Consider the following 141,380-nt stretch of genomic DNA (forward strand, 5'->3'; position numbering starts at 1 on the left):
CACTTTTGGCGGTATAGGATTTAACCAATTTACTTTTGTAGTATTTGACTCTGAACTTCAATTATGTAAATTGTTTTGTAACTTGGTGTTGAATATGGGATGCCAGGGAACGAAGAGAGATGAAGATGTCTTTTGCTTTGGTCGACGATCAGCCGTGAAGGTGAATCGGAAATATCTGCATTTTAAGGTTAATCAGTGATAAAGACAAACATAAGAAAGTAGGGCCGTTCCTTTATTTGTTAAACAATTCTTTTCATTGAATGATGAAAACAATGAATTAATTTGCACGTTAACAAAGATAAATATTTATATTTATCATTGATGATTCAAGTCACTGAATTAATCACCGAAACATGTTGAATGCCCCAAACAAGCTCATCGTGAGCGTCGCGTTAATTTGAATGCAAGAATTAGGAAATTGTACGCACATTCGCGAATTTGATTTCAGCGAACATGAATAAGAGTGTGACAAAAAATGAAACTGATTGCTCGGATTTGTCATCTGAATGCTCGAATTCACCTGCGAGCGACCTATATGTGAATTTGAATGCACGTTCATGAATGTGAATGAAAAAATACGAACAAATGTTTAGAATTATAAGAAGAAAACAAAATAAAAAAGAATAGCCTGCAAAGCTTTTGGAGAAATTTGGTAACATGTAAACACACCAATATCCTACGCAGTCTTGGAAGATTCTCTATTTACCAAAAGTGTGACAGAAATGTAATACTCACATGATATGTTAAAAACCATGCTATCATTCACTGACCGCATTGGGGGTGGTGTAGGTTGAACCGCCTGGCAGAGAAGAGATTTCCCATGATAAAACGTCTTTGGCGTGAGGGTAAGAGTGCTAACAGCATCATACCTATCAGCTTCATTCATTGAAGTCTTAAGAGACGAATCATGAGTCACGTTTCGTGTTCCGATGTACCAATGGATGAGCGGAGCAGGGTATCCATTAACAGCACTGCATCTTACGATGGCTTCTATACCGATATGTAGAGCCTCGGGGGTATTCATTTCAACACCATCTGGTGGGCCTTTACGAATAAATAAAATATATAGTCATTGGTAAAACCTTAATAAGTCAAATTTTCCTTTGATACAATTTAGAAGCTTAATACAATGAGGAATGGAGGCACGATGATAATCGTGGTGAAAAAAAACGTATGTTCTAATTCCCTTCCTAGTCCAAGGAGACGCCAAGTTACGAACTATATTGGGAAGTTTCTTTATGATTTTGTAGTAACATCGTTACAATTATAAGTGGTAGACGGAATTTTCAGTAACAACATTTCCGTTTAAGTTCAATCAACATTAAATACTCGCATATTGAAAAACATAAACTCACCATAAACCATCAATTTAGCTTTGCGTAGACTAAGGGATTTTCCCAGAGATGCAAAGCACTGGAGGTGAATTCCGTGGTGTTTCCTTTCTGGATGTATCTTGATGGTACTTTCGGTGTCAAACAAACTACCATCTAATCCACTGTGATACTTTAAAAGACTTATGTTACTGGGAAGAATCTTATTGTTAAGTCTCCATGAAAGTTCAGTTGCCGGTAGTGATCCGATACTTTTACAAGTGATTGAAGTCACTGAATCTTCTTGAAGATAAATGATTCTTGATCCTTGTCCGTGTTCTTCGCTTTCTCCAGATGCAAAGAGCAACATGCTAGAGGGTAGAACTTCATGAAAGAGAGTGAGAAAAAGATCATATAATACAATCATGTAAGAAACGCCATAGTATATGTTTTAAGTAAATGAATAAACTTCCTTTGTACATTTCAACTCGTGGATTAAAAGATTAACATTGTAGAGAAAATATGAATCTTCTGAATAAACATTTGCAACTGAAGAGCTTGGTTCCGAAAGGTATTTTATCCATAAATCCAAGTTCTGAAAAAAACAAAATGTTGTTATTATCATAGTAAGCAATGTCAGCTTAGCCTGGAATGGTACTTTAGATAATTATACTTTGGTATGGTACAATTATAAAACCACTCTTAAAACAAACTTAAATCTTTACAAATATTTTTCAAGAACTTTTTATATATTTTGTTTTATTTGTGTTGGATGTAGTTTCTTTTGGAACCAGAACTGAATATAGAACCATTTTAACCAAAATGATTTGTTAAATGCCTTGTTTTACTTTTCTTTAGAATTTCAGCTTTTTTGGAAGTGTCAGTGTATGTGGCTACTTAAACATTGCACATTAACGCAAATAAAATAACAAATTAATTTTGATAAAATTAGATGCAGTACCTTTTGGAGCCGAGTTCTTCAAATATTAATTGAGATTTCGCCCACAAACTGCTTACATTCTTATATCCGAGTAGAGCGGTACATAGTGAGTAAACAGAACGATACATAGACTCAGATTCAATGACATCATAACCAATAACATGTTTACTTACCTTGAACATTCATGTAAACTAAGCATTGAAGATTATTTTGTAGTTCTGGATGTGATGCTATGCAGTGGAGATTCTTTCCTTGGTCATTCGTAGAGGGCGTGATGGTAGCACCCTTCCGAGAGATAAATATGTCACCTGTTACGATATCAGACTGATCTTGAAGAACACTGTTTACATCATCTGGTATACGCCATTCCAGTACTGCAAGAGGCCTGGCCCCGTATACTTCACATGTGATGTTATAATGCTCACCAGCAGTTACCGTTGTATTGATGTTGTAGTGGTAATAGCGGCTCGACCTCGCATCAAAGATATTGATCATATAGGGCGGAGCTGACGACAAAAGGGGGAGTATTCAAGATGAATGAAGGTCGCTTCGAATTGTACTTCTCCATTCTGTACTTTCTTGAGATGGAATCATTCATTATTATTTTAAAAGCCTTTCAGATATTACCACTTCAAAGTAAGACATTGGAGTATCCCAAACATATTTCATTTAAAAGCTTTGTTTTTACTCAAGGTTTAAGATATTAAGCTGTTAAATTTGTTGCCGAATATAGTTATCGAGATAATCGTCAATGTACATAATCATAGTCCTGCACTAATTGTGACGGTAAAATCAGGACACTTCGTAAAGTAATGATATGAAAAGCCCGTATCAATCACTTTTTCGATTAATGATATGTTGTCAATGTGAGACTTCCATTTGTTTTGTAGCTTTCTATAGTGATATTTACATAATACAAGACAGAAAATGTAGGTTTGATTAAAATTGTAATCAAAAGTACACTCTAAAATCAGGAATATACCATAATATGTTATCCTTGAGGTATGCTGTGTAAATTCAATATAAATATTAATATACCTGGTGACAATGGTGTGACTTGCATGCTACTTGATCCTGGATTCTCTTCCCCGTATGTACTGGTAACTGTGCACTGGTAATTGTCGCTATCAATTCTGCCAAGCGTCTGTAATGTTAAATTTCCGCTGCCAGTGTCTGCCAACAAGCTGAACTTTGTTGGGTAAGCACCGGTAAACCACGTACAAGTCCTATGCGGCAAACAAACGTGGGAGGCTACCACGATGTTGTTACCCTTGGACCAAATTAGCCGCCGATGTTTTGTTGCCGGCGTGAAGGTGCAGACCATTGTGAAATCTTCCCCGATGATTGGAAGAGAATTGAATGTCTGAATAGACACTTCAAATGCATGGTATCCTGCATTGTTGAAATAAAACATATTCAAAGGGAAATGTACCTGGTATAGTTTCTAAATACAATGGGGTAGCGCAAGTCTACCTTTTGACGGGGCACTGGTATGATGGGGGAGGGGGACATCGGTTGTAATCATATAGTAACATGTGAATTCACCGATTAGGAAGAGGGTGTTGAAGATGATCCAGGTGTTCTCGTTTCTTGTTATTCCCCTTCTCATTTTGCCATTTATCTTGTCTTGCCTTTCTTGCTTGTAATTGTTTCTCAACTTTGAATTGGGGTGTGACCTCATGTGCTGCCCCTTATAACTACGTAAATTACCAAATACATACTAACACATTAACGATGAATGGAAACGGCACATGGCTACCTGTAGATAGGTTAACTTGACGAATAGTTTTTAATACTTTTTTTTTTAAGGAAAACAATTTACATTTTTTCTGACAGTTTGTTATTACGAGCAGGTTGTTGCCAATTATCGGAATAGCTATACGATCGAAGCGATTTAATATTTTTGTAAACCCATATATTTCAATAAAGAAAGTAAAGCAATGAAGCGGATTAAAACTCATAAACAAAACTTACCTGATTTGGAGATGATAACGGCGAGAAAAAGAAGAACTTCTGCACAAAATATCATTGTCATTCTATCATCGTATATTGCCAATCAAAGAAATACTATTTCACAACTATTTCCAGTAATGTACCATACGATTATGAAAGCAACGGGATGGGAGAGACTACCTGGTGAAAATAAGCGAAAATTTGAAGGGAGCTACACGATGTTTTTGAAGAGATTTATCATATATTCGAGGATTCGTTGATGATATGCTGCTCTTGCGTTGAAAGTGAAACAAATATTATGATGGATGCCAGCAATTTGTGTATGTCCTATAACACCAGTATAGTTTCACAAACTTCACCAAACCATTAATTTGAAATGACAATAAAATTGTAATAAATGTTTAGAACAAGAGGGACGCTGTTTTCTCTTTAGTGACTAAATTACTTCCAATTCGAAGGTATAAAAACAATATTCACTGTAAAAGCTTTCCATATGCTTTCGATGGTAATGGAGAAATTAATAATAAGCGCGTATGATATAAAAGCTGTCATTTAATTCATAACTCATAACGAAAACAATTATGTCCTATCGATTCTAAACTAAAAAGAGTGACTACACTAACAACACAATGCAAAACGAAATAGGTGTGGTAGGAGTTGGGAAGAAAGCCTCGTTAATTTACTCAACACACATTTGGCATCAATTCATGTGCCATTCTCATTATGATTACAAGATATTTATAGAAATGTAAGATATTTTGTTTTTGTGATTTTACTTTGTAAACTCCAGCGATCTGGCTCTTAAGCTGCCATATGGATTTTGAGAAATAATTTCATTTCAACCAAACAAACATACAAAAACAAATTATATGTCTTGCAGTATCGAAAACTGATTTCTTGTTTAATGCCGATTGCAATATTCGGACCCCTCACACACACACACACACACACACACATACACCCACACACATAACGGGCGCGCTCACCCTGGCTTTCACTTAAACTGCAACACAGCCAAACAGTCAGTACTTCGTTTGCATACAAGGCATGATTTTATTATTCAAGAAATATAAGGAATATACGGATATATTATACATCGTTATTACATGCATTATACAAGAATTGTTAAAGCTTTGTATGAGCTGCGATACTTAGACTTTTTAGATTTTATGATTAATATTGTTCATTTCACTTAAACAGATTTGTTGTTGTTGTGATTACTGTACTAGTAATATATATTCTATTTACATCATCAAATCGTATGAGCATGAGACATCTATATAATAATACTCTAAGGCGTCGAGGGGGTATCTGGGGTCCATTTTACAGCGCCCAAATCTCCCCTCCCACCCGCCCCCTGGCGCCGCCGGGCGGTCGAGCGGACAGAGGGCATTTTAATCCAGCTGCTCGACCACGTCCCAGCGCGGTGCGACGTCCCGGTCGTCGTCGACGTCGTCGATGCGTCCGCACGTCCTACTTATCCGTCACGAACTTCATGCTTTAGCATGAAATAAAATTGGCCGAGCGGTCTGAGGTGCTGGTTGCGTTCGATTCACCGGCAGCTTTTGCTCTTTTTGCACGCACGGGTTCGATCCCGCCTCCGTCACAAGTTTTTTTTTCTTCCCTGTGTTTGTTTTATATATTTTAGATTTTGTAATCTTTACCATTTTTTTAATTTTAATTAAAATGTAGACCTAATATGGTTTGTGCATTCCTTCAATAAAAGAGGGTAGTTCTTGCATTGGAGCAGAAGCATACATTACTATTTTACTTATTGGCCTACATAACATGGACAAGGTACGGTACGAATAGTTTTATGGTTACGTTCCTTTATTAACACTAATGCGAGAACAAAAGTATAATCCTTAAATGTCTTTTTTTTTTTATTATTTACATATGTTACATTAAAGAGTATCAGGAAGAGAGAGAGGCGAGAAAAAATATTATACTTTATGCTTATTTTCACATGTTAAGTCAGATAACGTGTTAAAATCTAACAATAATACAAAAACGTGTGCAGGGCTCTTACATTACGATACTGTCGTATATCTTAACATTCAGTCCAATAGTTTGCATGATTATTTGTTATAAAATATTGATTCAATTCATCTATCATATACGTCATAATAATTAGTGAGCCATGTATTAACAAAACAACTTTGTAAAAATATACCTATTGATAACAAAGACTAAAGTATATAACAAACACTATGTACAGTACATTATTAGTTAAGTAAAGTCTGTTTGTCTAGTTATCTAAATATCACAAATTCAGATACGAATCATAATACCAAAAGGGTTAAATTAAATCCTTTACAAAATATGATATTAGTTATTGATCCATATTTCAAGTGTATGTTTTAAGATAATTACATATTAATTTCCGATACCAACAAGCAAATGTTTATTTGATTAGTATACAGACAGTTTCTTACATTGAAATACATATATAGATTCAATAAATTCGCGTAAAACTGTGACACAAAAGCAGAAGGACTAGGAATTGAAATGTACTTTCGCAGATGTTAAATTACTTATTTTCGATATGCTGTGCGTGGCCCATTGAGAGTGACATTATAATGCGATTAATAACACAAATAAAGAAATAGAAAGACAGATATATAAACAGTTCATTGAGTTTTATTTAATAAAAAACGTATTTTAGTGAGGCGGAATGTCGATGATTTTACACGAAAGGGTGCATACTAAAAGGTCATCAGCATTGACGATACAATAGCGTAACCCATGGTAAATCAACAAATAACATTTGTTTGTAAAATAATGTAACACATGATATGTATTATACATGGCAATGTTTAATACATAACTACAAACAAATACATGTATATACATCAAAGAGCATTTTCTAATACTAAGATCTCTTACAAGAGTTGGATATATGAATCATTCAAATTAGTCCTATTATACAAATATTGAAGATACTATGTAATCATTGTTAATGTATTATATTTGTTCGTTTCAAACATTAAGCCACTTATTAAGTGTCAAAGATGTATATTGATAAGATTCCTGGGCCACGTATGATTGAAACTGTTATTAATTTCGATTAGTCAGTTATTGTACGTAAATACATGTACAGAGATATAAACTAAGAGAGGAGACAATACACATCCTATGAACTGATCAGAATGGATAGTGTTGACATTGATTTCAATGATTACTCATTCAGTATATACATGTACAAAGCTTGAAACAAAAATATCATCAATTAATTCATGTCTTGAAGAAATAGAAATGCCATTGTCATTATTTTACATGATAGATTCGGTGTGATCGAATGCGATATAACGATAATCAGGCGTTAATGTATCTCGAAGAAATGGACTTGGTTAATATTTCACTTAAATGTGAGATTGTTCAGTCATTCGATATGCATATACATGTGTGGAGTTCCCGAAAAACGATTGAAATCATTGGTTATTAATATTTCGCCTGTACGAAAACGTTTATTGATTTACTGAGGATCATCAGGTTTATCCTGACATGTGTTCTCTGTGTTGACATTTACTCCTGCTGCCGTGTCCTCACGATCAGCATTCTTCATTTGCTCAAAGGGAGGACTTAAAGGCATTCCTTGCTGTCAAATTCAGATGGTTTAAAGTCATAGGAACAGAACTCGCTTGCCATTTCAGGATTTATCTCCATGTATGTGGTTGTCACATCACCACCTTTTGTTGTGATGGGCACAGTATAGATAAACTTAATGTCATGATTTTTTCTTCTGTGGTGCCTTGTCGTACTCTATGTTGGTATACACTGCTTCTGCCCTGTCTACGTTATCATTATTCTCCCTGGGCTTTGTGTTAGAACCGAAGTATCCTTTGTTTGGAGGTCCGGATGTTTTGGGGTCATGTGAACAGGAGCCCATTGGTACGTTGGAATTCATTTTCATGTACATGGTTGTCGTATCTTCCTCTTCAGCGTCATCATCACCATTCTCTTCATCTCCTGCCAGTCTTAACATAGCACTAGCATATTTCGGATCCTCTGCACTTTCATACACAGGTTCGTGCTCTGTCCTTGTAAAACTGGGAGTGACATAGTCATTAGTAGAACTGCTCGATGGCTTACAACCCCGGACTGCAGGCTGGGAAGATGGAATTGGTTTCATATCCATGTAGAATCCTTTAGTTGACTTCGGAGACTCGGACTTATGTTCCTCCGTCGATGAAATTTTAGCATAGATTTCTTGGGATACCTTTAATAATAATTATAATTCAAATCACACAATTACATAATTGCACTTATCATCGAGTGGCGATAATGCGAAGAGTAGTTTTAAACTGAATATGTGTGTCATCGCAATGTATTGAACACAAAAAAGTTTTACATGAAAGAAAATGTTATTTAATGTTTTGTATAAGAACACTGTACCATAGCTATGGTGTTTAAGCGATTGGAGCATTTTATCTCTGTAAATTGGTCAAAGTTAAAACCACACAAACGTCCGTACTAACCTGTTGGAGTCGCAATTTGGTCGTTGGCACTGGTGGCACGGTTGTGCTGGTACTTGACTCTTTCGCTCTTTGCGCTGAGGGCAGAAAAAATGAAATGACATGTAACAAGAAAGTTGAAGATTGAAGACTAGAGAAGATAAATAAAAAAGGAAATATATCCGATACGTTTATGTTTTGGATTGTTGGAGGTGAATGCATGGGAGCAGTGGCTTTTAATACGACATACCTTTTTTTCTTTTCATACAGCATAACACTCCATAGAAGTACATCAAACCGAGTGAAATTAGCAGGATGAAACCAGCAGAGGCAGTCACACAAAGTGCGATTGTTATGTAAGGTGTCTTTTCTCTTGGAAATGATGGTTCCTTGAGACCTGGAGAGGCTAAATAGAAAACAAATCACAGCGTATTTCTATTCTATCAGATTTTCAAAAAAATATTGTAGGCAATTTTATGTATGTCAATTATAAATTTTGTATTTATAGTTGGTTTACAGCCCTACAAATTTTGAGTTCAAAATACCATTTTACGAAGCAATATATCTTATTTTACTTTTGGCATAACGCAATTCACAATACTAAATACACCTGCGATTGCCATGTAAAAAGTCCGTCACTTCTCTGCAAGCTCAAAAGGTCATTTTCGCCAGAAAAACGGCCGGTGTCTGCTCGATCACTGCTCGATGACTGCGGACTCCGCCGTATTTTGGGGGTCGGCCGACGTTCGCAGGGCAGCGAAACCTGCTCCCAATTCAGCGATTTTCCAATGACAAATTTCGAGGACGCAAAACTCGTTATGCCTAGGTCACAAAGTCCGGGCCCCGTACGATTTCCTCTACCCTTCGATTTTACGTGGATTTTAGAGACCGTACGGGAACCTTCCAATTATCATTTCTACGTCATGTGTGGTCACATATTTGCGGCGCCCGGGAGGTGCCCGGTTAAAATTAGTCGAGTGAAAATGCAAGGTTGGGTGCCGGCCGATAAGCTTACGGGCTAAGTGAACAGGTGCCCCCCCCCCCCATGACTTCCGTGGACCAGTTGGGGTCATCAAGGCCGGACGCTGGGTGCCGTGCGGTACATTGAGATATGTGTCTTCTGAAATCTGCGCCTCCTGTATTTAAAGCTACGTTGTACATTGCAAATTGACATATACAATCGTAAGGGGCCATCCTCTGTAATTAAGTAACAACAGACATTTTCGAGCGCCGGGACATTTTTTAAGCCGTACGGGCGCCTTGGTATTGAGTTGGCTGCTCCCAATTCTCCCGGTGTTTTTTTTTCTGACCGTTAGGCCGTAGCAATCCCGTAAAGGTCCCGTAGGGTACCTTATGGCTCGCGCGCGGGCTCCGACAGTGCCCGGACGGCCCCTCACGATTATTGTTGTTCAATTTTCATGACAAAAATTACAGGCGCCTTGCGTTGCTAAAGGGTGCAATACGTGTACCCTACGGCTCCCAACGGTCCCATCAAGAGCCCCGGGTGATATGCACAACACCGGGCGTTTGTCGTCCGTGGGCCATTTAAAATGAATATTACCCGTGCGGTCCCCTCTCGGCTGCATCTAAAAATGTACAACGCAGCTTTAAATACAGGAGGTTCAGATGTCACATGACGCATAATTCAGTGCACCGCACGGCACCCGGCCGGGCGCCTTGAGGACAGCGGAAGGGCACCTTCCGGGAGACATGGCTGCACATGCTCATCAGACGGAGCCCTTGGCTTAATCAGTGTGTAACTTACATTGTTAGCTGGATTACAGGCGCACGCAACAACGCCCTGTTGTGCATTGTTATTCTTTTATTCTCAATAAAACCATCATCAATCAATTCAATCAAAATTAAAGATAGAAATGAGGAGCCTGTAGGATGCCAAAAGCATTTGTGTTAGTAATTGCCTATGCTCTTACGGTGACCATATGGTAGGAAAACTCCCCAGGGAGTGAAAATGGTGCATATTGTCCTTGAATGCATCCGATGAACAGGGTAATATTATATGTCAAAAGATGCTAAAAGATCGTGAATGGCGTGATGTGTCGTTTTGTCGTTTGTTGTGTTTGGGGTGCATTTGCGATGGCAGTTCAGATACCCTGCTACGCATAACAAATGACAAGGGTACGTGTCTGCAAACTTTCTTGTGTATACGTATGTTAAAGATGGCTAAGTGTAATGGATTTGAAGGCATGGCCGTTCCATTGGTTCATCCGTGTCGATAATTATGTTCAGTCAAAAGCAATCGTGCCGTAACCCCTTGCTGAATCCAGGTTACCAAGCAACGAAAATAGCTGAAGATTTCGTTTGGTTTTGGTCAATGAAGAACCGTGAAGGTGCATCTGGGAAAATCAGCATTTTAAGGTTAATCAGTGATAAAGTGTTAACGAAAACTTAAGCACCGTTCCTTGTAGTGGAAACAGAGAATCGAGCTTCATTACCTGCGGCATCTCCGTCTAAAGAAAGCACCAAGTCAGCCGGTAGAGCTAATACAGAATAACACAAAACTATTTCAGAAAAGACAGATAATAATTTAACAAAAGCTAAATCTCTTAAAGTACCAGTAGGGTTTAAAATAGGCCTTACCATTTATTTCATTAATCAACATAATATCTTTGAGTTCACAATTTTGAACAAAACTATTTGTATCTATTTTATTTTCTCAAATTATCTAACGGCATGCTACTAAATGGTAGAGACTAAAAATGATATTTGCCAAGCGAGATAGAAAATATGAATTTGGGCCAGTAGTATTCAGACTATAATTAGCACGTACCCTAATTTGAGCTTACAGTTGTAATCTCTAAACTGTAATCTCTAAGGAATATAATATTCGGTAGATGTTATCCAATTTGATATCATTTTGCTACCCAAACATTCCAAAAAAAATCCCGATAACTGCTTCATAATCGAATTCTGTACCCGAGAAATACGGTTCCATTATCCCTTTTCCATTTGCCATAATTTGGCTGCGGCAACAATTGAAAACCGTAAGAAATGAACTGACATCGGCAACATATGAATTCAAAGCTTATATAGTTAGTCTGTGAAAAGCACGGGCATGAATTAAACTAATCATGACTACCTTGAGCATTTAAGTAAATTGATATTTGAAGATGATGTTGTAGTTCAGGATGTGATGCCACACAGCGAAGATTCTTTCCTTGATCAGTCTTAGAGGGCGTGATTGTAACAGCCTTCCGGGATACATAACTGTTGCCTCGTACGACATCAAACTGATCTTGAAGAACAAACACTACATCGTCTGGTATACGCCATCCCAGTACTGCAGGAGGTCTTGCACCGTGTGCCACACATGTTATATTGTGTAACAACCCATCTGTCAAATTGGCCCATGTATCGTTGAGGTATCGATCTTGAAAATTGTCATCACTGATGGAAAGACGATTTGGCGGAGCTGGTGAAGAGCGAATATTTATAACAATAAAAATCACACCTAAGCATTTTGTCCACAATTTTATTGACAAGTTTAACTTTGATTACTAGCTTTTAACGTTTTTTTTTTGTTTGTTTACTGAATTCGCATGAATAATGCATTTATTATTGTTTATCCCTATCGATAACAAGAAAATGATAAGAACATTTGTATTAATTTAATCAATTACGGGGTGTTATAATCAATTGGTTCAGTTTGTTCCCGATTATTGTAGACAAGGTTAGTTGTACATAATCATGACCCACCTTTTAAATAGAAAACGAATCACCAGACAGCAGCCGCATGATTTATTATGTAAGATTTCGTTGATCATTGAAGGTATTGAAAAGAGAGCTTACATGTATGCCATGTTCTTTTAATTATATTTAAGGATTGTGTTTGCCCTCAATTACTCATAATTATTGACATGTAAATGATATTTTGATAAACAGAAATACCTGGTAGCAATGTTGTCACTTGCGTATTGCTTGATCCTGAGGTCTCTAGATCTGCTGCAAACTCGCTGCTCACTGTGCATTGGTAATTGTTGCTATCATCTTTGGTCAGATTTTTCATTGTGAGATTTCCACTGGAAAGGTCTGCCAACAAACTGAACTTTGAAGGGTAGGGAACTGTATCCACGCATTCAGGATAAAACCAACAAGCTTGACTGAATAATATGATTCGATCGCCATTTTCCCAAGTTACCCGCCGACTATTAGTTTGCGGTGTGAAGGTACAGTCCAGTGTGAAATCCTCGCCAATGACTGGAAGAGAGTTGTATGTCTGAATAGATACGTTAAATGCATGGTTTCCTGTAGGGATGAAATAAAACAAGTTCAAATTTCAGGATATAGAGGACATTGCTAATAACATGCATCATATACAATGACGTATAGAGTCCACTCATCGAGAGTACAATGGCACGATCGGTGGCACCGATTTGTTGATGAAATGAAAAGTTACAGAGTAACTGATTGGGGGAGGTTGCGGGATGTGGACCGGGCCTCTTCTATAATTGTCCTTTCCCCTTTTCCTCTTCTCTCACATTTGATTTACTTATTTTTTTTAATTTTTACCATTTGATGGGACGTGCCTATAGCTAAGCAACTATTCAAATACATAGTCTGCTAACACACGATAAGTGACAATGACCACAGTTTACCAATATAACATTTAACCTAACCAAATAGTTTTCAATATGTCTTTGACAAGGAAAGCGATGCCTGAGTATTAATGATATTTCTGAAATATATTTGAGTTGGTACAATTCTTCTTATAGTTTAGTTTTACAAACATGTATGTTACAAATGATTGGAACTGCTATACAATGGTAGCGATTCAATACATTTCTTATTTGTGTACTTCTATCAAAAAACCAAGAGAGTAAAGACATATTAGCGGATAACAAGACAGACCATATTTGATATACGCGATTCTAACGAAGATAGAAATTCATGAAAAGAAACCTGAAATAAAACTTACGATATCTAGAGATGAGGATGGCGAGAAAAAGAAGAACTTCGGCACAAATCATCACCATTTAGTCATTGAATCTCGCAAGTTTTACAATTCTATCTAGTGATGCAGCTTATGATTATGAAAGCAGGGAGATGGGAGAGAATCCCTTGTGGAAGAAGTCAAACAGTTTGAAGGGAGCTTCACGGTATTTTTGGAGAGATTTACCATACATTGGATGATTCGTCGGTGATAGGCTGCTTGAAAGTGAAACAAACATCATGATTGATGCTAGTTTTCCTGTAATGTCCTTCTGACACGGGTTCAGTTTCGCAAAAATTACCAAACCATGAATTTCAAATGACAGTATAAGTGTTATAAATGTTTAGACATAGTGACAAAATTATATCCAATATGAAGGTATAAATCAATATTCATTGTTAACCAAAATCGTATGGTGTTGATGTCAATGAAGCAATTAATATTAATAATAGCCCATATGATACCAAAAGTCATTGTGGTTTTCAGACTTCATATGATAAAAAGCAAACACATGGAGCAACCCATTTTCCCCACTATTTCTAGACTAGAAGATTAAAGATAAAGGTAAGTTCTGGTAAAACGAAGAGAAAATAAATTCTCACAGAATCAAACGAATATTACACTGAATGTTCAAGATTACAAATAAATGTCATTTGCCAAACAAAATATGTGGTATAAAATGTATAATGGCTGAGTAAGGAGCATAGAAAGATTAGGAAATCAAGGTTAGTAGGCCCGACACCATTTGTGTAGTCCTATATACATATTTTTGTGTACAGTGCTTGTTACTTTACCAACACTGGGCCAAATTTACTATGATTTTGATTACTCCAAAACTTTGCAGTACACGCAATCGCATGACCAGAATTCAACTTTATCTTTAAATACACTAACAAAAATTAGGTGGGGTAGTAATGGGGAAAATCTGGTTACTTTACTGAAAAAAAAATATTGGCATTAACTAATATGCTCATCATGACTATGTTATATAAGAGATATGTAATATTTTGGTGTTCGGATTTTACTTTGTAAACTCTGCACAATTTAGCCTCAGAGCTGGCATGTTGATTTAAAAAATCATTTTGGAAACGGTCCTGCGCTGGATATGTAGCTTTATATCAGATAGCGAGCAGTATGTTATGTATACGCTTAGTCTGATTTGACAAAAGTTACGGCAGGGGCTCCACAAGGGACCCACCTCGTCCCATTCATTGTTGTTATCTATGATTAAGACAGCGAACATCCCTGCCAGAAGAACGTAGGCGACATATGGGGTGCAGGGAAGTAAACGAGCATTGAACCATATAAAATAATGTATTTGTTTATATTTTGGGGGGAAATGGTTCTAGAAATATAGTATTGGTTCAAAATGTTATGAAGTGGGCAAGTCATGTGAATGAAAATGTCAAGCAATCACAAGACGGTAAATGCTAAGAATTTTGAACGGACTCAAATGTTCAGATCTATTTAATGCGTCTACTGTTCTTATACGGCCCTTGGTATGTTAATGTACCCCTGTTTGGGACAATTGGCTGAAGATTGACAGAATTCAAAAGCAAGCGTGCCACATTATATTCGGAACACCTTGCTGTACAGTATTTTACCAACGTACGTTCTAAGAATTGGGACTGCCCACGTTACTTGAAAGACGAGGGAAACTGGCATTGAGTTAAGACAAATAATTGACCAGACCATCCTCATACCAGGGACATGTCACTGCTCATACCTTCATCACTGGCTTCCCCCTTTGCGATCAATACATTTATTATTTATTTAACATATATGAGGTTCGGAAACTTATGAACAATTTAAAAGAGAGGGTTACTGGATAAAGATTTGCCGAAGAGTTATGTTGATACTATTGTCACATTAGGTGAGGATAAACAAGGTGAGAGAAAAATAGAGATAAAGACAGAGCTGATAGAACGAGAGAGAGATAGAGAGAGAGAGAGAGAGAGAGGATAGAGAGAGGAAGAGAGGAAGAGAGAGAGAGAGAGATACGGGAAAGAGAGGCGGAAAGGGGAGAGGGATAGGATAGAGAGAGAGAGAGAGAAAGAGGTTCTTAATATGTGTACGTACACATTTCCTGTTTTCCAATTTGTTGAATCTGTTGATGGATGGGCGTGTGCGTTTGATATGTGTGTGTGGAGGGGGAGGAGAAGGATGTAACTCTATATCTGGTCAGTCGATACTTCAGTAGAACGGATAGTGAAAGTGATGTGTCATACATAGTCAGTATTAGAGAATATTAGAAAGAAACTCGTCTTTCCAGGGAGGAAAACATATATCCAAACTCATCAAAACAAAGAGGGAGCACTTCCTACAACCGAGGCAGAGACATCAATATAGTTCTCAAAGGAAAACAAAATATCCGGGCTATAATTTGACGATTCTTCATCACCTAAGGTATCGTACAAAATACTTAAGCCTACTGTATTATAGAGGTTTCTTATGTTGAATTAACCAAATATATATATGTTGAAACAAGAACAAATGATATTGTATCTTCAATAAGCCTTCGCCTAAATTCAGATAAGCTTATGGCTTGAATTATTCTTGTTATGTCACGATATCACAATTATTCTTTATTATATTTGACCTTTGACCTGAAATTCCGTAAATGCGATTACATGTCTCGTTATAGTGATGAATCCTAGTTACAAAGTTCAGGTTCACTGCTTAAAGTAGCTTAAAATGATGTCATAAGCCGATGTTAAGTCTGAAGTTAATTGATACATTTTTTTTTTTTTTTTTTTTTTTTTTTGGGGGGGGGGGGGGACATTTCCATGACAGGACCAAAACCCCTAAAATGTATGGACATTTACCTGTATGACCTGTCACCTTTCACATATCTACCCCAGATTATCTTTAAAAGGTGTTACTCGCCCCAGGTTTCCATGTGTATTACTATAGTGGTTATTGAGATATCGCATTACACCTGCGATTTCAGAAATTGACATTTAAGGCATTAAAGCTTCAACCTACTTACCCCAAAATCTAATCACATCGTCTTATGGCGATAAACGTTATCATCACGTTTAAATATCCTACCTTAATCAGCTCTCGTGAGCTAACAATAAAAACAAATCGGGATTGAAGGTAGTCCAGAATCTGGCCTATTCAATTTTGATTACCAAGGTCACCACACCAACGCTACCACCCCGCGTTACTTGCTACCAGCCGAAGATGGCGTGATCATCAAACTAGGACGCCCACCTCAGGCCAGGCTGGTGAGCATAATTATTATTTCGCTGATAACGCCATCTTCGACGGCTTGAATCAAGTGTGTAGAGAATAGAAAGAACTGGCCAGATTCTGTACTAGATAGACGGACGTACAACCCGAAAGAACATATTACCTCCAGCTTCACATTCGGCGGCTGGAGACATAAAACATGAACCCCGTTTGTTGAATCTGGACTTTGCAATAATTCTCGTTCAAGTCACCCTTTATTGTTGAAGCTGAAACTTTAAAACGAGTTCTTTGTTCACAATCATTACAGCCCCTACCCCATTTTTGCTGATAGTGAAGTAAGGCCGAGTTTTCACATTGCATCACCTAACTGATGAACTTCTTCAATGATTTAATCGTTCAGGGTAAAACAAAAATAAAGAATAAATAAATAAATAAAGGAAATAACCTGTAAAGTAGTCATAAAATAATGTTCAAACAACAACAATATAAGTTAAATGCATAACTAGTTATATTTAAATACTGAATAAAATACATGTACAGCACGATGTGGTATATCATATCACAGTGTACAGAGTGGACAAAATGCAGTAATGATATGAGTTTTGTTACCATCTTGACACGCATTAGCTCAAGTATAATCCGCACTTATTCACATCACCTCTCTCTATGGGCACCTAAACAATGTCATATCATATCAAATACCCATGACAACTCATCACAATCCAGAAAATTTTGAGTAAACCTACCGCTCTAACATTATTTTTTAACAAAAAACTTGTTTGTAATCCTTAAAAAGATTTGTTACTGATGCCTTTTCGGTGAAAAGAAGGCTGATCTAGCATTAAAATGTCTTTAAAAAGGCAAACGGTGATATCAATTTAAACAATTAAAAAAAATCATCCGAAAAATTAAACGCACTTGATAGTCCCGTACGTTTTTGGCAATTTCGTCATTCCTAATCATCAAATTATCAAATTATCAATTCGAAAATGCCCGCAATGACGTCAAATACGTCATCAAGCCACGTGACCGTATTACCTTTTTCCGAGGGGCGTAGCCCAGCGAGCGTGAGATCTATTCAAATTGGATGGATATTATCATTTGTTGGTCAATTTAGAGATTTTTTGAAAAATGAGATGCTGGAATATTAATAAGTAGAGGTGTATTCATGTTTTAAAAGGCTATGGTAGTTGGGTTTGAGTGGCCCTTTAATTAATTATTTATATCGTAGATGTTACTTTATATCTATATCTTGCATTATATCCTGCATCAAAAAATTGTTGGCTTTTGATTGGTTGAGAGCTCGTCACATGACCAGAAATATTTGACCTATTTTTAGAAAGTACTATATGAGAGTACTATTTTTGTTTACTATTTGGGAGTTGAAAAAAATATGAGACTTTTTTTTTTTAATTGAATCAATATTTTGTTTCAAATCTTGATTTAATGAAAACAAAATATTTAAATATTTTTAGATAAAATTGACATTTTTGTTGTTCTAAATTGTTTTCTTCCCAATTTTTTATTTTTTATTTTTTTTAAAATCATTTTTTGATGCAGGATATAAAACAAATCGTCCCTGTTTTCACGAAGTGACGGTAGTGAGGAAAATCGCATACATTTTCACTTTTGATTTTTTTGCATTTTTGGACATCATTCACTAACATCTTGAACCTCACAAAATTTCAGATCATAATAATGTCTAATTATGTCACTATGGCGATGACGTAAACAAGAAAATGCATAGCAAAAGGATTTACTGTTTTCACGAAGTGACGGCCAAGTACGCGCTTAACAGCTGTCAATTCGTGAAAACATCGTTTGCTCTTTTCTTGCTTTTAATATTTTCACGAAGTGACGGTAGTGAAAATTTCGCAGTTTGGCACAGTCACAGACCATGAAAAGGTGAGTTTTTAAACATTTTTTTAGGGTAAATTAATGTGGTACGCTCTTTTGATTCATTCTGATTCTTTGTAAGCCATAAATATGTCCATGAGCACAGAAATGTGTGAAAAATACACCGCCGTTCCACATTTCGCCCCATATACTTATTTTCATGTAAGTGAATAAAGGAGTGAAGTATCATGTGATCCAAAACTAAAAAGATCAACTTAGACTTAACAAATATGCATCTAGACTAAATAACTTAAGTGGAGAGTCTTTCTTATTTTGCTCCACACCAAATATTAATGCTATAAGGTTCTTTTTATATCTGCTTAAGTTATAAATTTGAACAAAGTTTTACAGAAAGTTAGAGTCTGAGAAGTGAGAGTAGATCTAACTTAGACTCTAAAAGTTAGAGACTAGAGTTTTACTTTTATTTTTTCAGTAATTTACTATTTAGCTAATCATAAATTTGATTTAGAGTCTAGAACTCTAGTTACTCTAGATCATCATTTTATAATTATCAGTTTATGTCAGCCACTACTCATCAATCTAGACTCTAGAGGTGAGTAGATCAGGATCTCGACAAGACTGAGACCTTTCTTGTAAGGCGCGCGTGCCTGGGGTTTAAGAAATTTCAGGGCTCCAAGCCCAAGGCCAACATCAACATGGCCAAGGGCAAAGGGAGTTATGAAAATTATCATCATGCTGAGCTGAGATGACCTGGGATGTAGCCCCTCCTGGTTAACTGTTAGTGTTAGGGAATTCAATGATTTGCCTTTCAAGCAAAGAAGGACATGGATGAACATTTAATTAAAAATTGAAAATTAGATACGGTCCTGCCCTGAAAATGAATAAATGGCATCATACGAAAAAGGAATACTTTTTTTTTGAGACTGAAGTAATCATGAGTAGTCTACCTTTTGGGGAACAATGTCCACATGTTTAGCTTAGTTTCTCTCGTTATCTGTACTCTGTGTCTGTTATATTCAAAGGCAGCACTTTACTTTAGTACCCTTGGTCCCTCACTTTATACAAAAATTATTTTAAACAATTGTTCTTGATACCAGCAAATGTTGCCCAACTCCACTTCGTGTTTTAAAGAATTTTCCAAGCAAGCACCATACCAGATGATGTACATGTCTCACTACCTACACTTCAGTGGTAATGAAATTATGATGATGTTTTTGCTTTCACTTAGTTTCAGATGCAGTAGATACAATTTGCACTTATATGAAGGAAGCACTGGGAAAGTACATCTACTTTTCAAGAATGCCACAGGCCAGACACAAATCCAGGTGAGAATAGTTTCATGATCTGTTCAAGAAAATCACACTTTAGCAGCAAAGTACTAAAGCACACTCACTGCTTATGTGCATAGGGGTAGTTGTTGTTTGGTAGGGGCAATTGGAAAATTCTATTTTGGGGTAATAGGGGCAATTGAAAACTTCTGTTTGGGGTCAGTTATGCCTATTATTTAATTTGATGTACAAAAGATAATATTGGATTCATTTCCTTACCTCTGCTTGCAAAAAAATGAAAGAAAATAACTTGTAATTATTTCTTTCATTCTACAAAATTAGATTGGATACAGGGACAGACATGCTGGTAAGATGGGTCCTTGATAATTCACTGAACACAGAGCTGCAGATGTGACTCGGCATAGTGACCTAAGAGTGGGAGCGGTATGGAACCGTTGAAGCAATTCACCTAACACTGTTGAAGCAATTCACCGAACACAGTCAGAGCTGCATGTGTGACTTGGCATGGTGACCCTTAAAGTCTCCTGACGGCTCCGATTGCGATTCTGATGATGACCCATTGTCTATGCTTGTGAGCGAGTCAAAAGGTATCTTTTTTCCTTCTTGATTGTTTCCCAATAGTTAAAATTTAAGATATTCTTAATTGTTTTTAATGCTTAGGTCTCTTAGTTGAGGGAATGAGTGGTCCTATCAAGGTCAGCATTAATTTTTTTGAAATCCTTATAAAAAAATTCCAATACTAAGGTGATACCACATAAAGTATTTAATTTATTAAGAGACTCTCTAAAATTGGGTACCAAAACTACACATAATAATTTTGCCCAATCATAATGCACTGTAAAGTTTCCCTTTCATAATTGAAATTCTGATAATGATTTTTTTTATTGATTTTGACTTGGACTTTTTTTATTATGATTTTTCTTTCTCTTATTTCCTTTTACTTTCAAGCAGTCTAGATCAAGGATCTTCTCTGCTTCAACCACTATCGCTTGGATGACATTATGTGTGAAGAAACTTGAAGGACTTGTGTTGAAGGGCATGCTTGAGAAACTAAAATCAATTACATTGATCGTTTTGGCAATGCTTCAATGTTTCAATACCTCAATCTCTCTTTTATACTGTTTGATTTTAAACATTTTGAATATCATAAATAAAGCAAACTCCACTCATAATTGTAATTGTGTGTACTAGTAATTACAATGAAATGGATTGATTATAAAATCAATGAATTGATTTAAAGCAAACTGATAACATTTTCCATGAGTTCTGAAACAATAACTGAATGGTCGTACAGGTGTCAGTTTTCTGTTACAGTATTGTAATGAACTCCTGCAAACATAAATCTTTAATATTCAAATGTATAGCTCAGAACTGCTATTTATCAGGTTTACCTACCTCGATCAGTAATGCATATTAGAGTTTTCGATTCCAGTTCAATGAATCCTCATATTGTATCTTTGTATTTGAATAGTTGAGGAAAGGGAAAAATGAAGTTTGGGAGTCCAGCCGTAAATGGAGATATTAAGCTGTGAAGCTTATTTATTCGATCTGTAAAAAACAGATAAAATAACAGTGACAGATTTAGCATATCATTCTTGACATGAGATACAATACAAAACATCTGAATAAACCAAGTAATCTATAAAGATTCATTTAAACACATTTTGCTTTTGTTCTATAAACTGTCAATCTTGACCTCGTCCTTTAACTATCAAAAACTCAGAGTAACCAATGGTTACAAAACCTTATGCATTTTCTAATATGCATTACTTTCAAATACTCATACTTTCAGAGTTTCTAAAACTGACCAGACTTCCCTTTAAACAGATCACTGCCATTTGCATGAACCAAAATAACTGTAAACATCTTTATCTTGCATCCATACACAAGCTTGATAATTCTCATCTATCTTCATAGCATAAATAATTCCTTCTAAAAACCTCAACAATGGATTGTCACTTTAAATGTATCGAATGACCTTCACTGACTTTGACAGGCACCTAATTTGCATATTTCTGCTCGCCTAAGAAAAACTGTCTCATAAAATGTCTTCATACAATTCAACCCTGTTTGATGAATTAAACTGAAATACCTGACTTGCTCTAAAACTTCCCAGTAATAATCTAGAGATTTACACTTCAATACAAAATAAACTATCTGGCATAACTTGTAATTTACACCTGTAATTTACATCTGTAATCCACACATGCAGTACATTACAGCAATCCTTTCGAGTTTCGTTATTAACTCTTAAAATGAATAAACAGTTTCTTTCAATTCTGACTCTAAATACCATGTCAGAGGTGCAAATGTTAACCTTTTACCAAGTCAATAAATAGTGTCTTGCAACTTTTATGCAAGCTAAATCAAATTCCACAGACCAACTTTTGTGACCCAAACAAACTGCATAAAATCCAAGATTCTAGCATGCACAAATATAAACATCCTTTATCTTTAGGACTTCTACATATATACACTGTTTACTCTATAAATGACATAAAACGATATTTGCCTATTACTGTAATTCTGTTTTGACAATTATTATTGAACTGGAAAAAACACATGAATAAAAGTACGTCTTATGGGCGCGGCCATTTTAGGCGCAGCCATCTTGGAATTAATGCCACACGTGCATTATGCTAATGAGTTAAATACAGTTCTTTAGAATCCATTTTACAGTACAACTTGAATCTATCTTATTTTCTGTTTTATGAGTTCACATTCCAGTTTATATTAATCTAAACACTCACTTCTGTGGCGGGACAAAACTTCTTCGGAAATACTTGAATGGCAACTGACGGGTTAACTGGTAAATGAGTCAAACTTGACTACATTTCGGACTGCTTGCTGCTTTGACTGAAGAATATGGCGACAGTGCCGAACTTAACCTACGGTAGCTTTTAAGAGCAAAACAGAGAAAAATCTAAACCAAGCAAAAATCATCGCTCGGCGAAACAGTATTGAAGAATTTGTTTATCCATTTTCTTTAAATGTTTGTATTCACAGGGGTTGATGCCTTCATTAGAACATGAATATAAGTTACATTTCAACAATTGGTTTTTCTCTCAAAACACAATGTTACTAGTTTACATTTAATGTTTTAATTTATTACTTCTATAGTCATTCTCATCATAATTGTATTTGGTACTTCAAACTATCCTATAATGATCATACAATATAATGTTGCTGTTTTGAATTGTATCTGTTTGATGAGAAATGAAATTGTTTAGTCAAATTGATATTTCCATGTTTATCATGCATTGTTTAGCTGATAATAGTTTAGTCAGAGATTACGTGTTTACCTGGGTGAAGACAACCTTTAAGCATTGGTAAACTTTGTAGCGTTTGAGACTGTGTACTAAATTTCATTGAAATACCTTAGAAAGATATTGTGTAAACTGACTTGGTTCTGATACTCTACTCACAAGATATTTATGAAAAACAGTGATGAACAAAAAAGTAACGATGATGATTATATTAGTCATTTTTTCCATTGAAAAACTTCATGATACATGTAGTACATGTTTGTCGAGCATTTTGTATGTCACATGTGGCATTTACTCGCTACGATTGCTGAATAAACATGATAACCAAGTCGTATATAAAGAATTAGATAAAGACATTTTAGCATATTTACAAGTACTGTATAATGAATGAAATAACCTTCGTATTCCGTGGATGTATAACTGATGAGTCTTTTCCACAAAACCCTAAATGTACATTTTAAAATGCAATACAGTATTGATGATAACTGATGATGATATGTTTGGTATGAATTATTTAATATTTTTTGATTTATGCTCCATTTTCCACTTGCTGTTCTGGTTCCAAATGTTTGAATTAAAACTGCTCAGTCAAAATTCATTTTCTGTGTTTATATTGCAGAGTTGAGTAGTTAACTACAGATTATGGTCAATTATCAATACTGAATCTTTTTCCTTCATTCAAAAATATTTCTTAACATATTTGCTTTATTTCCTATCTGAAAAAATATATTTAGCTAGGCCCCTCTCTAAAATTTTAGAAATTCCTCATAGTAATAGAGTAGCAAAAGCCCTGATATCACTCGCATGAATTTCAACAAGAAATGGCAGGATTTGTGTGATATTAAGGGGAGATGGAGGGGGTAAAGAGAGAGAGAGAGAGAGAGAGAGAGAGAGGGAGAGAGAGAGAGAGAGGGGGGGGGAGACTACTTGAACGTGTTTTTAAGTGGAAAGTATAAAGTAACTTTAGTGCAATCTTTAGTCCCTATACATACAATGTACCTGATAATTAAACCTCAAATAATATTAAATACATATCCATTTTTAGCTTAAGATTAAAGAGAATAGCTTATTAATCATTTTAAAGGCACTTAGTGCCAATATCCATCTGTGCTATTGATAGTTAATTTATTGTGAGCCGTAGCTTCGTGAACAAAAACTGACATCGTACATCTAACATCATAATTATACAAAGAAGAAAAGGTGCTCTTATTTTATCCATACATATATTAAACAAGTAATTTTGCCGTATTTCAGTGTCTATCTCATGAAATTGCTTCACACAATAAAAATCCCATATGTTTTATACGCGCTCGGCTACGAGCTGTCACTTCGTGAAAACAAAATACAAGCGTTCCGCGTGATTTGTGTTTTCACGAAATGACGGTTAAGTTAAAAGTTCATACAGAGACATTCAGTTTATTCTTATCAATAAAAAAAATAGCTACCAAACGAGGAAAATGTACTCTATCTCTCAGTTCGCATTATTTTATCTGTACATCAATTAAAAAAAACATAATGCCGTTTTTAGTGTCCATTTCGAGAATTCCATCCACAAGGGAAAAGTCCCATACGTTTTACGCGCGCGGCTACGTACCGTCACTTCGTGAAAACAAAATCAAAGCGTTCTATGCAATTTGTGTTTTCACGTAATGACGGTTGTGTTAACAGTTCACACAGAGAAATGAAAAAGCAGCTACAGAAAGAGGAAAATGTACTCTTTCTCACAGTTTGAATTATTTTATCTGTACATCAATTAAACAAAAAGTTTTGCCGTATTTAGTGTCCATTTCGGGAATTCCATCCACGAGAGAAAAATCCCATATGTTTTACGCGCGCGGCTACGTACCGTCACTTCGTGAAAACAAAATCACAGCGCGTCCTTGAATTTCGTGTTTTCACGAAGTGACGGTAATGTTTACAGCTCATTTCCCCCAAAAATATAAGAGATTATGGAAATATTTAAACATAGAACTAAACATTAAAATATTTTCTATCCCAGGATATAAAATTTATTTGCCTTTGATACATTAAAGAGGTTGAGATTATGGTTTGAAACTTTGAAAGCGATTTATTCAAAACTAACTTTCTTTTAGTTGCGCGCTCTACCGTCACTTCGTGAAAACAGGGACGAAATATACCATGCCTTCTGTTCGAGGTACTGGTTAAACTATGGGCCTCGGTGACTCCAAAAGTACAATTTGCTTCGGGGCTGCGCCCCTCAGCAAATAGTAATATTGGAGTCACCTCTTGCGCATAGTTTTAACCAGAACCTCTCAAGGCAGTGTATATTTGTATATTATAATGGTCAAATAGAAACTGACTTGAGTTACTTGACTTAAGTGCTCAGGACGGAGTGTCCCCTTGCGCTCCTACGGGTGGTCTGCCTCCATTCATTTCAGTCCTGGGCTTGGTGTTGGGCAGCCTCCAGGCTTTATCCAGAGTCTTGGCGGATTTGGTCTTTCCACCTCAGGGGGGGGGGGGGGGGACGTCCTGGTGGCCGTGGCACAGTAAAGTCATTGGTGTGGACTTGTATTGGTAGGCGTTCCTGTGGAATACGTACCACATGTCCAAACCATTTCAGGCGGCAGTTGGATATTTCCTCATTTATTGTCTTGGAGATTTTCAATGACTTTCTGATGTCTACGCTTCTGATTTTATCTAGAAGATGTACTCCTGCTATTGTCCGCAGACATCTCATCTCAAAGGTCTCCAGTTTATCCCGGTCAGTTTTCCTTAGCGTCCACGTCTCAGACCCGTAGGTGGCTATAGGACGAATGAGGGCATTATAAATCCTGACCTTCAGGGCTCACAATTGATGACATTTCATCCTGCAATCCTTCAGTTCCATTTAGGTATGGGGGATCAGGAGGTCCTGTAAAAACAAGGTGAATTTTTAATGTAATTATGCTATAGATGACAAGCCCATAATTATGACGAGCCACTTATTTCAAATATCTTGGTACATACTAGACGAATCATGATTATACACAGCCATGTAAAAAGTTTCACAACTGCTATATCAATTTCCAAGTATGCTACAGTATGTCACCGATCGCACTCGTTCTCCCATTCTAAATTCGAGAAGATGAGGTATAATTAATACAACGTACGTATACTCACCATGAACGATAACCCTAATTTCAGTTTGAAGTTGGTTCATACCAGCAAAGGCCGCACATAGGAGAAGTTGATTGTGATGCTTTCTTTTTGGAATCAATTGCAGAGTGGAATATGTGTCACGTAAACCTAGGTCGGCTTCATTCGTTGTAGACATAGAAGTCGTGCCACCCAGGTCGTAGTCCGAACCAATGGTCCATGCTATAAGAGCTGTAGGGCGAGATCCTACACTCTTGCAGGTGAATGATGTTGCCGAGTCTTCGAGGACAGTAGCACTTCTTGAATCATTTGCATTGATAATTACGGATCCATACGCGGTAAGCCGGAGGTCACTTGGCGGTACTGAGTGGAAATAGAAAGGAAGAACCCAAATGTTCATGCAAAGTCAGATAATGAAAAGAAAGACACAGAGGTGAACTACTGCTAACAATATTATACAAGTATATAATTTATAAAGGCTTCATGCGTCTAGTGACGTTTTTATGATTCCCTACCCGAATGTACACAATACAACAGAGTGGAAGGTATTTTAGGATATGATAAATGTTTTATCCATTTCAAACAATCATCACATTTCGATGGTTACATGACACATGCTCCGCCGACGATTGCTCCGCCGACATTTACTCCGCAAAACGCGACAATTGCTCCCCGACATTTGCTCCGCGACATTTGCTCAAACGTCCAATGCTCCGCCGACACTTGCTTCGCCGACATTTGCTCTGCCGACATTTGCTCCGCCGACAATTGCTCCGCCGACAGATGCTCCGCCGACAATTGCTCCGCCGACATTTGCTCCGCCGACAATTGCTTCGCAAAACGCGACAATTGCTCCGATGACAAATGTTCCTCGAACGACAGTTGCTCCGCCGACATTTGCTCCGCCGACATCTTCTCCGCCGACAATTGCTCCTCCGACATTTGCTCCACATGAAGCGACAATTGCTCCGCCGACAGATGCTCCGCCGACAATTGCTCCGCCGACAATTAATGCCCCCTCCTACATTTGCTCCGCATGAAGCGACACTTGCTCTGATGACATTTGCTCCGCCGGAGCATTGTATTTTACGGGGCACTTTTTGAGCGGAGCAAATGTCGGCGGAGCAATTGGTAGTCCAGAATCTGCACGGTCCTTTATAATTTCCCTACACTTGATTCAAGCCGTCGAAGATGGCGTTATCAAGAAACTCATAATTATGCTCACCATCCCAGCCTGAGGATTTTTTTTCGCCGGGCGTCTTAATTTAATGATCACGCCATCATTGGCTGGTAGCAAGTCGGTCAGTATGGAAAGGTAGCGTTGGTGTGGTGGAGATCAAAATTAAATAGGCCAGATTCTGGACTAAGCAATTGGCGGAGCAAATGTCGGCGGAGCAATTGTCGGCGGAGCAAATGTCGCGGAGCAAATGTCGGCGGAGCAATTGTCGGCGGAGCAAATGTCACCGGAGCAAGTGTCGCTTCAGGCGGAGCAAATGTCGGCGGAGCAACTGTCGTTCGAGAAGCATTTGTCACCGGAGCAATTGTCGCGTTTTGCGAAGCAATTGTCGGCGGAGCTAGTGTCGGCGGAGCAATTGTCGGCGGAGAAATTGTCGGCGGAGCAAATGTCGGCGGAGCAAATGTCGGCGGAGCAAATGTCGGCGAAGCAAATGTCTGCAGAGCAATTGTCAGCGGAGCAAATGTCGCGGAGCAAATATCGCGGAGCAATTGTCGCGTTTTGCGGAGTAATGTCGGTGGAGCAATCGTCGGCGGAGCGTGTGTCGGGTTACCCATTTCGATGCATATCAACTTTGGCAGAAAACAAACACCTATCAATCCTGGGAAGTTATCATTAGTAATATAATCACCTTGAACATCGAGGTGGATAAATAGTTGAAGCCAATAATCCAGCTCCCGATGAGAGGCAACACAACGGAGAATCCTTCTATCATCGTCCCTGGACGGAGTTATACACACAACTCTTTGAGAGGTGTAAGCGTCACCATGAACATCGTCAGACTGATCGTGTAGTCGAATCTGCACTTCTTCAGGAACGTGCCACTCCAGTTTTGCAGGTGGTCTAGCGTCTTGGACTGAACATGTTAGGTTGAGGGTTTGCCCAGATGTGATGCTCACTGATGATCCATTCTTGTATCCACCCTCAGACCGATCGTCGGTGATGGATAGCAATCTAGGCGTGGCTGGAATTTAAACACAATAGTCCGTATTTGAAGTAGTGTCTAACTCCTGTTTAACTAAACGGTTTCCTAAAGTCCTGTTTAAGTCCCGTCTAACTTAAGCCCCAGTCCCATATAAAGCCGGACCAGCACGGACGAGCACGGACCACTCCGGACCATCCCGGACCATGGTCTGAGGTGATCCGGGATGGTCCGGGATGTTTTGTTCAAAAAAGTGTGATGCTTTAAAAACTACAGTCCCATATACGTCCCGGACCGTCCCGGACCATCCCGGACCCCATCCGGGGTGATCCGGGATTCGGTCCGTGTTGACACCGTGTTGGCACCGGGGTGGTCCTGGATGGTCCTGGATGGTCCTGGATGGTCCTGGGCGGTCAATAACTCACTCCCGGACTGCCACGGATCAACACGGACCGCCCCGGCGCCACTACGGATGACCCCGGACCCAGCACGGTGGCTACACGGATCACCCCGGATCAAACTATTGTCCCGGACCGTCCCGGACCACCCCGGCAGTTTTTGACCGTCAAAAACATCCGGGGTCGACTCCCGGACCGCCCAGGACCATCCAGGACCATCCAGGACCATCCAGGACCATCCAGGACCACCCCGGTGCCAACACGGTGTCAACACGGACCGAATCCCGGATCACCCCGGATGGGGTCCGGGATGGTCCGGGACGTATATGGGACTGTAGCTTTAAGTCACAAAGTCGTGACTATTTTTGTTTGTATTCTGAAGTCGTGATAAAGTCAAGTTAAACGGAAAGTGCTGTGTAAGTCCTGTTTAACGTTAGACGACTAAAGTTTACTCTACTTGCTGACCCAGAACTTGCGGGGAGAACGATGGTATGTGCATCCTCTAAAATTTCTAATACGATTTGTTTTTTCTCTCTCTTGTAGCCTGACTTTTTTATCTCGATAATATGAAATATTCTTATTTAATGGTGACATCTTGGAAATTCCATAATCTATACTAAACTGTCTATTCTGTTGTAAAAGTTTCTTTTCTGGATCTTCTGAGCACTGACGCAAGTACAGGACATACGGACGTACTTGTACACATAACATACAGTCACGATCACATGACTAGCATTAATTTATTTATCCGTCGTGCGCACGCATGTGCCTTCGGTCTATTGTCTGCGGGAGTGTGAGAATTAACGTAATCTGGGCAAGAGCAGAAGTTGTGACTAAAGTTAAACATGACTTCGTACTTAAACACAACTTAGACAGGTTTTATACAGTTGTTTCGTAAGACGCGACTAAGTTTAAAAAAAAAAACGATTTCAGAAAAGTATACTGTTTACCTTTTTTAACCAGACTGTGTCCCATGCATTACGGTCTCTTAGACACACATGCATCAAAATTGACCCGTTATCGTAATTGTATCATACATTCCACAAAAACCTGTTATTATTAAACCAAATTTAATTGAACGTTCTGTACTTTATAAATAAACAAATATTTATATGGCTTTCGGCAAAAGCACTGATACTACCATGAACAATGCACAGCTCTTGCGGCTTTCTTCCAGGCAAACGAAGAATTATTTATTAATTTATTCATTTATTTATTTGTTTCATACCTTTTGTTATTATACCAAACATTATTGGATAAACGGAAACACCTTACCTGTTAACATCACTTTCAGTTCAATCCGATTGGAAAATACTTCGGAAAACGCGTCTACTATGCACTGATATCTGCCACTGTCTTCGATCGTTAACTTCCTAATAGTTTAGTTTCCGCTTGAAGAATCTGCCATCAAACTGTATTTTGGTAAATCTAAAATATTTGGATAACTTTGGCATTCCTCTCCTTGACATGTGTCAGTAGCCATGGTTTTACCGTTCCCGTGCTGCCAAGACAGTCGCCGAGACATGGCAGGCGGTGTGTACATACAGGCAAGCGTGATAGTCTCTCCAACGACTGGGAGGACTTCTTGGTTCTCAATACAAGCAGACACACTCATTTCAAACATTTTAGAAACGATGAAGGCCAGATAGATAACTACTTGAAGACAATAATTCATATTGTCATTAATAGATTATGTCTCCCTACGTGTTCGTTATGTACCGGAATATCTTCATAAAAAAGTGAGGAGGTAGCAATATCGGATTCCAATGGCACAATGAGTGTGAACAATGAACAGAGGCTGACACGCTTATTCAATTCTCTCTTTTGCTACGAAAATGAAAGCAATTCATCCCTCTGAAGAGCATAAGTGAGATAATAAGTTTAAAGAAAGAAGGGTTGGGAAATTTAATTAAATTGCCACCTTTGTAATATAAAACAGATTAATGTTATCAGTCAAACAATGAAATGTCGCAGTATTTTAGTTTCAACTGTCGGATAATGACCATTGTGTCGTAATCTATTGTTGAATCGTGGTTGTCAGGCTACGCAGAGAGTAGAAGGGTGTTGTTTAGTTTCGGTCGACGATATGCCAAGACGGTGAATCGGGAATAATTGCATTAAGGGTTAATCAGTCGTAAAGTGTAAGTAAATGAATTGTTAATGTCTGGTATCTTCAGGTCTAATGGACGGCTGTGTTCCTGTTTAAGACCGCAAATGCCTTTAAAGTGCATAATTATTGCATTTATTGTTATTGATGACATTCATATTGCGTATTATAACCAACACGAACAATCCAACGGAAAGGTAACGTTGGTAATGGCTAAACGGCTGGGCCTAAATTATCAAATATTTGTGGGGCTCCGCAAATATAAGAAATGGCTATATTTATAGATATGTCTGCCGATCAACGGCCGGCTGCCGGGCAATTTCTTTACAATCAGCCGTTGGCTGGTGGGGGACCGCTAGGGAATCGGTTGGTCATCAGTCGGTCACTGCCTGGACGCCGCCCGGAGAAGCTCCCCGATTTCGCCCAATTTTGACCTAAAATCGACCGGCAACCGACGGGAAATCGACAGGACATCGCGCAGGCATCGCTGGGGCTCTCCAGCCTAATCGACATCTCCCAAAATCGTTGGGCGATGTCTAAACTTCAGCGGCGACCGAGCAGGCTACTAATAGGTCGGTCGCCGCTCTGATTTGTGACCAGGGGCCGTATTCTGAATCCTGTGTTATCTCTTATATTGTTGTATCTTTGGAAATAAGATAAAGTTGGTATTCTGAACATTGTTGTAACTTTTGTTGTATCTTTTGCTGTATCTTTTCTCTCATCTGTTTGGTCAAGCCTGCGTTCAAACTGTTGTGCGCTTGTAATTGTCCTTATTTGTAATAAAATGGCGCTTAATCTTCATTTGCATATGCGCAAGAGAGATAATTATATAATATTGACTGGCCTTGAGGGGTATATCAGAAATATTGACCAAGCTCAGATCCCATTGCCCCGAGTCAAAAGACGAGGGCAATATGGTCTTAGCGCGGTCAATATTTCTGATATACCCCGAAAGTAAAGCCAGTCAATATTTTTATTGTTATCCAAATCAGACATCTAGAGCAAATACAGAAATCCACCATGACAATCTCAAGAACTGAACAAACTTTGTCAAACCAGCACTGTGCATCCAGTACTTGACAACATTTTCGATACACTGCAAACAGTGTGCATTTGGTGTGATTATTACGTCACAATAGAGTGCGCGCAAAGTGCGCAGGTTCTCGTACGCATAATAGATGCGCAATGAAAATGACAAAATACGGCGCGGTCAATACAAGATGCGAGACCGTGGAAAATACCAAGGTATATTTTCACTCGTCTCTTCACGCAAAATCTATACGAGCAAGGAGACCAAGGAAAATACAAAGAATATACCCCTCCGTTCCCACTGCTAGTGGAAACTAGGGCAATACGGTTTTGCAAATGACCAGCTCAGATGTCTGATACGGGTAATAATATGAAATATAATTTGTATTCTGAAAATTGTTGTATTTTTTATCTTATCTTATCTTGCATGGTATTGACTACAATATTTACAACAGGTAGGGGGTTGTTGTATCTTTCGTGGTGATATAATGGCGGCAATATTTCTTGCTCAGAACCAACGTTGTGCCAATAGACGAGTTAAAAGAAGATTGTGTGTTGACCGGAAACATCACAGATGAGAACTTTCTAAGAAATTACATGTTAGGATATGACGATTTTAATGCTCTCATCTTAACCAAACTAGTGAAAGCGTGATTTGTCTTCATGATCCACATGCCACAGCGCATAATGATGACGCGCATAATAAGCGCTCAAATAACTGATTACGCCCAAGGTTAGTATGCGCTAGGCGCATCTCCAGATTTGGCATAAAGTATTCTTGACCTACTTACCATGCTTATATAAAACAGATTTTGATTGGTAGGGTCCATAGAAATGGGCGTGTCAACAGTGGTCAAAGATAAGATAAAGGCGGTGCATCGAGAGATAACACAGGGATAAAATAATGTTCAGAATACCAACTTACAACAATATTAGCGCTGTGTTATCTCTGGAAGATACAACAAAAGATAACACAAAACTTACAACGATGTTCAGAATACCACCCTAGCCTTAGCCAATTTCGATTAAACAAAGATTATTTTCTTTTTTAAATTGTATGCTCTTTCAAATTTGACACTTTGTTTTTCATTATCTCACAACAAATTATTTTGTGTAGTTTCCTTTATACCAAAACTCAACTATCCTCAATCCATAAAGATAAATAGAAGACGGTTCTATCTATAAAAGATGAATATTTCAATTGGGAAGTAAGCACCATTTAATTGAATGAACATAGATTATAAAAAGGACTGGATACAAATTAACCTAAAGATCAATGAAAGTCACACGTCTACTTACGACCAAATGTAGAGTTGAATACTGCATTTAATACTTGAACCATATCATTGAACGGCGTTGCATTTGTTATCACTATGATCTTCGGACAGAGGGTTTCGAATGGCCAAATCATTGGAAGTCAGCGTTTTACCATTTGGTATTGTCTCAGAGAGTGTTATGTTACGGTAGTCGTCAGACAACTGTCTCATGTTACCGAGTCATTTGATGATAACAGCAGGTGGATTGGTACATGTCAGTACGAACCCAGTACGTAATTTATGTAATACCATGTGAGTCAAAAGACAATTTACAGTCAGAAAAAGTGTCATTTATTTTAAAAGTCAGCTACGAACGAAAGGTTATCATACATGTTTTTAAAGAATGTTATATCCCGATTCGTTTTGGTATATGATACCAAATGATTTGGGATGAAGCACTCTTCCATAACATGTATAGTAATTTACTGTTCATAGACGATTTTTTAAAAATAATTAGCAATTTTCGAGGTGTAAACTTTTTCTTTGACTCACATTGTATAAGCCGTCGAGAAAAAACGAACACAACTGTTGTCAGCTGGAGAAAAAAACGTGCGAAGCATTTTTTGAAATGTACATACACTCAGGTAGAAATAAAATTGCGTGGAATCTAAAGAGAAAAAAAATAGCAGACGAAACTCTTGAGGACATGTTGGTGAACGCGTACACAGACTAGTAACCTACGCAGTTTTAAGATAATCAATTGATTTTTTTTTAAACATACTACCATTCATTGATCACATTTAGGGTCTTGTAGATTGAATTAGGAGAATAAGGTTCAAGTGATGAAAAATCGTTGGTATAATGGTTAGGATGCTTTCAGCTTCATACCGATTAGCTCCATTCACTGAAGTGTCAAGAGACGAATCATGTGTACATTTCTTGATCTAATGTACCAATGGATGATCAGAGCTGGGCATCCATCAGCAGTTCTACAGCGTAAGCCCCCATTACACCAAGCTAGTTCTCACTACGTTCTGGAACCGCCCTAGAAAATCGTAAAATGGGTTTTGGTCGTTGCAGAATGTGTAAGTTATGTCCATATTACGATCCAACTTCGTTTATAAACATTCCTCAATATGTCGATCTCTCCTGTACCCTGTCCACAGACAGTGCATATTATGAAGTTCAAATCGGGTAAATTGTCCATTACCAGGCAATCCAAGCCAGTCCGTAGTCAGTTTAAACCCATTATTAATTAGTTCTACCTCGTTCCCAATATGTCCAAACCCATTCTTACTAGTTCGACACTTGTTCTAGCTAGTTTTTAACGCGACCACTCCGTTAAGAGACAGTTGAACACGTCCTCATCTAGTTCTGAGTACGTTCGAACTCGCTCCTAGAGCGTGTGCAATCCCGTCCTGACTCGGGAGTTATAAAAACCCAGCGCGTTCTCGCTATTCATCATTCCCGTTCAACTTCAACGCTTCAAGATCAAGACATTCAAGTGAAGCCCCTATTACACCAAATTAGTTCTCACTACGTTCTGGTAAATGTTGCCAAACGGGCTCAAACTGTGTGTGGACGGAGTGAACATATAACCAACTATTTATGATATTTTAAGGAACTTCATGGACGAGCTCTGACTGGCTTGGACGGGAAGGGTGCTCTAGAATTTTGAGCCTGTTCAAAATTTCCCTCATCCTGCAATTAGACAAGGTGACAACGTACTTAAAACGATATAGACGTACTACGAACGGAATTGCCGTACCAGGGACGGAATTGCCGTACTTCAATCTTACTAGGAACGTGATACAACATGATGTCATCGAGCATCAATTATCAAGAAAGCCCTCGAAACAGGACAGGACTGCACACGCACGATAGGAGCGCGTTCGAACTCACTAAAAACGAGATGAGGACAAGATGAACTGTCTCTGATCGTGGTGGTTGGCTAATAAGCTAGTCAGAACAAGTTGCGAACTAGTAAGAAAGGTTTGGACTGATTGGAAATGTCAAATTTACACGATCTGAACCTGATATGAACTGACTGTGGACGAGGTACAGACAAGTTGGACGTATTGTGGACTGTTAATGAACGAACAAGGATCGTATTATAGACATTAGTCCAGTCCAAGCCCGTCCAGTAAGTCCTTAAACAGGTCGTAAACATTTGTTTTTATATTCAGCTCCGTTCACACATAGTTTGAGCCCGTTTGGCAACATTTTCGTTCTGTAAAATGTTACCAAATTGGGCTCAAACTGTGTGCGAACGGAGTTGAACGTAGTATAAATGTGACCCGGCACCACAAAACCAACAAAAAGTCGCAACCAGCGATTCTCCGTAATCAGCTAAAATGTCAATTTAGGTGAAAAAATAGATTTTTGTTTTTTTGCATTTTCTGAAAGAGTGGTCTTTTCCGTACCTAGTATCAAAATTTGGAAGTCTAAAACATAGTAGAAGATGTGTTTTAAACGGTTTTTCTAGACCAGTTTTTTTCGCACAGCCTTCGGTCTCTTCCAAAATTTGATCACTTTTCCCGAGCGAAATTATCGTAGTCCGGAAATGGTCGGTCGTTGCTAACGGGTCGTGCTACGCGGGCTGTGATTGGTCCGTTATAGCAATCAGTGCGGCGCGCCATTTTGTTTGTATCCGCTTTCACATCCGAGTTCCAGATTTGCGTTCGTCTTATATTCTCCGTTAACGACTTCGAGTAGCTTGATTGTACATCACATATCCAGAAATTGTTGATCAAGAGTATTAAAGAACATTATTATATTTTATACATTTGAGAGTGACAAGTTGCGAAAAAGTCTACAACGTCGTTACAATGCCAGGTTTTGTACGTGAGCAGAGCCGTGGGATGGTACCGGGGTGCACCAACGCAGATGCCCGGGTAGCTCGGGCGGTCAACGAAGCGACGATGCGGGGGCTAGCTGCGGGGGATCAGGCCAACCTTACAGCTTTGCTTACTGAACACTTCGGGCAAGACAGCGACGAGAGAATTCCTGATAATGTGGTTACAAATAATTGCCCAGATGTATACAAAACAAGATAGGTGACAAGCAGTGTTATGCAAGGGGGAACAAAAAGACTCCGGGTCCACCATGAATAGGCATTGTCTAGTGCAGGTGTCTCGGCACTATGTTGCAGTTCACTTAATCTGTCCAATTACAACTCTATACATTTACAACATAATAACTTTTGAAAGACTTAAGTACACACATTGAAACCTCAGAAACATAATGAACAGACTATGTTTGATCATCAGGCCAAATTTCAGCCTAATCTGAAAATCTCTTCATAGTGGTTGCTATGGCCTTTTGATTCACCCTTCTATTGATTTCCCTGTGGTTTGCTTGCTCCGCATGCTTGAATAGCCCCAAACTTTAAAGCTCTCTTTCTCACAATTTAATACCAGTAACCTCCCTCACCAGCTCTTTTCATTCACTAAATTGAAAGGGTTAGGAAGCTTCAATTTGGACAAGTAATATACCATTTTAATGAGGAGAACTTCTTCTTTCATAATCAGATGAAATCAGGAAGAAAAAAAAAATTGCGACTTTTTGGTGGTTTTGTGGTGCCGGGTCACAAATTGTTTACGATCTGTTTAAGAACTTCATTGACGGGCTCAGACCGGCTATAGTACGGGAAAGTGCTCTAGTACTTTGAGCCTCTTCAAAATGTTCCCCGTCCTGCAATTAGACAAAGTGACAACGTACTTAAAACGAGGACGACGTAGTACGAACGAAATATAAAGGGATAGCTGAGTTTTAGTTTAAGACGGCCGCAAATGCCTTCATAGTGCTTGGATCGTGCTCTCAGACTTATTTATGCCATTTCTAGTGCCCTTTTAAGACCTAAAATTGCTTTGAGGGTAATCGTGAAATTGTGAAAGTGTGAAATTTAGATTAAAGACGATCATACCAATTCAGTTGTACTTTAAACAAATACGGCGACCGTTTATTGATCAATTAGTTAATCAATTACAACAATACATGGCCCAGCTGGTTGTAACCAACACCAAAAAGCTAACATTGGCCTTGGCTGGAATAAAATGTTTAAAGAGCAATTTTTTTTCTACGGCTGGTTCAAAATTGTCGGATATTTGTGGGGCCCCGCAAATATTAGAAATGAATATATTTATTGATATTTCAGCGGTCTCTGAACGGAATTTGATCAAACAAAGATTATTTTGTCATTTAAATTGTATATTCTTCCAAATTTGACACTCAGTTTTTCATTACCTCACGAAAACAATATTATGTGTAGCGCCCTCTGCAACAACACTCAATTATCCAAAAGATTCCAAAATCTTCTCTCTCTCTCTCTCTCTCTATCCTTTATATTTATATTTCATCTCTCTCACTTTTTCTTATTTATATCGCCACTCTTTCTCTATCTCTCTCGCTCTTTCTATCTCTTTCACTTACTCACTCACTCTTACACACGAGTTCTTTCTCCTCTCTCTTTCTCTTTTCCATATCCATATTACGGTTTTTTCTGTTTTCCCCTCTCAAAATTCCGTTTCCTGTACCCTTCGTATCAATTCAAATGGCAATAACAATTCACATCATAATCGATGTTGATGTGTTTAACTAACTAATTGTAATCGAAATAACATTTAGGCCATAAGATAATTTTGAAGCCTGCTTAATATGAGACATATATTGGGAGAAAAAAAATTATGTTATATAAAGAATAACATTATTTATTCAATGCTTTACTGTGATTCTACATTTGTCCTTATATACATTATTATTTCATCTACATTTAGTTGCTGTAAAATTATCTTAACGAACACGATTTGTTTTCACATACGGAAACGTTTGGTCAGTCAGAATGTTTAAGGTATGAGAAAGGTGCGTTTACTGGTAAAACTAATTCTGGCGCTTTAACAACAAAATTGTTCGTAGCATTTCTAGCAATGAGATCGTAGCAACCTAGCGTGCGCCCCGTTTGAGTCCTCGTGAACTAAAATGCATACAAGTCGAAAAGTTTTTCACCCCATACATTGAAGAGAGGGTGGATCGTCCAATGGACAGTTTCATAATTATAATTGTACGTATAGGCAAGCCTACATAATTAAAATAGTAAAAAGATAGTAATAGTGTTGTGGTTACGTTCTCGTTTTTTGCGAGAGGCAAACAGATAAAATAGGACAATCCTTGAATGACATTTGTTTTGTTGATGATTTGCATATGTTACATTAAAGAGCATCAAAAAGAAATTAAGAGGGTGAAAAATATGAATATATGGTATTCATAATTGTTAATGTAATATCAGGTGAGGTGAAAAATCTAACATTATAAAATTTCATAGTATGTAGGTATCATACATTGCAATATAACATACAAAAGTGCCTTACATCTTACAATCCAGTTCAAGATTATGCATGATTATTTTGATAAAATATGAATTAAACTTATTAATTAATATGATGTACATCATGATAATAGTCTATCAATGTATTTGCATAATTGTGTTGGCATTAAATTGATCAAAAACAATAAACAACATTTGTATAATGTTAATTATTTACTATTTACAGTGTATTTTTTGCAATCGGTTGATATTTAATTTCATAATAAACCAGCAAGTATATGGAAACATATGTAAATATTCATGTCATACATTTGTATACATTGACAAATAAACAGATGACAGTTTCAATGAATTTGCGTAAAACTGTAACAATAAACAGAAAGAAAAGGAAGCAAATGTAAACAAATTTCAATGGGTCAATTATGTCAAATGATTAGTATGACTTTTCACATTATGTCTACATTCATTTATATTTATAGCATTATGTGTCTAAAATCGATTCTATAATTGCCTACGATGTGATGATGGAACCAAATCAACTTTATTCATAATCTATTTTTGTGTACATACTTTGTTTTATTTTTTATTTAAAGGTTAAAATGTAAATCTAAACAACAACAAAGCGACTGTCTTATAATATTTATACCAGATTTGTATTTAGGAATAGAGTGTTTTATTCTCATTCACCCATTTAATCAGTAGACAAAGAAGTACGATATGATTTGATACAATCGTGTTTAAACAAAAAATAACACGACTCATATAAATTAAAGGCCTACACTTCTTTTTTGTATAATGTTGGGCATTATCTATTCTTTGATGACATTTTATTTCGTTCTTTATGTTCTAGATTTTGTTTACAAGTGAAATAATCTAACTGTGTGTCTTTTGTTACGAATATGCAAATCAAATGATTCGCAATATAGGAATTCCCAGATGTCGCTCGAGTTGAAAAAATTAAATGAAGAATTCGGATCAAAGGTAACCAAATCGTCTTGATTTTCTTTTTATATATTAATATAATTCTGAGTTGTGAAAGGGCTAATGTGAGTTGATTGCCCCGACCCAACACTTTTCAAAGCAAACTCTACTTTGTTTCGTGAAACGTTAGCACCTGCGAATGATAGCCTTATTTCTAATTGCAAAGCATATGGCAGTACACATCGACAACAAAAATGCTAAGTGTGCACATGTTCACCAGTGGTGATCCACAATAGGTTGTGACAATGTAAGTTTCCTTTTTGCGAAAGGAAGTGGTTTTGATAATTAAGCGGGATCTTCGTATGTTTTGCTGATGTTTAATGTATCATGTATTAGCATACACACTTCTGATTGAGCTTGTGCGGCACGGTGGGCGTGGTCGGTGGGGAATCGATTTAGCCGTATTTGTATTTTCATACACAGCCTCAATCTGTCTTGAGGAACCAGGACTGACATACTGGTCGTTCCTTGATCGGTTGATACCACCGATGGATGAATGGCTGGATGTTATAGGTTTCATGTCCATGTACTCTTTTAAAGTTGATTCTAAGGGGTGTGGCTGGTGTTCCTGTGAAACTTCAGCATAGTATTCTTGGTCCAACTGTAATAGGAAGCGATAAAAATGCTATTTTAACTTAGATATATGTTTCAATCAGGTTTATATATGTATATATATATATATACACACTCATACACAAACACACTTTACACACATAAATGTATATAAGATACATATGTATATATATATCAGAGGTTACTTGTGATAGCACTTACCTGATGAATGGGTGACGCTGACCTCGGCACTGACGTGATGTTTCCAGGGTTGGGTACACCCATACGCCGTGCTACGGTAGAATGTTAGAAAGAGGAGCATGAATACGATACGCCTATACAAGCTATATATGAGAACTATGTCAAACACTTTTGCAAACGTTAACACCTATAAAGGCTCATTTTGTAGAAATGTTAGTTTTAAAAAGATTTGACAGACTCTCGGGTTAAGATAGTAAATAGTGAAAGTGAGGATGTTAGCTACTGTATTTATACAATTAAGGGGAAGCCTAGTTGTCTTTAAAAATATACTTTTAAGATGGATGAAGGGAAAATAATAGACAAAAGTCGTGATTATTAAGCTAAACACCAGTTGGGTCAACCTAAAGCACCAACACACAGAGTGGACAAAATGGTAGATAATAATAACATGTGCACAGACTATTAACCAACCTTTCGTCTTTTTCACAATGCAGAAGACACATACTGTGGTTAACACTGTTATGATTGCCAACCCAAACACGCCAGCTGTGACGAGGAAATATATATTGCCACGAGAAGGCGTTGTTCCAATGACTGAACGAAGAAAAGAAAACAAACGATATATGTTGGGTTAAAGTAACATTTTCTTCGATGTGAAAATCGAGATAGTGTTCACGTTCTCTATCTTAGAAAGGCATCGAAAGAAAAGTGAGTTTTTTTAAACTCGAAATTTAATGTGGACCAACCACACATATTGTTTCACATATTGTCGTTGACAAATGAAGTGATATACAATAAATCATGTTTTACGCGTAAATATTAATGTCATCCTGCTAAAACGGATCAGACACAATCTAAAGCGTTTATCTATCACATACACATTTCCTGAAAAGAGTACATGCGTGTTTCTGTATCTTACAACTTCTGTGGGTATCTACAAGAAAAGAGTAATCGTCATATGTTACTACCCAAAGTATCTTAATAGCACGGGCATGGAATAATAATAGAGTGTTTCAAAAGTCTCTCTGAAAATGTTCTATTTATCTGTCATGATGGCTGTCAATGTGTTAGAGGATAATGTTCCTTGTTGTGAATGTATGGGTTTGTCTTGAAATATATTAACATTAATAGCATGACATCCAACCTTGATAGTATCCTATTTTGGAGGAAAGGAGACACTTAATCAAAACAGTAGACTTGTGACAATTTGAATGAAATAACCCCCCCCCCCCCCCCCGAAGAAAAAACATATAAATATATATATCATAATAATAATATTAATAATTAAAAAAAATAAAAAAATAATAATAATGATGATAGTATATATATATTATTTTGTTGACGCTGCAATCAGTGAAGGTATGGGCTCCTCAAGTTGGCAAAGTAAATGTCTCTGTGATGTAATTGCGGGCAGATCTCCCATACGTTCATTAACACAATATTACTGAAATGTCATTTTTCACAAATGTATGACTTAGTAGGAAAATCATAAGACCTATTATGATATTCATGATATATTTTGCATGGCTTGTTTAAGGTAACCTTCTCATTTAGTGATACAAAATGGATAAAGTTTTTCAGGGACGTTACCTTTTTTATGAAAGTCTGTTATCAATTTCTTTGATATTTATTATCATAAATGTTCTTTCTTGCATTTGGGTTTAGTAACTTTTAAGATTTCGATCGCTCTTCGAATTAAAAACCTTTTGCTCCTCACGCGTTTGAAATAGCGCAGTGGACAAATTGAGCAGAGAGAACTTAGATTTCATGAAACAAGCCAGATAGAAGGCTGTTTAAAATAATTACAGGTTATCCTGTCGATTGAAACAAGGTTCTATGAAAGCCTAGTTTATTTGCATCATATGAAACTAAGAACCACTAAAGCACGATGAACAATTTACCCTTTTAAAGGATTTAAGACCAGAGAAGCGCATGCATATGGCCTGACCTGCATTGGTCTCTAAAGCCCAAACGTGGAACAAGGTGATTTTGGCAACGCTTTGTAAAGACTGTGGTGCTCATTCACACGCGACAGAAATTACTATGAATAAAGTATCATTGAACAGAACATAACTCTTCATCATGAAAGTAACTCCAAAGTCATTTTGGTTATGACATTTTTATTCGGAGCTACAAAAGTTATGTAAACTTTTTATTGATACACCATGTACATCACAATGCACTGACGTAATTGCCAATTTGAAATTCACATATACTTTGTGATCTCATATTTCAACATCACTGGTCCGACTTATTTCCAACTTTCTCTATTTTCAGTGTGTTTCTATTTTTTCTGTTTTCATACAAATTTACATATTACAAAGGTTGGAGTGCACTTAAATAATTATTTTATCTTCCTATGGATAGTCTAAATATTAGGGCCTTTATACAGAGAGCAATTTGTACAGCTTCGAATTGGTAGTGCCTTGACTGACATGATTGTTCGGCAATTCTGATTCTCTACTGATATATAGGCTTTGTCTCAATATTTCATCACCTTTCGGACTATCTGGAATACTGCAGAAGCCTCTTCCAACAGTAAGGACCTGGTATTCACGGTCAGGGTAAACGTTGACCTCTGTACCTGGTTCAATGCACTCTCCGTTATCTACAGAGGCACAATCTGATCTAGAAGTGGTGTTGGAGATGATGAAGCAAACTTCTTCCACAGATTGGTTGTTGTTGGTCTCTGAAAACGTAAGAATGCCTGTCAACCTGTTCAGAGTGGTATTTATTCCTGGTGGTGAAACATAAAATAAGGAGTATGGCATCGTGTCTCGTTTTAGAATGACAACAGTATTTAACTTTACGTGTGATTTTTTTATTCAGCTTACTGTTAATAATGACCCTGATGGGGTATTTGTCTTTCCATAATCCATTGTATTATTTACCTGTAAGTTGTTATGCATACAATCATAACATGTGAGCTCGTGTGTGCATTTATAGGCGTGTATGCGTGTGTGTGTGTGTGTGTGTATTTGAAGTTTTATAGATGCGTATTTAGAGTAGTGAAAATTCACTTGCTTCCTGCTTTTTACTGTAAAACTATTTTTCGCCTACTTCTCTGTCTACTCATCCAGAAATTTAGGGCAAAACTGTATTACGGTAGCGACATTTTATTTCATTTCATGTATAAAAACAAAATCAAAAAGAATTTCGATCATAAACGATAATCCAACAAATTGGAATCAGTTTTGAACCTAGGTCCTATAAGAGTCAGTTATAGGCAAGTACCACAGACATATTTTACCGCTATACCAACTGACATTCAAGAGGATATTTCTCTTAAAGTGATATTTTGTACTACATAACATATGACAGTGTGGAAAGCGACACTTCAATTCAATTACCGATTTTTGACAAGAAATAGAGGATGACTTTAATGTAATTAATTATATTTTATATGAGACCCTAAAGCCCTGCAATTCATGATACAAACAAATTATCCTGAATTGAGAACACACCAGGAAATAACAATGCAACTGTTGTAAATCGAAACAGAAACAATTATTTTTAAGCATAAACTCATTCGAAACATCGACAAAGCCATCAGTAGTGTATGAGATGAAAGCAATTACCATGCCTAAATCTGGGGCAGGTAAAACAAATGCGTAAACTGAGATAGAAATAACACCATAATAACAATGTAATAGAAATACCCGAAACCATATCTCCACTTTTGCAATGTCATTTCCACTGCCAATAATCTGGGTATAGCTGTGATACGAAAGGGAAAAAATGTCACACATCTATTTAATTTATCATTGAAAATGTTCCTTACCATAGGCTCGAGGTGGCGAGGCTAGTGAGAGATGTCCAATTATAGTAGGGGGAAGAAGGAAAAAGAAGAAAAAAGGGAAAATAACTCATATTATGCAACTGGCGTAGTAACATGTTTATATCATTGACAGCTTTTGCATTGCATTTTTAGGAATAGGATTATCATTAAAATTTAATTTTCATACATATTGACAGTAAATATTTAAGTAGAAAGTGCGTTTTGGGGTTGTTTTGAATGGAGGGAGATGGGTTTTTCTGAATGTTTGCAAACTTAAGATAACTTGGATCAGTAGAGAGAAACATTCGTGGGATGAACTATTAGTGCTTAGAATGTATATAATTCATGTTTGAATTGACCCCCTCTGTTAAGAGCAAGGGTAAGAATATATTGGAGAAAGTCATCATGGATAAGGACAACATTAGTGTAAAGATATTTAGTAGAAATTAATTATGAAAGTAGGGACAGTATTAGTGTAAGCATATTTAAGACAAAGTCATCATGGGATAGGAGAAAAATTGGTGTAAGAGAAAATTACTATGGTAGAAGAGAACGAGCCTACATGAGCACCGAGTTTGCACTAGTAGTGAAATATCCATTATGCATTGATGGCCTTCTGTTTTGTCATGTCAACAAATGTAATTAACGAACGATTAAATAGAAGTAACTGAACAGATATTTAGAATAAAAACAAACAAAATCGTACGAGCTGTCGATGCCATTATTTCAAGTGAGCTAGTTTCGCCAATATTGCTGACTTCCCAAAGTGCCAATCGATACCAGGTGAAAGGTTCAAGTCCTGTCAGGTTAAAAGATGAATCCTGCAAATTGGTGACATGAGTACACTCTTCTTTCTGTCCTCGAGTGTCATTTGTACAAAATTCCAAAGTGAAAGATTGCCTCAACCCTCCATCAAAACCAGGTTGCCATGTAACCAAGATAGATGCCGCGGTCGTGTACTTTCGATCAGCAGTCACTCGAGGAGGATCCCAAATATCTATGAGTATAACAGACAACAAAGATAATAAATGATACAACGATAAATGCACTTATAAGTTTACGTAGAACCACTATTACGAAATAAAAATATAATATCCATTGTTTTGTTCTAGTTATAAAAACTCTTGTCTTTTGTACAATTCGGATGCAATCTTTTGTTATCAAAGATTAGCTTACGTACCGAAATAGTATCATTCTGAGATCATGATACAGGGCATGGTGGCTCGGTGGTTAGACCGCCTGCCTCATGAACGGGAGGTCGTAGGTTCGAATCCCGGCTGAGTCATACCAAAGACTTATAACAATGGGACCTTCTGCCTTCTAGTTAGGTGCCCAGCATATTATATTGGAGAAGGGTAGTAATAACATACTATGTTATGCAGGGCCCGCTGGAAGAACAGTTTCGAAACAAAAGTGGCTACCCTGGGTAAATAAAACGTTATTAGTATTATTATTATTATTATTATTATTATTATTATTATTATTATTATTATTATTATTATTATTATGATGATGATATAATGTGCTTTTATGCAATCCCCTCTCAACACCTCCCCAGCTTTAAAACTGAACAAAAACTTCAACTTTTTATGCTATATTACGCATAAACCCTCCATGGAATCTTTATTCTAAAACAACGTAGAGAGTTGAAGATGTCATCTGGTTTTTGTCGACGATGAAAAAAGAAGATGGATCTGATATTGCTACAATAACCGTTATAAACATAATTAAAGAGTAGTTTCCGACTGTAGTCGAATATCATTTAGTATTTGCTCAGATACCTCTTCTTTCAGATTAGATCTCTTGATTGAACTTGGAAGGTGTCGGGGTAAATACATATATACCGAAACATTTTGAAATATTAATTACAAAATAAAGATTTTATTTAGTTAACACAACACTGTATCGTTCTTATAAACATGTAAAATATTATCCGCATTGAAACTCTTTCATTCAAATATTTGCGTTACATTGTAAAATATACGAATATACACAGATGTTTAAAATATAACTGAGTACATTAATCAATAAATCATAACTATTATTTATTTGTTAGTTCATTTTTTTTTCTTTTCAATTCGTAACTTATTCATGGTCATACCTACTCTGTTTTATTCATTTCTTTATTCATTAAATTTTTAAGTTTTGCATTTCAAGAAAGATAAAGTCCATATGGAGAAAGTTAATTATGGCCATAAGACAAGTAACACACAGTTTGGCTCCAATTGCGACAACATTTGATTCTGTTTTAGGACTTGCTACATAGATAAAAAAAATAGTGTTCTTCAGGAAATCACAGAGCAGAATGACATGCATGACTGATCTCGGAACGTCCTCCGCTTTCCCACCTAACAATTTGCTGCATTGCGTTCATTGGTTGGGTCAAGAATTGTGTTGCCAAAGAATTGAAGCGAAATAAATAACTTTGTATTAAAACCTCGTCGATGTAGAACGTGTTGGAACCATCTTGTTACTCCTTAACAAGAACAACTCGGTTTAATATTCTACTCCAAACTCATTGAAACAAATATTCACATACAAATATATATAATATAGGCAAAGTTGGGCTTGACAAATTTTACTCACTTAATATTTGACTGGAAAATGAGGAGTTGAAGGCAGCCTCACCGGAACCGTCTCTTGTGAAAACAAAGCATTTGTAATTGCATGGGCTTTCTTGCTGGTGAACAAGAGTTGTCAACTTACTGATAGTCAGTGTTTCACTTTCTTGTATCGTGTCATGAATAACTACATTCCCGGTGCTGTTAAATGACGTACTATAATCACAGGACCAGATGAAATTGTTGGCTGGAGGGTTGGCGTCTGAAGTACATTTCAGTATTAAATTGATGTGTCGTTTATCGTTTACAACGCGTCGCAGGGAAAGGTATACCTTGGGTTGGTCTGTGTTCGAGGAAAGAAAATTGTAAGAACTTACAGGGAAGAACAAACAGAACGGGGCAGGTCCTTTTCAGGTGGGCTGTATAACGTACAGACCACCTTATAATTTCGTTAGAATTGACTTTATTTATTTATTTGGAATATTTGGCATATTTTTGGAAAATTGATTGTATCTTTGTAAAAATTGTTCAATTTTCTTCAAAATTTTGATATGTTCTAGCTGAGACAATTCTCAACACATCTAGTCTTCACAATTTTTCATTTTGACACAGGCATCATGGCGTATTTTTGCGATTAAAGGAGGCATGTCAATTTTCACATTTTGCGTGTATTCTCAATGGGACATGACTTTTTCTCAAAACTGGATTCTACATTCCCGTCTTTCGCGAGCAATATCTACGTCGTTTTAGCTTCATTTACGCTGAACTTCGAGTATGTTGTAGCTGAGACAAAAAGCTATCTCAAATGTACCCTTCATTTTGTCTCAATTTTTTGTTGGATCAGCCCACCTATACTTGTTCCAAACAAGTATTACAAATCTAGTTTATATTAATGTTTTTATTTTGTAACCTCATCTGAAAGATGTTTTAGAGACCGATTCCCGAAAAAAAAACGTTTACATTGCCCAAATATAAGATAATTTAAGAGTTACTTTTTTTGGCACCATATGATCTTTTATATCAGGGAATATTTTCTTGATTGTATTTGTATTGGTATACGACAATACGAAAAGACAATAATGATTAAGTTATATACGAATACATGTTAAGTTGTCAACATTGGGTGAATCTCGATTGAAAGGGCATTGCAGGGAAACAGATAGAGAGAGAGAGAGATGAATGTGGGTGTGTGAGTTTTAGTACGTGTATCTATATGGATGTGCGATAGATGAGAGAGGGGATATCTATTATGTCGGAGGTATTGTATAACACCGATGGAAGACATTTTCAACTATGCTGAATTTAAAGAGGAGAGATACCCTACTCTATTTCAACAAAAGGTATTTCTTAACTCAAGTATTACTTTTGATGTATACCGATAAACTAGTGAAAGAAATTCCTGATCATGCTTCTATACCGATATACAAATATAGTAGTGTACTCACAAACAATATTAAGAACAATGCTAGTATTCTTTAACCAAGTAGTTGATGATGTAGGTTGACTGGCTTCGCAGAAAAGACGTTTCCCGTGATCACTACGCCTTGGTGTGAAGGTTAAGGTACTAGTAGCGTCAAAAAGTTCTCCTACATGTACTGATGCCTGGAGAGACGAGTCATTGGTCTTTGTTCTGGATTCAATATACCAATGAATGGACGGGGCGGGGTATCCGCCATTTGCTATGCAGATTACTTTGCTTTGTAGACCTTCTTTGATTTTCACAGGTGAAAGTAATCTTACATCAATTGGAGGTCCTTTACAGAGAACAAAAAAGAATACATATTACGTGTTAGTCAAGGTAGGTCTTCCCAAGGGGTACGTCTACTAAAAATATGCTTCGGGCATCACTTTGGCGCAAGTCGATTTTTGCACTCTCGCAAACAATGCCACCTGTTCATCTAATCGTGAACACATACCAAACAAAAATGATACCAAATGATTTGGGATAAAACACTCTTTCATAAGATGTATAATAATTTACTGTTTATAGATGATTTTAAAAATAATTAGCAATTGTCTAGGTGTAAACTATTTTTTTGAATCACACTGTATAGAGTGATAGCTAAAATTAATATCGTTACAACATAATTATTTTTTAAATGTGGAACTTCTCTTTCGGGGTAATGTCATTCAGGAAAAAAACTAACCATAAACAATCAACAAGGCTTTCCTTAGATGAATGACAGCGATTCCTAGAGATGTGGAACACTGAATACTTTGTTTGTGGTTGTTTTTCTGTGGACGTATTCGAATTGTACTTTCCGTGTCATACAAGCTTTCATCCATATTATTTATATATGTTATGTATTTAGGTATGATTTCCATGTTGCCAAGATTCCATGAAATTCTACTTCCTGGTCTTGAACCAATGCTGACGCAGGTGAATGAAGTTGAAGAGTTTTCATGAACGAAAACCATCTTTACACCATCTCTTGATAGTTTGGTTTCAGCAGATGATAAAATCAGCGTGTTCGTTGGTAGAACTTTAGGAAAGAAGAAATGTGGAAAGAAATAAACACACGATAGAGTAAAGTAAAGGTTGAACAATACTGTGTATTGCTGTGCTCCTGCGAGTAGTAGACTGATATCTTAAAGAGAACGAGTTCATCAGAATAAGCTTAGTTCTGTAAATAAATGTTTAAAGTCTTTGTTGTTGACATCTGCGTTGTAATAACAAGTTAGACTTTCGACTCGTATATGCTTAATTAGATCAAAACGCTTAGATTGTCAACCCATGTGGAAGGTGATGATTTTTATTTAAAAAAAGATAAACCTTGGAAATTCAGGTAAAACGAACGTTCATGACTGTTTTGTAATTCGGGATGCGATATCAGACAGCGGACAGTATTTTCTTGGTCATTAGCGGAGGGCGTGATTGTTGTAATAATTCAAGAGGTATGGATGTCGCCTTATACGACATTCGACTGACTTCTCAAAATTACAACTACCTCTTTTGGTACACGCCAGTCAAATACTGCTGAAGGTCAAACTTGACCCATTATCATAATTGTATCATGTAATAGCACTGTTTCCGTTTGCACATGAAACCTGACGGATTATATGGAAATAAGTCTCTTTTCTGGTAATAACACCAATTCAAACCCTATTTTTGGTAAACCATATAATATAATGTTCAACGTTTTGTTACTTATGAATCATAACAACTCTTGTACATTTTAGTAGTATACGAAGGATAAACGGAAAATATCCAACCTGATAGCATTACGTTCAGATCCAATTCATTTACAACTGTTTTAGAAGAAGTGACTACTTTGCACTGATATCTGCCGCTGTCATCCATTGTTAAATTCCTAATAGTCAGGTTTCCGCTGGACGAATCCGCCCTCAAACTGTTTTTGGATAAATCTGGAACATTTTGCTCGTTTCTGCACCCTACTCCTTGGCATGTATCGTTAGCCAGGATATAGCCGTTCCCGTCGTGCCAAGAGAGTATGCGTTGTGTCGATAAAGGGGTATAAGTGCAGGCTAAGGTAATATCCTCCCCGACGACTGGTAGCACTTCTGGGTTCTGAATACTAGTAGACACGCTCATCTCATATGTCTTAGAAACGATGAAGATGAAGAGGAGAAATATTTTAAGACAAGAAGTCATATTGTCATTAATGGGCTGCATCTTCCTGTATATTCAAACCGAGGACGTTTGTGTCAAGAACCAACATGCAACTTCGTATCCGAATGTCTGCAGATAAAAAGTGAGGAGGAAGCAGTATTAATTTTCAGTGGCGGAATGATTAGGCACAACGATCAGTGACTCATTAGATTTTCCCTTGCGTTACGATATTGAAACCAAATGTATCTGTCCGAAGAACTTAAGTTGGCTGCCAGGTTTAGATATCAAGGGGGTTTCGGAAATTTATATCGATTGGCACGTTAGGCAGTACAAGAGATATTAATGTTATCAGTCAAGCAATTAAGTTTCGTATTATAATATTTCGACTTTTCGACAATGCCATTGGTGTTGGCTAACATTTGTTAAATATCTTTAGATAGTGACTATAGAAGGAATTAATTCAAATTCTGTAATTTGCACGGGGAATAGTTTCATGATATATGTTTTATGGCTTCATAATGAGGTCTCATTCTAAAACGAAGAAAAGCTAAATATTTATATTTTCAGTAATCACAGATATAAAGGTGATGGTTACTTTTATCATGGACTATGGCCCTCAAGCGTAATTCTACCCATCACTATACATGGTGTGCTCTTGATTTTTTTTTTTTTTTTTTTTTTTGGGGGGGGGGGGGAGAGGAGGGGGGGGGGGAAGTAAGCACTAAATTTGTTCTGCTTTGCCCCCGGAAATATAAATATCGCACCGACAGATATTTCGTTCAGTTGGGGAGGGAGTGGGGGGGGGGGGGAAGGGGGTAAGCACTCCTTTTTTTTGGGGGGGGGGGCCACAACATTTCTCAACATCCTCCCCCCCCCCCCTTTTGAGCAACTTTCGTTAATACTTATTTGTATTTAGTTTTTGGCCAGTGGGGGCCATTATCATTTGTTATCTTCAAGGTAAAATTACCGTTATGATTTTTGTGTGTGCGTCTGTTTTTTGGCTGGGGGGGGGGGGGGGGGGTGTCGTCTCCCCCCCCCCCCTCCAACGATGGAACCGCACTTGGACCTTACAAAAAAGTCTAATATATTTCAAGAAAGCAAACGCGAATGTTTCTCCAATATGCCTACGCCTAAATTCTGATCATTAAAATATCCTAAGATTGTCTCCCTGCGGTATTAACCCCACGTTCGAAATTCATGCCTAAAGTTGCTATTGACATAAAGCGACAATGTGACTATATTAAACCGTTATTTTATGATCAATCGATTATTGAGATGTCGTGATGACGGGGCTAACACCTGTCATTTGAAACATGTACATCTGTGATCGACCTTCTTAGCCTAAAATCGAGTCAGATCGCCTTCCTATGGCGATACATATTATTAACAAGTTTGGGCCTCGTAAAAAATTTCTTGATATATTGCGATAACAAGGCCAATACCTGAAATCACATACATTAACCTCAATGAACTGTGTTCCTTTTACTTGTTTACTCCAAATTTTAACCGGATCGTCTTTCTATTGTGATACATAATACCACCAACTTCAAAATGCATACCTCAAGTGGTTCTTGAGATATTATGTTAACGAGACAGCCGGGCGGACGGGTGGACGAACCGAAAGCATAATACCTCCGGCACCGCCTTCGATAGGCGGCGGCAGAAAACAAACCTCGTTTGTTTCCTCGTTTGTTGAAACTAGACTTTTCAATATTTCACGCTCAATTCACCCATACTTTACATAGTGAACGACAAACCTACTGTTAAAATTGAAAACTAGTCCTTTTTTCACAATCACTATTTTTCTTTTCCTCTTTCTGAAAGAACGAATTTTTAATCTGCGTCACCAAGAAAAAAAAACAAATTAAGGAAAGTAAAACAATATCAATAAAAAATAAACAACCAGTGAACAACTTTAAATAATATATTTATTTTTGTATCAAAGCCATTAATCTATGTAAAGTAGTCGATACAATAATGACCAAACAACAAAAGTAGAGATTATTTGCATAAATAGTTATATTTTCATACCAAATAAAATACATGTACAGCACGATGTGGTATATCATATCACAGTATGTAAGTACAGAGTGGACAATATGCAGTAATGATATGAGTTTTGTTACCAACTTGACACGCATTGACTCAAGTATGACAAGATCGCTTCATACGAATGAACGATAACCTGCACCGATATAACAGCCACATATACTGAGATTTTTACTGATTTTATGGACTATTTCACCTTATTTTTCACTTGTGGATACTGTATTTGGACTACATTGTAATGCTGCAATATGCCAGATATGATTTTGTTCTTCCTTATTTGAACTCCGCAAGGTTATTATCTGGTAAGTTTTATGTCAGACTTTAACTTTTTACTTCGTGGTCCCATATGGCTAAAACTTTGCGTGCCAACTCCTGCCGAGGAGAAGCTGGTACTTCATCTTTTAGATTCAAACTACCTAAGGGAATCACAGTTGAGTCTTTGAAATATATTTTGGACTTGATATTGAAATATCACAACACAGTTCCCGATGAATTGTCCGCTATAGACTTTTATTTGGGTGAACTAACGCAGGTTTACCCAAATTTGAACATAGAAATATGCCGCCATTTTGTCTTCTTGAACACCGAAACGGATGACGTCAATATTACAGACGAGTCAATCAACAATGACTCTATTGTGTCGAATGATAAAACCGAAGATCTACAAAATGAGAACTTTTGTGAGGTATGTGATCTCCGTTGTGATGACAACAATCGCATTTGTATGCGTTGTAAATGTCTAAACCTACGAGTAGATCAACTATGCATGGACATGAAAAAGGTTCAACATGTCATTGAGTCACTTCTAAACAAAACATCTGACAGTTGCCCCGACCCAGGTCCCAAGGCATCTACACTGAACCCCCCACCAGAATCGCATTCTAAACAGTCACATTCAGCATTCCCCCCTCTTCCCGAACAACCAACGCCTCATGGTACTGCAGAACAATTAGCAGATTACAGGCATAAGCGTAAAGATGACTTCATGCAACAAAAGACAGTTGTGAGTGAAAGAATGAAGCTACAATGTGATGTCCTTATTGTAGGAGATTCTATTCTTAAGCCTCTCAGACCGTCCACGATGTCTTCACAAAAGAGAGTTAAATGTAAAACGCTTCCCGGAGCTAAAATAGATGACCTCTTTGAACCAACAAAGAATATGGTTGATAAGAACCTGCCTCAAACGGTCATCATCCACGTCGGATCAAACAATATGGCGATGAATGACTCAACAACAATAGAGAAAAAAGTGGAGTCACTGGCCCTTCAAATCCTAGGTGAATGCTCTTCCGTGAATGCGATTACGATTAGCTCCATCATCAAAAGGAGAGCGTATCAAAGTGACCTCCTCAACAAATTGAATGACACCAACAGTCGACTGAAATCAATGGCCCTATCCCACGGATGGGACTTCATCAACAACGACTCTATCGAGCCAATTCAGCATCTATGCAATGATGGCATACATCTCAGTCCTGAAGGGGTTAATTTATTCGCCCAGAATCTTATCCGCCACATCAACTCAGAACGAGATAGTCGATTACAGAGAGATGATCAAAACGATAAACCTGTATTCCCCATCTCAAATGATGTTCAACAAATAGATGTTGATCGGAGGACTTTATCCTCCACCTACGCCACTCGCCACCCTTTCCCACTTGACCCGCATCCTTTCTCCATGGCAATGCAGAATCCGCATCAGCAAACTGCGTCATATGTGTCTGAAGGACCGCAACTGCAACCTCCTACAATGAGCTATGCGCATGTTGCTTCTTCCCCTCGCTACACAGGATGTTTTTACTGTGGAGAAACAAATCACAAGCACATACACTGTCGTTTTGGAGAAAAGATTAGGTGCTACCTCTGCAATGAAACTGGACACAAACGTAAATTCTGCAAGAATACATATACCTGCTAAAAAGCAGGCCAGGAAGACTGTGCCGATAATGATGCACAAAAGAAACATTCTCCTAAAAAGAAAGTTAAAAACTTGAATACTCACAAAGCAAAGGGCTTGAAAGTAGCTCATTTGAATGTGCGAAGCTTGTATGATAAACTCGATGAAATTAATTATTTGTTGAAAACTATGAACTTTGATATATTATGTCTATCTGAGACCTGGTTAAATAATTCTATTGCTAGTGAAATTGTGAAAATAAATGGGTACTCCCTCTATCGGCGAGATAGAAATGATGGTCGCCGAGGTGGTGGGGTTTGTATCTATATAAAAAGTACCTTATCATTCATTGAGAGAAGTGATCTTTATGACAATTCCCTTGAATTAATTTGGCTTGAAATTCAAGGGCTGAAACTAGCAAAGTTACTTGTTTGTTGTATTTATAGACCTCCTGATACAAATACTGAGTATTTTGAGAAGATCACAGAAAATTTTGAGAAGGCAAATGACACAAATATGGAATTACTTATACTCGGGGATTTCAATGTCGATTATAAACTGAATGAAACTCTTCATGATAATCCTGTTCATTGCTTGGAGAATTTATTTCTATTAACCCAATTGGTCACCAAGCCCACGAGAGTTACCACAAAATCAGCAACCTGTATTGATCACATTTTGAGCACTATACCTGAAAAACACATTTTAACTGACGTACTTAATATATCATTGAGTGATCACTATCTCGTACATACTGTCATTGATTTAAAGAATACAAAAGAAATTCATAAAGTGAGGCGGTTTCGGGATTTCAAGCAATTCGACGAAGCCCGATTCCTTGAAGCAATTAAAACCAATAATATTTTTGAATTGTCTAACGAAAATCCTCTGCCTCTGACTTTGGCATGGAAATCATGGAAAGAAACTTTCTTGAAAATAAGTGATGATTATGCACCTTTTAAAGAAGTACGGGTAAAAGATCGATATTGCCCTTGGATTACTAATGACATTATTCAGCTCATGTATAAACGAGATCATTTGAAGAGTAAAGCTGACTCAACGAAATCTCATGATGATCATTGTAAATATGTGAAGTGTAAGAATTATGTTAACAGATTAAGAAATGAAAAGAAAAAGGCTTACTTCAATGATGTGTCTAAGAAATATAGTAATAATGGTAAGAAATTATGGAAAGAAATGCAGCAGGTTACAGGCATGACTAAAAATGATAGTTCATCATCCTGTTGTATAGACAGTGATACAATGAATGATTTCTTTGTTAATGTTGGTAATAATATTTCACAATCATTTCCTCATAGTAAGTCTATCAAATGGAAAAACCCAGCATGTATGTATGAATTCAAAATAGAGTCTCTGAAAAAGGAGAAAATACTTAAATATTTGCTTCTTTTAGATAAAAATAGTAATACTGATGTACTAGGATTTGATACAAGGTTACTTCAAATAGCAGCACCATATATATATGAATCCTTAACAGATATATTTAATTCAAGCATACAAGGTGGAGATGTACCAGAAGACTGGAAATTGGCTAGGACAACTCCAATATATAAGGGAAAAGGTTCTAGGAATGAAGAAACAAACTACCGTCCCATCTCTGTTGTGAGCCATATCCCTAAAATAATAGAAAAGGAAATTCAGGAACAACTGCTACGTTATCTTCTTAAACACAATCTTATCAATATTGAACAACATGCTTTCCTACCGAAACATTCAACGACAACTTGTCTGCATAGAGTTGTCGATGAATTTTTTGATGCATTCAATGAAAAAGAAAAAGTTGGGGCATGTTTCTTAGATATATCGAAATGTTTCGATAGTGTAGACCATGATATTCTACTTTTCAAAATGCAGCAATATGGTATTGCTGAAAACATGCTAAGATGGTTTTCAAGTTATCTGAAGGAAAGAAAACAAGTTGTATTCTCGCAAGGTAAACTTTCTGCAAAAAAGGAACTGTCAGTAGGGGTACCACAAGGAGGAGTACTTGCCCCGATTATATTTTTACTTTTTATCAATGATATATCACAATCAATCAAATCTGGTGTTCTAACTATATATGCTGATGATGTTATTTTATTTGAAATAGGGAAAGATGTGCAAACAATAACCTCTAGACTTCAATCAAATATTGATTCTATTAATGATTGGTACAAACAAAACCACCTAAGAATTAATGTTGACAAAACAAAGAGTATATTATTGCAAACGCGTTCCCATGACATTCTGAAAATATATATTGATGGAATTGAAATTGAGCAGGTCAAGTCCATACGATACTTAGGCGTTGAAATTCATGAAAATTTAAAATGGGATATTCATGTAAATAACCTATGCAAATCTATAGGATACAAGATCCGTTCTCTTGGGAAACTGAGGAAATTTCTTAGTTCTTCTTTACTGAACACTCTTTATAAATTTACAATACAACCCTGCATCGATTATGGTATTTCTGTCTGGGCCAACAGTGCAGATAAACATAAAACTAAACTACAAAGATTACAAAAACGAGCCGCACGTTATATAACTGGCAACTTTGACCTAAATGTTTCTTTCAAAACACTTTCAAAAAAATTAGCTTGGCAAGACATTAATGAAAGAAAAGACTACTTTCTTGCCACACAAATGTTCAAATGTATACATGGTCTAGCCCCTCCACAGCTTTGTAATGATATCGAAATGTTTTGTGAACGACATAATCATCATACTAGGAACAATGATAGTCTTAATGTAGTCCCACCTGAAGTCCACCTCTCAATTTTTAAACAAGCCTTTAAATTTTCCGGTGCTAAGCGATGGAATGGCATCCCCCACTTTATACAAAATGCCCAAACAATTGAAACTTTTAAATTGATTTATAAGAAGTTTTATTTTTAATCTAATTTTTGTAAATATTTATATCTCTTGTACTTTTTTGTATATATATATATATTTTTTTTTTTAATGTATTTTATTAAAATGTATAATACAATAGCATGTTATTTCTAATGATGCTTACATTTCTGAGATTTTACTATGTTGTTTTAACTTTATGTCAACATATGCAGTTAAATTATTTGAAACGTTGTTAAATATTTCACATGTGATTTGCTTTTTAATGTTAACAGGACCATGTTGAAAAACAGTATACCTGAACATATTATCCTGTATAAAGATGTTTTAATAAATAATAAATAAATATATTCATATCACTTCCTTATATGGGCACCTAAACAATGTCATAGCATATCAAATATCCATGACAACCCTTTCACAATCAAGACTATTTGAGTAAACGTATCGCTCTAACATTTTTTTAAAACAAAAAACTGTTTTGTAATCCTTAAACAGATTTGTTACTGGAATACTTTTTAAATAACATAACATTTTCAACAAGCAAATCATGGAGTAAATTGAATCACGATTGCGACTACTTTCCAAAAATCAGCCTAACGCAATTTGAATCGACATGTTGCGTCACCTATTGAAAGCTACAAACATGGCAATGACGTATTACGTAGTGTGCATATGATTTATACGAGACTTATATGGTATTGAAATTGCTCTTGAATTTATTTTTCGAAAACAGTTGCGATCCTGTTCTTATCAAACTACTCCATGTGTGCCAATGTTTTACTACACGTGCAGCAACATAAATGCAAGTGAAACACAAAAAGACATACCTGAACTTATATTATTGCACGAAATCACTAAAAAACACAAATTTGAACAAATGAATTGGGTTATAATTATGATGTAATGACGACTAACAGAATCATGTCTAATAATTTAAGTGATGATGGTATAATGTCCTGTGCTACTCTAACTAAGAAGGGTTTATGCCGGAAAATAAGTTTCACAATTGCGAGAACTACATGTATAACAAATCCGACGTAATTAATAAAATATGATTTTTACCTTAATTGCTATATACACGGATACATCTAGACCGTTTAACTCCATATATTGCGTCTGCTTATGGCAATCTAAGCAAACCAAACGACAAGGCTAATTTCATTGATATTTACAATTACTGGCACTTTTATAGAAACATTAATCCTTCATTTTCGATCTTCTTCACCCAAAACCTCAGACCTTCACACACTATACATTTCTGTTCAATTGCATACAAAATTCCTACTCGTGCTTAATCAAATAGAATAAATACCTTCTTCGTTAAAATAGACACAGGAATACTTTAGAAAATAACTCCGAATGAGTTAATAATTATGATTACTATTTGTTATTTCTTTCATTTTCTTATTTTGTCTGAAATAATTAGCATATCAAAATGATTTATATTACAAAGACACAATATTATTGTTATTTTCAGTTTACAATCAACTTCTCGACCTTAGACTATATTTTGTTGACCTTAGATTATTTATTGTGAATACTATGTATGTGTGCGTTGGGGGAAAATATTGTTAATGAAAGCTTCCCCAACGCTCAGTTATAATAAAGTAGTTTGAATCTACTGTTTCGAGATTTACACTTCTGTACCTTTCATCGGTTGCACGGAAATATCAATGGAAATAATAACAAATTAAATCATTTACGAACATGATCATTTCTAGTTACTTCAAACTAAAATGATTTTAAAAGGCTACGAGCGGCGAGATTCCTCCTTCCCTCGAAATAATGGCTACCAAACTTGTCGATATCCATGTACCTCGAAAGTGACATAAAAAGACAGAAAGTCATGTCAAACTTTTGAACGTTAACAATGTATCACTTATTGAAAAGTATGGGTACATACATTTTCAAGTCAGAATGAGTTTCGTAGAATACTTAGCAACACTTAGCACTACAAAAACAATATGCCCACAGTCTACATGTGACGATTGAAGCAGAAATGGTGTAAGATTATTTACTGACGTTCATGTATGATGAACCGATTGGAGATATATGACAAAACATACATGTACTGTCATATTAATATCCTTATGAACCAAATATTTGACCTTTTACTGAGAATTAGATTACCTGCCTTGCAAAAATTCCATTCTTATAACAAAATTAGAGTTGTGTTTACTTTAAGTACGTAGTAAAAATGGATTCCTTTGTATTATATGTAGACAGATTAAAAACAAAATGTGGGAAATGAAGATGAGTTCTAACGAAAATCATGGAAACATAAATGTAAAAAACGTAGCCGCATGATCATGTTCTACAAAACAAAAAAAACATAGAAATGTTTAAACCCGCAATTTCTCCTAGTAACTGTCAGATGATATGAGGTTCCTGTGTTAATATGACAACATTAACAAAATGGCAATATCAAACGAACCCTGTTTCGAAAAGCTACACGTTACACCTTCAGTTCGAAATAACTAGTAATACAATGTAATTCCTATTAAAAGTTATACGTATAAGTTATTTATAGTAGAATAATCTTTACTGGCTCATTCTCGTTCGGATCTCATTATGAAAGAGCACATGAGCAAATACCCTAGACTCATCGTTTCAAACTGCAATAATCGCGATAAAGTTTAAATGTTATATTTCGTTTTGTTCAGCTGAAAGTTTTCACTTTGCACAAAAGCCACAAAGAGCATCATTGCACTTATATGTTGAAAATGAGTAACGTACATACAGGAGATCCGAGAAAATGTTAGCAATTTGAGAAAGTCTTCATACAAAGATATTACGGTTTTTGGGCAAGGATGTTCATCCTGATTGACAGCTTGGAGTTTCTTCTATGATCGGATGATATATTATACTTCAGTGAGCAAAATTCAGACTTGACTAGCTAGTTAGATGACACGGAGTACTCGTGTGCCATTAAACCGTTACAGTTCATTTTGTGTACCTTGATTTAGCTAGTCAACACAAATACTGCTGATTTAGAGTACACTTTATTTATCACAAGATCAACGGTAGTATAACACAAATATTTTAATAAGTACTATAGTTTTCTTCCATTGAATTGAATAATCTGAGTTCTTTTAAACAACTCAGCTTCAAAGCAGAGTATTGCGATACAACAGTGAATGTAGGCGGTTACATCCCCACTCAAGACTTAAAACACAAATGAATGCTTTCGTAAAAGTGTCACGCTATTGCCTAAACGATCAAGAGCCACAGAATTGCTTCAGGAATTCCTACTAACTTTTCTGGTGATGGTCACTGTATACACATTACACTCATTGCTCACGCATGATACCATTAACATGTCTGATGTTGATAATATTTTGATAATGAGCGTAAGCCAGATATTGACATTGACAACTTGATTTGCATGCCATACCAAGTTATCACGAAAAAAACCATTACCGTAGCCTCTGAAGGTACTCATGATAATCCATGTACATACACATCGATATTGTACTATTATAACTAGTCCATCGTTCTGTTCTGCTTCGGAAATCACATTATTCTCCAATATCAGCCTTAAAAAAATGACACATGATATGACTATGATACAAGGTAAAGTCTTACAGTATTTGTCCTTTAGCAAATCATCACCATTACCAATGCAAAACTTGTCACATATTTGTCCTCAATTGTACTTTCTAAGGCCATGCTTTCTAATGAAGCTTCAAATCATCGTTTTTATCTTGCACGTTTACCTCTTCATACAACGTATGATAGTGAGTTTAATTGTGCCTGTTTGGTAGAGCCCTATTGTTCGACTGTTCAAGAGGGCGTTTTATTTTGAAGACGCACAGGAGTTGGTTCTCATGTGCAATTTGAAATTTTTCCGATGTTTAACCAATAACAGAAGGCTAATCAATAGGTTTAGGCTAATGTTTTGCATTTCCGATCCACCCCCCCCCCCCATATGGAAAAGTCCTTATCTCACTTTTCCCTCACCCGAAGACGTTCCGAGAGACTAGAGGGTTCTTCTAATTGATAGGCCTGGGGTTTTCTGCTTGCAGACTTTTACACATCAGCAATGGTATTTCGACCAAGTCTCTGTCAGCGAATTGTGGCCTTCACCTCGACCTGACACGTAAGTTACATAATGTTTGATATATAAACTTTATGCATGATTTTCAGGATGTTTCATACTGAAGATCTGTTCATGTCTTTTGACATGCAGATACCTTAGATACCCATCAAAATTAAACACGGCAAGATATACAAGCAGGGTTTTTAAGGTCACGTCTGACCATGTTCCATTGTGTTAGTATAGTCCATATATATCTGCTGTCTAATACCATTCCGCTCTTTGCCAATGTGGCCAAAGCGAAGTTATTGAAAACAAGACAAAATAGAAGCAATAAATATATTAACAGCGACAGTCGGCGTCTCTTATATTAGGCTTCATGCCGCATCAAGTTGCTGAAGGTGTCCAGAAGGTTACCAAAGCCCTGGAACACACCACGAAAGTGACCCGGACGCTGAGGGCGCTCAACAGATGTACCTGGTTCATCTGCACCGGTTCCGTCGTCATCTTTGCGATCTTGTAGATTCCGAAGCTCCTCGGGGCTCACGCAAACCCAGCTCTCCCCGAATTCATGATGGGCGATGTCTGATCGACTGGAAAGGTGTGATGGTGCTGCAAGGAAATTACATTAAAAAAGCATAGACTGATTAAGACGAGGGTGATTCATTTGAAACAATTTCATGTATAACAAAATCACGAAGAACTATTAAAAGAATTAACCCATGGCAACAGCGTTGTTCGTCACCTGTTGAAATATGCTAACATGTCGATGCCATGTTACATAAAGCCAACATGATCTTACAAGGAAATACTATAGGGTCTTGAATGTTACCGTAAGTTAATTTTCTGAAAGTACATTCATATGGGATGATTAAACCGAACCTTTCATTTTTCTCAGCAAAGAAACGAAACTATATAAATATTACTGTACTAAATTCAAATGGTTAATGATTGCAATCGAATTACAAAACAAGTTATTTTTAAAATGTTTTAAAAAATCTGGAATCTTTGGCCAACATTTAATGTTACAATGTATAACGTCCCATTGATATTACTATACATATACATATATGGGACTTTAAAAATGAAACCACTTGGTGTAGATGTAATGTACATCGACATAATGTGACCTTGAACAACCATATTTGATTTAATATGAATATTTTATTCTTTATCACTTATGCCAACACGTGGACTTATTATCGGGCATACATATATTTTTATATATATATATATATATATATATATATATATTTATTTATATATACCCTAAATCTTTGTGCAGTCCTTCCTATTCTCCTGTGCAAAACGTAATCAATTTCCTATCATGTTGGTGATTTCAAACCTCACAACAATGCCGAGTCATCGCCTTTCTCCAAATAACCTATACTCTATGGAACTTCAATGACACACATAGCATGAACAATATCAGTTTTGTATCATGATGTATAGAGTGTCTTTCAAGAGGAGGGAATATTAAACAATAAGAACCTATTATATATTCACGCTTCCTTCGTACCACCACGTAGATGAGCATTGAGGTCATTAGGTTAGAGGTCATGACCTTACCTCTTGAGTTGGATTGGCTGTCTTCTCTATCATCCTTGTTCAATAACTCCTGAGACTGTTCGATGTCATCTGTGCTCATTCTGTCTTCGTCTGCAATTCATTCAACAAACAAAAATGAACATGACACCTTATCTGAAAATATAGGCTTTTTAAATGCAAGGAGTGTTTAAATATCATTAGTAAAAATAAATTAAAAACAAACTGTCTAGGCCTACGTTTTCCTGCATACACATATATATTTTTTTTAAATCGTTATTACGATCACATATGATATAATCAATCAGGACATGGCTATATTGAAGAGCTTTGAAATTGTCGTCAAGTTGATTTCTTGAAAATCTACGTGATCGCGTGAGGCCTACAATTGTTTGTTGGAATACCACTCATTGGCAAAGGGCTTTATATTCTGAACCCATCGAAGAAGGCCGACCTTTAATTTCATATCCAGAATACGGTTTCGTTTTTAAAAACGTCAGTATCGAACAATACTATTGAAGAAATGTCCCCTGACAAGTATTGTTCTTGAAATGCCCTCCTATTCGAAATATAACGTGAAATAGCTTAATAGTGTGGGCCAAAATATTAATATCCTAATTCAATGGTTACGTTTCCTTTAGCTAGATGTAATTACGAGTACAATGACTAAAGAATAACGAAGAAAGTGATTGGGTATTTTTCAGCGACCTTTGACCTTACCTTCAGGTGGTTCAGGAATATCCGTCTGTGTTCCTTCGGTACATTTGGTCTCTACAATCTCTACGGGCGGTTCTTCTACCAGCACAGATACTGAGGGAGGGAGGGACGGACAGAGAGAGGGGAAAAGAGAAAAATAAGATGAACGAAAAACAAAAAAATGATACATACATTGACAGACATATCAAGCTGATATCAAAATTCCTTGAAGCCCCACTGCACTACTTATCGCTACTTGCGCTAACTATATAGCAAACAATGCCTAATCGATGCCTGTTGGTCCCCCGTGATCACTCTTATGTTAATTGAGAGCTGATTAGATGAGATAACCACCTGTCAGTGACCTTGCAGGGAGGTACAATCCCCCTGGCCAAACTAGTACAGCCGGGCTTAAACGTGATTACAAGTAGTAACGATTCTACATCAGCCCGTTATCGATCTTCTTGTTGACATGATGTTTTGGTACGTTGATGCCATACTTGCAAAAATACAGAATTCTGATAGACAGCAACTTCTTCTATTTTAATACAATGTAGTCAGCTAAGGGCATTTATTATGTTAACATAATCTCTTGTTAATGTTCACTCGGTATATGATACGAACTCTTTCAAACAATTTGTTTTTCTTGTGTGTGTGTGTGTGTGTGTGTGTATGTGTGGATTTCTTTTCTATTTAGTTACTTTTTCGATTTTCCTTTTTTTTTAATTTATAAATAAGTCAGTCTTCTCCCTTTATTGAACGTCGACGTAACTTCACATCACTAACGAGGCATGATGTGGTTCATCTTCAGAGAAAGTGGAAACAGACCTTGCTCGTAATCACGGATCCTAAACAAAACTCTACGACCCGTTGTGGTTGCCCTAATGGTCAAAAACAAAATACGGACGTGTACCAAACAATACTTTACATCGGTGCCATCAGGTTCGTCCATTGTTTTGGTTTTACATCCTATGATGACACTGTCTCTGCCCTTCAGCACGTGGAGAAAATTTGCCAACTCACGAACCTATCCATAAAGGACATTTAGTGGGTTTGCGTTAGCCTTTGAGACCCAACGGCTAAGCAACTTCCTCTCCGTAATAACAAAACACATTTGAGTGGCAGTGCATTCCATTTATAAACAACTTAAAAGTTTGAACCCATTTAATTTTAATGACATAGAAGAGGAAAGGATAAAATGTTAATGGCTAAGATTCTCACCTGGCTCGTTTGTGTAGTGATTGTTTTCTATTGGACGGACAGCTATAACGAGACAGAAGTGGAAACCCATTATCAAAATGTGTTTTGTTACTTTATATGGGTTATGGAATGAGCCAGTTTTGTATATGAGGCAGCTTTGATTAGGTTATGCATGCAAATAGTCAGATGGGGAACCATGATCAAAATGAGTAAACCATGACGAAAAACAACAAAATATAATCTATGGCATCCCCTACGACCTATGATGAAAGAGGTTAGAAAGCCGGGTTAGGCAATATTTATTTATTTATTTTATTGATTAGTTTTTTTTAGTAGGGTGGCTCCATCAGTTTTCCGTGGAGGCCCTACAACATAAATACAAAATTAACAAACATATTGAAAACAAACAATCCAAATCGAAACAAAATGAATTAAGTTACAACATTTTCGAACAAAAGAAAAGAAACATACACAACACAATGGACCAGTTCAATGATTTAAATTATTATATCGCCAACACAAAAGAGTAAATGAAGAATTTGATGGCGCATTTTTTTTTAATTAGGTAAAGTATTCCAGAAAGCCGCACCATCCAATGAATAACTTTGTTTCCCCATCTGGGTTTTTATTTTGGGTAAAATTAATCCTGCTAGTTATATGAGACTGTTTTGATTTACGAGGTTATGATGGTAAACAAAACTCTGCCAAACTATAACCATATAACAAATATTAAATAGATAATAATGTACTCAACCAAATGTAAACAACATAATTACAACGATCTGTGTAGCCTACATGTTTTCCGTGTTTGCATCTTGAGTATAGTTGTAGAGTTTTTAACATGTTAGGGAGCCTAAAGACAAATATGAACTTTTGTTTTAAATATTAACTTGGCTTACTGGAATGTGGAAATATTATGCTTGTTGGTTAGTGCTATGGATATATAAATATATATTTGTATTCGATGGGAAATCTAATGCTTAGGTTACACGAACCCTTTTTTTTCTTCATTTCGATGTCATTTCGTTTTTCCATTTTTAGAATGCATGCATTTTCCATGCGTTTATACTGTCCTATGCATTACTAGATGCAGGTTCGATGTGGATAAACGAAAAGGAAACGGAGCCGGGAATTTTGAAGTTTTGAACATGTCAAAGCAGTTCCCGTGCCTTTGCATTGTCCATACGTCCCGTAAAACGCATGGAAAACAAAGCATAACTGTATCATGTAAATTTGGAACGAATTCAAATCATGCATTCCCAGGTCGATGTCGGCTCCTTTTTTCTTGTTTTGTTTACATCGGAACGGAAACGCGTGGGCTCAACGCATTGGTGTGACCTTGGCATAGGTTAGGTTAAATAGTATACATGCGATGTGGTGCGATATCATTGTGAATAGAAGCAGAGTAATATGATTCCAAAGCTATGAAAGTGATCCATTGCCAGATGTAGGTAATATGTAGAAGTCGAAATAGGTTATTACATGTTATAATGCAAGGCAATGACCCAGTATAAACTGTATATGCTCATGATAAAGAACATAAAAGGGAAAGAAGAAATGAAACACTATTATATCTCAAATGAAGGCATATAGACATACTTAACAATAATTATAGCGTGATGAAGAAAATTGAAATATTTCGAGTACTGCCTACGTATTACCTTCCTACTTCATAATACCTCTTACACACCGCTAAACCGACTCTTAATCGACTTTTTTTTGTTGGTGTACCGGTTTGTTATCGCTCACACATATAAAGTAGGACACCAGATCGACAAAAATACGGAACCAAATGTGACAAATCTCTGTTTAGAATAAGTTTTGATTATATTTGGTAGTGAAACTGAGGTATTTGTCACACCAATGAGACAACATCAGGCCATTGGCTTTTTCGGTTGTTAATGATCTAGTATACTTCAAATGCATATACATTGTATGTGATATTTAGAGAAATAATACATTGAATTGAATTGAAAGAAACAAATTAAAAATATGAAAAAACATCAGACCGGACAACAACAACTAATTCACCACAAATGGCAAAGAAAACGTCAGTTTGAAGTCGGTGTTGGTCGGTTTTAAGTCTGTGTGGAGTCTTTATGAGGTCAGTGTCAGTTTGTTTTATTCGAAGTCGGTGTGGAGTATGAGCGGTTGAACTATTAAAGCGATGCTTACCCGATCCCCTCTCTAGTTCTGTGAGCTGTTCCTGCCTTGTCGGCGTCCCCGGTTCACCTTTCGACCTCCTCCTCCTGCTCTTGAGTATGAGGATGATGCAAATGAAGAGGACCAACAGTACTAATAGGATTGACACGACGATGACGATGATGACTACGAGTGGTGACCCGTTTGCTGTTGAAGTTTAAGAAAAATGAAAATACAAAATGGAAATTGTTAAGAAACATTGCCTGAAAATGAATTGTTAGTTTTATTCCCTATCTCTAATTCATGTCTAATCCCGCCTATACTAGTTGGCTAGGGAGTTAGACCCCACCTCACTGGCAGGTGATTATCTCATCAAATCAGCTTTTAATTAACAAAGGGGGATTATTGGGAACCAACACCGATTAGGCATTCTTTGCTATATAAAGGGCGCAAGAAGCTATAAGTAGTACAGTGGGGCTTTATTGTTGCTGCACAGTTAGGCATATAGTCTAATTTATTCTTTGAATCCAATAATAAAAAAACATATATGATATAAAAATGATTCGTATGACTTTTTTAGGTGAATGATCGAATGATCCCTTTGATTTCTATTTCTGATTGGGTAACGGTAGGTTAGTTGTATTACCTTCTACCCCTTGAATTGCGACTACGCTCCATCTTTGTCCCGAGACTGCCTCCCCGCTCACATTACATGAAAACTCCTGTCTCTCAAGACTAGATGTTACTTCAAATGTCACGGACAGGTTTTGTGTTCCATCAGAATTATTTGTCAACGTCCTGTAACTTGCAATCTCGTCCTGAGTTGCGTTTGTCCACCTTAAATCCAAGAGGGGTCGAAATCCAGAAATCTCGCATGTTAAGTTTATACCCGTCCCAACCTCGAGTTTGATTACACATGTTTCGTCCTCATTTTCAGCATGTTCATCGGCGTTTGCACATTCAAGAATAGTAGGATATAGTTCCGTCGGAGCAGCTGTAAGTAATAATTATATTTGGTGAAAATATATATGTATAACAGGGGAACAATTGTAATTTATTTATTTAAAACAAATTGATTATAGCAGTTGGAAAATCTATTTCATTTGTTTGAAACATTCATCCAAGAAGAGCATCAACTTATGTTATGCAATTTGCGTTCTGGTGGTTAAAGTACAAAGGAAAATAGCAGGTAGCTGAAATGCTTCATCACCACACATACCTGGGAAGGAATTCATCATCCATACATTTAAATACATTTGCTTGATAAACAACTTTGTTTAGTACGTCACGCTATAGCGATGCCCATTATTTTCTGAGAAACTGTACATGTTCTTGCTTTATACCTCTATCATATGCTGATGGGAATCGTGTAGATTACTGGACACAAATACATCAATTTTCTCAGAATAAAGGCATTTATTTCTTGGGGTGGGGTTTCCTTTAATAACTTCATGCATGAAATTAAGACATCGATCCGCTCCCAATAATAAGAGTTAATTGAATATTTACGAAACCTCATCACACCATATCATATCACTGAAAAACTAATTATATAATATGATAATATAGTTCTTGTTTTTATTTAGGAGAGCCCCATGAGCAACAGTAATATTCTTTTCGCGGGCCCTGCAATTATCGTCACCTAGCAAGTACCAGGTACCCCTTTACACTTAAGTGGAGAGTGGCAAATGTGGATTAATACATTTTTTTTCCCAAAGGAGCTTAGTGTCGGGCTGGGATTCGAACCTTCAACCCCTCAAGAAAGAAAATGTATTTCACTACTACTTACAAAGAACACGAATAGTACTGGAATTTGTATTTTGATCCCCCGCGGAGGCGCCCGATAAAATCACTTTGCAGATGTATTGCCCCTCGTCCTCTATCGTTGGTGGCCGGTGTAAAACTAGCGACTTGTTCTCTGAAAGACTGAAATTCCCGCTCTCAATTCCCGAGCCCGATACAACATCGCGGAACACCTTTATAATTTCGGTTGGGTCCGATGCCCCCTCCTGCGCTCGGCTCCAGGAGAACCCCGATATCCGCTCCCCCTCCTGTAGTCGTACATCGCATGGGATGCTTTGGTCTGTCTTGTCCAGCCACAGGGATACTGTCTTTTGGGTGAAGATTTCGAGCGCTGATATACTTTCGCACATCAGGGAAGCTGTAAGGATGATGGTGAGAAAGAAGTATTAATGATGATTACGATAATAACAATAATAATAATAATAATAATAATAATAATAATAATAACAATAATAATAATAATAATAACTATGATGAAAGTAATATTAAAATAATATTAACATTTTGTTTTCTCCTAAATAAAGTACAGTTATTGCCATTATCATTCAGTAAAGCCTATTGAAATTTTGCTGTTTACGCTCCCAGATTTTCGTCTGGGTTGATTGGTCTTTACTGGTAACAAGTAATGATTATGCAAAACCAAACCAAACCAAACATTCATTAACCACAGATAACACAATTAACCCCACAGTAGATTTAGGCAATATCTAATTGTATATAAATTTGGTTTCAAGCCAATCAAACGTTCAAGAGAAAAGTGTTGTGTACTATTGAGTGATTTCCTGAATTCTTTGTTAACAATGTGAAACTGTGTGTGTCATTATGTTTTCGGTGTATTTATGTAGCTCCATGTTTATGGCAAGATGAATGTTATGATTAATTCATTTGGCACATAATAATGACCAAATAGGGAAACTAAAATCTACATCTCTCGGTTATTGTGGTTGTATGGCTAGGCTCTTTCCGCTTCCGTCCCCTTACGGTCTCTTTGTTTTCGACTACTTTATTTATTCTGTCTTTCTTCCGTGTCTGTCGTTGATAACCTATATGAAGACCAAATGTTTTTTGTATACGAATCTCTTACAAAGAAACGAGTTTTTTCTAAGCCTGGCCCTTCAGCTCCTCCGCACACTCTTTTCTCTATAACAACCTGTGTTTATGGCCTCCAGTTTTCTTTCCTTGTCTCTCTCTCTCTCTCTCTCTCTCTGTAATTGTTAGGTCTGTGACTGTCGTTCTTCCTTTGACCCCCCCCCCTCTCTCTCTCTCTCTCTATTTCTTTCGAACTTTCTTTTTGCTCATGCTTATCTCTCGCTCTGTCTCTGTTTTGTCTCTCTCAGCTTTCTCTCACTCCTATACCTCCTCACTCTTCTCTTTTGTCCGTGTCCCCTTTTAGTGTGTTCCCCTTCTCTCCTGTTTAACCCCTACCTATCCCGCCCTCCCCTTCTCTTTCTTTCTAATCAAGTCACTACAATCGTATATTTTGGTATTATTTCTTCCTTGTCGTCCAAGCACTAACCATGTGTGTCTTTTATCCGAAAAAGCACAAAGTACCCCGACCCGGGTCACTAATCTTTCATTGAATACAAATTGCTCCCTGATTCTCTTCCCAAGTCCCACTCTGAACAGTTGTATCCTCTCCTTGCAAGCTGGACATGTTACGGAGTGTTATCAAATACCCCTACAGGCCGTTTGTTAGAGGCATTTACATTTAAATTGGGATAAAAAAAAATAAGAAAAAGGGCCTTACAGGACAAAGAACTTTCCTTTCCTGGCCAAACGGTGATTGATGTATTTTAGCCGGAGACAAAGAACCTCGGGGATCCCAACATGCCGGTACCCTCCGACCTATATTGAATTATGATTTTCTTCATACCACCCGGTGGTGGTGATCGCGACGTAGAAATGTGATCAACTTTATTGCTAGGGAATGGACAAAGAAATACCCATTATAGTGGCGGATTGGCTATTTGTGTACTACATGCAAGGGACATGCATGCAACCTTGTAATGAATGTTACAGTGAAGCCTGAATGAACACTTCTGGACTTATAGACCATGGGCCGAGGCCTGTTTTCTTGCATAGTTTTTGAATTCCGTGGACTCCCACTGGGAAGTACCTAACACCCCAGCTGTGATTGGACAATTAAGGAACAGCTATGACATCATCATTGCAGAATGGCTGTCTGCTACATTTTGCAACTTTATATCAAAATTGTGAAAAAAAAATAACAAATGTGGAGATGGGAACATTTTACCATTGTTCTTAAATATATGTCTATTGATCATTTAGGACAAAATAAAGTATTTTCCAGGGAAAGACCACGGAGCTGAGGCTGGCCCATGGTCTATTACAAGTGCTGCATTTTATATAGACTTTTAGTTCAGAACATATGTTATGCATGACGATTGTATAGTTTCACCACGATCCGTGCGTTTCGGTTTCATTATTCGTATTGTTCGTAATGCTAAGTCCTTACAAATCGCTTTCAGAACTTTACAACATTATTTCCAAATGATTGTCATGCCAAACGATTTCGTAATGAGAAATGTATCTTTTGTATGTGGCTTTCAGAAAAATATCCTCTTCAAGATTACATCATATGTTATTATAGCACGATAGCGACTACATTTCAAGCATAAAACACCCTGACGCAATAACGATTGCCCTTTACGTGCATCACCTATTGAAATATGCAAATATGACAACGACATATTACGCAATCCGAACTTGACTTTCCCATTGAGTTGATTGTCAAACCCAGTTGCGATTTTGTTCTCAGTGAACTTGATCCATAAGGGCACAAGGGGATGGGGCTGCAGCCCCCACCCCCTCTCGAAAAAGGGGGTCTATTTCGGGAGAACCTCATACTCGGGCAACGAGGGAAGGCTTATTTGCATTTTAAAAATTATGGTATCAGTGTAATTTTAAGAACGAAATCAAGTTGAATTTAGGACGAAATAAATGTTCCATTATAAAGATAATGTATCCATAATGTTGCTCCCATGCTTTGCTAGCTCTTGAGAAACTAAGATTCAGAAACTTAAGGTAGATTCTGATAAGAGGAGCTAGTGGCGAATCTATGGTTATGGGCTCATCGCAGTAACACCATAATAATGAGCGTCCTGTCGATCACTTCTTCATTTTATCCGAGCACATGATCCTTCCTCGTTCCCGCCTTTCTTAATCCAGGCACAGTTCACAACAAAATGTGCCTCGTGACTACGTCATAATACGTCACAATGCCGTTATCTCGTATAGTCATGTTCATGAAAACGGGGTGGTGATTTACTGAGCGCTCTCGGTGACGATGACGTTCTTGATTCAATTTCCTCTGCATTTGACTTGGTTATTGAAGCACCGTGTTTTACAAACCAGGGCATATCTTGTGAAATTTAGGGCACAATTCGTGCATCAATTACAGTGTACAAGCTAAGAAAAACAATTTGTTCTGTACCTATCAACATTATTACAAGGGTTATAAAGAATGAACATTCTAACCCCGACAACAAACTTCGATATGTATTATTTAGGCTCATAATTCCCCCCCCCCCCTTGTCTGCCGTTTTTGTAACTGCCCTTTTGCAGGACGATTGCATCCAACTTTCTTTGTTCGTGCAAGTAAAACGCGTGTCTCCAAATAATTATGGTTTATAGGCCCATACAAAGCAAGCGAAATTCTGGTTGATGGTATAGAGTTAAAGATTACAATGAGGGTATTATTTTGTCGCGTAAATGTAGTGTTAAATCGCCGGCTGTTGAAGAAAAAAAAATCAAATTGAGCTGACAAGAACATTTGACCAGAGGATCGACAAAGTTACTTTACACTATCAAGATGTGGAATGTATTGTCTTTGTCTAAACAGTTTTTGTCCAGCTGAAGTTATGACTCAGTGGGACTGCCCAGGAATATCATTATTTACTACTGTTCGTATATGTTATATATCAGCCCTACACCAATCGCCCTTGGGAGGGAAGGGGGGGGGGGGGGTAAAGCTCTGCACCCTAGCCTTTAAATCCCGCATTCATCATCATTATAAACTCGTAATTATCTAACGGTAATAACACAGTTACCCACACATCAAAAGGGTTCCGTTATTAAGGCATGCAGGACCAGGACGAAGATCAATTTCTATTAGTCATCTAATCACTTTTATTGCAGGGGGTGCTAACAACCTCATTACGTAACAACAATCACTATGTACCGCGAGGTTCTTTGTTCGCTTAAGAGCGAACATATGTCCGTATGCTGTAGCAACATGTTGCAGCATAATAATTGCTGCGAGTTTTATACATCATCAATTCATATATACAAAACTGGGAAGAAAAACACGACATGAATCAGCTATGATCATATCACACAACGTCCAAAAGCCAACTCCTCGAACCCACTATATATTTGTGTTAATTTATCTCATAAATGAATAGTCTCTGTGTATAGTCTAGAGGGGAAAATACTGTTTGACCACCCCCCCCCCTCCAATATCTTAGCTACTTCATACACTCTATTCTCTCTTAAATGGGAAGCAATGGGAGGATATTGCGAATGTATTTTAAGAACAAAGCATCACACTACAGAAACCACCTAAGTTACAGAATCTGCCTAGGCAAAAAACTAATTTGGTTGACAAGGTCTTGGAGGGGGAAATGAGTAAGTCCCACGTCTAGTCGCCTACATATTAATACCTCTTTCTGGTAAGGGCGATTTTTATACATTGTGGTTATTATAACACTCAGATTATGCAAAGGGCTTGATCAAAGGGATACTAAAATTAGATCAGAAATGACAAGTAAATGTTGAAGTACATAGGCCCATTGTCATACACTCTTGTAGCCAGGTAAGAATAGGGGTTTCCCTAACATCATGACAAATTAAACAATAAACTGAGAATGTTGCCAGTATAATCAAACCATACAAGGTTAGGAATCACTTTTAACCTTTTTGCATTGAAGCCAACATTATGTTTTATCAACCTAAAGATAAATAGGTAAAATCCGTCATCAATGTTGAATTACACTCGGTCGGAAACTCACTGCTGGATTCACGACACCCACACAAAGAAGCTTATAATAATGGGTCTGGCAAACCAGACTACAATGACTAACTCAAACAGCTGATCGAGGGGAAAGCCCTATTCACGGACCGCAACTGGGTGTATACTGCGCATGCGTCATGTCACGAAGTGCGTTGTACTTGTAGGTCATGGCTCATTGTTATGCATGATTAATATTCTCGTTTATCACGATCAAACGCCATGTCTACGCTGTTACCAGGGGCTCTCCGCTTCAGCGACGGAAAGATGTTAAAGGTAGAATCGCATTTTCATAGTGTGACGATTGGAGGCTTGTAAGGCGGAAAAGTCCTGCTTCAGGTAAACTTAAACAAATTAAACATAAATTATTATTTATTCTGGGCAAATACACTGGTTGTTGTAATGGCCTGGCGAATTCTTGTAATCGATTTATGTCATGCTACTGGTATAAGAATACATAAATAACAAATGCAATATCGACATTACAAACAATCAACATAAATACTTAACCTCACTTAAAATCCACTTGCCAACCTTGATATAACCTACATGCTCTAAACAAAATAAAGCTTCGGGGAAAGATGACGACAATTTGGAATTGCTGTCTGGAGTGAGAAAAGGAATGTTATTCCTTCTGAGTACGTTTAAACAATATAGGTTTAACAATAAACAGACAAGTCGACTGTTGTCTAAGATGAAGTCAGCAAACATAGTAATATCATACACTCTGCAATGGTGTCCGATTATATGACGTTCTGCAGGTCGATGGCCTTTTGATTATTTAGTTTAACTTCATAGTCGGATGAATCAATTTGCGCAAATTCCTCTGTCATTTCCCCCTTAGCTCGGTTTATGTAGAGCGCGTTTATCTAGGCTTGCCACTAGATATGTACATATCGTACCCCACTATCGAACCCCACTATCATACCCCACTATACGATCGTGATTTGCGGGATGTCGCGTTTATCTACTCTTCACGATTCAAAATAAAGGCCTTGTGTCTGCCCAGCTGTTTTGACCCGGGAAGCAGTCAGTTTCTCGGAGGTCAAATTGACACACATGCTTGTACACAACACCTGTGTGGTCCTATTTGTATGTGACGTTCAAAACAGCTTTGCGTTTATCGACCTCTCAGAAACGTGATTCTGGCTGTATGTCACATACAAAACGCACCTTTTTGCGTCTTTTGATATGCCCATATCTAAAGACGTTTGAAAAAGGCTTTGCGTTTATCTACTTCTAAATTTGCCTGAAAGACGTTTGAGAAACCTGATTCTAGCCAAAAATTTCCTAGATAAACGCAACCTTCAGAGTTCATGGCGTTTCCGTGTATGTTTTATGGAGTCGTTGAAACGCGGTGTTAGCCTGTATTTTAATACCGAGTGGTTATTTAGCACAGTCATCATGGAGAAAATTGAAAATGAAACCAAAACAATTTGAACAAAACAAACAATTGTTATAGTACATGTAGTTCTCTCGAAACCATGATCGTTTAGTGGCATTTGTGAAAGTCTGAAAAGCTTGAATTAGCATCTTAAAAAGTCTTCAGATATGTATCCGTACGATTGTGAGAGGAATTTGGCCAAAGGGCGAACTTTATTCAAGCCATACTGAAGGAAACAGGAGCCTTGGTAATATTCTATGACATGAATTAAAGCTATATTTGAATAAAGAAATGCTAAACAGGTTCCTGATTCGTAAATTAATTCTAACACAAGCACTATTGTGGCAGAAAAAATGCATTAATTCAATGAACAAAGGCAATTATAACCTACGTTTGACATAGCACAACCCGCGACGTAAAAGTGCGTTTTCTCCTTTAAATAGCGGCATCAGCTGTTCGCTGTCTTCTCTTCTCTCTCACGCTGAAGCCATTAGAGCAGAACCTTTATTTGCGAGGGATGTAGTCGCTGTTACCATGCTAATAAACTATATGTAGACCATGGTGTCTCTATGCCTAGAGGCGCGATACCAACTTTTCCCACACTACTTTCTTTGTGTCCCGTGGATATTAAAGAAAAATATATACAATGAGTAATTGTCAGTGCAGCAATTTCATTTTTCTCTCTCATCATACTCTCACGCTTTCATAAACTACACGTATGCCTATCCTGGAAAATGTGGTGGTGTATCCCAGAATGAGGCTTCTCGTATGTGCTGATATCTGTGCCAGCATTATATGTTAACATAAATAATATCTTAATTGTCATAATAGCCTGTAGTTCTAGTTGAAATGACGTGTTTGAGATTAAATAGAAAAGTCCGTATGCCATATTGTGATCATGATCATGACACTGTGTTCATATGCGCGATCTTAATGTATATCCTATTATACCATCGATCCTTTTATTTTGCGTATGTTTTATTTTGTTATTATCCCACTCTACATTAATAATACAGATGCGAACAATCAGTTTTTATTTCACAGTTGTGTACTGAAAATACTATATGAAACAAAATGTAGTAGACGCCACATTTTATGTTAATGGAGGGTTGTTGTAAAAAAAAATGATTTGCATACACCTTCTGTGGTAAAAATATTATTCTCAACAACTCCTTCTATTCCTTTGCCGAACTAAACTGTATAAAGCAGTTAACGTTTTCAAGTTTTAATATTATTAGCCTACAAAATCATTGAAGTGGAATCTAAAGACACGTGTGTTTGTATTGTAGTCAATAAAGTAATCTTGGACTTGGAGAGCTGTGTGTAAAGCGCATAGAGCAGTTTTAATTGATTATGCATGTGACCTGTAATAGGTGACAGTCTATTTATTATACGACTACTGTACTCTTGTCAGTTGGCCAAATGAATTGCAGCTTGTGGTGTCATAAATATTATGGAATAATAGTCAGTAATGGTATATACAGTTTACAGAACAATGCAACCCTGCCTATTTGCTCGTGTGTGGTTATCAGCTGTTCTGGCCATGCACTACAGCAGAGCGTGTTTTGACTAGCCTAGTTTCAAGTCGCTGTGGGATTTGCCTCGCAGCCAACGTGTAACCCGTTTTTCGTTTCACTGCACTGGTCTCTTGTTCTCAAAAAATTGAATATAACAAATGGGTGTCACGGATACTTATAAACTCAATGATCACACTTTCTAACAGTACCCTATGGATAACTAATAAACAAGGACAAGTAATAATTGTCTTTCACACCATAAGAAAGGAGGAATAGTTATACTAGAGGAATTAATGGTAAAATATTTTATTTCCTTTCAAACATGAACTTTGTTAGTTTGTTATGATTCTTTCGAAGTAGATTTTTACAATGTCTTTATTTATCATCTATAATAGATGGTATAGAGACATCCTTATATTTTGCGTTTTAGAAGCATGATGTATGATTAGTGGTCGAAAACGAAACAGTAGTACTATTTTATGAGTATAACGATTATCAGTATTAGATGCTGGTTATAAGTACCGACTTGCATGGTGATGTAGATAAATGATGTGTAATAATTATCATTATTATTATTATTATTATTATTATTATCATTATCAGTATTATTGTCATTAGTATTATAATCGCTATCATCATCGTCATCGACATTATCATCATTATTCATAATTGTCGCAACAACCTTTGTTTGGACCTTGGTTAAGATCGTTCCAGATTTTCCATAAAGTCCGAAAGAGTTGTGTCTAAATATTGCTAACGTGTATGCGAATACAATGGGTAAAACAACAATTATAGACTTTGTTTCCTTCTCTCCTTATGTTTTAATATAGCAGTCTGTCCTTCTCCATCAACCGTGTATTTCTATTCAACTGACAAATAAACAAAATGCCATATGTTTACATAATTTCGCAGAGAAGATTGGCAATAAAGAGTTAATTTCAGTTTACGAAGGTTGCACAATCTATCATTCTGCCCTCTCATTATAATATGTCATTTAGCACAAAAGAAGTTTTCAATTGTCTGTTAATTTTATGGCATATTACCATATCGATGGCAACACAATTGGTTGGTGAGATATTGTTAACATCCTGAGAAGTACAAATGCTGAAGGACTGACCTAGATAAGTCGACAAAACTGTATTAGCATACTTTCAGTTTCATTTGAATGCTTCAGCCAAGAATAAGGTCAATAATATTTCCATACGTCTCTGCAAGTATAATTACTGCCAGTTTTGCCAGTCAGCCATCGAAATGATCAATACACCCGGATCGAGAGGGACAGATGCATGAAATATGGAAATGGGTATTGCATGGACTAATTGGGTTTAGACCTTTCATATTGCACAACACGGCAATTGGACGAAATGGTAATAGCCTAAATGGTTATTGGACGAAGTGGTAAACATATTGTAGACAAACTGCCAATTAGACTAAGAGCTTATAGACTAAATTGCCATTTCGGTCTACTGGTTAAAACCATTATTTTCTCATTATGATTATTCATTGAGTGAGATGATGACTGGACAACGTGAAGGTCTATATAGCGGACTGAGTATAGACCAAATGAAGGATAATTATGGGAATTTGACTGAATTGATTTGGATCAAATGGCAATACGCAATTTGATACAGATCAAATACAAAAAAACAAAAAAAAATCACAATGGGCATACAATGGGCAACTGTACACGGGAATTATTTTACCTCTTTTTTTTTTGGTATTCATTAATTGAAATTAATTAGTAATGCATTTTCTTTAATATACTTATTTATTGATGTATACTTATGTTCTATCTTTTGGTCGGGGGGGGGGGATCTCATACGCCTTTGCTTCAAATTTCAAAATGTATCAACCTTTAGACTTAGAGGTATTTTCTCAAAATGGAAGAAGAATCGACAATTAGTTTCTATGGGGAAAATTAAGGATGTATAAGCACCGAGCGAGGGTCGAACTGAGGGCCTTTCGGATGAGATTCAAGAGACTTCACCAATATATCAATGGCATAGCTCCTTAAATACCATGGGGGGATGCGGTGTCAAAGACGGGGCAACAATCTGCAGCAGTAACGCAAAAATATGACAAAGCAACATGCAATACAAACATGCTCGTTATTCTAACATTAGTATAGAATGGTGAGGACGCCTGCATGTAAACCCATAATATTTCATTATTTCCGGCGAAATGTAGGTCAACATATTGACCTCAAGCTTGTGGGTCAGATTTTGACCTACACTTGCAGTAGATATTCAGACGTTGTTTTTTTTCTTCTTTTTCTAGTAGCCTAGTTGATTAATTTCCATGCACACGGCAGGCCAAAGGTCAAATGAGTTTCATTTATTTTGATTCAGAAAGTTCATTCGATCGTAAAGCACTGCCATGAACATTTCAGCTATGGAACATAACAACTCATTCGCTTCTTCCTTTGTGACCAAATGATTCAGCCTTCAGAAGTATGCATGTGACAGTTATTAATGATGGTTTCCCAGGAAACAAATCGATTTATGTAGGCACTAGCATGGACCTCCATGGTACTAGGTATATCAACTTTCCTGACAGACTTTTGATGACGGGCGCGTGATAAGGAAGTATGTACTCAAATTACAACAGGAAATTCAGGAACTATAAATTACTATATGAATATTATGTGAAAGGTTCTCTACGAGGTAAATCAACGGTGTAAACTGTTAAGTGCATTTATGAAAATGCTTTTAATGGAAATAGTAGAGTTAAACTACAACGATATTAAAGAGAAGGCACTCTTCTGAAAAGCATGGTAAAATTATGGCATTTTTGTCCAGTGTGGACGAATATCAAACTATAGCAACGTCACATGCACATACAAGTTGCATGGGAAGGGACAGGGGCTCCACTCCCTCTCTTTATTGATTCGTTAAAAACAAAGTCATCCATCATGGAGTCGAGACCTTTTCTAATCCATTAACCCAGGTGTTTGGCGGACTCTGTGATTTGTCTGCCCGGCCCCCTTTAACAAGTCAGGTTACACCAGTGGTCACATCGACGGGTTCGCTCTTTAAGTGCTGTCATATTTCAAATATGAATATCGAGCGAAAAGGAATATACAACATGAAACGTTGTCCATGATTATAAATGAACGGAGGGAGATTCCCTTTAATAACAACTAAAATTCATATTAATTGCATTTATCACAACGTTTACAGGGAAATATAGGATATAACCACTGCAGTCCACTTACAGTTATTACTTAGGAAAATTGTAACTACTGGAATTCAAGATGATACACCATACAAACTATCAGACAAAACATTTTTTCTAGCTTGTTTAACTGTCGGTAAAGGAGTTATTAACATAGTTCATTATATTTCCATAATATGACACCTACACAAATTATAAATGCTATATCCTCGTTTTCGTTAATGGTCAAATGTTGTTCTTTATATTGCATTCAGGGGGATATTGTCATGTTGACAAGATGACTTATATCCACGAGGTACACTACGTTGCATCATAACCATCTACATGACTTGTATACATTATAGGGTATCCCCAACAATTTTCAGCCCGATGGCTTTGAATTTAATTTTTCATTGTCATGATGGCTATACGTCATGTCGAACGCACGCAAAAGGATCATCAGTTGTATTGAATATATATATATATTTATTTTTTCCCTATACCAACATTACACGGGCTAATATCCGTCTTCTGTATTATTTCAAGTGGATCGTGCCCGGTGTGGTTGGGAACACCCGCGTATTTGCAATAATTTTAGTTTCGACGTGTCTTGAAAGGAGAACGTGACGACGGATAGCTTGGCATCCAGCTGTTAGGGTTTTTGTGTGTACATGTTGGTAATAATTACGAAGTTATAAAGTCCTATAATATGAATGTACGCATTAAATACTCATAACGCAATCCCACAGCAGTGCAATAATTTCACTTACCGAGCATATCTTACTTTAGACTCAACACTTAAACCGAGCTGGGGGGGGGGGGGGGGGGGGTCATCCTAAGATCGAGGATCTTTGCTGTATACGCTAAGCAGTGATATAATATTCAAATAGCCTAGCCTATACGCATTAGGATATCGAATATGACGCATCAATGCTAAAAACATCAAATGACACAATACACGCGAACCATGATGGTTATTGGAAAGGTCAGAACAAAGAAGATAGATGTACATATATATATATATATATATCCGCCCTCCCCGGTCTGGAACGGAATGAAAGTATCAGCAGAAGTATACCAGTCCGCTAGATGGAAATCTCGAGATATGTCATGAAATATATTAGATAATTTATATATGATCAATAAGACAATATTGTGAACTTAATAGTATATCAAATGACATGACAAAAACAAATCCCCACTTCTAACTCCTAACACTGATCAATTACAGTTTGTGTGTTCGTCCTGTGTTTTAACACGACCCATTATGTAAACTGTAATCACCTCTGCAATTGTGTTTCACGGGCGTGTCTAGTCTTGCCCCAAGGAATTGAAAGGCTCCACGTTGTAAGTACATGTATACACAAACAAAACTGCCCATGAACGATAACGTCATCTATTTGTGATGCTTCGCCAGGTGAGCAAACGGAGATGGACAACAAGGATATAATTATATAGAGCGCTTACAGAAAGATGCAATTGTATGCAAATAGCCGTAGGAGTACAATAGGGGGCCGTTATACCGTAATTGCAAATCTACCCAAAATAACAGGCTTGGGAACTGCCCTGACAAAAGCGGTAGAAAATTGAGCCAGTTTAGTATACAGACATAAATGTGTACTAGTTTTATGATGCAGGCACCAGAGAATATTATCTTTGGGGTTCGTCATTCTCTTTTTATTTTAGTATAAAAATACAGTTATTATTTATGGTCTTCAGCGCTATCTAGTATCTACCCATTTTGTTTAGGGCATTCAATTTCTTGTTTTTGACAGAACTTTGTAACATAAATCAAACAAAACAATGAAAGCAAAAAACGAAACAAAGAACAAACAAACAAACACAACTGCATTAATTATAACTAATGGAAAGGGTTATTTAAACTGAGCAGATGTATATAATATCAACAAGAACTGAAAACATTGAATGAGCCTTCTCTTCTTTTGATTAAATTTCAGTTGAAAAGATTATCAAAGAGGAACATTCCCCTAAAACAAGAGAATACTTCAAATGCCCCTATAATCCACATAATGGCAAAAGTACTTGACATGTTTTTTTTCCATCTAAAATAAACGGTCTGAGACCTGAGAGACTACTGCATCTTGCTCCAGTAGGTTCGCATGAAAGAGCTACCCTAGTTGAACTTATCGGGGGCAGAAAATAAACAAGTTTACCCAGCCGAACACACAATGACTTCACAGCTGTTCAGGTCTTTGTTCACGTGTAAAAGACCCAGTACATGGTGTGGGTATATACTTGATACCTATTTTGAAATGGGTATTCACACTTGCGACATACAAATATTACAACGTGAGTCACCGAGTCACATGCGGGACAAAACAATTAAGATACTGCTTTTTAAACTTTCGCAATATGTCGACATTTGACGGGACTGAGCTAGAGATATGATAAAGGTTCATGTATAACCACAATGACCATAGTCCTCTGTTTGCAATAGGCAGCCAGTTTTTATTTCCCCATAAAGTATATTCTATTTCGAGTAAGTAAAACAGCAATAAAAGTACGATAGAAAGGACATATTACTTCGAAAACCCCTGAGCTAGAGAAATGATAAATGTCCATGTAGAACCACAACGACCATAATCCTCTGTTTGCGAAATGCAACCAGTTTTTACTTCCCCATAAAATCAATTCTATTTCGAGTCAGTAAAACAGCAATAAAAGTACGATAGAAAGGCCATATTACTTCGAAAACCCCTCAATACGTTTGCTATAAGACACCAATTACATTGGTTTTTAAAGGAACTATATATGATTCATAAATTTCTCTGCTGCTTCAATATTTCATTTTGTATTTGTAATTGATATTAATGGGTAAATAATATAGTTCACACACTTCATATAATTTGTTTTACTGTTTGAAGCTCACACTCTTGCCAATAAAGCCATTGCGTGGGAACCTACATTGTGGTAAAAAACGCCCTGAACGGGTGCCAGAAGTATGTAAATATTCAAGTCATAACACATTATGAAAGAAAGTGACCTTCAAACCACAATGATTCATTTACCATTCCGATATTTTATCTGTGTGCACAACATTATGATACATGGATGTTGAACGCATAACGAACACATCGTGTATTGATAATGAAATACATGCACACAAACGCAATTCGGAGGCCCATTCAATTAGTAGTTCAACTGGTATTGTTCCTTTGGAAGAGAAAATTTTAATTGTCTTTAGGAGAGGCTAGCTAGCTTAAACCAGAGTAATGACTCGAAACAAAGCACTCAGTAAACACAGATCGAGTTTCCTCGGAAGTCGCATGTGATATTAGAGGGTTAAAGATTTAAAAAAAAATATGCCAGCAAGTATGGTTTCTTTGTCCTGCACTTTGAAACTATACAGGATGCATTTATGGCGTCTGTGGAATATTACACCTTATCATGATTAGGAAGCATGTGTGCCTCACATTATTTTGTCCCAAGTGCCAACCACTCTTAATTGTATTTTGTAGTTTTATAGAAAAAAATCTGGATCTAGATTATACAGACATGCATCATCTTGTTTGCCATTGTCACTTGCATTCATTATTTTCCCAACCACATCCACCCTGTTTTTTGTTATATCATGGTTGCATAATATATTACTTATCTTAATGTGCATGTAACAGTAAGATATTTGTGAGGCTTGTAGCTCCTTACTGAGTCTGGGTTATTGTTGAGAATATGTATGATGTCAATCAATCATTAGGGAATTGTGCAATTATGCAATTCTGATTCCAATTGCAACTATGTGTACATGTATGTCCATATCAAGAGTATAATAATCTACAAAAAGTAAGCTATTTCTTGCTCTATGCATGAGGTTTCTTTGTAGGACCTGCTAATACATTACTAGAAACCATCAACTATCAATCATGCTTATGCCTGGATGCAAATTGTATGCATATGGATGCATGTACTGCACTGGATGCTTGTATATGTGATTAACACATGTGTCTCCCTGACGAGACTCAGGCATTCCAGCTATGCATGTGTCACTCGAACTCAGCTAGACTGTATTACCTAGGGCTAGGAGGTACCTCAATGGTATTACACAGTCTATACGAGCCAACACATAAATTGTATTACTGAATTTCGATGAAAAATAACATAAACTAATATATTGATAGCAAACAATGGCTTCCCTAAGTTCATGCGCAGCTTTGTATTGGAGTCGGGCTAACTCGGCCCACGGGACTACTCGGCCCAGCTGGAAAAACTGGGCCGAGATGTCCCGACCTGATTAATCGATCGAGAGATACCAATGTGTATATGTTTGTGCTCTTTGTGACTTAATAATACCCTTTCCAACCAAAATCTTTAATGGAATTGTGTTAAATGATACCAATGAAGACAATTTATAACTTATCTTTAGGTAAAATGACAAAAAAAATGACATTTCGGACAATTTACTCACAGCTCGCAATCCGCATTGCCGCACGTACATTAAATGTGCGTTGTATCTACTCGGACCACTGAAATTCGAGCAGTGTTTTTGTCGGTAAATCACTGCAAAAATATCATTTTTATCTCGTATGAAGGTCTATTTTTTATTCCTGACACAGATTTCATTATTGAGAAGTCGAATATAGTACATTTTAGACGAGATGGTTGATGTTTGTTCACATTCTTTCGTCCTGGCCGTAAATTAGCAGACTACTGCCTAGTGCTACCGCAGCAGCTCAGCTCAGTGTGCAGCTAGCCGTACAGCGCCGCCGGCCGGGTCGGCGGGGGAATTCACTGACTCGGCGCCCGTACCGGGCCGCTGCACTGCATTGCATGATTGTACTGCCCAATTTGATCGAGTGATGCGAGTATAACTAATCAAACTAGATCTATATCTACTGTATTATCATTATTCATTCCGAGTAGAATATCCAATTTGATTTAGTGAGTAAACTAGACCTAGATCTATATCTACTGTAGCTACATCATTATCATATACTAGATTTAGTAGATTAGTCATTCAGAGTAGAATATTTGATTAATGAAGGAATGGAATTTTTCTTTTTCATAATCAGATAATCATATTTTACTCCTAAAAGTTAAAGACTTGATAAATAGCTAGATCTAACGTAAGGGTCTAGCGTAGTACTGTAAGTGAAGTGAGCTGAAGAATCGCCTTCTTCTTTTATTTTGGAGGGGCAGGCGCGTAGCCAGGGGGAGGGGGGCAGTGGGGGCAGTCGCCCCCCCCCCCAAAAAAAAAAAAGAGAAAAAAAAAAAAACAGGAAGAGGACGTAGGAAGAATAAGGATTAAGAGTCGAGAACGGTACGATGGGAGGGATGGAGATGGTGACAAGATGGTGAGAGGGATGGAGACGGGAGGGATGGAGACGTCTCCATCCCTTCAATCATCAATATCTTCTTCATCCCTTACATCATCAAAATTGTCTCCATCCATCTCATCATCTCCAATTCTCCATCCCTCACATTGTCTCCATCCCTCTCATCATCTCCATCCCTCACATTGTCTCCATCCCTTTCATTATCAATATCGTCTCCATTCCTCTCATCATCTCCATCCCTTACATCATCAACATTGTCTCCATTATGTATTATGCCACGTTGTGGAAATGCAATTTTATTTTTTTAATTCATTATTTATTTATAGTATGTACATATTTACAGGTACACAAGATCAGTATAAATCTGTTAACCCCCAGCCCACCCCCCCCCCCCAAAAAAAAAAAAAAATTGTAACATGCAGATGACACGCCACACCATTCCTTGTGTTGTGGTATTGGTACGTATTATTTCATATGCAATTTACAAGGCAAAAAAAAATCTGAATAAATAAAGTTAAAACAATTTAATAAAAATGAGGACAAAGCTGACTCAAAATAACAAATGATAAGCAGGTGTAATCGTGTATTAATTTTATGCCACGTTGTGGTAATACAATTTTGTTTTTTTTTATTTATTATTCATTTATAGTATACATATTTATACAGGTACTGTAGAGATATCTACATATGATCCTTGAGACAATGTGGTAATTTCATGGTTCTTTGTTTATTAACACTCAACTGAACTGCAATCATTTCCATACACCGGAATGTACAAAGTAGCAATAGTAGTAGTAGTTTAGTAGGTAAAACAAAGTTTTCCTTCCTTGAATCCGTGCCCACATCATATCATATCTGTAGTTTCCATGTGACAAGCCAAGCTACGTTTGTACAACAATTCCAGTCAATCTACGGTATCCTCAAAACAAAAACTAAATTTGGCTTCTTATATCTTGATCCTTACAGGTAAACAAGATCAGATATAAATCTGTTAACCCCAAGCCCCCCCCCCAAAAAAAATAAAAAAATTGTAACATGCAGAGACCAGTACAGATGACACGCCACACCATTCCTTGTGTTGTGGTATTGGTACGTATTATTTCATATATGCAAGTTACAAGGCAAAAAAAGCCTAAATAAATAAACAAAGTTAAAACAATTAAATAAAATTGAGGATATGTTTGAAAAACACACATAATAACAATAAACATTATTTGTTTACGATTCCAAGGTACAAATTCCAACAAGATGACGTCAAGCAGACTCATAATAACAAATGTTAAGCAGGTGTAATCGTGTATTAATTTTATGTCACGTTGTGGTAATGCAAATTTGTTTTTTTCATTTATTATTTATTTATAGTATACATATTTATACAGGTACACAATATATCAGATATAAATCTGTTAACCCCCAGCCCCCCCCCCCAAAAAAAAAATATAAAAATTGATTTTGCTCATAGATCTTTGCCTCTGTTGCTGATTACTTACCTGGCCGAGATGGATGGGAGGTGGGGGGGGGGGGGGCAGCTGCCTTTTAGAAATTTGAGGAACGGTTAAATTAATGACCAGTTGACCAAAGGTCCAGGAGAAGGCTTACCAGAATTAAGATCCCCCTTCCCAGGGGCGGCCGAGCAACTTCCAAAGTGGGGGGCACCAACAAAAAAGGGCACTTTCTGGAGAAAAAAAAGGGCACCTACAGTGGGAAATCTCAAAGTGAAAATATACAATTTTTTAGGCATTGGTATATACCCCTACATTGTGATTACATTATCAGGGATGATTTCAATATTTGTTTCTCTTCATACATCGTACAAGATATCGCTTAAGCATCAAACTTTACAGTTGGGTGTGATGTCTGAAAATGCATTTACGAGCGAGCGAAGCGAGCATGAAAAATTTCAAAGATCTATGAGGTCGCAGTGCGAAAAATTACATCTTATAAAGAGGAAAAAAGCCAATCGTGATGGGGTTATAAGCACATTCTCATAACGGAAGACTGAAAAGACCTTTGATAAGTAACATAATTATATCATCTTTAAATGCGAGCGAGCGCAGCGAGCGAACTTTGGGCGAAATTGCTCTTAGTCGCCTTAAATAAGGGGCACGTTTAATGATTACATGAAAAGGGGACAATTATCGAAAGGGATAAGACACTTATAAGAAAAGAAAAGGAGCACGTGTCAAAGTACAATGGAATATTATGAGAGGTGAAAATGAGGCATTTTTTCACTTGAAAAGAGGCAATCACCAGTGATGACAAAGAGGCGTTTACGAAAATGGGAAATAGGCATTTGTTGACGGAAAAGGGGCACCCATCAGATTTTGATAGGGGCATTTATAAGAGGTGAAAAGGGGATAGTTCCCTTATTAGAAAAGAAAAGGGGCACGTATCATTATTAAAAGGGGAATTATCAGAGTTGAAAAGGGGCATTGACCAGATATGAAAAGGGGCACTTATAATAAAGGAAAATGTGCATTTGTTGAATGAAAAGGGGGCACCGTACAGATTTTTAAAAGGGGCAGTTATGAGAAGGGGAAGGAACTCTTTCTTTTTAATGGGGGCACTTATCATAAGGAAAAGGGGCACTTATTAGAAAATAAGAGGGGCACATGTTAAAATGAAAGGTGTGCTCATCCGAGTTTAAAAAAGGGGATAGTTATTAAAAGGAGAAGGGGCACTTCTTACAAAGGAAAAAAGGGGAAGTTGTCAAAGTAAAAGGAGCACCTCTCAGTTTTGAATAGGGCAATTATCAGAGGTAAAGGGGGCACTTATTAAAAGTGAAAAGGGGCACTTCTCGTACTTGAAAAGAGGCACTTACTAGAGATTAAAAAGGGCACTTATTCAAGATTATTTCAAGATTTATGAGAATGGAAAATGGACACTTATTGCAAAGGAAAATGGGAACATGTCGAAGGAAAAGGGGCACGTGTCTAAAATAAAAAAGGGCACTCGTCAGAGGTGAAAAGGGGGAAGGGGCACTTTTACTAAGTAATAGGGGCACTTGTCAAATGAAAAGGGGCACCTTTCCTATGTAAAAGGGGCACTTCTTACAAAATAAAAGGGGCACTTTTCCTATGTAAAAAGGGGCACTTTTGGGGTATCTGAAAAAGTGGGGGGCACTGTGCCCCCCCCCCGGGAGGTCCGCCTCTGCCCCTGCCCCTCCATGCACCGGCATGCATTGCAATATCATGTCTTAATTGCTTTGCTTTTTATATATCTCTTTGATTCCCAGAAAAAGGGAACAAAAAGGAGATTTTTTTTGTTTGTTGGGGGGGGGGGGGTGGTGGGGGCTGCATTATTTATACAAAAAAACTTGAAGCCAATACCTTAATTCTTTTCGTAGAATTTTTTTGAAGCAGCCCCCTCCAAAAAAATAAGAAGGCGATTCTTCAGCTCACTTCTCTGCTTAGAGTACTAGGCTAGGCCCTTACGTTAGATCTAGCTATTTTATCAAGTCTTTAACTTTTAGGAGTAAAATATGATTATCTGATTATGAAAAAAGAAAAATTCCATTCCTTCATTAATCAAATATTCTACTCTGAATGAGTATATGATAATGATGTAGCTATGTACAGTAGATATAGATCTAGGTCTAGTTTACTCACTAAATCAAATTGGATATTCTACTCGGAATGAATAATGATAATACAGTAAATATAGATCTAGTTTGATTAGTTATACTCGCATCACTCGATCAAATTGGGCAGTACAATCATGCAATGCAGTGCAGCGGCCCGGTACGGGCGCCGAGTAGGTGAATTCCCCCGCCGACCCGGCCGGCGGCGCTGTACGGCTAGCTGCACACTGAGCTGAGCTGCTGCGGTAGCACTAGGCAGTAGTCTGCTAATTTACGGCCAGGACGAAAGAATGTGAACAAACATCAACCATCTCGTCTAAAATGTACTATATTCGACTTCTCAATAATGAAATCTGTGTCAGGAATAAAAAATAGACCTTCATACGAGATAAAAATGATATTTTTGCAGTGATTTACCGACAAAAACACTGCTCGAATTTCAGTGGTCCGAGTAGATACAACGCACATTTAATGTACGTGCGGCAATGCGGATTGCGAGCTGTGAGTAAATTGTCCGAAATGTCATTTTTTTGTCATTTTACCTAAAGATAAGTTATAAATTGTCTTCATTGGTATCATTTAACACAATTCCATTAAAGATTTTGGTTGGAAAGGGCATTATTAAGTCACAAAGAGCACAAACATATACACATTGGTATCTCTCGGTCGATTAATCAGGTCGGGACATCTCGGCCCAGTTTTTCCAGCTGGGCCGAGTAGTCCCGTGGGCCGAGTTAGCCCGGATTCTTTGTATTGTATGCACATCAACGTTATTCGACACTCATCTTTGTTGACCTTTCTGAAAATATAATTTTGTTTGATTTTAATGTAACAAATAGACCATGATCAGCATAAATCAGAGTAATAATTGCAATACGCAAGTACACTTAGATAGAGCGTACAAAGAAAAGCTCATTATTCGGTGAAACAAAAAACAGGATATGGCAATAACAAAGGATAACATCATCATCAGCGTGCACTTACCTCCGACAAAAATCATAACATACATCCGCAAAGATAAGAAGCTCAATTTTGGAGAGGAAATATCCGCCATGGTTCTGCGTGTTGGTTATTCAAAATATGCCAGCATATAGATGAATAATCCCGGAGAAAAAGAGAGCTCTATTGCACGTTTCCGAGCTCAATTCCCGTCGATTTGGTACAGTTTCTTGTGCCTGTCGATATGAGGCTCGCATTTCTTTGTCGTCGCATGTCATGTGTTAGCTTTGTGTTGGCGAATCAGCTGTGCAGATCGCAAAAAGAAAACATAGAAAATATCGTCTGCGTTGAAACACGCAGGGACCCCCATGCATTTCGTACCAACCGTACACACACGATTAAAGCTATGTAGGAAGTGGATGGGCGAATGTGTGTGTGTATTTGGTGAGCTCACGCCGAAGAGGAAAGACCTCGCTCGCTCTCCGTCGATAATTGTTATGCGCAGCTCGGGCGGATTTCGTTCCCGAGAGCGCAAGACACGTGCCAAAGCATAATTACTTAGTGACGTCATTTAGGTCATGTGATCCCCTGTTTCTAGGGGATTCCCCTGTCTTTTCGACTTTCGCTCGCCACTTGAACTTATGGTATGAACCTATTAGAATAATACACAACTGGGGTTATATGAGATTACCTGAGAAGGATTGAACTATAATGATGTCAATTTTCCTTCCAGTCAGGAAATTATTTTTGGTCTATCTGCTAAGAGGAGGAAATAGTAACCAATGAATGTTGCCATGTACTGAAGTCCGGCTCTACCTTTACAGGATTTGTCTAGTTTTGGTATACCCCCCCCCCTCCCACATATCTACAGATCTGTTAACATTAGGCAGTCACTTAACACAAGTACCACTTTCATCAAAATTATTAACATACGACTCGGTCATTAATATAATTAATATCTTTTATATTTGTCCCTTTTATATAATTATAATTCTTTCAAACTCAGAAGGTTTTTTTAATTTTCATCACATAATAACTTAACTACCCGTTTTACTCTCATATATTTATTTAATTTTGAGTATAAGTTTATTAAAGCTTTTTGGGGGTCATTATTTCACGCCGTAATTTTTTATCCCATGGCTTTTGTTGACTAAGACGTTTGATAGACCTCAAAACCTGATTACGATCTGTGTCAAAACCATAGCTTATTTTTCTTTCGCCTTTTTTTAGTTCGACATTTATTACTATTGAATATAACTGCATTATAAATCATTATTATTAAATCATTTACTGCTGAATTAACCTGTGTTTCTATGTTACCGTTATCAGAGTCGTTGCAATCGGTTTGTAAAATATTTTCACGTATTTCTAAAAAAAACTTGTTTTTGAAGATTGTGCTTGAATATTTCATCGCGGTAGTTTACGATGGGCTGCAATTAATGAGTTTCTGCGCTACCGTTTCTCTACGTGACCGTGTTGTGCGAAACGTAAATGCAGTGTACGCTCGGTTTCTTTAGATGGTGCGCCCTGTGAACTCGCCGCAAGCGGCTCGTTGCACAGAGTGGCACCAATCTAAAAAAAAACTCTGCATTCACCGCTATTGCACGCTGGGACGTGCGTTATTTGTATAATATTGATTGTTATTTGACAATGATCATATAATATAAGGACTACAGTCATTGACCTTGAATGACATTACACTGGGTATAAGTGATGTTCTACATATACAATAATCGTCAATGGCAGCGCCCCCGTGTGAGTTAAAATGAGTCATTGTGCCCTTTGTTCGTATTGTGACATGCTACAACGTGCTTTAATAACCAAACCGATGTTTTTTCATGGATTTCTTTATGATACTATCAATTGAAGCATCGTGTATGATGTATATTGATTAATTAATCTGATTGGAGTTCGAATATTAATAAATGTGTCTAGATAAATACAAACATAAACACGAATTGCTACGACTTTTTTTCAGTGTAGCTTATTAAATTGTGTAGACATTAGGGATAATGATAACATGTGATATTTCTATAACACAAATATCCTCCACGCAAGTAGCCTTTTGACAAGGCCTCGTGACTCTGGCTAAGCGGCTGAGATGAGTCTAAATACCCGGAGTGAACGCGCGACCGCTCCAATATTATCGTATCAGGACAAATCTACCCCCGGTAAAATATCACCAAGGAGAGCTACCCAACGAGGACAGTCACCCCCGGAAATTACCACCTAATATGTATCCTAACTCCTAAACATTACCCCTAGAACAATTACAACCCCCCCCCCCCCCTTTCAGGAAAACCAAAGACAACCTGCCCGAGGACAAATACCCACCCCCAGAAAATTATCCCCTCTTAATTAAAGGGGAAGTCCGCCCTGATGATAAGTTGGTTTCGATTTTTATTTTTTTTAGGGAGGGGGGTGGGAAAATTGTCCACGGGGGAATTTGTCGGGGGTATAATTGTCCATGAGGGGGATGATTGTCCAAGGGGGTAATTTTCCAGGGGAGGTAATTTTCCAGGGGGTAATTGTCCTTGTAGGTAGGTTGGTCTTTCCGGGGGGGGGGGGGTGATAGTTGTCCTAGAACCCAATTTTTCACCGGTTCTGCTAGGCTACCAATTTTGGTGCTCTCAAGTCTCAGCATTCAGGGAATTCCGTCCTCATGATACCAATTTAACACCTGGGTGGAGAGTAACAAATGAATTATGACAATTTGTAATGACCTATAACTTATTTTTAAAACAGAGTTACGTTCCTGTGGAATAGTCTCCAGACTGTGATCCTAAAGGTACTCGGTTCGAATCCTTGTCGCTGCACTAGTTTTCCTTTGGCACGACATTAATCTGCATTTCCCACTCCGTCCAGGTAATGTGAATGGATGCCATGGGGCCCAATGCGAAATCGCAAAAACTGTTATTATTATTATTACTGTTATAATTATTATCATTCCACTTATTCTATTATTACAATTTTCTCCTCTCTAGCATCAATCTTTCAATAATCTTTCCTTTCAATGGGTGTGTTTAAGTCTAGCTTTTTGGGAGGGAGGGGGGGGGGCGGAGGTGTTGTTGTTTCATTGTTTGTTTCCAGACATGTGCCTCCTGTCACCCGCTTAGGTTGTCAACATTTTTACATATATTTTGTCCGCACCGTATGCTTTAGCTCTCCATTGCTGCACCCGTAAGCATTAAAGAGCGAAAACACGGAGGAATTTGTGAATATGATGGAAATGATATGTTGAACAGCTGATTGGCAGAAATGCCTCGATTTTATTTTCATTTTTAATTGATTTAAACACGATTAATAAATAACAGCCAGTAGATGTTTATCAAATATGCGCATACACGAGATATGAATTTCTTTATTCGTTCTTCATTAAAAAAAAAAAGGATATACAACGCACGTCAAGGAAAAATCATGATAAGCCAAGGGAGGGGGGGGGGAGGGGTAACACGAATTTTGAAAAAGGTAACAGGAGAATTTTCTAAGCATATATGGCAAAACAAATGATTTGGGGAAGTACGTTTACTTACTACAGCTAAATAAAATATGGGGCTTTGCTGTGGTTATCTGGCTAAGAACGATGGAAGTGCTCAAGTCGTTAGATGGCGCTATTCATATTGCCTAAATTCCACATTGAGTTGGCTTCCTGCACAATTTGACCGTCGATTTGGAAAAAGGGATTCGAGTTTTCTTTTCGGTGCAACTTAATGGCACAAAACGACCTAATGATTTATGTTTATATATTTATTTATTCATTCACTAATGTTTTGTAAAAAGAAATTAAATGCTAGATTGACACATGATTTCATGGTGACATGTTTGCAGGTGTATTGTCGCAAATGCCAGAATTGTCCCCGTTTCTGATAAACCAGTTTATTAACTCATATAAATGTTATGCATACTTTCTACACATAGGTCATTCTTCACAACCTGAAAGGTTGATCGATGCTTGCCCGACATAGTAATAAGTAATGCATGGCGATTGGAGTCCAAGTATTGCAGTTTATTCATTTAAATTGGGTTAATGGACTTACTCGTCACTATGTCCCCAGAGAACAAGCACCGAGTCTCGTAAATTTGATTATATTAGTAAACAGGTCTTTTATTAGTGCTTTCACTTTCCAATAAAGCATTGCGTTGTCATTTACCCCCTTAACGGCAACAAAGTACATTGAACAAGTTATAATGCCTATCATGTAAGTACGGAAACCTTGCACGAACAACAAACTACAAAACTAATTTTATTGCTTCCGTTTTAGTGGTATTGATTTTATTTCCAAAACCTTCACCTGCTATGAGTCCATTAAACTTTAAATTCTATCTTTACTTTCACTTATTAAGTTTTTGATTTGATTTGATTTGATTTATTGGTTTCTGCATCTTTTTTCTTTTTTCATCATACATTTTCATGAACATAATATGGCTTGATACAATATTTCAAGTGTATATAATTTTATACAGATAATAAACGATATACATTAGATGCAGGAGGGCTACAGAAATAAGCAAAGTAGCTTGACGTGCCGGCAGCCCTCAACTTAGATACAAAAATACAAATAAAAATAAAAAAGAGTGACTTGCAGAAAAGAAAGGGAAAGGGGAGAGAAGGAGGAGGAGGAGGAGGAGCGTTGGTAATAATACAATCTGCTGATTGAATGCAGGTTCATTCATGAATGGAAATACGATGCTAGGTCATGGACGATTACACATCATTGTTGAATATACAGTCAATGTACACACGAACATGATTACAGTAGAATTACACACGACATGATCAATACTTAGACAATAACATAGTTTTAACTGCCTTCTTAAAGGAATACAATGTCCTAAGGTTTCTTATTACAATGGGCAGAGAGTTTCAGATGTCTGGGCCGGCGTGTCTAATAGATTTAAGAGCCAATGCGGTTTTTGGATTTCTTAAATGGAATTTTTCAGTTTGTCTTGTGGGGTAAGAGTGGATGTCTTTATTCAAATTAAACAATGGGGGAAAGTATGAAGGTAGTAGACCATTTTGTAAGCGAAACATGAAAAGTGCTATTTGTAGAAAATTTATATCATCAGCTTTTAGAGTTTTTAGTTTTGAAAACAAGGGATTGGTGTGGTCGCGATAGGAAGAATCAGTACATATACGCATGGCTTTCTTTTGTAACAGTAAAATGGCGTCAACGTTGCTTTTCGAATTTGCCCATATAATGTTACAATATGAAATATAAGGCAATATCAATGAATTATATAACATAAACAAGATATTTGAAGGGACATAATATTTCAATTTACAGAGAATACCAATATTACGTGAAATAGTATTAGAAATATATTGCACATGATTATTCCATCTCAGATTTTCATCGATCAAAACACCAATGAATTTCGTGCTATCCTTCTTTTCCTATAATTCACCATCCAAAGTAATTTTAATGTCAGGAATATCGTTATTTTTTCTGTTCTGAAAGTATATAAAGTTTGTTTTCTTTAAATTAAGAGACAGTTTATTACTTCTAAACCATTTTGATAATGTTGGTAATTCAGCGTTAATATTTCTTAAAAGGATCTGAAAATCTGAATTGAAACAAAATGCATTGGTGTCATCAGCGAATAAAATATACTGTAGTGCATTTGATGAATTATAAATATCATTTACATATATCAGAAATAACAAAGGGCCGAGGATTGACCCTTGTGGCACGCCACACGTTACAGATACTAATTCTGATTCAATTGAATCATAACATACGAATTGTTTTCTATTTGTTAAATAATTTTTAAACCATTGTATAGCACCACCCCTCAATCCATGGTATTCCAATTTACGTATAAGTATTGTATGGTCAAGAGTGTCAAATGCCTTGCTCAGATCCATGAATACTCTAATAACATGCTTATGATCAGCTAAGGCATATGGCACTCTATCAAATAATTGTAACAAAGCTAACTCCGTTGAATGAAATTTCCTAAAACCATATTGATTTTCATACAACAGTTTATTTTTCTATTATAAGTCAGTCATTCTAAGACTTTAGAAATACGTGGTAAGATAGAAACATGTCGGTAATTTGAAACTAGAGAAGAGTCGTCTTTTTTGTATATTGGAATTACTTTTGCTTTTTTCATAGAGTCCGGAAATACTCCCGTTGTAAGTGATAAGTTAATTACAATTGCCTTTTCATTTGCAAAGCGCAAACAGAGTTCATCCATCTCCCAATGTCTTCAGTTTCAGAGTCCCCTTCTGCCGTTATCATGACCACTGTCTGTCCCATGTATACGTTCATGATGGACCACCTATCCACCCATTCGTCTCTGAGAGATATCAACACAAACACAACACAATCCACTTCACAGTTAACCCATTGCTTACTGGAACCTGGTGGTCCCTGTGTTAAGCCTATGGGAATTAGATAATTCATTAGCCAACGGGTTAACCATGTCACTTTCTTCTAGTCCCCAAAACATAATTTTACCTTTTTTCTTCACTTCCAGACTTCGTTCGCAAAGAGTTCTCATTACAACAATTTCCTCCCGATTGCCAAGTCCAGCTCAAAACTCAAATTGATCATAGCCCAGGAAAATTGTCCGCTTCGTTGGTACTTCTTGTTGTGATAAGTCCTAGTAAACTCTTTGAAGTATGGAACATAAGACTTATTGTACGAAAGGCAGAGCACTTAATAGAATTATTTTTCTTTAGTATGGGAATCATACAGCCTTTTCACACACAGCTAAAATTCTATAAACATGATTAGTATAAACGTGTTTCGAACGTGTTTAAACTAATCACTAGCCTTCACACGCAGAAATTTCGTTGCGATCGTTAATAGTTTCGTGATTAACTACTGCTCGTAAAATGCGCAGTAGTGCCATTGCGCATTGAAGGTCATGTCATATCAATCAAAGCGCACGCTCCATCCAGTTTAAAGGGAAAGTCCACCCCCAAAATAAGTTTGTTTCGATAGAGGCAGAATAATAAGAAAATCAGGTGAGTGAAAGTTTGAGCAAATTCTGAATGAAAATAAGAAAGTTATGAATTATTGAAGTTGTGATCAATCAAATACAAATTGGCAACTCTGTGACTTATTATACGAGCTCTCCTTCATTTGCTTTGTGCATAATATTCCATAAAATCATGTTTTCTTCGTTATTGATGACGGAATATATATTTGTTCCTTGCAGGGGGAGTATAGAAACATATTTGCAATTATTATATTTAGGGTGCATGTATGGTTGAAATTTTTCTTGAGGGAAAATGAAAATTTTAGATTTTTTTAGTACTGAGCAAATGGAAGTTGAGCTCGCATGATACGTCATAGAGTTGCCAATTTGTGTTTGATTGATCACAACTTCAAAAATCCTAACTTCCTTATTTTTAATCGGAATTTGCTCAAACTTTCACTGACTTGTTTCTCTCATTTTTCTACTCCTATTAAAACTAACTTAATTTCAGGGTGGACTTTCCCTTTAAACACTTTTAAACACGAATTTCCTTTCACACACAAAATGTCAAGCTCTCTAGATACGAACTTCGTATCTGCAGCCTGCTTTTAGGACTTCGTATCTATCCCAACATCGTATAAACGATGTTCACACTGGGAAATTTTGTCTATAAACATGTTTAAAACTGTTGAGTGATTCTAATCATCTCTAGATACGATGGATTTTAGCTGTGTGTGAAAAGGCTGATAGTTGTCCTAAGAAAGTCTTCAGACCTTGTACCAGTTTCAAATATATTTTGACATAACGTCTCAATTTCTTTCATTGCTTCCACATTGAGATTTTTTAGAAGTTCAACTGGTGTGTCTTGTTCTTTTATGAAGATGATGCTTTTCAAAACTGCCAATACTTGTCAAAACTGTGACAACTTTTTCCTATGACCAAACAACCGGGACTACTAAACGACTGGTTACTTTGTTGCATATATTTTAGACAGGTCAACGGCGTTGCCATACCTCACAATAGGGGAAACAGTTACACACTTGTCTTTATCCCACGGAGGGAACACCAAGTTTCTATTCTTTAGTCCCAGCAATTTCCTTTCATTTGGTATCATCGGCATGAATCTGCTATACGCTTCGAGCACCTCGTCCGTCGACCACAGAACGCGACGTTCCTCAGTATTGTCGTTTCTTTCCAAATATAGAAGGTTGTCGCGAATATAGACCATCTTCCCATTCTCGTAAATCATAGCAAACATCCCTTCATCGAACATTTTCATTTTGGGGCGCGGAAGAGCATTAAAGACGTACGACATTGGTTCCTTGAAGTAGTCGAGATCACGATCTGTAGCGATATCCATCTCCGATATCAATCTCCAGTTAGTCGGGTGGGTGTGGTCCTCGAGAAGAGAGGAGTCGGAGTCACTTTTACGAATGACATGGAAGCGTTGCAGGTCGTTCCTACCAAGTTTGAATTTATACGTCAGAAAGGAGTCCTGGTACACCGGGCTCTCTTCCTCAAAGTCAAGCGGAATAGGATGAAACGTTGGATCCGATGCACCAACTTCTACCAGATGCCGCTGACCTTTGACCTCAACATCGTGAACTATGTTGGTCACGTGATATCGGTCGTGGCCCATGAACTTCCCTCCAATGAGATGAACGTTGTACCCCAAAACAGCTAGGAGTCTGTATGAAATGACAAAAATGCAAGAGAAGCGAGCGTTTAAATAAACAAGCATCGTTGTATACAGTACAAAAGTGTGACGTCATACTAGTCAAGTTATCAAGGTTGCTGGTTTGTATTAAACAATGTGGTTATCACACCAGCGCCAAACACTGAGTTTGCCCTAATGATCGAGGTGAACTTCATGCGCAGGCTCAGTTATTATTTTTTGGAGCTAGTAACCTGGACGATGAGCGAATACGACGTGGCGCTTCGGTACTCCGTTACTGCAACATTGATTACTAAAAATAAAAATTACTAAAAAATAATTTCCCTTTCATCAATATATAGTAATATCTTATAAATGCCCATCAAAATGATGGGGTCCGTTTTCCGTCGACAAATGCCCGTTTCCTATTCTCATGACTAACTGTTTTCATCCCCTGTGAGTGCCTCTTTTCTAATGTGTAAGAAGTGCCCCATTTTCACCTCTCATAATTACTCTTTGTACTTTGCCACATGCTCCTTATCTTTTCTGATAAGTGTCTAATTTTCTGCTATTAATTAAACGCGCCCTAGCTCATTTCAAGCGACTAAGAGCGATTTCCCCCAAATCTCGCTCGCTACGCTCGTACGCATCTATAGATGATATACTTATATTACTTATCAAAGGTCTTTTCAGTCTTCCGTTAAGAGAATGTGCTTACAACCCCATTAAGATTGGATGTTTTCCTCTATATAAGATGTAATTTTCGCACTACGACCTCACACATCTTACAATTTTTCCTCGCTCGCAAACAATTTTTTAGACAATCGAACCCAACTGCAAAGCGTCATGCTTTAAAGCAATGTCTTGTTTGGTGTATAAAGTGAAGCAAATATTGAAATCATCCCCGATAATTGTAATCACAATGTAGGGGTATATACCAATGTCTAACAATTTGTATATTTTCGCTTTGAGATTTCCCTTTGTAGGTGCCTTTTTTCTCCAGGAAGTGCCCTTTTTCTTGGTGCCCCCCCCCCCCCACTTTGGAAGTCGCTCGGCCGCCCCTGGTCTGAGGTTCAGTAATAGCAGCAGCAGTGTTTTTCCTTGTATTGTTTGCTGGCATGGTGGGGAGTGTTTGTTTACCTTTTTATGTGAAATATTATGAATAGCCTGGGCCTGCAGGCAAGAGGCAGGAATTTATCGTTGAATAGAAGGTGAGCTGTTGGTGTCAAAGGCTTTCTGGTTCAGGTTCAGGGCTAAATACATAAAGTCTGAATTGACTATTGTCACTGTCTATTAGGGTCGATGGTATCAATTGAAATTCTTTGGTCACTATAGCTGTACGTAGGAGTTCTCAATTCCAGCAGATCACGTATGTACTATTCGTACACATAGTTATGCACATGGGACATGCAGCTTCATGATCCAAAGAAGCCAATGCAGAGTTGAGATTAGGAAAATCAATTTTCAGTCAGTAATTCTCACTTCCCAGTGTACACATGGTCATCATACCGTTCCTACATTGACCTCAAGCTCATAAGAATGTTTTCAATAAAACACAAAGAAAAAAGAAAAAAGTTCATAGAAATGTTTTCAACTTGATGTTCAGTCTGATAACTCTTATTTCAGGCAATCATTTATGCACACTTCATCATCAGCATATGTTGTACTCGACCTACTGTTAGTACGAGTACACAAAGAAAAATGTACAAACGGACAACCCCCCCCCCCCCCCCCACACACACACACACACCCAAACACGCGCGCACACTACTTATACAAAAATTATAAGAAGCCATGTTTAATTTTGACATTTTACCAGATGCGAAAATCAGTCTGATACCAATTTTTCTCTTTTAACTTGTTCATGATCATGTTTTTTTACAGAGAACATGATCGCATAGACTTTCAAGAGATGAATTTCAGAGAAATAGGCACTGTTTGTAATGTAATCACCATACATTACTTTAAAGTGCCTTGTTACAAATAATTATATTTCAATACTGGGTATGCAAATTGTCTCCATTCCTTCAAAGTAGGAGAAGCCATAATATTTGTCCTACCGAACAACAAATGATATTATGTAGTCTGCATTCTGACTTTTGAAATACTTGTACATGTAAACTGATTTAAAATGGCAGCTGGATATAACAGTGCGTTGCTGAGTTAACTCGAATAAATTTGAATATACATATTCCAAATGGCTAATTTCAACACCCGAATTTTTTGCGCATTAATATCGTAATGGATTGCGTAATACGTCATTGTTTTCTGTCAACTCAACATCTATTTTACTGATTTGTCTATGAAGGTATATGTTGTATATTATGTGTATTGCAATACTATGTAACACGACGAATTTCCATTATTAAATGGACAATAAATATGGACCTTATGAACCTTCTGAACCTTATTGTCATGTTCGAAAAAATGTCAATAGGTACAGGCTATTGGATCTGCTCACCAATGTATTTCAATATATGTATGCTCGGACCTCCCCAGAGGCCCTTGATACTGACTATTTGAATCACCTGCTTAAATAATGAGATTTCAAATGGCAGAATCCACTATGGCGCATTAACTGTTGCTTTACCTGGCAAGCTTTAGAATTGTGAAGGGAAACCTTACTTAAAGTAGGATGCATAACATAAATAAACTGACCATTTCCTTCGGGGTTTTGTTTTATTATTAGCGATCGTGTAGCCTAGTATAGTAGCTACTATGACAAAATGAAAATTAATAAAACACGAAAATTCTTACCTATTTGTGAAGACGTTAAGCTCGTAGCATACCCCTCCTTGTCCTGCCAGCATTGTCTGCTTTATCTCGTCCCAGGAAGGAATTCTTCTCTCACTCAATGGTATTGCGTAAGTATTAGTGACATTCTGAAACGGTTGTCGAAAGTGTGATCTCAACGTGATTTCACGCAGAAGCCCGAAACGATCTCGGCTAAGCTTCGTGTCAGCCGAATCGATACCGAGTGTGTGGCGAAGATAGTGACATGCCTCATGCGATGTAAGCCGAAGTGAATCGAGGACAGGTGTTTGTGATGAACATTTCTGCCTATCCTTTTTGTGCGCCTTCTGATGAATTAATTTCGATATTGCAATAGACTTTATGCTTTTGTGACAGAACTTCATGGGATTTGATAGGATGTAACTGTGTGACATGCATTGTGACACCGGGTAACTTGACGAAGCAGTCACGATACATGGACGAAAACTTGATATTAATCCGCAGGAAAACATACTTTGTGAGTAGCCACTAACGTACACCCGACGTAAACTGAATTCCAATGTCCAATGGCACTCAATCTCTATATCCGTCTCACCAAATTGAAAACGTAGAATCTAGTGATAACAAAACCGGAGGCTCCGGGTGGATGGGGGGGGGGGGGGGGGGGGGGAGGGTGGGGGTAAATATCCCCCCAATATTTAACTAAGAGGGAATGGCCTATTCAATCATCCCAAACGTTATGCATATGTTTATGATAAAATGCTCACCGCAAAAGCTTTCATAAAGCATAAATCCCAACTATTAACAAGCAATGCTTGTATGATACACTCGACTTTTTAATATTTTCTTGGCCTGCATGGCTGGTTTTGTTTTTGTCCATACATACACAAAAATGCTTGAATAAGCATTTTGGCGATATAAATGCCCTATTTGGTATGCATTCTTAAATTGTGCTTTTGGTCATTGTTACCTCCGACCTAGTGCCTGGTTAAGTTGATTATGTAATGCGGGGTATTTTTTAGGGTGTAGCATTAATGAAGAAATGTTCAAATTTCGAGACCAAAAAAAAAATAATAATTAACCTCTTACCCCCCCCCCCCCCCACCCCCCCCCCCCCCTCGCTCCCCGCTTATGCAGCGGTCTGCTGAGTCGTTGCGATTTGTTGGGACCAAAACAAAGAGAAAACAAGTGTCCCCTTCCCCCCCCCCCCCCCCCCCCCCCCCCCCCCCCCCCACTCCCAAAGTCCCCCACCCCCCCCCCCCCCCCCCCCGCTTATTCAGATTATGGAAGCATAAAATGTAAAAATGTAAACATTGTTATTAATAAACAGAAATTGATACAAGACGGCCCCTCACCAAAAATCGTACGTTCCAAAGTGTGATCTTGGCTGACAGGTTGTAACTTGACTACACCTTATGTGCCCTTTAGACGCATACTTAAAATCGGATGCCTTAGGCAAGCCTCAGTTTTAATTTATAAATGATTGCTCGTTTTCTTCACATCTTGCTGTTAGATTGAAATGCTAGGTGTGTGTTATACTTAATGTTTTACAGCATGTTTTTAATAAGTTTATACCTCGCTTAGTTATGCGAACATTCGGAACTTTTTTTAAAACTCAGAATAGCAGCGGAAGTGGTGTGCATGAAAGAGGAGGCGGATATCCGAACTGCTATCACTGCAACATGGGTAAATTGCATTATTTCATTATACCTTGGTACCTTTCCGTAGTAGTTTATTTCTAAGGATTTTTACGCTTTACAAAGCTATCTAAATCAACACAAAATACTAATAAATGTTGTAGTAAATAATTGTTTCGAAAGCAATGTTTCAGTAATTATTGTAATAGTGTTCCGTTTCATGGTCTCACTGGTCTGGTTGTATTTATGAAGCCTAAATGTTCTATTCAGCGCCTGCTTCGCCCGTCCACAATCATTATAAAGCTTTAAAGGTACTATGTCCCTTTTGCAGCCAACCTCAAATGCTGCAGAACTTTGCAGGAATTATGAATATGTCATGTATGTCCTATCTGTGAAATTTAAACGTTAGCAGTGTCCTCATATTCAAATTATGCAAGGAAAACCGTTTACTTGCTAGACTTCACTGCCAGACACTATTGAGTGACTGACTGGCTTTTTTTCTTCTTTAGTAATAACATAATAACATACATGAAAAGAGTTGTAAAGGGTACATGAGTATTTTTTCTACATCAATAACCCACTTCTTGTGATGGCCAAGATTAAACTGATTGAATCTTTGGGCAGCATAAAACGTATGACCATTCGGTACAATTGTCTGAAAATCAAGACTATTACTTTTGGGCTCTATAGCCCTAAAGTCGATTTGACAACTAATAGTCGTTATTTTCCCACTTGAAGACATTTTCAAGCCCCACCTTTTTTAGGGAAGTTCTAAATTAGTATTATCTTTCAAATGCAGTTGGAATTTAACTTTTTCACTTTTTTTGGCCTGCAAATGGGACATAGTCCCTTTAAGAGGTTTCTCCCTTTGTCAATTTCAATTCAATTTGTCAATTTGATAATAGTTAGCCTGTAATTCCACAAATGTTACAAGTGCATACTACCTTTTTGTTGAAATGTACTTTAATACTTAAACTCTGATGAGCTTAGGATGCTGTACTCCTCTCTCTCTCTCTCTCTCTCTCTCTCTCTCTCTATCTATCTTTCTCTCTCTCTCTCTCTATTTCTCTCTAACTTCCCCCTCATCATCTAGCAAGTAAACGGGTTTCCTTGCATAGTTTGAAAATTAGGACACTGTTAACGTTTACATTTCACAGATAGGACATACATGACATATTCATAATTCCTGCAAAGTTGTACATAATTTGAGGTTGGCTTTAAAAGGGACATAGTACCTTTAACCATATTTTTTCATGTGCGTAAAACAACACGTTTTTCTTAAGTGTATATATCTTGGTTCAATTTTGTTTATACTATTGAATTTCATTGTAAATCAACCATTATGAGTTCCTAAACTAAATACTTGTTGATTTTTTTAAACCAAATAAATTAAATAATTAAATAAATAAATAAATAAAGGGACACTATTATTGTGTTGTCATATACCCCCTCAACAGCAATAAAGTATATACAAATAGTCGTAATGACAATCATTTACACAGTACGGAAACCTTTCACGGACAAGAAACTGCAAAACTACTTGTATTGCTTTATTTTTAGCGGTATTGATTTTATTTCCAAAACCTTCACCTGCTGTTTGTCCATTACCCTTTAGATTCCATCTTTACTTCCACTTAATTATAATTGCCTTTTCATTTGCAAATCGCAAACAGAATTCATCTATCTCCCAATGTTTTCAGTTTCAGAGTCCCCTTCTACCGTTCTCATGCTCACTGTCTGTCCCATGTATACGTTCATGATGAGGCGCCTTTCCATCCAGTCGTCTGTGATATATCTCAACACACCCAGTAGTTTAATATCACCGTTAACCATGTCGCTTTCTCCAAGTTCCCGTAAAACATAATTTTACTTTTTTCTGTACTTCTAGACTTCGTTCGCAAAGAGTTCTCATTACAGCAATATCGTCCCCAGTGCCGAGTCCAGCTCGAAACTCAAACTGATCATAGCCCTGGAAATTGTCTGATTTATTGATACTTCTTGTTGTGATAATTACTAGTAAACTCTTTGAAGCATGGAACATTAAACTTATTGTACTAGAGTCAGAGCACTTAGTAGCATTAATTTTCTTTAGTATAGGAATCATAGTCGTCCTAAGAAAGTCTTCAGACCTTTTATCAGTTTCATATATGTTTTTACATAAAGTATACAATACAATACAATTCGTTAAGATTATTTAAAAGTTCAACTGGTGTGTCATGTTCTTTCACATAGCAAATACTTGTCAAAACACCGGCACCTACTGTAAACGACTGGTTACTTTGTTGCATATATTTTAGACAGGTCAAACAGTTACACACTTGTCTTCGTCCCACGGAGGGAACACCAAGTTTCTATTTTTCAGTCCCAGCAATGTCTTTTCGTGTGGTATCATTGGCATGAATCTGCTATACGCTTCGAGCACCTCGTCCGTCGACCACAGAACGCGACGTTCGCCAGTATTGTCGTTTCTTTCCAAATAGAGATGGTTGTCGCGAATATAGACCATCTTCCCATTCTCGTAAATCATAGCAAACATCCCTTCATCGAACATTTTCAGTTTGGGGCGGGGTAGAGCATTAAAGACGTACGACATTGGTTCCTTGAAGTAGTCGAGATCACGATCTGTAGCGATATCCATCTCCGATATCAATCTCCAGTTAGTCGGGTGGGTGTGGTCCTCGAGAAGAGAGGAGTCGGAGTCACTTTCACCAATGACATGGAAGCGTTGCAGGTCGTTCCTGCCAAGTTTGAATCTATACGTCAGATAGGATTCCTGGTACACCGGGCTCTCTTCCTCAAAGTCAAGCGGAATAGGATGAAACGTTGGATCCGATGCACCAACTTCTACCAGATGCCGCTGACCTTTGACCTCAACATCGTGAACTATGTTGGTCACGTGATATCGGTCGTGGCCCATGAACCCCCCTCCAATGAGATGAACGTTGTACCCCAAAACAGCTAGGAGTCTGTATGAAATGACAAAAATGCAAGAGAAGCGAGCGTTTAAATAAACAAGCATCGTTGTATACAGTACAAAAGTGTGACGTCATACTAGTCAAGTTATCAAGGTTGCTGGTTTGTATTAAACAATGTGGTTACCACACCAGCACCAAACACTGAGTTTGCCCTAATTATTGAGGTGAAGCTCATGCGCATGCTCTGTTATAACTTGTTGGAGCCAGTAACCTGGACGACGAGCGAATATGACGTTGCGCTTCGGTACTTCATAACTGCAAAATTGATTACTAAAAATATGTACAATCAACAATTAACTCCTCAATTATTGATTTATCGATACAGACAAAACGCATTTAATAAAACCTCCGATAAATGCCCCTTTTTGTAACTAATGCTCATTTCCTGTATTACAAGTGCCCTTTTTTCATTCACATAAATGCACCTTTTCATATCTGGTCATTGCTTTATTTCAGATGCGATAAGTGTCGCTTTTCACCTCTGATAATTTCCCTTTCAACAATATATAGTATTATCTTATAAATGCCCTATCAAAATATGATGGGGGCCCCTTTTTCGTCGACAAATGCCCGTTTTCTATTCTCATGACTAACTGTTTTCATCTCTGGTGAGTGCCTCTTTTTGAATGTGTAAGAAGTGCCCCATTTTCACCTCTGATAATTAAACTTGGTACTTTGCCACATGCTCCTTATCTTTCCTGATGAGTGTCCCATTTCCCTGTCATCATTAAACGCGCCCTAGCTAATTTCAAGCGACTAAGAGCAATTTCCCCCAAGTCTCGCTCGCTACCCTCGCACGTATCTTTAGATGATATACGTATGTTACTTATCAAAGGTCTTTTCAGTCTGTTGTTATGAGCATGTGCCTATAACCCATTAGGATTGGATGTTTTCCTCTTTATAAGATGTTATTGTTCGAACTGCGACCTCACACATTTTACAATTTTTCCTCGCTCGCAAACAATTTGAACAATATGTCTGCATACATTTTTACATTTTTACATTTTTACATTTTACATTCCGCATTTTAAATTTTAAATTCTATGCTTCCATAATTACTTGTAACATCTTTTTAAAATGTACATTGAATAGTGATAAGGTTTTGTAGCAATCATGACATGGCAATTCAGATCAAATGGTGTTCAAGTTTGTAATTCATTTGCTTATTTCTCCCCAATTTACGAAAGTCGGGAAGGAGCTTACTTGTTTTGTTGTTTATTTTTTAAATACCCGACACTCCTTGACACAAGAGAGGTCCAGGGATGAGCGAGCAGACCGTTAGCTAGTGTATGGGAGTGTGAATGGGAGTGTGTATAAGAGTGTAAATGTGAGTGTTTATGAGAGTGTCCAAGGTACAGGAGTGAGAATAGGAGCGTGTATAGGAATGAGAGCGTGTATTGAAGAGCAAAGGGCCTGCTTGCTCATCCTTTGACCTACTCTTGTGTCACCTCACAAAATATATTTTATACGTGAATTAATTTGCCTGTTATTGCCTTAGTCATATTAGTTATGAACTTTGTTATGAATTTTGTTATATACTATATATTATACTTTGTGACAATGTCAACCACATTTGTATGTATTATAATTCATTGCCAATGTAAATTGTTCATAATTCAGCCATCTGGCTGCGAAGTGCAATCAATAAAACCTTTTCAATCTCAAATCTCAATCTCAAACCAAACTCCAAAGCATCATGCTTTTAAAGCAATGTCTTGTGTGGTGTATAAAGTGAAACAAATATTGAAATCAACCCCGATAATTTTAATCACAATGTAGGGGTATATACCAATGTCTAACAAATTGTATATTTTCGCTTTGAGATTTCCCTTGGTAGGTGCCTTTTTTCCAGAAAGTGCCCTTTTTTCTTGGTTCCCCCCCCCCCCCCCCCACTTTGGAAGACGTTCGGCCGCCTCTGGTCTGAGGTTCAGAAGTAGCAGCAGCAGTGTTTTCCCTTGTATTGTTTGCTGGCATGGTGGGGAGTATTTGTTTACCTTTTTATGTGAAATATTATGAATAGCCTGGGCCTGCAGGCAAGAGGAAGGTTTATCGGTGAATAGAAGGTGAGCCGTTGGTCAAAGGCTTTCTGGTTCAAGTTCAGGGCTCAATAGGTAAAGTCTGAATTGACTATTTCCACTGTCTAAATAGGGTCGATGGTATCAATTGAAATTCTTTGCTCACTATAGGCTGTACGTAGGAGTTCTCAATTCCAGCAGATCACTCATGTATACGTACACAGAGTTATGCATTTGGGACATGCAGCATCATGATCCAAAGAAGCCAATGCAGAGATGAGATCAGGAAAATCAATTTTCAGTCAGTAATTCTCACTTCCCAGTGTACACATGGTCATCAAACCGTTCCCACATTGTCCTCAAGTTCATATGAACGTTTTCAATAAAACACATAGAGAAAAAAGAAAAACTTCAAGTTGATGTTCAGTCTGATAACTCTTATTTCAGGCAAACATGTCTCCACACTTCATCAGCATATGTTGTACTCGACCTACTGTTGGTACGAGTACACAAAGAAAAATGCATACAAGGACACCCACCCCCCCCCCCCCCCCCCCACACACACACACACACCCAAACACGCGCGCACACTACTGACCCCGTTCTCATTCACTTCGTTGGAGCAGTCTAACTAAGACCCGTTCCTCAGGAACAGTTCTTAGGTGAGTGAGAACGTTCAAAGTGGTCCAGGAAGTGGAATTCTGGACCGCTCCAGAAGACCACCTCGGGAGGTGGTCTTCAGGAACGGGTCTTATGAAGAGCGGTTTGGACTGCTCTAACGTGCAATGTGAACGGAAGCGTACTTTGAACGGAAGTGAGCTAGTGACGTTGTTGTTGTTGTTGTTGTTGTTTGATATTATCGGCGTTTCATTCTTTTTTAGAATATCTACGCCTTACTTTTTTTTCCTTCTATTTATTTATACTATTTGTAAATTCATACTCTTCTCTTTTCTTTTTTTTTGATAATATAATCTCAGATCTACTGGTCCATGAAAAACCCCTCACCGCAATTGGCACCTTCATGCCAGACCGGCGCGGTACATTGCGCAATCTTCTCGGCCATCATTGGCCTAGGCAACTCTGGTGCCGGTGAGAGGATTCTGGGGTAGATCTCCAGAGTCTCTTGTTTGGGGTTTACCGTCCTCAATCCGTCTTTACTCTTTCTTACCTTTTCTCTTCTAGTATTTTTCCATTTTGTAAAACCTTATTTTTCTACCAAAGTATGTATCAACATCTTAGGGCATTTGGTTGCCGTGCGATATGTGCAACAAAAAAAAAAAAAAAAAAAAAACTATTAGGAACACTCAAAACGCCTCGTTCTACGAACGAAGCGGATCAGTGCTCTCTGGGTCGCACTTTCTGTTGATTTTAGGAGTTTCATTATTTCGTTTGGGCTCGTTATATCTCTTTCCATTATCAGCATTGCTCTTTCTATTGTATATTTCGGACATTCCATCAGATAGTGTGTTATTGTTTCAGGGGTGTTACAGTATTTACAATTTTTGTTAGCTTGGCCAGGTTGGGTTGTTTGGGATACCCATACGTTTGAGGGGTTTGCGTTTAGTCCTATGTTGCAAAGTCTGAGCCTGCGAATTATGACTTCGCAGTCTCTAAACAGGGTGCTCTCAAAGTTATGTTGAATTGTAGGTTTGAAAGGTCTTACGTTTGTTTTATTGTAATTTTGCCATTGTTCTTCCCAACTCTTGTATAGTTCTACTTTCAATACTGCTTTCATTTCAGACAAACATAACTTGTTATTTATTTGTATCTCTTCAGTTAGGGCTTGTTTTGCGAGAAGGTCCGCTATTTCGTTTCCCTGTATTCCACAGTGAGAGGGGATCCATTCTAGATTAGCCTTTAAACAAGGCCACTTGTCTGATAGACGCCGAGCGACTAAAACGAGACTAATCGCGAAAACCCAAGTGAACGCGAGAGCGAGGAGCCCATCCTAGTGGCCTTTATCAATCTGATTTGGATTTCTTATGTTAACCCTTGTTTCCGACTAGAATTCGCTCCAGAAAATGGAGCGTTCAATCAGCGAACGTATCCTCGCACGACGTCAGCATAGTAGTATCCATCACACACACACACACACACACACACGCACACACACACACACACAGTAAACTCTACGTAGTGCGAACATGGACCTACATGCTATGAACTATTACGTACGTGCTAAGACCACTGACCTCTACATGGAACGAATCACGAACGAAGCCAACTGGGAGATCGCCGTTCTGATTGGTCAATAAATTCCGTCACTCGGTCGCGCGTTCACTCCGGGTATCTAGACTCATCTCAGCCGCTTAGAGTCACGAGGCCTTGTCAAAAGGCTAATTCTAGATGGACTTGGATGCCTCTGTATGCGAGTCTTGTGTATATATACTTGAAGTCGTTTATGAAGTTATCTGACTTATCTCCTTTCATTGATTGCATTGAGAGGAGTGCGCTGAGGGAGTCTGTGAATATCGCTACCCCTGCGTGCAGGTTTAGTTGTTCAACCCATAATAGGGCAATTGTTATTGCTGCTAACTCTGCTCGGTAGCTTGAGGTATGGTCTGTAAGACGTTTTGATTGCCTTATTGAAAAATGTGGGACAAAAAAAGGACGCAGCTGCTGTGCCTGATGGGGATTTTGAGCCATCCGTATATATATATGAAGGCTGTTATCAGGTGGGCTGTATCTAATACAGACCACCTTATATTTTTGTTAAAATTGCCTTTATTTATTATCAGGTGGGCTGTATCTAATACAGACCGCCTTATATTTTTGTTAAAATTGCCTTTATTATTATTATCAGGTGGGCTGTATCTAATACAGACCACCTTATATTTTTGTTAAAATCGCCTTTATTATTATCAGGTGGGCTGTATCTAATACAGACCACCTTATATTTATATATATATATATATATGTATATATATATATATATATGAAGGCTGTTATTCCATTTTGATTTTATGAGTTCTATGCTTCTTAGTCTCATTTCATTCGGGTTATCATTTTTTCTTATTGATTCAGTTAGTTCTATGGATATTTGGGGAGTGTAGTTGTGCCAGGGGGGGGGGGGGGATGGAAGTTCTATTACTTTTTTCCGTAATTGACTCTATTATTTGTTCATTTTTTATTCTTAATCCAAAATGTTGTCTCACTTTTTTTATTCTTTAGCTTTTGAAATTGCCAACATGGTTGGATGTTTGGTTTTAATGGGTGGTTTGTCACACGAGAAAGATGGACGTGGTACTTTTCTGTCAGCATTTTCCTTCTTTAATAACCCAAGAGGGGGCTCGTCCATTTCCAACTGTAGGGCGGCGAGGGATGTACCGTGTAAAGCACCTGCACATATACGTAGGGACATGTATTGCATCGAGTTTAAAACTTTTTTGGAGCTTTCGCTTGCCGAGTCATATGCCTCGCACCCGTAATCTAGCATTGATCTTTAATATCAAAGATCGATATAGCATCAGTAATGTTTTTGTGTTACTTCCCCAACTTGTATGAGCGACGCTTTTCAGGATATTTTTTTTTTTCTACATCTGTTTCTGATATCTTGTATATTGGTATTCCATGTCAATTTTTTATCAAACGTGACGCCAAGAAATGTATGATTTGTTTGGAATCGTAGTTCTTTTTCTTTAAGTTTTATTACAAGGAGGTTTGTTCTGTTGCTATTGCTATTGCTGAAGAGCACCGGGGTACTTTTATTTTCAGAGAGATTAAAGCCCCTTTGCTCGAACCAAATGCGTAGGTTATTTAAGCAATTTTGAATTCTATTTACTATAAAATTAATGTTAGGTCCTGAAGTCCAAATGGCGCAATCATCTGCGTATACAGATATGGAGACTGAGGGGGTTTTTGGAATTTGACAGAGCATAAGGTTGAACAGTATTGGACTTATGGAACTACCTTGCGATAGACCGTTTTCTGTGTTGTTTATGTGCGACAGTGTATTTTCTATTTTTACCTGGAATGTTCTATTTCTTAGAGAATTGTTTATAAAGTTTAGTGTTTTACCTCGTATACCTATATCATAAAGATTTGATATCAATCCGTCTACCCAAAGTGTATCATAAGCTTTTTCTATGTCGAGAAAAATGGCGACTGTATGCTGTTTAATGGCTATGTTTTTTCTGTATTTCATTTTCTAAACTGATGATACTATCTGTAGCACTTCTATTCTTTCTAAATCCTATTTGGAATGAAGGGAGTATTTCCTGTTTTTCGATGAACCACTGTAGTCTTACATTCACGATTCCTTCCATGATTTTGATGAAACAAACTGTGAGTGCAATTGGTCTACGATGATACTTTATGGGGTTCGTTGTCAGGTTTTTTGATTGGGATAATAATTGAGTGTTTACATTGCCTTGGTATTTGCCCGGAGCTCCAAATTTGATTTATCAAATTTAGCATGGTCTGTTTTGCTGGTTTCGTGAGTTTTTGGTATATTAAATATTTAATCTTATCGTGTCCGGGGGTAGAGGAGGAATTTTGACGTTCGATTGCTGCTTCTAATTCTGATAGTGTGAATTTGTCGTTTAGAACTGAGGGAAAAAATTTTGGTTCTTTATTTTTAATTTTCTCTATATTATTTGCTACGTGAGTGTACAGTTGGGAGCTAGGGTCAACTTTGTGTTTAGTTACGTAAGTATAATCTTCAGCTATCTTATTGGCCTTTTCCTGATCGGTAATATATTCTATATCATTTTCTTTTAGTGTTGGTAAGCATTCTTTTTTTGGTATGATATTGTTGTATCTTTTTATCATTTTCCAAATTTCTGAGGTCGGAGTGAATCTATTAAGCCTGGAGCAGTATTTGTTCCAATGTTGTCTTTTTACTTCTCTTATTGTCTTCTGTGCAAGGGCTTTCTTATTTAGGTACTCGTAGAGATAATCTTTCGTCATGTATTTGATTGCTTTATTTTTGGCTTTGTTTCGTTCTTTAATTCTCTTTTGGCAGTCTTCATTCCATCATGGATTGTGTGGTTTATGGTTTTTTGTAACTGTTGGTATGGTTTCCTTCATAATTTTCTTTGTGACGTTTATGAATTCGTTGTAGTATTCTTCTGTGTTTTCATTTGGAGTTATATTGGATAGTTCTATGTCGCATAATTGTTCAAATGCTTTCCAGTCTGCTTTTTTGTAACTAAGATATGGTTCATTTCGTTTTGTATATTCTCTTTCATGTATTTCTTCTACAGGATGTAGATTGATTTGTATTTCTATAGGGAAGTGATCACTTCCTAACTTATCTTGCTTTACATTCCACTGACATCTATTAGCTATGGAGGGTGTTGCTAAGCATAGGTCTAGACAGGAGAATTTTCCCGTATGGTGATCCATTCTCGTACCTGATCCATCGTTTAGTAGTATAATATTTTTATTTTCTATAAATTCTTCTATGATGCGGCCATTTACATCGGTAGTGTTACTGCCCCATAATGAGTTATGGCTGTTAAAGTCTCCTAGGATTAGCAGGTACTTTGGGGTAGCATATTCGGGAATAATGGCCTCAAGGGTATCTATGTTTAATCGCTGACATGGATTGTAATAATTTACTACTGTCATGCAGGAAGTTTTGAGGTGCAGTTGAATAGTTTGCAATTCAATGGTATTATGGAGTGTTATATTTTTGAAATATACAGAGTTGTGTATGTAAATGGCGCATCCGCCTCTCACTCCGATTTTTCTGTTGCGTGGTATACATGTATAATTTGGTATTTGTAATATATTATTTTCTGTAAACCACGTTTCTTGAATGCACAATATATGCGTGACAGTAGCAATTGAACTAGTTCGTCCCCGTGCCCCCCTTGGAGACCTTGGGCATTCCATTGTAGTATGGATAGTGCCGCCATGAAAAGGAGAATTTTAATCATGTTCTCCATGGTGTTTCATTATTTCTAGCTCTTCAGGTAATATATTGAGACATGTTTGGGCTTTTACGAGAAATTTGTTCATCTTTTGTGTTTGTGGGATGTCTTGTTGCATTATTTCTATGACACGGACAAGAAACATTAGGAGATCCAGGGGGATGTGACTTCTCTTGGCTGTGGTAATGATGTTAGGTTTACCGTGACCACCGCTGTTGGAATGTTGCATTCTCCCCTGTTCTACAAATACGGAGGGGGTAACAAAACTTTCGCTTTGATTGGTTTCTATTTCAATGTATTGTGTAGAGTCTGTATTTGGTCTGCTTTGAGTGGGAATTGTTTTACTTTTTGTTTGTTTCTTTTCTTTGTTTGTGGGTACTTTACTGTTGCCGTTTGTGCTCGATTCCTTAGAGTTAGTTTTTTCCTCTACTTTTGTTGCCTCTTTACAATGTTTCGTGGCTTCGGCATAACTTAATTTCTTTTCCAAGCGGATTTTTTGGACAATTCTTGCGTTTTTGGCTTCGATGCATCATTTGAATGCTGCTGAGTGGTTTCCTTTGCAGTTAACATAAAAGGGATTAGATTTTCTGGGACATTGGTCGAAAGGGTGCTCTTCTCCACACCTGACGCATCTTTGCTTGCTATTGCATTGCGAAATTACATGTCCCATGCGTTGACATTTGAAACATCTGGGGACAGGGGGGGATGAATTCGTTTACTTTAAATTCCTGATAGAATAGTATGATTTGTTTTGGTATCGTTTTACTTTCAAAGGATAGGATGACTGCTTTGGTGGACATGTCGGTAGGGTTAGTGGTTTCGGTTGACGAACTGCTCTTGGTTTCAGGGTGGTTTTTCTTTATTTTCCTCGTGATTCTTTTAGCATTTGCGCACTTGTAGATTTTGAGCGCTTCTGTGATTTCTTCTTCTGTAATATCTGGATAAACACCTGTTATTACTCCTTTTACTGTTTTTGATCGTTCTTTTACCTTAAGTGGGATACCGCCTATTTCCAATATGTTTGAGATTGCCTTATGTTGTTTTATGTTCTGACATTTGATCAATAAACCGTTTTTGGATTCTTTTGACAAATTCTATTTTTGTGGGTCCTGCACATTTCTCTATTTCTTTGCTATTTTTATGGGGTTCACGTGTCCTAGGATTTTTGTTGATTCAATTGGGATGAGTAGTACTTTTAGTTCATCTTGGGTTGTGGAAGATTGATGTGGGTCGGCTCGGGCTTCTTGAAATATGGGGCTATCGCTATCCGACCCCGACTGTGCCTTTAAGCTTTTTATACTGTGGCTGTCTTCTCGTGGCCGAGCTCTCCTAGGGTGTTTCTTTGCATTTTTCTTTTCTACGGGGATGGAGCTATTATTGTATGCCTCCTCTTCTGTGTCACCTTCTATCTCTGATGAGAAATATCTTATGGGTTTAAGGGGGTTGTAGGCCGCCATATCAGGCGGCCTTCGGGAATGGGTGTTGCTCCCAAGTTAGTTATGTTGGTTAATGTAGCATACAGTGCAGTGCAGAAAAATGCCCGAAAATATTGCTTACCTCTTGCTGGCAATCCCAATACACAAAACAAATTCAAATACTATACGGAGTTAGGTCGGAAAAAGATAATTGGTTTCCTTTCACCGAGACCAATATGATATATTTGGCGCCAAATACAAAATTGAGCGTGGTTTCCGACAATCAGAGAAACAATTTTAATATATTCCACACATGAAATTCCGAAGAGTAGTATGGTGAATTCACAAAATGTATATTCCAAATAGACTTGGGCTGGCAATCCAAAAAGAAAATTGAGTAAATTTGGTGTCAGTTGAAGATTGAATTCAATTCAATTCGATCGAACACCGGAGCTCGAAGGAGGCACGTCCGAAGCAGACGCTGTCTCTATCATGCGAAACATGTAGTACGGTACATACGGTTTGTATTCCGCGCGCGAAAAAAATGACCTGCTGACCTGAGCTACCAGAGCAACATAGTGGTACGCTCATTTGGGCTAAAGGGGGCGCTATAGCCATATAAGAGCCGGGCTGGGTTGATTAATTGTACGATTATTAGTTTGACTTGGTATACACCTAAAAGTTAAATAGCATTAATTATGTTTCCAATAGTATGCCGGGAACGGGTAAACAACCCCTGGTTTTGAATTCTTGCATTAGATTAAAGTGTTCATTTCGAAAAGCACGTTGGAAATGAATTCCTGCATCAAGATGTACAGGTGTTCATTTCCAACAACAAGTTATAGACAATAGACTGTTTTGCCGGGGATGCGACATTCTCGCGAAGAGATAGACTCCTCCCATATTTGTCGGTGACTAGTTCAGATAACACTCATCTATTATGCTTTGTCATTGGTTATAATTAATTAAAGGTATAACTCCTCTCTTAATTGGTCGGATGACCTAAGGGTAATTTGATATATCCCGTCTTGTAATTGGTTGGCTCCGTAAGAGTCCTCCTGGTTGGCTGGCAATATCATGTAATATCTAAGCCTCATCGGGTGCCGCGGTATTTAAATGCGAGGTGCGGGATTTTGAAGTCAGTTTTAGTTGATATTATTTGAGAGTATATTATTTGAGAGTTTATTTCATTCCGTTAACATGTTTAGGATGTGCTGTAGTTACTGTCAATATGGCCGCCCAGCCTCTGAGAGAAGCAGTTTATTTACAATGTTTTTATAATAATAATACTTTTCGTTTGCAACGATTGGAGCTTCGGCTGATATATATATTTAATAAAGTGGACTTCAACTGTAATGCCGAGCTTCTTGTGTTTTCATTTATATTTGAACTTGTCATCTTCAACTCATTTACTGGCCCACCACAGTACATACGGTTTGTATTCCGCGCGCGAAAAAAATTGACCTGCTGACCTGAGCTACCATAGCAACAAGACCACTTTGACTCGTGGAGTGGTTTGAGCCATAAAAAAACTGCTCGGAGTGTGAACGCTCGCAAACCGTTCCTCAAGACCCGTTCCTCTGGAGCGGTCTAACTAAGACCACTTTCAAAGTGAGTGAGAACGGGGTCTTAGAAGCCATGTTTAATTTTGACATTCTACCATATGCGAAAATCAGTCTGATACATAATGTTCACTTTTGACTTGTTTACGATCGTTTTTTGGACAGAGAACATGATCACATATACTTTCGAGAAATCAACTTCGGAGAAATAGGCAATGTTTGTAATGTAATCATCATACATATCTGTGAAGTGCCTAGTTACGAATAAGTGTACTTTAATACGGGGTATGTAATTGTCTCCATTATTTGGTGTACGTGGGGGAAGCCATAATAATTTGTCCTACCTAGCAACAAATTTTATTATGTAGTCTGCATTCTGAACTTTGAAATACTTGTACATGTAAACTAATTTAAAATGACAGGTGGATATGATAGCTCGTTGCTAAGTAAACTCGAATGAATTTAAATATACATATTTAAAATGGCTAATTTCAACACCGGATGATTTTTCCCATTAATATCGTTATGGGATTGCGTAATACGTCTTTGTTTTCTGTCAACTCAAAAAATATTTTACTGATTTGTGTATGAATGTATAATGCTGTATATATGTTTCGCAATATCATGTAACACAGCGAATTTCAATTGTTAAATGGACAATAAATATGAACCTTTTAACCTTGTTGTCATGTTCGAAAAATGTCAATAGGTACAGGCTGTTGGTATTAGCATAACAATGTATTTCAATATATGTATGCTCTGACCTCTTCAGAGGCCCTTGATACTGACTATTTGGTTCACCTGGGCTGCGCCTCACAAAACCGTCATAAGTACAAGTTCGGCGACATCCCATTAAAATGCGTGTATTAAGTTTAACACGCGTTTCAATGGGATGTCGCTGAACTTGTACTTATGACGGTTTTATGAAACGCTGCTCTGCTTTACATACGGCGATTTTAAGCTCCATTTCCTTGCCTAGTATGTTTCACTCATTTTTGAGGCTATGTTAGATTCCCGAATATTTCATTATGTTCGATATTAACGAAGACATTAATTTGTTTGATATTGACTCTTTTGAATTAACCCCATTCGAATTTGATAACAGATTATGTTCAAAGTTCCCAAAAGCTTTTACGATTTCTCATATAAATATTAGATCTTTAAATAAGAATATTGATTATTGTATGAAGAATGCATCAAATCAAAATTTCATTTAATTGGATTGTCTGAAGTCTGGAATGTATCTTGTGCAGATATCCTTGGGATAGATGGTTATACTTTGGAAGTGAATTGCCGGGACCCTGGTTTACGGGGAGGAGGTGTTGGAGTCTATGTTCATTCTTCTTTGAAATATAAAATGTTAAAATATGATATTGACTTTGCTGAATCACTATGGCTTGAGGTTCAAATCGGTGATCGTTCCGTTGTTGTAGGTGTCATTTATAGAAAACCAAACACTGATATTTTCCAGTTTCAAGGGAGTTTATTGTCTGTGTTAGAAATGATTAAAGTTGATAAAAAGTTGTGTATTTTAATGGGTGATTTCAATATTGATTTGTATAATCCCAGCGTAAATGCTGAAATGTTAGTTACTTCTTTAGTGTGTTTGGGGATACATCAATTAATTAAGACCCTTACGAGGGTAACACCCATGTCAGGTTCCTTAATTGATCATATTTACACAAATATGGGTGCAGATCGCATATGTGCTGGTACAATTGTAACTGACGTTTCTGATCATTTCCCTATATTTGCTATTTTTGAAGATAGCTCAGTAAAATTACAACCACAAGGAGAAGTACGATATAGAAGTTATAAAAACTATGAGAAAGAACAGTTTTGGGATAGTCTACTCTTGGAATCCTGGGAAAATGTATATCAATGTACTGATGTTAATAAAGCATATGATATATTTGTACAATCATTCATAGGTATATGTGATCAATATGCTCCGATTGTTCATCGTCACTCTTCCAGGAGGAAAAATGATAAACCATGGCTGACAAGAGCTATTAAGAAGTCTATTAAAAAGAAACATAAATTGTATGGTAAAGTATTACAATCAAACTATAGTGAAGATAATTTGAAAAAAATATAGGACGTATAAAAATGTTTTAACTACAGTTTTGAGGAATGCGAAGAGGAAATATTATAGTGATGTATTTGAAATGTATAAAGGTGACACAGCGCAAACATGGAAGTCAATAAATAAGCTATTGAAGAGTGGAAACAGTAAAGTAAAAACGTCACATGTAGATAAGCTCTGTGTTGATGATAATGGTGGTAAGAAAGTTGTAACCTCAGGGAAAGAAATATCAGAAGGCTTTAATGAATTTTTTGTGAACATTGGGCCTAAACTTGCTAAATCTATTAATGGTAATGTTGACGATGTTATTACATTCAAAGGTTATCTTAGTGATGGAATAATTGACTCCATGTTTTGGGAACCAGTTACTCATTATGAGGTACGGGACTATTTATTAACTTTAAATGTAAAGAAAGCTTGCGGCTTTGATGATATTCCAGCCCGATTACTGAAGGATGCTGCTGAAGTAATTGCAAAACCACTATCTTATATTTATAATCAGTCATTATTGAACGGTGTGTTCCCAGATGCAATGAAAGTAGCCAAAGTTACACCAATTTTTAAAAAGGGAGATAGAAATGTCCCAGGCAATTACAGACCTATTTCAGTTTTGCCTCTTTTGGCCAAAATATTTGAGAAATTAGTAAACAGGAGGCTACTTGATTATTTTGAAAGAAATGATGTCTTGTATAAGCACCAGTATGGCTTTCGTAAACATTATAGTACTAAGTTGTCTTTAATTAATTTGGTTAATGATGTGCTTAAATCACTGGATAAGGGCAGTGTAACACTAGGTGTATTCCTAGATTTTCAGAAAGCTTTTGATACAATTGATCACGCAATATTGGCTGGAAAATTAGAACATTATGGAATAAGGGGCCTGCCTCTCCAGTGGTTTAAAGATTATCTTTGTAATAGATTTCAGTTTGTGAACTATGATGGACATAGCTCATTGAAGCAGATAATAACATGTGGTGTTCCTCAGGGTTCTGTGTTGGGACCTACACTGTTTTTGTTGTACATAAACGATTTACCAAACTCAACAAATTATTTTAATTTTAGACTTTTTGCCGATGATTCTAACTTGTTTCATACGTTTCCACCGAGACAGAATTCAATTGATATGGATAATATAGTTAATATGCATCTTGATAAGGTGACCATATGGTGTAAGGTAAATAAACTTACAGTCAATCTATTAAAGACTAATTATTTGTTAATAAGAGGGAGTAGGCAATCAGTAGTGACTCAAGGGGTGCTAAAAGTAGCAGAGACTGAAATAGCCCAGGTTGATGTTGCATCATTTGTAGGAATTTATATAGATCAACACTTGACGTGGAAACCTCATATCCAAAGGGTTAATAAGTTTATCAGGAAAAGGGTTGGTGTTTTATATAGATTAAGACAGTTTGTGCCAAGGCGTGTTTTGTTGTTACTGTATAAGACGTTAATCCAACCGCATATGACCTACGGAATTGAGGTTTGGGGAAGTAATTATGAAATGAACATGAAGTGTTTATTATTAAGCCAAAAGATGGCACTAAGAGTTATAACATTTAGTCCAATTAGGACTCATTCACAACCGATATTCCAGGAGCTAAAATTATTGAATGTGTATCAACTCCATAAATTATCTGTTTGTGTTTTTATGTATCAATTATTGAATGATAAATTGCCACAGTCTCTAATTCAGTACTGCTGTTTCATAGAGCAAAACTATGAGACTAGACAAAGAGAAAGTAAGAAGTTAAGTGTGCCTAAAGTAAGGACAACGCAAGGTAAATTTTCAATGTCATTCAGAGGCACACGCTATTGGAATGATCTACCCCTTTCTGTAAGGGAGAAAGCATCAGTGTCTTGCTTTCGAAGAACTCTTATATCACAAATGTTAATAGAATAGTTGTTTATAACTTAGAACCAAGGCTCTTGCCTTTTTGTAAATATTTTGTTATATAATTCTTCATCTTTTATTTAGTGTAAAATACCAAAGCTTTGTATATAAGCACAGAACACATTTACCCTAGATGTAGAATAGTTTGTAGCTTAGGTATGAATTCACTAGTTATTCATATTTATTCATTACATTCTCATTTATTGCTGTGATACTTATTGTGTGTTAGTGGTACTAGACACGATTAGCATTAAATGCTATTTTCTGGTCCCATTTATCCTTTCAATGTTAATTAATCATTCACATTTGATTGTTATATTGATGTACTTTTTGTTTTGGATAATAAACTTCAAACTCAAACTCAAACTCAAACACATAATGAGATTTCAAATGGCAGAATCTACTGTGGACTCATTTACTGTTGCAATATCTGGTAATAATCTGACAAGCTTTCGAATTGTGAAGGAAATTCTTTTTTTAAAGAAGTATGCATAACGTTAATAAACTGACCATTTCCTTCGGGGGTTTTGTTCAATTATTTGTGATCGTGTAGCTTAGTATAGTAGCTATTATGACAAAATGAAATTTAATAAAAACGAAATTTCTTACCTATTTGTGAAGACGTTAAGCTCATAGCATACCCCTCCTTGTCCTGCAAGCATAGACTGCTTTATCTCGTCCCAAGAAGGAATTCTTCTCTCACCTAATGGTATTGCATAAGTATTGGTGACATTCTGGAAAGGTTGTCGAAAGTGTGATCTCAACGTGATTTCCCGAAGAAGCCCGAAACGATCTCGGCTAAACTTCGTGTCAGCCGAATCGATACCGAGTGTGTGGCGAAGATAGTGAAATGCCTCCTGCGCTGTAAGCCGAAGTGAATCGAGAATAGGTGTTTGTGATGAACTTTCCAGCCTATCCTTTTTGTGCGCCTTCTGATGAATTAATTTCGACTTCATGGTTTTGTGACAGAACTTCATTGGATTTGCTAGGATGTAACGATGTGACATGCATTGTGACACCGGGTAACTTGACGAAGTAGTCACGATACATGGACGCAAACTTGATATTAATCCGCAGGCAAACATACTTTGTGAGTAGCCACTAGCGTACACCCGACGTAAACTGAATTTCAATGTCCAATGGCACTCAATCTCTATATCCGTCTCACCAAATTGAAAAAGTAGAATCTAGTGATAACAAAGGCGGAGATCCCGGGTGAATGGGGGAGGGGTTGGGGAGTGAATATCCCCCCACTTTTCGACCAAGGGGGCATGGCCTATGTAATCGTCCCCAATGTTATGCATATGTTTATGATAAAATGCTCGCCGCAAAGGCTTTTATATTGCATAAATCCTAACTATATTTGTTTGTTTTGTTTTTATTGTTTCACATTCCACAATATAACAGTTTACATATTATCAATAGGCCATTTTCGTAATGTAACCACATTTAATGCATAGGTCTTTGTAAATTGCCTCAATAAAAATTATTTCATTCACATGATAGGAATAATAGTATTTCAATAGTCAGAATGCAACTGCATATATCAAGTGTTGCTAGGTAGGTCAAGCTATAATGTTTGTCCAACCTGGCAACAACTTACTTATGCAGTTCGGATTCTGTCTATTGAAATACTATTATTCTTATCAGGTGAATGAAACAATTTGTATTAAGGCACTTCTCAAAGACTTATGCATTACATTTGGTTACATTACGAAAATGGCCTTTTGCTGTGGTAGAACATCCCTTCACTGTTATTATGTAAAAATGTGTAGACCAGGGCCCCGTCTTACAAAGAGTTACGATCGATCCAAATCAATCGTAAGTCCTCCAATCAATCGCAAGTTTGCAGTCTCCTATCTCTTATGTACATAGTTACGATTGATATCAATCGCAAATAACTTACGATTGATATCAACTCTTTGTAAGACGGGGCCCAGGTGAATATGCATGTGACACCTGTTCTACACATCTTTGCATAATACCAGGGAAAGGATGGTCCTTTGTCTACCTGAGGAACTGTATATGTTATGCGCACGCGGCATATACTAGTACCGTACTAGATTTAGGAAAATCAAGGTTGACACATTCTCGATCGCCGACTTAGACGACGTGACGCATGCGCAGTGCCTTAAAAGACATCACACGTTGCAGTCAAAGCTGTCGACGTGCAAATCTAAAAGTCCCTATTGTTTGAAAGGCAAGAACAGTGCGTACGGGGATAGATGAGTCTATCCACAAACAAAGTAATATATAATTCATACTCATAGCCCCATTTCCAAATGTTATGTCATATAAACATAAAATGATACAAGACGACCCCTCACCAAAAATCGCGCATTCCAAAAGTTTGATCTTGGCTGACAGATTGTAACTTGACTAAATCTTATTTGCCCTTTAGACGCATACTTAAAATCGGATGCCTTAGGCAAGCCTCAGTTTTAATATATAAATGATTGCTCGTTTTCTTCACATCTTGCTGTTAGATTGAGATGCTTGGTGTGTTATACTTATGTATATCGTATTACAGCATGTTTTACAACTTACAACTTATGTTTTACAGCATGTTTTTAATAAGTTCATACCTCGTTTAGTTATGCGGACATTCGGAACTTTTTTTAAAACTCAGAATAGCAGCGGAAGTGGTGTGCATGAAAGAGGAGGCGGGATATCCATACTGCTATCACTGCAACATGGGTAAATTGCATTATTTCATTATACCTTGGTTCCTGGTATTAAACCTTTCCGTAGTAGTTTGTTTCTAAATATTTTTACGCTTTACAAAGCTATCTAAATCAACACAAAATACTAATAAATGTTGTAGTAAATAATTGTTTCGAAAGCAATGTTTCAGTAATTATTGTAATAGTGTTTCCGTTTCATGGTCTCACTGGTCTGGTTGTATTTATGAAGCCTAAATGTTCTATTCAGCGCCTGCTTCGCCCGTCCACAATCATGAAAATAAAGCTTTAAGAGGTTTCTCCCTTAGTCAATTTCAAGAGGATTCTTTTGATAATAGTTAGCCTGTAATTCCACAATTGTTACAAGTGCATACTACCCTTTTGTTAAAATGTACTTTAATACTTAAACTCTGATGAGCTTAGGATGCTGCACTCCTCTCTCTCTCTCTCTCTCTCTCTCTCTATCTCTATCTTTCTCTCTCTCTCTCTTTCTCTCTATCTTCCCCCCTCATCATTCATGTTCTTTCACTTTTGTTTCCATCTTCTTCCTTGTAAATCCCATTCTCTTCCATTTTCTCTCTAGCTCGCTTTATCTTTCTTTCTCTCTCTCTCTTCCCCCTCCTTCTTCCTGTTCTTTTACCTTTTCTTCTTCTTCCTTGTCGTTCCCGTTCTCTTCCCTTTTCCCTCTCTCTCCTTGAACTAAACTCGTTATTTGTATCCCTTTACTCATCATTGGATACAAGTTAGATTTTGTTTTTCCTAAAAGGGGACCTATGTAGCCTCACAAGCTCTGCTTTTTGTATAGGTTTCTGCACTTTTTCTCAAATTAAGATAAATTAAACATAATTACCTTTCTACGATTCCTTGATAGTGATTCAATGTTTATGTTTAATAAAGAGGTAATTTATGTACATCATTTAATAAATACAACATTATTAATTTACCGATTTCGGTAATGCACTGCTTTGTTTTGTTTATGTGTTATTTTTTTGTAATATAAGAAAGTGAAAGTAAACTTGAACCATTGAACCATTATTTGAGATATGTTGGTCATAACAGGTTAAGTCCACACTTGGTAATCTACAACACCTTTTATAGGGTGAACTGAGGAATGATGTCAACATACCATTGCGAACCCACTACTCTGAGCCATTAATGGGTCTACAGCATTGTTTTCATTTTTTCATTTTTTTTTCTTTTGTCCAATCTAAAACCTTTCCTCGTTGCAATCTATAAAACAAAGATTGGCCAACATGTTGGTCACAATCCTACGTATACCGTTTGTTTGCCAACCAAAGTCCTTCTCCCGCAAATAATTGTATAATGTTCCATACAATCAGCATTTATGACAGCTCATCATATCGTTTTTTTAAATAACAATTGTTATATATATTTGCTTATTTATGAGTCACTGTCAGAAAAAATGCGTATTGTATTTTATATTACTATTGTTATCTACAAACTGTGTACTGATGTTGCGATGAACTGGCCGCGATTTTCTGTGAATTTACATGTAATTGGCTCTCCCTTACCGAATTTATAGTTATGGTGATTGTTTCCGTTGTATTTGATATGAGGCCGGCCCTGGAATTAACTTCCTGTCCTCGGAAATGCTACATACGTGCTTATCCTTATCCTGGATGTCTGGAAATAATGACGAAATAAAAGGTAAGTTCACACGCCTATCCGCTAAAGACAATCCGTTATTGAATTAATATCGCGACAATTACGAGAAGCTGGGGCCTTCTCTCGAAGTTATATGTCGTATGGATGCAGTAAGGAGCACTCGTTTTTTTGTTACAGTCCAATTCGTGAGAAAACATTTAGCGGCGAATCAGCCAACCAGTGATAAAAGCGGGAGGGGGTGGGGAGGGAGTAAGGGGCACAACTTTCTTTTTTATCAACACGCACCCCCTTCATTAAGCAAGCAAACCCTGTGTTATACCCGTTGTTTTTTTTTTTTTGCCGGGGGGGGGGGGGGGCGTGCCTTTCGCCCCCACCCCCTGGATCCGCGCCTGTGTATAGAAACAAAATGTATGCGCGTTGCAGTTGCTAGAATCAAACCACGATTTGTTTGTATATTAGTAAAGAAATGTATACTTATAGATGTTTTTTTATATGAAATATGGCAGTGGTTATTAGGTGTTATATATCTAATATTCACACTGTATTGTTTGTAATTATATCTTCATGATTGGAAGATTTGATAAAATATGAGAATGAAATCTCTGTTTTTGCAACGTTTCCTTTGTCTCCCCATTACATAATGTTATGTGAGAGATTCTTTCATGGCTTGTAGATTGAAAGGTTGTATACCGCTCGTTTCGGTCGCATGTGAACCACGGTAGTTGTTAGTGGATAAACTTATCAAACTTAAATTTAACAACTATTACGGTCTCAAGTAGACACAACCAATGACTGTTGAAACCTAGAACTTGAGAACAGGTACGACTACAGAGTTTAACTGACGCTTTTTCATATCCTATCGAAACCAATATCGAGTTCCTTTTCCTTTTCCTTTGACCCATTATAGGGATTATTATTTCACCGAGAAAAGGGTCAAATAGGATTTTAAGCAAACACGTTGCATGAATATTACATTTTGAAACGAGGGCGGACTAGTCATGGGGACATGGGGGCACCGTCAATGAATGGACACTTTCTGGGAAAAGGGGTACCTACAAATGAGAACCTCAAAACGAAATTACAATTTTTCGACATTGGTAAATGCCGCTACACAGTGATCACATTATTAGGGATAATTTAACGTTTCTTTCTTTATATGGTCAAAGATGTGGTTTAAAGCATAATGTAATCATGACTGACTGAAAATACCTATAGTAAACAACATGATTATATTACCTTTAGGCGAGTGAGCTTGACGAAAAAATAAATAAAATGTTGTTCTATGTCGCTTTAAATTGCGGGCACTGGTTATGGAGAAAGGAAAAAGGGGCACTCATCAGAAGGGAATTCAATTCAATTCAATTCAATTCAAAATGGTTTATTTCAAATAAAAACTTTCATCGCGGCGTTTACCCGAATTACAAAAGTTTAAAAACAAAATTAATAACACAATGTAATATATAACATAGCATAACATGATATATTGAATTTGTAAAATAAATCAGTATAATTACGAGAAATATAGCTTATTGCAACATATGGGAACATAATTTAGAAAGAAATCTGGATTAAATAGCATTAAATAGCACTGAAATCATGTGAACGAAGGACTAAAGTAAGCAATACGCGGTAAACGGAACAAGTGCTGGTGGTGGAAAAAACGAGAGTACAACTGAAAGTTAAGGAGTAACGTTTGCAAATACACTGTAACTTAAGAGTGGAAGAGATTTACAGAGGGAGAGTGTTGAAAGGCTGAGAGGGGGAAAGATATAGGAAGTAGGAGTAGAAAGCGACAATGGAAAATTCATATAAGAGGATACGGATAAGAAAGGAAAATAAGAAGAAGACGATGATGATGAAGAAGAGGAAGAGGAAGAAGAAGAAGAAGAAGAAGAAGAAGAAGAAGGAGAAGAAGAAGAAGAAGAAGAAGAAGAAGAAGAAATGGAAGGAGGGGAAAAAAAAGAAGTAGAGAAAGGGGAGATAAAGATAAAAGACTTAAAAGAGCAAGAGAACAAAACAAAGTGAAAAAATACTACCATGCCTAAAGTAGACAAGAGATGGTGGTGAAGAGGTATGATAAACTATTGTCACATGACAGATTCAGTTAAATTCAATTAAGTTTAATTCAATATGGTAAAACTAGACTAAAATGGAGTAAAACAAAATACTTTAAAAATCATGAAACAAATACAATACTTAATTGTTAAGAGTGTATACACAGGCAGAGGCAAGGCAATCAGATCAAAGAGTGAATGAAGAAGAAGAAGGAGAAGGGAAAGAAGAAAGAGAGAAAAAAGGAAAAGAAGGAAATAAGTCTAGAAATAAAGAAAAGAAGAAATAAAAGGAGAAAAAAGGGGGAAAAAGAAGAGGAAAAAGAGGAGTGTCAAAGAACTACAAAGCAAAACAAAACGAAAAGGTGATGAAATTGCTGAGCCTGAAGGGTACAAGAAAAGGAGGAACGTTCATCGTTTACTTTGGTTAAGTGCACGGATGAGGTACGGAATTGGACTATTTTGCATTCGTTTAGTTTTACATCTAAGTTCAGGAATTTGGGGTTTACGTCTAAGTGTTCTAGTATTATTTTCCGGAGGGAAATACTCTTTAAATTGATCAGTGTAGAGTAGGGTCTTTTTGAAGAACGACAAGCACAAACTCTTTCTTCTATCAGAGAGAGATTCGATTTTCAATTCATCTAGGACAGTGTCATATATAGAGTAACGTGCACCGATAATGACTCTCAAAACTCTCGTTTGGACTCTTTCTAACCTGGTGATTTGGTGTTTGGTGAGGCCTCCATTCCATACAGGGGCTGCAAATTCAATGACAGGTCTTATGTAGCACATGTATATGGTCAACAAGTCATCATAGGGTAGACCATGACGTTTCAATAGTCTAAGCATATGAATTTTACTGTTAGCTCTCTTTATGATATTATTTATGTTTTGATCCCATTTTAAGTCATTCTGAATAATGACTCCTAATATTTTGGTGGCTTTTACAGTAGCCAGTTCATGATTTCCGGTAGAAACTGCAGGATCGATTTGGGGAACCCGTAGGAAACAAACATTCATTTGAGCACATTTTGGGGGGTTCAACTTCATATGATTATGATCACACCAGGTTAGAAGATAGTCCATAGACATTTGTAATTCAGATGGTTGGTTACAGTTCCTACATTCAACAATTGACAGGTCATCCACATATTTGAAGGTAGTTGAGTTCTGGAAAGATGGATTAACGTCATTTACCATTGCTAGAAATATTATTGGACCTAATTTAGTTCCCTGAGGAACACCTGCATGTAATGAAACCCAATCAGAACACGTTGAATGGTATCGTACACACTGCTGACGGGAACATAAGAAATCAGCAATCCATGGAATAATGGCAGACCTGGTGCCAAGGTCGATAAGCTTTCTAATGGCTATCGTGTGGTCAATCCTATCAAAGGCTTTGGTAAAATTAGTAACAATTACCGACGATGTAGCTTTTGGTTTATCCGCATTTTGGAATAAGAGATGTAGCATGTTTATCAAGTAATGGTTTGTTGAGAGGAACTTTCTATGACCAAATTGAAAATGGCACTTATTAGAAAAGGAAAGGAGTACGTGTCAAAGTAAAACCCCAAAAGGCAATTATCAGAGGTGAAAATGAGATACTTCTCGCACCTGTAAATGGGGCACTTACCGGAGAAGGAAAAGAAGCACCTACATTGAAATACATTACAAAAGGGCATTCATCACCGGTGAAGAGGGGCATTCATGAACAGAGGAATGGACTTTTATAACAAAACATTGAAGGGGGGCACATATTGTATATATTTCCAAAGGGGCATTTATCAGCGTTGAAAAAGGGGTATTTGTGAAAAGGGAGTGCGCTCTTTAAAAAAAAAGAAGGGGCGCTCATAAAAGAAACATGGTTCTAATATGCGAAAGAGAAAGAGAGCATGTGGCAAAATAAAAAGGCACTTATCAGTACAAAAGCATGCCCTTCCACTACTAATAATTGCCCTATTTAGACTCTGATAAGTGCCCCATTTATTTTTAGCTCGTGCTCCCTTTTCTGTCAGATAATTGCACCTTATGTAACAAGAGCCTCTTAACTTGCTCACGACTGCCCCTTTTCATTTTTAGGCTAAGCAGGTTAATGATGTTAATAATTATCGAGTTTGTATATATTTCTTTCTGCGGAGAAAAAAAATACGATTAGGGTGTTGGGGTAATGAATTAGACAATTTGATTAAAAAGAACTTAGTAAATAATTATAACCTCTCGATAAGAAGATGACAGGCATAAATCAAGCTTCATTTTAAATGAATTAAGATACAGGATTTCTCTTAACAAGGAGTACAATAAATTCAATACAACACTTCCAAAGTGGCAAATAGATTTGTTGACATAATGTAACATTCGGTTCGCGAAATTGAATTGTGCTACGCGTATTATAGTTGTAATATTAGTAGGATTATAAATACATTATACACAAAACTTCTTTCTTAAACGGACTTAATAAATATAAAAACATTAATGACATTGACCAAAATTCTACATAATACAATTGTAAAACAATGGTAATACAAAATGTATAAAAGCAAAGTTCTGTAATCATTAAAAACGCATACATTATCAACATAAATTTATACATTTCATGTTGCAAACTAAATTCCAATAGCCAACTACCAGTAGGGGGGGGGGGGGGGGAGTTGACTCTGTTGTTAGAAGCGGTGTTGGATAACTTTCTTAGCATACATGGCGACAAAATAACTCTTGATTTCGGGAAGTACGTTCACTTACTAAAAATGAAAATATGGGCATTTTTTTTCTCCAATATCTTGTTAAGAACGATGGACGTGATCTCGTCGATAGACGGCGCTATTCCTTTTGCCTAATTTCCACATTGAGTTGGCTTCCTGCACAATATGGCCATCGATTTGGAGAAAAATGATTCGAATTTGCTTTTCAGTGCAACTTTATGGCCAAGACCAACCTAATGCTCTCTCTCTCTTTTGTTTAATATCATTATATGTTTTACTAGTTTTCAGAAATGTTAAATGTTATATTGATACACAATTTCATGGTGACATGTGTATAGGTGTAACACCTCAAATGGTAAATTTTCCTCCTCTCTAATATACCAGCTTATAACCATATTCAAATGTTATGCATACTTTCTATACAAAGGTTGAACTTTCCGACATAGCAACGAGTAATGTATGCTGACTGGATTCCAAGTATTGGAGTTTATTGACTAACATCGGGTTTTTGGACTAAGTCGTCATAATGTCTCAAGAAAAGAAACATCCAAAATGTAAATATATTAGTAAACCGGTTTTTTCTTTAATAGTGCTTTTGCTTTCAAACAAATATTGTGTTGTCATTTATCTCCTCAACGGCAATTTAGTATCTTGAATTGGTAAGGATTCCAATCATTTTTAAGTACGGAAACATTGCACGGAAAACAAACTACTACAAGACTATTAAAAGGCCGGGCTATTTGAGGTCTTAGTACGGCCGGGGGGGGGGCATTATGGCCCCCTTAAGATCTCGGCCGCGAAGCGGCCGATCGCCGCGAAAATTTGCACGCATGTCAAGTGAAGTGTATAGAATGATATTATATTTTCAATGTTTTGAAAAATTCACTCATTTGCATATTTATGGTAATTTATGCAAATAAAGTCATAACAATCACATTTTTACCCATAAATCATATAATATTCATATTTAAGAAATTTTGTTCACTACATATATTCATTAGACTATTCTGAATAATAATACGACACAAAATTTGGAAGAGCCAGGTTATTCCTTATGTTATCCCTTGTTTTGATAATTTCTTATGTATTTCATTGTTTTTTAACTGATGTATTTCATTGGTTTTGTTGTTTTATTTCATTTCTTACTACAATTCAACTATTTTTAATCCCTAAACAACCACCTAAACTTGAAACAAGACCCAATAACCCACGTTTGATCTGTTTTTAGGAAAAATGACTTTTCCTTATGTTTTGTAGCGGCTCTTACATTCGCCCTACTTTTACCGTACATTCATGTCTCCAGTATTTTTCCATCACGGTACTTATTTATATTCATTATTCGGACCACGTGTGTTCATTCCTACAATCGAGCATCGTGGTTCCGCGCATCGTTCACCCGCGTATTTTCAACGCCACGAGGTTTTTCTCCACTCCCGCTTACACCTCGGTCGAGTCAACAACTCCTGCTTACATCTCAGTTGAGTCAACACGTCTCTGCATGATTTCCTCTCCGGGCTTGATTCTACCGTGCCTATCACCTCTATCGGCACATCTTCACTTTTTCTGCCGTCTGCAACGGGCTGGCAGTTTCCCAGTGGAACAGTTAAAATCAAGATCCGACATATGGTGCTTGGTTATCCGCTGGGAGCTGCTAGTTTCTTCACCGGTAGCTTTCACTCACATGAGCTCGACTCACCGCAGCTCATCTAAACATTCATCTTCAAAGTTCGGCTCATCAATCGAGCGACTCACTGCTCAGCACCACTACCGGCTTTGATGTCTGCATTTTCTCCCTTGGCCTCCGACATCAAACGACTCACTGTTTCATCGTCGAGCGTCACTTTCTTCTCTTCTCTTCTCGCCTGAGAGCTTCTTCACTATCTTCATCACGGACGTCAGCGTCGAGATTCTTCACGGCTCTTCAGCCACGACAACGAAGCTACATCTCCGCCTCTTCAAGCCTCCGCACATTTCATCGCGTGAGCCCCTTCCTTCGTTCTCAACTCTCTTCATCTTCATTGGACTTTCGACTTCATTTCTACTATTGTCGTAAGCTCTATTTATGTACATCACATTTATTCACGTTCATTATGTACATCGCATGTATTCATGTTCATTATCATCATTGATCATTATGTAATATCCGTGCAATATTCGCATTTACCATTTATGCATTTTCATTCCGATTCTTCGGCTTGTGCTTGGCTACCCTTTGCAAGTGTACGGCCAGCCTCATCAGTACCCAATAAACATAACGAAAAGGGAATACTTTCTTTTATGTATTTTATTGTCAGTGCAACCTTGCTTCCTCGTAGCTAAAATAAAAATAAGTCGTTTGATGTCGGAGGCCAAGGTAGAAAATGCAGACATCAATGTGAGTGAAAGCTACCGGTGAAGAAACTGGCAGCTCCCAGCGGATAACCAAGCACCATATGTCGGATCTTGATTGTAACTGTTCCACTGGGAAACTGCCAGCCCGTTGCAGACGGCAGAGAAAGTGAAGATGTGCCGATAGAGGTGATAGGCACGGTAGAATCAAGCCCGGAGAGGAAATCATGCAGAGACGTGTTGACTCAACTGAGATGTAAGCAGGAGTTGTTGACTCGACCGAGGTGTAAGCGGGAGTGGAGAAAAACCTCGTGGCGTTGAAAATACGCGGTTGAACGATGCGCGGAACCACGATGCTCGATTGGAGGAATGAACACACGTGGTCCGAATAATGAATATAAATAAGTACCGTGATGGAAAAATACTGGAGACATGAATGTACGGTAAAAGTAGGGCGAATGTAAGAGCCGCTACAGTTTTGTACACAAATCACGAAAGTTAGCGATTTTCGGGCTGACATGCAAAGACAAAAGGTCACGTGACCTTGTAACCGTAGGTCCGATTTTCAAAAAAATTATTTTAAAAGTTGCGCAAGACTCGAAAGAAAAAAGGTCAGCGAGCGGCGGGGCGCCATCCATATGCGTTCCCGAGCAATCGGAAAATTCGTGGAGGGGGGGGGGGGGGCATAATGCCCCCCCGGCCTTATTAGGGTTAATGTATTTACGTTGTTAGGCGCCTTGAGCATCTCTTGGGGTAGATATGTGTGCATTATAAATGTTGTTGTTATTATTATTATTACTATTATTATTATTATTATTATTATTATGATTATTATTATTATTAATCTTAGTGGTATAGATCTCCATTCCAAAATCTTCACCTGCTGTGAGTTCATTATAGCCTTTAGGGTCCTTCTTCACTTTTACTAACAATGAACTTGTCATCTTCAAAGCGCGAACAGAGTTCATCAATCTGTCATTGGCTTTAATTTCTTAATCTATACCCACGAAAGTTTTTTTTCACCATATCCTCAGCATAAATATATGAATCTGGCCGGTTCTTCATATGTTCCTTATAATTGATTTAAGCCGCCGAAGATGGCGTTATCAACAAACTCGTATAAACGCTCACCAGCCCAGCCTAAGGAGTCCTAATTTAACGATCACGCCACCTTTGGCTAGTAGCAAGTATGTAGGAGGATGTCGCATATTGCGTTGGTGTAGTGGAGATCAAAATTTAATAGGCCAACTTCCAGAATATACAGGGAAATCACCTCCGTGGGCATGATGACTCTGGATGCAAACAATGAAACATTGCATGTATCTTCCCTCCCCTCTCTCTTTCTGATCCTCTACGTCTCTCTTTCTCTCTCTCTCTCTCTCTCTCTTTCTCTCTCACTCTCTCCTCGTTTCCCCCACCTATACCTTCGTTCCTCCCTCTGAATCTGTATTTCCCTCACCTCCAGCACTCACTTCTGCCTAATTATCTTTCTCTCTACAGCACAGCCATCACTTTCATCGGTCGTTTTACTTTCTCCTTTCTTATATTATCATACATCTTGTTCACTCCCACCCCAACATAATTTCTGTATCTAGGAGTTATTACGTTTTTGAAAGAATTACTACGCCTTCAAGCTCATCTTATGTTGCAATCCTTCTTTATTTCTTATTTTATGTTGATGATGTATCAAATTATCATCATGATTATGTTGTAATTAGTTTGTAGCTTTAAACGAAAATACCATCAAGACAAATAATAACGATAAGACCCGTAACAGGAAATCACATGCAACTCGATCTACTCAACTCTAGTTCTTGGTGTACAACAAAACATTCAACAACAACAAAAAAACCAAAACAAAAAAAGAGGGGGGGGGGGGTCTGCTGGCACAGTTAGACTCATGTCACACGTAAACACAGTTCATTTAAATCCTTGAGCCGAGCCTAAACTTTGTCGGTCTCTGAACAAGCAGCTGCATTGTATGATAACTCTTGGTAGCTGGAAATAGTTTGTAATTACAGGTGAGGTGCTTGATGGTACTGCTGTATCTTGAATTATTTAAAGGCTCCCACAGAGTCTTATGGCTTTTTGAAAGAAAAGAAAGAAAAAAAACGATTACAAATGAAAACAAACCGGTTATTTATTCCAAAAAAAAATTGACTTCAATTCAATCAAGGTTCAGTTACTAAAGACATGAATGGCAGTCATAGACTGAATTGTACACGCTTTCATAGTGCAGGTGAAATGCAATGTAAGTATAAAATATCAACATGAGAACAGGAAAAATGGAATTAAATATAAAAAGAAAGCTAACATTCATCACAGCTCAAATTAAGGTGGTCTGCCTGTTAGACGATCTCAATACTCAATAACTAACTTCAGTTGGAATTGACATTATTCAAGAAAGAGGTGGACACGCTTTCCAAAGCTGAAATTACCTAAAATATACAGTCAGCTCTAAATGATCATAACGTCATAGCCTGGAGTTGGCACATGCCCCCTCCTCTTATATTACGTAAAGAAGAAGAAAATAAGAGAGAGAGAGAGAGAGAGAGAGAGAGAGAGAGAGCGTTAGAGAGAAAGAACAAAAATGGGGAACAGAGAGAGTATGGGAAACAAGTGGAGAAAGCGATGCAATGGGAAAAAGAAGATTTAACTCTTGTTTTTGTCATTGTAACACAGAAGCATTGGGCAAAGCCTGGCACTGTTCGTCTATAGAGAAAGCAACAGTACAAGAATAGGGTCCATTTGTAGTCTCACATTTCAGGCACTCTGTTATGCAACTTCACGACTGACGATGGCTTGTGCTTGCGAACTACGTCTACGGTGCCCACGTTAAGGCCTTATTGAATTCACACTTTTTATTGACCAAGTATTTAGGATGGTTGGGCACAACTTACCCCCCCCCCCCCCCACACACACCATCGCCCCTATTCCTATGAAACCATTCCCCCTTCAATTATGGAGGTACCTTCGTTAGATAAAAACGGATTCATTTACACCGATTATGTATCAAATTCATTTCTTCCTTTTCTGATAAAATCCAAACTCCTACATACCACTTTCCATATCATTTTACACCTTGGATTTCCTGCTTTCCACATAGGGCAAACGATATTTTTTGTTTATTTCTCTGATCCCATTTCTTATCTGTTTTTATTCCATCTCTTTTGTATCGTTGTTCGGGTCGAACCGACCTTGCAAACGTAACAAAAGCGAAGCCAAAACTAGAAACATATTGAATAGTTCGAAAGGAATCAGGGCAGGCAGACATTTTTGTGAACTAATTGGATAGACATTATTGTCAACATAACGGGTCGTTTCATTCCGCTGAAGATGATGTACTCTTCTTAGTCTGCAGTCGAAGGCTCTTTTATGATATTATACTTTAACGCAAACATTTAAGTCTTGATTGGAGCCTAACTCTCTCAATATGTGAAGGTGTATGAAGTACAGAGCCTATGGAGTAAGTCGTCAGCGTATTCTCACAGTGCAGACACTGTTACGCACACTGACTGGCAAGGATTTTTGCCAGCAAGCTATCCTCAATCAGTAAAGTGTGTTTAATCTAAGGCTACTATTGCGGAAATCATATTTATTCTATGAATAGCGGAATATCTGAAAGATAATGCGGGCATGCAGGCTTAACCCTCAAAAGGAATCAGGGGGTGTTTCACAATGATCCTAAGTTGAACTTATCTCTAGGTTGGATTTAAAAATTATGGAAAGCCGATAGCATCTTTGAAAATATGTTGTAATAGTTATTTCAAAAGGCATACAATGTTGATTCAAATCGTTCATATTTTCTATTATCATGGGAGATTTCATGTTCTTGATGTGGAATTTATAAAAAGTCTAAAAAGCTTAAGTTCTCGCATTTGAATATATTTTAATTTCAGACTACAGATGGCTCTCGATAGTGTTTAAGTCCAAATCAGAGTTAATATTGACTTAGGATGTTTGTGAAACACCCCCGGATGATTTATCTACAAAGGAGGACGGGGGATGGTGGTTGAACAAATTTCCTCATATGGCAGTCACAGTCTAACGAAACTGACACCAAACCGAAAGCACGCCGCTAACAAAACCACATTACCGCCATAAATAACAGGGGTTATTTTGGAGTCGATTTGTTGTTGGATTGGAGGTGTGACAGCGGAAACAGAATCAACAATAGTCTGTATTCTTATTTCGCATTGGTGAAATCCATAATTGCACCCAAATATTACTATTACAAGGAGAGCTAGAAAGGAAAACAAAAACATCAGGATCATAAGGATTTCGGAATTTCGGCCATTTACGTTTGATCATTCTAGGGATCATTACGGATGTTACTTGTAAATTAACACTGCATTTAATTTGGTGGAATAATACACGCTATAATGAGCAAACGGAACATTTTGGTAATGTAAAGTATCAACACACAAAAGAGGAAAGAACTGCTGCTAGATTGGATAGTCATTTGAGGTAGGTTATCGTTGCCATTTAACTCTTTACTTGCCATAATAATAACAATAATAATATGTATTTGTTTATATAGCGCTTAATACAAATTGTCTCTAAGCGCTTTACAAATATACTATTACCCCGGTCATTTGGATTCAGTGCTTGCCCGCACACACTGTGTGCACAATCTCCACTCCCTGGGGAGCATTCCAGCCGGGTGTTACTTGACACTCACAAGCTGTTTGACCAACAATGACGGCCGCATCCTACCGGGTACCCATTTGACACCTGGGTGGAGATCTCATATGCTATTGATCTCTCTTTGACACATAATATTTCTCATTGGATAGTCATGATAACTATAACAAAAGCTACATTCATAAACTATATAATGATTATTTTGTCACACAGTAAAACACAGCATTGATGTTTTTTCCTGAGGGCTCCGGACAATCGCCATGCAGGTACCCATTTACACCTGGATATGGTAGATGGTATAATGCCGATCTGGGATTCGAACCCTCTATACCCTAGGAGTAAAAGTCAATTGAACGAACCATTATACCACGATACCTCCACTTTCGTAATACATTTAATAAAACCAATGCATATGGGTAACAAAGTATAGGGAAATGGTTGTTATGTTGAATCAATACCGGAATATGGTAATTTCAAAAATACGTGTCCGTTGCACAAGGAAACTTTTCAATAAATTAATATGTATTGTTTCGTTTCGATAGGCATGTGTGACAAACAAGTGAGCATGCAAAAAGCAGATAAAAAAAGTGATACGACTAAGAGCTTGCATGTGATTTCACTTCCAAAAAAGTGCGATTCCGTATTAAGCATCATTTAATTATCCAGTAAAGTGAAGAATCGTACATAAATATAGTGACCTTAGTAATAAAATAACATTCAATAACAATAACAGAGTGACTGTAAGCGTTTTGGTCGCTAGCCGTGTAGCGCTTTGTAAAAAAAAATCTTCTTGTTCTTGTTCTTGTTCTTGTTCTTGTTCTTTTATCGTTGTTGTTGCTGTGAACAGTATCATTATTATATTATTGTTTGTAATATTATTGTCATGATAACTATTAGTATCATCAATATCATTATTAACCTAGGATTTAGACCGGAGTTCATGTCAAAGAAGTTTTCTTACTTGTCCCATTTTTGTTTTTATATGAATGATGTGCAGAACATTAAAGATAAACTTGAGTACTGGTAATGCGATTGCATTGTGAAAGAAAACGTGTGGAATGGATCAGAAAAGTTGATCATATAGCATGTTAGTAATGGTGTGTAATGCAAGGTTCTAGAATCATCAAAATCATCATAAATTTGGCAGAGTCTTGGTAAAGTAACAATCACTTACACAGATAGATGTATATGGGACAACACACGTGGTGTCGGGGCTGGTACTACCTGATTTCCTTATTTTTCTACGCTCATTACTCAGCCAGTATACATTTTCTTCCAAAATTGTTTGGTACATGACATTTATTTGTAATCTTGAACATTCAGTGTAAGTTTCGTTAGATTCTGTGATAATTCATTTTATTTTTTTACCAGAACTCAAGTTTATCTTTAAGCATTCCGCAACTTTTCACTGAATCTTGGAGGAGACAGGATACTTTTCATTTACAAATTGAATAATTCGCTCATATCTTTCGTTCCTAACATCATCAATAAAGATAGAGGCCGTGCCATGGTATAGTTGTTCCCTAATTCAATACTGGTTTTAATGGTTCGAATTTTACGCCGGCGCTTATGTCCATTGACAAGGCATTACTCTGCATCTGCCACACTCGACACAGGTGAAGCAAATGGGTATCTGACAGGAATTAATTCCTTGAAATGCTTGAGCGCTGTAACGGCAGCTAGGCTAAGGCGGGGTAATAATTAATGCGCCTCGGAATAAAATTCCTAGATAAACGGCGCTATAGAAATGCCTATGAGTATTATTATTATTAAAGAAGCTAATCCATAATTGCCATTCGCCACCCATGTATAAATGGATGTCTAACAATAGTAAGGTTCCAAACAATTAAACACCCCGCAGGAAGAGCGGTGGTAAAAACTGATTTGTCTACCCTGTGTGAAAAGGACCCACATTTTTGGAAATCATTTTGTCATCATAGCAACCGTAACGTTGTCAATATTTGCGTTCAATCATGATTCTTATAAAAAAAAGTCACAGCATACTGATCATGTAATAGCTCTACCTTATGCTTACAACATGTAAACGGAAGTTAAGACATGTTTATAACATGCAAACGGAAGTAAAAAGAAACTCAGCTGGAGACGTGTTAAACAGGAAACAATATCTTTCCTCTGAACCTATCATTTAAGAAAGTATAACATGTTTCACGTACTTTTGGGAAAATATGCCGGAAATGTCCCTAAGATAAAGATTTTGACAACAGTTCTCCAATGTCAAATATTGGCCTACCAAACATGCATATATTCCTCCTTTTGTTATTCAACTATCTTAGTATATATTTATGAAGAGAAGTTTTATTCATGCACATCAGGTATACATTCCATGGTTATTGACATTTAACTTTTCATGACTTTTGAACATTTCAAGTTCCCACAGTTTTAATTTGTCAAAACTTTGTTTTTTCCAATTTATTTTACATCAATCATATCATCATGTTACATAGATTTTTCATCACAGTATGCTGTAGCCAAAGGTAGATACATTATATTCATGCACAGCATGTAGACATTTCATGGTCATTGTCATTTAACTTTTCATGACTTTTGAACATTTTAATTTCCCACAGTTTTAAATAGTAAAAAAAAAAATCCCAATTTATTTTACATCAATCAAGTCATCATACTACATATATTTTGTCATCACAGTATGCTCTAGAGAAAGGTCTAGTCGTGGAAAAGAAAACATACATCATAATCCTGTCTTTATATCTACGTATTGAAAAAAGTACACTCCTGTATAAAGCCTATATACATTATGAGAGGTCAAGTACTTTAACAGAGGAGGGAATACCAAACAGGATATGGAATCCATACTCTCAGAATTACTAACGGAACTTTTACATGCATTTCATAGTTTGTGTCATGTTATTGTGTGTAAATGAGGAGACCTTGAACATACACAATGTTGACCATTTAATACATATATTTAGTTTCCTTTCGCAATGCAGCGATGAAAATGACATAGATATATAATGCATCCACAAATGACCAAGCCAATAAAAAGAAATACATTGAAGGAAATTGGATGGGTTTGTCAACAGTGGTTTTGTTTTGTTTGTTTTGTAACATCCAGAAACCCATTGACATGAAGAAGAAGAGGAAAAGAAAATACATTATAAGAAGGGTAGGGAACAGAAGAAGGGGGAGAAGTAGAGACAGAAATGAAGAAGCTGAAAGTAGAAGAAAGAGGAGGAAAAGAGAAGATGACGATGAAGACGAATACAAAGAAGGAGGTGGACAAAAGGAAGAAAAAGAAGAATTACAACAACAGCAGCAATAATCAAGAATAAGAAAACCGATCGCTCACACTTTCTGTCAACGTGTTCTATTTAATGAATACAAATTGACTAAGATGCAGGCTCATGCAACTTAATTGCATTTGAATGGAAAGGGAAGGCCATTCTCTTTTTTAATGCATGTACTAATTATTTCTTCATGGCCCGTTTTTGTTTTAGGATGTGGTTTCCATTGATATCAAAAGGTAGAATGGACTTTCCCTCATTCTGCCTTGGGCTGGCTCTCTTCAGGTTTACAATGGTAAGAAAACCAATAATCTTATGTTTTCGACGTTTTCGATATTTAAGCAAATGTCAAAGCACTTACAATTATCAACTTAAACCGCAAACATTTGACACGTGATTAATAACTCGTGTTTGCTTTTTATGAAATTGATTTTTTTTTCTTTAGAGAAATCATTGTTTTACTATTCAAATACATAATTTTCTTCGGTATAATATGTTTATCTTGTCATAACGGAAAAAACATTTCATCATCATTATTTGTTATCATCATTATTGTAATCATTACATTCGCCTTGGTAGGGTTTAAATCACAACGTTTATTTGTCGAGCGATTAATCTGTTGACCTCGAGTATGTTTACTAATGTTTTCAGGCTACTATTCATTTTCACATAATTTCCTTTATCAGTTGTTTATCTTGTTTAAACGGAGAGACATTTCAGTGTTACTATATTTGTTATCATTACTATTACCAGCATTAAATTCGTCAAAGGTGGGGTGAAATCACAACGTTAATTCATTGATTGATTGATATTTTGTTCTTGAGTATCTTAACAACGTTTTGTATATTATTTTGTAAATGATATCAAGCATGCCAAGAAAATAAACGCTTTGTAAGTACTTGTGTATTCATTGAATGTAATAGGCTACCGTGATAACAGTAGAATTCTATTTCCGTGTTACAAGTCGTTTTCTTTAATAAAGTTCATTGCGGTGTCCTCTTTCTACAGAAGAGCGTTTGTTATATTTTAATCAAACAATCCTCCTCTCCATATTTTCCTCATCGTTTGCTCCATGTTAAAGATTCCAATGGCATCAGCACAGAGCTGGACTGATCCTCAAACGACTTATGTCACAGCTGGACGAAACACCTCTCTTATATGCTCCATCAATGTTTTACCACCATCTAACACATCTAATGTGCTCACGTGGATAGACTCGGGGTTGTCCATCTTTTCAGGAACAACTCGTCTTACGCCATTGGCAAAGTACGACAATTTTCACGTCAACTTAACTGGCGATGGAGCGTCCGTGGGATCAACTCTGCACATCACCTCGGCAGAGAGGGCGGATGAGGGAATGTTTTCATGTATCTATGGAGATGCTTCACAAAATTTGACGTCAGAAGTAGCTTCCCTGCATGTAGAAGGTTGGTGTTAATCAGATTGTTTTCTATTTCTATGTTATCATGATCAGGACTATACTGTCAACCTTGAGAAATTTACCTTGAGAAAAAATGTGCAGATAAACTTTTTCTCAGTGGTTTTTTTGTTTGAGTGTGTGAAAAGTTACCATTAATTTCTTAAACCAGAAATAGGAATTTAAATATTTATGAGAGAAAATGTCGCATTATATCTTTTTGTCTGGCACTATTATCATGTCATTATTCTTTTCCTTTTACGTATACGATTAAGTCATCAAAAACACAGAGGATAGAAACATTTGCAAATAGACATGGATTAACAGATTTGTACATGTATTTAGTGTAATATGTGCGACCTAAAACGTTTCGAAGAAAGTGAGAATGTAGAACGTACAATGCACATTTTGAAGCTGTCATTAGTTCTTTAGACGTTTATTTTTCCAGCCATATTTCGTAAACAAAAGTATAAGTTTAGGGTTAAAGTTCCTAGTTGATTTAATAGTAAGTCTAGGTACCATGTTGGGTCTGGAGTTGGAGTTAGGAATTCCGTAA

At 37.2% G+C, this 141,380-nt stretch overlaps 4 protein-coding genes and 1 long non-coding RNA gene across 7 annotated transcripts in view; 2 read left to right on the plus strand and 3 right to left on the minus strand.

Moving 5' to 3' along the window:
• Positions 1 to 18,604: 18,604 nt before the first annotated feature.
• On the plus strand, positions 18,605 to 21,399 carry LOC115920929. Its single transcript, XR_004062616.1, has 4 exons — positions 18,605 to 18,705; positions 19,886 to 19,982; positions 20,268 to 20,533; positions 20,898 to 21,399. It is a non-coding gene; the product is annotated as an uncharacterized LOC115920929 (long non-coding RNA).
• A 36,818-nt stretch (positions 21,400 to 58,217) lies between these two features.
• LOC100888071 lies at positions 58,218 to 89,812 on the minus strand. Of its 2 annotated transcripts, XM_003725347.3 has the most exons (8): positions 89,384 to 89,812; positions 68,432 to 68,803; positions 67,289 to 67,636; positions 66,676 to 66,849; positions 64,522 to 64,563; positions 63,325 to 63,414; positions 62,629 to 62,718; positions 58,218 to 61,671 (listed from the first exon to the last, which is right to left on the minus strand). In XM_003725347.3, exons 1-8 carry the CDS (start codon positions 89,451 to 89,453, stop codon positions 61,430 to 61,432), a joined length of 1,428 nt encoding a protein of 475 aa, XP_003725395.2. In that variant the 5' UTR covers positions 89,454 to 89,812; the 3' UTR covers positions 58,218 to 61,429. The 2 variants fall into 2 exon arrangements, with proteins under 2 accessions (XP_003725395.2, XP_003725396.2); XM_003725348.3 differs by lacking the exon at positions 64,522 to 64,563 and having other exon boundaries at positions 89,384 to 89,810.
• A 7,138-nt stretch (positions 89,813 to 96,950) lies between these two features.
• LOC100888967 lies at positions 96,951 to 101,180 on the minus strand. The gene is made up of 2 exons (XM_030977718.1): positions 100,680 to 101,180; positions 96,951 to 97,956 (listed from the first exon to the last, which is right to left on the minus strand). The coding sequence occupies exons 1-2, from the start codon at positions 101,165 to 101,167 to the stop codon at positions 97,236 to 97,238; spliced, it is 1,209 nt and encodes a 402-aa protein (XP_030833578.1). The 5' UTR covers positions 101,168 to 101,180; the 3' UTR covers positions 96,951 to 97,235.
• Positions 101,181 to 103,837: 2,657 nt separating this feature from the next.
• Positions 103,838 to 121,223, minus strand: LOC115920931. 2 transcript variants are annotated; one of them, XM_030977719.1, is made up of 2 exons: positions 114,716 to 115,168; positions 103,838 to 105,258 (listed from the first exon to the last, which is right to left on the minus strand). In XM_030977719.1, the coding sequence occupies exon 2, from the start codon at positions 105,207 to 105,209 to the stop codon at positions 104,595 to 104,597; it is 615 nt and encodes a 204-aa protein (XP_030833579.1). In that variant the 5' UTR covers positions 105,210 to 105,258; positions 114,716 to 115,168; the 3' UTR covers positions 103,838 to 104,594. The 2 variants fall into 2 exon arrangements, 1 of the variants encoding a protein (XP_030833579.1); XR_004062617.1 differs by lacking the exon at positions 114,716 to 115,168 and adding an exon at positions 120,722 to 121,223 and having other exon boundaries at positions 105,208 to 105,258.
• A 14,325-nt stretch (positions 121,224 to 135,548) lies between these two features.
• The window catches only part of LOC115918442 (myoblast growth factor receptor egl-15-like), a 15,563-nt gene continuing 9,731 nt past the window's right edge, over positions 135,549 to 141,380 (plus strand). Inside the window, exons 1-3 of the mRNA XM_030978532.1 lie at positions 135,549 to 135,967; positions 139,621 to 139,702; positions 140,489 to 140,834. Coding sequence (XP_030834392.1) covers positions 139,622 to 139,702; positions 140,489 to 140,834 — 427 coding nt within the window. The 5' untranslated portion in view covers positions 135,549 to 135,967; position 139,621. The remainder of the gene's footprint in view (positions 135,968 to 139,620; positions 139,703 to 140,488; positions 140,835 to 141,380) is intronic.

Source organism: Strongylocentrotus purpuratus, unplaced genomic scaffold (assembly GCF_000002235.5).
Source record: "Strongylocentrotus purpuratus isolate Spur 01 unplaced genomic scaffold, Spur_5.0 spur5_scaffold_1, whole genome shotgun sequence".
NCBI lineage: Eukaryota > Metazoa > Echinodermata > Echinoidea > Camarodonta > Strongylocentrotidae > Strongylocentrotus > Strongylocentrotus purpuratus.

Bases quoted from the DNA above. Each gene is read 5' to 3' on its own strand.
- LOC100888071 (XM_003725347.3), bottom strand. From the start codon at position 89,453: ATGGCGGATATTTCCTCTCCAAAATTGAGCTTCTTATCTTTGCGGATG. The intron at 62,719-63,324 runs GTAAGGTCAAAG...AATGAATTGCAG, and splicing joins TATTCCTGAACCACCTGAAG to ACGAAGACAGAATGAGCACA. The intron at 61,672-62,628 runs GTAAGGTCATGA...ATTTCCTTGCAG, and splicing joins CAGCCAATCCAACTCAAGAG to CACCATCACACCTTTCCAGT.
- LOC100888967 (XM_030977718.1), bottom strand. From the start codon at position 101,167: ATGTTTTCCTGCGGATTAATATCAAGTTTTCGTCCATGTATCGTGACT. The intron at 97,957-100,679 runs GTAAGAATTTTC...CATTTCATACAG, and splicing joins CTTAACGTCTTCACAAATAG to ACTCCTAGCTGTTTTGGGGT.
- LOC115920931 (XM_030977719.1), bottom strand. From the start codon at position 105,209: ATGGGCCACGACCGATATCACGTGACCAACATAGTTCACGATGTTGAG.